The sequence below is a fragment of the Cygnus atratus genome, chromosome 12 (assembly GCF_013377495.2).
Source record: "Cygnus atratus isolate AKBS03 ecotype Queensland, Australia chromosome 12, CAtr_DNAZoo_HiC_assembly, whole genome shotgun sequence".
NCBI classification, from domain to species: Eukaryota; Metazoa; Chordata; class Aves; order Anseriformes; family Anatidae; genus Cygnus; species Cygnus atratus.
Genome location: NC_066373.1, coordinates 17,750,745 through 17,894,923, shown reverse-complemented (window position 1 = coordinate 17,894,923; position 144,179 = coordinate 17,750,745). Strand labels below are relative to the sequence as shown.

Below are 144,179 nucleotides of genomic sequence, written 5' to 3'. Positions count from 1 at the left end.
TGCCCAGTCCATCCAGACTTGGTAGCTTGAATCCATGCTAAAATACCAGGCATGCTTCAGTGACTATAGGCACCATTTCCTGCTCTGATGCCTGCCTTTTACTTTTTTTTTTTTTATATATTTTACGATCAAACAAAGCTTATGATCTTAGAACTGATTTACTACTGTTGTGTAACCTGCACAGACCTTAATTTTTCCTGTCCCTCCCCAAAGTACAGACTTTTGGCTGAGACAGACTATTAACATGGGCATAAGGTTTACAGTATGAACTGGGGGTGGGCTAAGCCCTGAAAGTGCATTTTTGCCAACTTTGTGGCCATATGCTATAACAGAATATACGAAGGGTAAGGGCGGCAAAACTATTGGGTGGGGTTTTTGGGGTGTGGGATAGAATTCTTTAGGGTGGGAGCTGTTGAGTTTAAGACTCAACAGGGCTAGGCAAGAGCCCAACTTGCTGTCTGCAAAATGTTTGTTCCCCGTCCTTACAAGAGCGAGTTGGGAGGGGAGCTAGCTGCCTCCACACATCTCACAGCTGTGTTTGGAACCAGACTGCACTGCAAATTTTGAATGCTTCTTGCTTTAGTTCTTGTATGGTCAATTACCAAGGGGAAGATACAAGTCAGAAGGACAGATGTAACAGTAATGACAACGAAATCAAGGGAGTCGTTATCTGGTCAGCTCTTCTTCAGACTGTAACTTCTCTGCCCAGAGAGTAGTTCTGAGGTTTCTAAACACATGGGCACAATTGCATCATGAGATAGGAACAGAATTATATTATTTGAAGCAGAGTAATATTTAAAAAATTTAATTCTAATTTATTTTTTTAACTAATTCATGCATCTGTTTGCTCTCCTGTCTAGTACCTCTGAAAATCCCCATGCTTGCACAGGGCCTATGAATACCCCTCACAGGCTAGCATCAATCCTTGCAAATACAAAAAAAGTTTAAAAGGTTTTTGCTACTTTCGTTCTCTGAATCTCTTGGAGTGAGTCTGTTTCATCTTCTGTAGCTTTCAGTTTGTGTGCTCTTTTGGCAGGAACTGTTGGCCTGATTCTGATCTTATTTGAAGTGTGTAAATCAGAATGAAGCCCTGTGCCTTTGAGTGAGATATGGGAGCAAACAGTCTAGCACGGTGTGTGACGTCTTGTACTGCTAAGAATTCCATTTGGATTTGCAGCAAAAGGGAATTCTTAACCAGGCTCAGTTTCCACAAAGGGCAGTTTGCTACTACAAAGGGAGTAAAACAAATAGAATGACTTCATATTGAAACAAAAGTGGAGTTAAGGATCACATTAGTGAGTTTTTAAGGTGTTTATTAGAAAGTCTATAAAAAGAGGAGAAAGCGAAAAAGAGGGTAGGAGTCAGTTCAGCACACAGGTATGAACAGTCAGTATTGACTCATTTTTCTGGAACATAGAAGAAAAAATTGCGAATTTGGTAAGACACATGATATTATGACTGAAATCTGATGTTTTTTCTTTCTCTGGCTATTATGACAGTGCTTCAACTCTCAGAAAGGGATGGAGGGATGGTGGCATTAGACAGAATGGCGAGCAGCCATGGTAGTTAAAGTCAGCATTAGTAAAAGCATAGTTTTAACAAATAGAGATTTCTATTTTAAGGTTCAGTGTTCTGGTCAGCAGTGATTTGGGCAGGAATATAGAAGAAAACATACAGCATTTTAAATTGACTAGTGGTAACACTGCAGTATTTAATTTTTAGTTTTAGACTGGCACAGCTATGTTTCTCTTGAAAACAGCTTTGCAATTTGCCTTTGATCTTTACAGTGGGAGTTGTCTTTTAGGGGGAAAAAAAAATATCTCTATTTCCAAACTTCTTTCTTTGTCTTTTTGCAGTCAATGCTCTTGTGCATGTATAGATTTACCAGTCAATCTATAATATATTATGAGAGCTAAATTGCTGTAAACCCTGGGTGACCTGGCCTGTTTTAGAATGTCTTCACATGGGAAATTACACCACTAAAAGTCTAGTGGAAACACTTCACTGGGATAGTTCTGATGGTAAATTTGATTATGCAGAGAAATTCTCAAAGGATGCTAACATTTTCTATCTCAATAGTTTCCCTGCACTGGGAAGTTTAAAAACATCTTCAAGATCTGTTGCCACTGCAGTCATATAAATCAGCTAGCAGAATAATGCATCTTAGTCTCACTCACTTCCATGACAGTATTTAAGTAATATTGCTAAAACTGGGAGACCTTGGTTTGTTTTACTTCAAGTCAGTGAAGCACTTTTTCATAATTTATAATTCAACTACAGCACTTATCATAATAGAATTTTGTGGAGACCAAAATAAATTCAAGAAAGTATTAAATCTGTGGCTGATTAAACACCACTGCTAGGTTGTAGACTCTAACTCAAGAAGTCCCTAAACATCCACATGTTGAAAGCAATGATGGTGGAGATAGATCAGTGCACGCCTTGTTCTTCCTAGTGCTTAGAAACTTGCGACTGAATCACCGGCTTGACAAAGGGTTGCAGATCCTACACTCTTAATCCTTACCAGGCTCTTTCCTGAGGTGCACTTTGAAAGGTTGAGAGGCAGTGGTCGTAGGGTGCACCAAGGGAAATTCCAAACAGATATAAGGGGGAAAAATTACAGTAAGGGTGGTTAATCACTGGAACGGGTTACCAGACATGCTGTGAAATGTCTGTCCTTGGAGATGTTCAAAACTTAACTGGACAAGGCCCACAGCAACCTGATCTGACTTTGAAGTTAGTCCTTCTTTGAGAAGGGGTTTGAACTAGATGACCTCCAGAGTCCCTCCCAACGTAGATTATTAAATAATTCTGTGATGATCAAAATGGAAGGAACTAAGTTCAAATCACTGCTATTGCAGGAAGTACCTCCCTTTCTGTCTCTTCAATCTCATTCACAAGTTTAAGAAATTTTATCTTCAAAATAGTTGTTAGGGCCAGGAAAAAAATAAAAAATAAAAAAATAGGGAGCTTTCTACTTTCAGTTTCCGTGCACTGTTAATTTCCTCTTCTGGTTTAGGTCTAGTCTTTTGTTATTGTTGTTCTAGTCTAGCAATTTAAATGGCAGTTACATCCTTGTGTTCATGTAGAACTAGGGACCAGATACTCTCAGTCTTGTGTTTCGATGTGCACAGCTGGGGATTCCCTGACTGAGGAGACCACTCTGTTCCCTCCAGTAACTCAAGAGTAATAACTGTTTATGACAGTGTGTCTACTGAGAGATTTCTAACTGAATGTGTTTGCCAAAATTAGACTTTAGTAAGCATACCAGGAAGACATTAGGACCTTTTCCTTTGTTTCCTTGCTCCATCTCTTCGTAATATTGAAATTAAATTCCTTTTCCTTTCATTAGGCCTTCTCTTTCCAGACTACCAAGATGAGGCTCCTGTCCTGCCTGTAAATCCCCTATCATGGCACTCATTCTTACCTCATTGGACAGCTGCTTGAACTCTGCTCTGCTTCAGTGATAGAAATGCCCTAAGCTAGTCAAGGTTCTGCAAGTGTAAACACAAAAACACATATTTTTCCATGGGGGAAAAAAAAAAAAGTCAAGAAAAGCGGAATGTGTTTTGTTCTTAGTCTTAAACCTGTATGGTGGTTTATACCAGTTAGATTGTTATACTAGTGTTGTGTATATTTCATGCACTTTCAGTATTTCCCCATATGTTTCAAAATTAATTTATGCTTATTAGTTTCCTAAATATTGTTCACCCCTCATATATTGTACTTAAAAAAAAAATCACTATTATTCCAGCATGTGCAGTGTAGGCATATTATATAGGTCTTCACTTGAAAGGAACATCTAATTTAAATACAATCTATATGTTAGAGGTATTTTTCTTTTACCTGGCTCACCACCTTATTGTAGTTCACAAACTATAGAAATTAATTTGTAGTATCATAAAGATTTTAGTTCATAAAGCTTTTATTTTGCAAGTTTGTAGATCTTGTAATCTGTGCTTCCTCAAGTCACAAGAACAATACTACCAGTGTTAGCTTTTTACATCTCTGATCCCCTTCTTGCTGATTTTCTTCCAGATGAACATTTGATCCTTTTTTTGTGGTCTCTCATTTCCCAAATGAAATGAAGTGACCCTATTAACTTCCACCCTCCTTGCAGCGCAGCCTTGACAGAACACCATGGCTGCTGCGTGCAGCACCTCTCTGCTACAGCAATTTGCCAAAACTTGAATTTGTTTCATAACCAAGTTTGGCTGCAAGAGAATACCCAATAGGGCTCCCCTGCAGGTATGGAGCCACAATTTTTGTTTTGATTTGTTGGGATTTTTGTTGTGTGTTTTGTTGTTGTTGTTGTTTGTTTTTTGTTTTTGTCAGTGTTCTACATATTTGGCTGTGTCAACTATGTTTGCTCTAGAGTAGGGAAAGAGAAGCTGGTCAGAAAATAACATGGAGTTGAGCAGTTGCTCAACTGCAGCTTGTATCATTCTTTAACTGGGTTATCAGTTCACATTCCGAGAGCTGAAACATTCATATTCTTGCATTAGAGGCACAAGAAGAGATTTTGATTTGAAGTGTATGTCCTCCATATCTAATAATTTTTGTAATATTCATCTTGAGGTTTCAAGAGGAAGGTTAAATTGTTGGCTTATTTTATAGGTGCTTTTATAATTGCTCTACTCACTCACCATGTGGTGGGCCTTTCTTGTATCACTGTAGTTCTGAGCTTGTCCCCAATCCAAAGCGTGGACTTTCACTGTTCTGATCTCATTGTCAGAGAGTACTGGAGGTTCTTCCTTTGCCTCTTTCATGTGTAAAACTAGAAAACCCGGAGTAGGTTGCCAGAGAAACTTGGGGACAACAGCATGAGCAAATACTGCTCTAAAAAATACCATCTTAAGGTTGTGTTCCCAGTGTTAAAGTTCATGTAAGTAGCTGTCAAGTGTATACAGAGCAGGAGATAAAGCTGCTTGTGTGCAGTGTAAAATAGCAGGGGAGCCTTTTGATTTGCTGAGCGGCTTTGTCTAGATCCGTAGCTGCTTATTTGCATGCTTAATATTATCTTTACAGTTCTAAGAACTGATAAGCTGTTCTGACCCTCAACAGGATCATCAGGTAGACTTTCTTAAGAGCTATTACACAGATTATTTTTTAATAGAAAATGCACTCATAATTCTGCATTAATATTGGAATTATTTTCATCATACAAACACCCTCCAAACTCAGAAAAGCCATCAGAGTGAACAGAGATATTTTCCTATTTTGTTAGTCTTTATATCATCACATATAATCTGCCAATGAGTGTATCTGGTCTGACCATCCTCTCAACACTAGTTATTATTCTCCCACAGTCACAGGCTGCCGCTGGCTGGGTACACTGAAGAATCAGTCATCTAGAGTTTTAATGTTTTGTGGATATCAAAGTTTTGCTGGATTGCTTTCAAGCTTGGTAAGTGTCCAGCAACGATAACTGGATGCTTTGTGGTTTTATGAAATCTTCTGTATGGTTAATACTTCAGTTAAGTGTGAATAATATATTTCCAAGTACGAATTTAGTAAGCTACTTGAGGAATCAAGCCACTTATAAATTACAGATCTAATTCTGGTCTGAGAAGTAACCACTATCTGATCACTAGCTAATATTTTCCATTTGTTATATGCAGTTCTGGTGAATACCTGGATTCTGACCAATGTTACTGCTGTGATGCTGCTCACTGTTTCATCTTATGCATGTTATACCTAATTGAATCCAGTATAATATTTTCACCCTAATGCACTTCAGGCTCTTAACTGGCTCAGGTAACATTAACAATCTTTTCCATATAACTTTGGCACTTGTATAGACCTTCTTCCTGAATAAGATAGTAACAGAGTCAATTGAGATTATCTCATAGCACAGTTCTTCAATGCAGGCAACTGTTCCTTACCATTTAGCTCCATAACTGGCTTGCCTTTTCTCTCCATCATGCTCTGTGGCACGATGAGATCCTGCTCCATGTTTTACTATCTGAAACTGTTTGGAATAATATCTGGGCTTTGTTGGGACTCACAGATGTTACTGCAGTTGAGGAATATAGTAAATGTAGGTAGGACAAGATATCATCATGGCAGGATGATGAATTTTGTATGGAGCTGTGCTAAAAGGGCGTGTTAGGCCCCAGTTATGCATAGCATGTTTTTGTTTGTTTTTCCTGTGGTGAAAACAAGGCAGAATCAGAACTCTGTAAAACACTGCTGTCATTTCATATGGCTAAGACGTGGGAAAGCTTTGAAAATGAGAAGGGAATGAGGGTGACTTGACTGGAAGCAGATACTGGGAGGAGTTAGCCCATGGGTCCCTTGATAAAGGGTCAAATTTGTAGCATTCTATGATTTTTTTTTTTTTTGAGGTCAGGGCTGTGCGAATGCGTGTGTTAAAGACAGAAAAGTGTTAAGTGTCCTAGGAGGTGTCCTAGAAGTGTTTGTTCAGGATCTGGGACTAGCAAATCAGGGCACTTCCACTCCACTTTCTTTTGGAAGTTGGAAATTCTGAAATGAAATCTGGTTTTCCCTCTCCTTTGTGAAAGGAGACTGTAACTTATTTTTGCTGCAGGTCTATCTTCATTTAGCGATCACGTTATAGTATGAGCAAACATCTTCAGAAGAGATTCCAGCTTTAATGCCTGGTTTTTGCCTTTAGATATATCTGTACCATTTGAAAGGTATGGAAACTTTTGCTAATGTGAATCTTTTTCACAGTACTTTTTCTGGCTCATTTTTCTTGGTATTTCATAGGAATTTACACTGTCCTTAACTGTCATAGCAATATACACTTCTCACGCTTAAGTTTATATTGTGAACTTCCTACTGAGCAACTTTTCATCTAGTCGTATTCCCTAGTTTCAAAGGTACAACTACATAATTTAAAAATGCTAAATAGGGATCTGACTTTGACTCGAGCTTTTTCAAGAATTCTTAGAACAATAGTAAAAGCACTTTCTACGAGACCGTTTAGGATACTCTGGACTCAATATAAAATCATCATCTAGTAAAACTCTCATAAAAGTCAAACTGTGGCACATTACCATATTCTTATAGCATATACAGATAATCTATGCAGACTTTAGATGTACGGTATATATGATATATATATGTTGAGTACATTCATGTGTCAAATTTCAGATATTGATTCTTATTCTCCTCTTTTTTTAAATGTTTTTGTTCTTTTCCCCATTTTTAGTTTTTCATCTTTGGGGATGTGCTCTGCGTGTTAGTTTCTATTTCTGTGGTTGTTTATTTATTCATTTATTTTTATTTTTTTCTTCCCTAATCTTTGGTTTTATTTCTTCATAGACTCTGGTCTTTCTGTGGTTTAACCTCTTTCAGTGAGAGAGTTACTGAAATGAGTGCAGCCCTAGTATAGTCAGGAATGCTCCCTCTGAAAGAATTATGATTATTATTTTCTTTGTGACATGTACAAACAGAGTAAAAATCATTTCAGTAGTATATATTCTGCTTTTATTCACCATAGAGTTTTGTCTTCAGATTTTTATGGTAGCTTGAGGTGTCATGTTAGCCTTTTTCATAGGGTCAACCCTATGTAGACTGGAATTGTCTCCTATTCTTTTGTAATATTGTGCATAGTGCCTTCTGCAAACTTTTATTGCATTTTGAGTAGTCTTCATAGGAATTTTCACTTTTGTCCTGTCACAGCATGTTCTGATAAAATTGTGATAAATGTAGCATTCATTGTCTCATTTTCTTTCCACAACTGATAATCTGGTTTGGTTCCACTTTGCATTTTGGCAAATTCTCATCACTTTCTCCAAGTTTAAATCAGGACCTCCTAAGAGTCTTTTCCTCAGTTTTATGGTCATACCTTCAACAAAATCTGGTCTCAAATTGAGGATTCTGAACACGTACCAAAATAACATACATAGTTATGACATTTCACATTACTGGAATAAAGTTTTCAAATTGTACTTTAATTCCTCAGACAAGACATTCTCTTTGTCAAAAGTTTTTGGGGTTTTGTTTGTTTGTATGTTTGTTTTTTCCTTGTCAAGACTGTAATATTCTTGTATTTCTTTAGATTGCTTTGGCAATTGGTTTATTCACATGACCTTACACTATTAATTCTAGTACCTCTGACCAGTAATACTCAGAAAAATACAAGGAAAATACCTTTTTTTTTTTTTTTTTTTTTTTTTTTTTTTCCCCTTTGTGGTATCATTCACCTTCATTATGAAGCAAAATTCTTACTTAACTGAAGAGGTTCGTCTCTAACATACCTGTGCAATTCAGGCTGCTTTGGGATTTGTTGTTGCACTCTTTTTTACCTCATTCTACCTGTATTTTCAATATTGTGAAATATTCATTGTTGGTCATTTAGAAGAGTCTTTAGTAATGTACCATGTAAACTAATATGCAAAGTAGATGTTTGTCACATTTCCAACTTCAGCTGACCCTAACAGTGACAGCTTTAACCAGAATGTTCCAGTCTCTTAAAAGGTCCAGTAGTAACCAGTAATAATATAGTTCCATATCCTGCACCTTATTTCCTTTTGAAATACCAGGATTTCCTTGTGTGGTGGAAAAAGCATTAAACATAATTATCTGAAGATGAACTGCATATTGGAGTGGAGTGCTTCATTTCCGAGACACTTTACTGTGGCATATTATTTGGATGTGACATTGCCTCTTAGGTTTGAGCACTCCATAGGCTGTTCTTGAAAGAACAAATCCAAGGAATGAATTAGGAACATTTGCAGTTGCACAAATTCTGGGTGTCCCCATGGTTTTCGATGAGCCAGTTCTTTCATGTATATTTACCCTAAATATTAGCAGGAGTTAACAGATGCACAAGGAGCCATCTGTTTTTGTCTTATGGAGTTTTGTTTGGATGACTTAACCTGAGAATTGTTTTGGCTGGGATAGCATTTGCTGTTAATTTCTCAACCTAGTGATAATGGACAAAGCATTATTGCCATCCTTATATGTAAGCCAGCTTGTGTTTTAAATCTATAATGCTATGGCAGCAACGCATGGTTTGTCCAGATCAAAAATTTGCTCTCATGAAAATACAAATAGAAATGCCCCAATGATCTAAAATCCATCACCAGCAGGTACAGGAATACAGAATGTGAACATTGACTCTAGGTAAGCACCACTCTTAATTCTATTGCCTGCTTGCCCTCCGTCACTGGGCTCTGCTCTCGATCTGTAGAAACTTTGAACATGGGTAGGCTGGAAAAGGAGCTGTGTGTGCGTGTGTGTGCATTTGTATGTATATTTGTATAGAAGGGATGGATGAACGCTAAAATTGCCAAATCACAATTTGCTGGCCACTGAAAGGATATCTCTTTCTCATCCAACCTATGATGACATTTTCTGGTAAACTCACAAATTAAGCCTCCTATAGCTGTCAAAGTTCTGTGTATCTATGATTACCTGAAGACTTGACCCGTTCTTTTAGGGCTGATTTTTTTATGCAACCAGGTTTAACGACCTCATTGAATGTTTTCACAGTTCCCATTTACCTTTTTTTCTACTGACTGAATTGATTGATTTTGCTAATTGCACAAAAATATCTCAAACGCCTCAGAACTTCCTCTTTCCCAAAATACAGATCAGGTTCTGAGCTGCGCTGCCTCAGCTCTCAGCAATCAGCTGGCATCACTTTCAGCTCCAATTGCCTTCCTGTTTGGTGGGCTGCTGAAAGGGAAGGGGAAACATTCAAGTTCTGTGGCCAAATCCACAGCCTTTTGGAATGACTTTTGCTTCTTTTTTCCCCCTGATCTTGATCTGCAAGTCCAGATGCATCTGAGTGTGTATAAACTGGTTCATTGCCTGTTTATCCTGGAAGACCTTATAAGAATTTGAATATGCCAAAAATACAAGTTTCCTCAAGTCCTTTGCCAGTTCAAGTGAGGTCTCTTCCTTCCCTCCTGACTCCTACCTCTCAGCTGTGCTGTGGCTAGCTATGCCCTGTGCTGGCTGGTTCAAGCATATCGAGGGCAGGTCCTGAATCAGAATGATTCAGGTTTTGGAGGAGAAAAAAAAATTGCAACATCGTTGGTGCTAGATCAGACTAGCTGACTTCTAAAAAAACTCCTGCCCTTTCTGACCATCGTCTGAGCCATTCTTTTGAGTTTGACGTTGAGCTGAACAACTGCCAGAGCTTGCACTTCAGTTTAGCAGGAATAGCAACTTGAAATTTCTGTGCTTATACTTCAGATCTCATTGCTAACACCACTAATCCCTTTTTGACCTAAGGGGCTCGCCAATTTTAGCTTGTTTCTGTTGGGAGGAGAACTTGACTATGGACTGAAGTATTTCTCTGGGACAAGTCTGTTTAGTTACAAAGAATACGCACAGGGGCCTGTTTGCCTGAGCACAGCTGGGATTAACAACAGGACTGAGATCCAGGCCCTCTTCCAGCCAGCCCTCCACTCTAAAACTCTTACTCTTAACTCTTCTCAGATCATGTCACAAACACCTCTCTGTTCACTTTGGGCTTCTTTTTACTGCCTTCAGTTGTTCTTTAACTGCTTCTTTCACATACTCAAAGATGTAATGCTAAAATTCAATGTAAAAACCTGTCATTGCGTTTCTTTAATTAACCCCAGTTCAATTTCTGCCTGCAAGGATCAGCCCATTCCCAACTTTTTCCAGGTCTTTTTTTGCTTTCAGCTGTCACTAAATGAGAGGAAAACTAATGGAAATTTGCTCACATTCAGTAAAATGATTTTTTTTTTGGTACCAAGCAGAGTGTTTTGAAGCACGAATTCTCCACTGACGTTCACTAGAGCAAACAGCTAATGAAGGGAGTCACATTTTTCAGGATATATCCTGAATGTTGGCATGTGTCTGCAGAAACTTACCCATGTAGGAATTAACTGGGATTTTGGTCTTATTGTGATGAACGTTATGGGTGACTTTATAGAGGTAGAAATAGAATGAATGCGTCGCTTTAGTTCATCTGCCCAAAAAAGGACTTATCTCTGAAATGCACAGCTACGAAATGGAGTTGGAGTGGCTTATTCTTGACTGCATCTTCCTTGGATGTCTTTTAGTGTTTAGGGAAGAAGGGAGAAGAGGATGTTCTTAACAGAAGATTTTGCGTCAAAGATTATGTCCTGCTTTTTTTCATCAGCTGAATTGCGAGTACAAAGTGAGGGTGGGCATTTTATTTTCAGCTGTAGTGTGTATTCTTTAAAAAAGAAAGGAGAAGAAAGTCCTGTGATTGTTCAGCCTACAAAGTCTGATCATCCCTAGCAAAATTACAGGCTAATCAAGGTGCTCTGTCTGTCTTTAATAATCTGTCAGAAGTAGCAGCATCAACAACACATTGTAGTATATTTTAACAGGTTAGGCTGGGAAGGAAAGAATCTGTAGAGATACAATCAGGAAAGTTTCTGTACCACAATAAAACTGATCTTTTAGGGGTTATGATTCCATTTCATTTGACTTCTCAATGAATAGTGCTTGCCTCTCCCTCAGTGTAGGGCACTTGATTTTTTCTGTGGTCTAGAGCTGGGGCTGGTAACTGGCAGGTAACATCCTTGTGATTGACCAAGCATAGACTATCCAATATTAAGTTTTTATTTCAGCAATTGTAACTTGGTCCATTATAAATGTCCCTAACAGGATGTTGTATCAAAGATTATGTACTTATTTACAAACTGATAAGGATGCTAGAGCCCTATTCACTGCAGTTTGGAAGTGTTGAGGCACTTAGAATTAATTAATTTTGGAAAAAAAATAGAATGTGTTTAGTGAGAAAAAGAGACAATTAAGGGCTTAATTGGAGAGACAACTGGGAAATATATTTTGGTTCCTCAAATAAAATCAGTGGAAACTGGAAGGAGAAAGAATTCTCAGACAAAATTCCATCTTTTCCAGTTTTATGCAGACATTATTTTCTAGGTTATTAACTTTTTGTATTGTAAACAGAAAATGTCCATAGTAAAGTTTGAGATTTTTTGCTCCCCAAAAGAGGAAATTTGCACTAAAAAAGGTTGAATAACAAATTTCAGCCAGTCTCATTTAGTATTTTACATATATACCCCTGAACTAGGGTGGTCGTATGTTCAGAATACATGACACTTCTGATGCAATCCGAGAGTTTTCAAGGATGCTAAATTACTCACTAAAATATATATGTATATATATTTGTATTTGTTGTTTTTGTACATGTGTTTTTGTATATATATATATATATTGTTTATATATATATATTCTTTTTGTTCCCAGGTATTTTTTTGCTACTGAAAAATCAAACTGACAAGCAGCACACACATTACTTGGGAAGGAGGGAATCATTCAAGCAGTTTAGGATTTGCAGCATGTTTGCCTGACATACCAAAGAGGTGCTATCTCTGAAGTGTTGTGAGTGAAGGAACAATTTTGATGGTGCCTGTGATTATTTATTTTTCCCCCAAACTCTTAGTACCATTTGTCATTCTGCACTACTTCCCCTGGGCTCTTTACTCTGGGCAAATGTAAAGCCAGTTCTATTTTGGAGAGCAGTATGCTTCTTGCAATCATTTTGTACTAAAAAATGTGTCACACTGATTGATTGATGCCTTTATTTAAAATTAAAATCTGCGGGGCACCTACCAAAAACTTGGTCTGTTGTCCAGTAAGACCAGGACCCAGAACTTTAACCAAATGCTGCTTTGGAAGGACTTTGAATTAGAACATTCCAAATCATACTGGGGCTCATTGTTTTCCACCTTGTCAGTAAAGTGATCTGAATCTACATGGGTAAATACAAAACCACAAGGCAAATATGTTCAAGAACACAATCCTGTCATCTAGAATTTGTGTGACATCCAGACATCAGAGGTACCTGTCCCCCCTGCTCCTCCTGAGAGACAATTCCGACTTTATCACTATTTCAGACCTTTGTGAAAACAACCATAAATACATGCATTTGGGTGACGATCATAAATATGTGAAATGGATTGCATACTTTGAAGTCTGTAGAGTTCAGTCCCTGTGCAAAAAAAAAAAAAAAAAAAAAAAAAAAAAGTAACACATAAAGAGTTTATAGAAATGTAGGAGGAAGGGAAGGAATTTGTGCTAAAAGAGAAATCCCCAACTCCGTAAATGTCTGACCGTCTAAAACTAGGGGAATCACTGTAAGTGCTTCATACTCCCTAACACGTCCATTCTCATGTTAGATGAACTCTGTAGCCCTTTGTACCCATTGTGGCAAATTGCCAGAAAAAAGGCGTACTTTAGCTGCTCCTCATTAAGAAAAACATCTGAGGAAAATTTCTGAGAACTAGACTTTCGGCTGTATTTCTTCTCCATTTTCATGTTCTTAAAAAGGAATTTTTATTGCCACCAAAGAATCTTCAGCACAAATATCTGCAGGCTTGAAAGTGAGAATGTAAACCACTGTTTACCAATAATTTGTAAAGTTTTGTGTGAATTTTAGAGCACGTTTTATGTATAAAGATTTTGCACATCTGCCAGCAGAATAAGGGCTCGTGTCTAAACTGCCAACAGCAATAGACTGCGCATGTATCAGGAAGGGTTTGTCAACTGCTCCCTTCTTTTAATTTGCACGGTTAGTGCTGTGAGGTTTATGCAAGGCAGCTCTCAGGGGAGGGGACTGAAAGTTCTTTGAAGTCCTTTGTGGTGGCTGTCTAATCTGGAGAAGAGGATTACTTTCTTTCTGCCAGAAGCACATGACAGTTTGGTAATTAATGAGCATCATAAAGTTCTCTTTTTGTATTAGATACCCATTAGTGAACCTGGGATGGTTGTCATTTTGGACAAAACCATGCATATCCTCATTTTATCCCAACTTCAAAGGGGATCTCCTACTGTCTGATGCTGAATGCTCTAATTGTGTTTGCGTTCGGTGGAGTTGGTGCAGAATGCATCTGAAACAAGTCTTGGCATAAACTGTAGGTCCTGTGATTGGACACACAGCCTGAGCCTTCCCAGAGCTAACAGCTTAAATGAGTGGTGGGTTTCTCTATTATTTTAAACATACTGCTCTCTTCCTCTCCTGTCTGTCTGTTTATGCTATTTGTTTTCCTTTGAGAATACAAGAATTAACATACTTTCCACATCCATATCGTGTTGAAAAAAGGAAAGCACTGTGTTGGGCTATTTCCCTTTCCCCTTTTGATATAGTATTACAAAAAGTCTTTCTTTGGGATTTAAGAGCATTTCAGGTATTAAAGCTCTCTTGGGTTGTCTTTTTCACATTATTCTGAAAGTACAGAATGGTTTCCTGCTCTTTATATTTGGCTCCTTTATACTGAAACAGTTTAAAAGTCCCAGTCTGTGGACTTTTTCTTTTTGAGAAAATGTCACCCTTTCTTCCAAAGGGTCCAGTTTCTGAATGCAGTGTAGTTTCTTCAACGGCATTTAATCTCCTTTAGAAATAAGAAGAATGGCTAAGCAGCCCATATTATATATTCTGAATTTAAGATTTTTTTTGAAAGTCAGATGCTCATCCTAGACTTGAAATCTATGCTGAATACAGGGAAAGAACTCAAGGATATGCAGGCTCCTTTTCTCTAAGTGAGGTTGGACCAGAAAGCTCCACTGTAATGAAATGTGATGGCTTCAGAGGGACTGTACAGTTTTAAAGCCAAAGGAGGAATAGACATACTTAAGATTCCTTTTGTTTTGTTTTCTCTTGTATTTTATATTTTTATAGGATTATGTCTATTATTTATAGTATCGGATTGGGACAGAATTCTTGTTTGAGATTAGTCTGGATGATGTACATTGTGACTGTTAACTCAGTATTAACAAACAAAGTATTATTGACTTTTGCATCTCATGTGGGGAAGAAGTCCTGGTATTCTAACAAAGTAACTGTAAACATCTTTAGTATAAAAATACATAAAACAAAGCCAACTGTTTTAGCTAGCCAAAATGTATAGCATAATCAGAGGCACACTGGAGTATTTAACAACATGGAAAGGAAACTGGCAAAAATAAGATGCTCTTTCTTTATACTAAAACTGGAATAGAGAGACTGAAATACTTCTAAAATCCTCATTTCCTCACTGAAATCACCGGGAAGGTGAACTTAATGAGGTAAATAAAGAGACAGATGAATCAGAATTGGAAAGTATTTATTTTTCAGATGATATCTTAAACCTTTAAAATGTGATAAAATAATTGATATAATATTTGTTATATCTAGGGCCTGGATTTTCAATCATGATTTTCTGAGTCATTTTTGCCCTTAGGAGATGAAAGGGATGAGTAATGTCATTGAAGACACAAAACCCACTTGTAAATATAATCCCTGTATTCTCTCATGTTTCAAATTGGAGCTGGTCAGAAAATTTATGGTGGAACAGCTTGCCAAAATGGCAATCCCTATAAATGTTTTGCTTTTGAAAATTTTCTATCTATTAAAAATATTGGAGCAGGATATTTGAGTAGACTTGAAACAGAACTTCTTTGTATTTTTGGAATGGAACATTTTGACATTATGAAGTTGTTTTTTTTATCCCTTTATTTAAGAATTAAGAAGATAAGCTGTGCTTTGTGATAGAAAAAGCCTAACAGTCATAATGATCAGCTTCAATTCAAAAACAGCATTGAAAAAATATGAAAATTTCAAGGTTTTTTTATCTTTCAGAATAATTTAAAATATTTGTGGAATTTCCTACAAAGCAGAAAATTTATTTTCTGTATAGCTCTGATCCCCAACTATAAGCTTAACAAAGCTTGGACCACCATAGTAGTTTTAAGCTCTTATACCTACTTGAAATATTTACTTGAAATGAAAGCTGAGGATCCTACCTGGATCGTTTTTATTGCTAAATGAAGGCTAGGATGGCTGTGATATTTTGTGGTCCTTGCAAATCAGTCTTTCCTGCCAGATTGTACAGAAAAGACCCTTCCACATTCTCCTGAGACCAGTGAGAAAGTCTGAAGCAATGAAGACTTACCCTCAGTTTAGGGGGATCAGGTTAGGCAACATTTAAAAAAACTGGATGTACACAAGTCCATGGGAGCCGATGGGATGCACTCACAGGAGAGCTGGCTGATGGCACTGCAAGGCCACTCTCAATTATGTTTGAAACATCATCGCTACTGGGGGAGGTTCCTGAGAACTGGAACAAAGCAAACATCACCTCTCTCTCTAAGGAAGGCAGAAAGGAGGATCTGAGAAATTACAGCCAGTCAGCTACACCTTGGTAACAAGGAGGGCGATAAGGCAAATAATCCTGGAAAACATTTCTGAACATACTAGGGACAGAAGGCGATTGGGAGTAGTCAGCGTTGATTTCTGAGGGGGGAAGTCATCCCTGACCAACAGGGTAGTCTTCTACAGTGACAGGTAGATGCTGCAGGGGATATTGTTTGTCTTGCCTTTAGTAAGACTTTTGACACTGTGTGACATAACATCCTCACTGACAAACTGACCGAGTACAGGCTAGATGAGAGGACTGAGAACTGGTGGAACTGCTGGGCTCAAAGTGTTGTGAACAACAGCATGAAGTCCCGCTGGAGGCCAGTCCCCGTGGTGAGCCCTAGAGACCAATACAGGAGCCAAACACTGTTTAACATCTTCATTAAGGAGAATGATGATCCTGTGTTATCTTTTAGGTGGTTAATCCTGTTTGACCTTGGGTTTAAAAACAAAATATTTGAACTCCGTATCAATTTGCTAGGGTGCCAAAATTTTGGGTGTACTTTGCAACTGTCTAAAAGATAATCTCTAAATAATAAGAAAGTTTATAGTGAAGAGAATATATAACTTATAAACAAAAAATTCATTATCTATCTCATTGGTTTGTGCTACAGAAAAGAATTTGTGCAGGACCATTGGGTATTCAACAGTAATTCAACAGTGAGGAACAGCTGAAGCACATTCTTTTTCTACAGAGATTTATGCTTATTTGTAACATATTAAGTCCAGTTTCATTAATGACTTCCCACTCTCAGTAGGAAATGCTCAAAACATATGAGGAAACCATCTTATGAAACAAGGTTTTCTTTTAATAATTTGGATTTTATTGTACAGTTGCTAAAGAGAGCAAATTGTACCTCATGGGGGTCTCTTCAAATCAGTATGGAGTCCCAGACCAGTTCAGTGGCTTCGCTGAACTTGATGCAGGAATTTTCTTCTCCACTATGGTGACTATATGAATTGAGCTTCTTTAATTGGTCTCAAGCTCTAAAGGTCCACTTTATTTGTTTTGGTAGCTGGTTTAAGAATGGCTATACAGGATACTGGTCTCTAGCAGAGACCAAAAGCAGATGCCTGGGAAAGAATATAAGAACAGGGTTAACATATTGTGATACTTCCAATCAATCATCTCAGTCTCTAACAAATAGTTATTCAGGGAATTCTTGAGTTTGAGATGGCTTCTATGCATTTAGAAACTGTCAGTGAATTTCTCTTACATCAGTTTGCCCAATCTTTCCTGAAGCCTATGTAAACTATGGTGTTCCCATGTTTAGTTGCTTAGGAATATCAGAGGAATAGAGGTAACGTAGCTCTTCTTTCTTGTATTTTGTCAGCTGGACATTGATGGGAATGGTTGACCTAGTCACTGGATGGTGCATAAGAGGACTGCCTAAAGCAATATTAGACCCTAAGATCAGAGCAGTTAGAAAAGCTTTTATTGATATAGTGTTTTTTTATGCTTTTAAATTTTCCATGGTGACATTGTTGCTCCTTGGAGAAACAGAAAATACACATTAAAATGTTCAACAGCCACAAGTGCACACATAAGAGTTGGCTTAACACATACGTAACTTAAACATTGACTGGCTTCTGTGTGATGACAAAGCTCTGATCTCTCAGGCTTATGCTCACTTTGTTCAGCTTAGTAGCAGTTTGTTCCCTTCGATCTCCTAGATATTTTGCAAAGCATAGCATGCAGGAGTATTATTTTGGGGTTAAAAATAAATAAATAAATAAAATAAAATCTCTCCCCTCAAGATCAGAAAGGATAGGAGCCTTAAGTCTTGCACCACATACAGGGAGTGGAACTTATCCAGCTTTGTCTGCCTGTAACATCTTTATTTCATCTAGTCACCCATTCTCCCTTAATAGTTGAGGAAGGGGAATAGCCATTTCATCCAACCTATTTTAAATGTCTATATTAAGATGAGACAAATCATGTCCTAATAGGTACTTTTAGAAAATGATTCATCTCAACTTAATATAGAGGTATGAAATAGGTCACATGAACCATGTATTTCTCTCCATTGACTGTAGAGGGAGATGAATTCTACCTAGCTTGTTTTCCTACCTAGGAATTTAGACTTTTTTGAATCTAAATTTGGTTGCATAAATAGGAGCCTGGGCTATTATTACGTGAAGGCAGTATTAACCTCACTGATACAGCCCATAGTCCTATAAATGCCTCAAAACACTGGAGGAGTCCCATAGGGAAAGATTCCCTCAAAACATCGCAAGAAGCTCCCACAAACCCAGGCAGCAAGCAAAGCTGTGAAGGTGTGCAGGGTGTGTGGTTAACGTGCCAGAGGTCTTTCCCCTACCTGACCTTCTGCTGACAGAACAGACACAGTGAAAGCCTGCTACGATGCATCCTGCCCTTGCAGGTTGCTGGCAGAAAGGCTGCTTTGTTTAGACGTGGTCTGGCACTAGTTCAAAACCACCATGGCAAAATTACTGAATGTCAGGAGAAGAAGTGGGGGCTTGTTAGTTTGATGCAAATCCCGGAATTCCTGTAGCTTCTGTCATGTATTTCATAATACACAATGCAAAAGGACACAGAGTGTGGAGTAGAGCAGCAAAGTGGATCTCCATAGGTTATCTTCACTTCATTCAAACCAGTGTGGCCTATCTGAATGCAATGATTATGTCATTAACACCATAAGAAAGTGTTGCAGAGGTACAGTGAAGAGGCCAAGTATACCCCACACCGATTAGATCAATGTGCAGTGTTTCTTGATAGATGCAAGGCCTTGCAGCACTGGCAGCTAGTGGTAAACAAAAAAATCAGAGAAATAAAAATCAAATGTTCAAAGGCCTCACTTGGTCATCTCCTATCTATCCATCTGTCAGGACTTCAGAAGTTTCCTTTTAGGACTGAAGTTTTTTCTTTTAAGTTCATTTAAGATAGTGTCTTATCTGTATGAGCCTGTCTTACCATTCCATTTTCTGTTAGAAAAGACTAAGTGAATTTTGAAAACAAAAATTGGTTTACACAGAAGAGTCTAGAGAACAGACTTCTCTCTACTGCATGCCTCCACCTCTGCAGGTCCACGTCTGACATGAGACCACCGCTGAGTCAACAGCTGTGGTTGCTGCACCAATGCTGAGCACTGGGCCCAGACCCTGCTTTCTGTGTCCCTTGTACAAAGTTGCAGAGAACCTGTAGTTGATAATTAATCTCTTCTGTTTCCATCATGTACAATTCACCACCCAGAATGTCCAAAAGCTACAGACAGCTAGAGTCTACTCTGCCTTGGGCAAAGCAGGAGCTCACATACCCAGCTGGAGAACGGCTGCTGTCCTCACCTCCACTGGGCACTGGGGCTTGCTGCCTCGCAAGATTTGCAACAACACCGTTCCTTCATGTAAACAGAGTATCAGCATGGAAAATCACTAGTAACCAAGGATTCAATGTATAAGCAACTTTAAAATAGACCTGAAGGTTTATTTTGTTATATTTTAGTGTTCAGAGGGAGTGTTCTTTCATATTTTAGAGTGACAAAATACTTGCAAGTTACTGTTACCAGATTTGTATGGTGATGTGGAGGCCCAGGCATATTTTTCAGAGTAAATTCTTCTTCCCCACTATAATAAGGCTATGAGTGAGTTTGCCAAAACACTTTGGAGTTGTTATAATTCACACAGAGCTTAAAAGACAGTTTTACTAACATTTTTCTCCTTTTCAGATTTTTATTACTCTTAATACTTATTACACTGGTCTATTTATAAACATAGCACCAATCCTACTTAATATAGCAACAGAACTTGAACAAACTTTATGCTTACTTAAAAAAACAAGCAAAACTATCACAGAAGTGGTGTGCTGAACCAATACACATTAAACCTAAACATTTCATGTTTCATGAAAGAGTTTTCCAAAGGCTATCATGTTGAAAATCAGGCCTGGGTGTCTGTCAAAACCTGTAGTTATAAATCTGCTGGTTCCAGACATGGAACCTAAATATAATGTATAGGTGCAGATCTTGATTCTTACATTGTCTTTCCAAAGTTCACAGCTATGTCCACGTGTGACAGTATAAGGAAGCGTATAGGACTTTACCAGGCCATGGCTGTAAATAACATGACTCTGATCAAGCAACTCTTTCTCTTTCCTCCAGTCCTCTGTCACTGTAGCTTTCGGTTCAGTTCCTCAGAAGTGACTATACACAAGCAGTGTCCTCTGTCTGTGTGTAAGGTCTGACTGGCCCTATTTTGTTCTTGTGCCAGTTATTTTTCCAGACCCCTTTCTTGGAAAAGCAGCAGCAAGTTACAAGATGAAAACATGAAAGCAAAAATCCAGCTTCTTGTAGTTTAAAAAATACCCAAGAACACTCAGCAAGCAGCAGTGGAGCGGAGGAGCTCAGCTGGCTTGTCTGACAGTAGCCATTTACTCTAATGTAAGACATATTTCTTTTGTCCATGGGCAGAGTATCCTCCAGAATGGAGATGGAAAGTAATAGGGAATTGTATGATTTAATGGTGACCTTCCGTGCCATGCTTTGAACAGATCTATGTTGTCTGTGTTGTCAGCTGTCAGGAGTGGGGTTCTCTTCAGTCATCAAAGCATTTAGCAGAGTTTACAGTCTGCTGTTTACATTACTGGCCAGTACTTTACTCTCCTGAATGCAGTTTAACTATTCTGCCACCCTGTGATGAGTATTCTTTTCATTTGGCGGCAGCAGCAGTCCTCACGAGAAAAGCCTTGGAACATTGTTTTTGGACACAAACATACACAAGTTATTAGAACACAAGATCAAAGGAGGTGTCCCACTGTCTTCCTTTCAATGCTCCCATTGTGTTTGTATGCTGAAGCCTGCTAGAGAGTTAGAACCAGAGAAGGGGGAGGAGGGGGGAAACCTTTGTACAAAGGTACTTGTCACTGAGAGAAGCCCATAAAAGATGATGTGAGAAAAGACACCAGGTGGACTATAAACCACCGTTATTGTTAAGAAATGCAAATAAAAATCCTCTCCTATATTAAAACTTTCTCACTTGTCATTTCTTAGATGCTAAAGGAAAGGTTCTGATTATTGGAGTCATGGCACTACTTTTTACTTTGTTTCTTTTCTTTTTATGTGCAGCACACTGTACATGATGTCAGTTAAAGTTATTTTTCCACTTTCTCTGCATATTGTTATAGTTGTTAGCAAATTTCATTTCAGCAAAAATATCCACTGGAAAAATCCCTCAGAAAAATCACACTTTAAAATAGCTCAAGGATTGCCTTTTTTTTTTTTTTTTTTTTTTTTTTTTTTAAGGACACCCACAGGGTTTCAGATTTTGTACATAAACTGCAAGTCCATTTTATTTGGGAAGGAACTGTGTTTTCCTTGGGGAAACTTGACAGAAAAATTCCTGATAATTCCATACAATCTTTGAATTTTTTTCTGGTGACTCTGCAGTCAAATTCCAGGCAAAAGGAGTTTCTAGATCCAACACCCACTAAAATCCACTGAAAGAGCTTCCAAATTGTTGGGAAAGCCTCAGTCCAGCTTCATCAACATTAGAAAGAGACCTGATAACAAAAGAGCCTCACTTCTGTTCAGATCTCATCCATTTTTGTTTGTTTGTTTGTTTTTCCATCTTCCATTTTTCAGATGAGGTAAAGTCTGGATTATTGAATTAGCTGTGCAATGTCTTTTGAGAGAAGAGTTGCAGGTCGAAGCAGGTGGTCATTAACAGCAACAGGGCATTTCTAGCAGAAAGATCTTCCAGCTCCATCAGCACTCAGCAGCTGATGTGGTCTTTCAGAGTAATAGAGAGCGAGAAGAAAGATGGACATGGCATGAGCCTATATCCCAGTGTCATGTTGGATTCTTCCATTCGAAGATTCAGTTCCATGACTACAATGCAAGGAAGTTATGGTATCTGAAAGGAGTATCTTCATGGAGGTGGTACAAAGGACATCTAGCTGTCTCCTGGTTGTTGTGGGAAGCACCTCATCAGCTGAATCAGCACTTGGCACCCTGACCCATTCCTTATACCCAACAGCTCTCACTAACTGGTGGGTTTTCTCAGCTTTGAAGAGAAGTGAAATTAAAAAAAAAAAAAAAAAAGTTGATGATGGAAACTATATACACTGGAGTACAGAGACATAGTGTTTTAACAGTTGGAGACTATGAAGTTTGCCAGGGATTTCTCCATCCCATCATCACAGGCTCTCAGAAGAAGCATAGAGACAATCTTGAAGAAAGCCTGGAAAATTTCTCGTGGTACAATGAGGAGCATGTGCAATGATATCTGGCACTCTTACACACAATCCCTCCCTCCTTGGCAGGTGATGTAGTGAATGTGCTCATTTGTGATAGACATCTTTCTGCTGCATAGACACTGTTTGAACTTGCTGATCAGTCTTCCTCCCTAGGGTCAGGGCAGTTGCTGACATCCTGAAAAAAAAAAAAAAAAGAGAGAGAGAGAAAGAAAACCTGTGAAGCGAGTAGGTTTGGAGTTGAAAGGATGCCACAGTGTAGACTCATGCCAAAGCTTTGAGGCAATAAGCCAAGGCTGCAAAGTTGCTAAAGCTAGTAGGTGCTGACATGCCAGATTCCAAAAAAGCCTTAGGCAAAAGTGCTGAAAAAACTGCCAAGACCATAGGTACCAAAGACAAGGACCCCAGATCTGAAACTGTCTTCTGACAGGCCTCCCATTTGTGTCTTGGGAATGAGCAAACAAAGCACTCATATGGTCACCAAAACAAAACGTAGATGTTATGAAAAAGATCGGTTGTATCTGCAAGTCCAGGATTGTGACCATAAGTGCATCAGCAGGTTAGTAAGTGAAGCAATTATTAAAGAGGTATCATTGCTGTGAGCAGTTCTTTGTTGATGAAATAAAAAGGGAATTAATTGGAAAGTGGTTGAAATGGAGGTTGAGTGTGGTTTGTGCCTCTCTTTGTTATTTTGAGAGCAACAGGGATCAAAATTCTGTATCAGCTGGATCCCCCAAATCTTCCAAACTTAGTTATATTTCATATTGCTGCAGACAATGGCACTGAAAGCACCAACAACATCTTTAGAAGCAAAATTTATATATGTTTCCTTTCACAACTAAGCAACCTTTTCTTAAAACATTTCTGCAAGATATAAACATAGATGAGTTAATGAAGAGGAGGAGCAGCACCATTTGAACATTATTGCCTCTGTGGGTAAAATTTTTTGGAGAATTACATACCTTTTTTCCACTTTAAAAAGCACAGTTCAACCCTTACTTCTACTGGATGTCATGACCTGCATGCCACTTCTAGGTGGAAGAGAACAGCACGCACCTCAGACCTGGGGAGGCTTCAGATGGATGGGAACATGGCCAGAGAGGGGAAGAAATGGAAGGAGACAAATGAAGAACTGGAAAGCACTATCCCAACTACTTACCCCATTACTCAGGCAAAGCAGTGTGGTTCTATCATCTGCCATGGGTATTTGCCCTCCTCCCTCTGCTCCTCCTTGTCAGAAGCAGCACGGTGGTGGAGGGGTGCATCACTGCCCTCCCACCCCAGGCACCACACAGAGCCTCACTTGAGGCTGTTGGTGTGAGAGTCCTGTGTGATCTCTGACTGAATTTACCAGTCTAAGGCCAGGTACATGGTTAGTGCATAGTGTAGTATTTCTACCCTAACCTCTGAACAGCTCTTGTTAGGACGCTTGCTTTCATGTAGCCTTATACCATGTTTAGTTGTCTTTAGGTGCATGTTCAATCTGAACCTTTTCAATGCTGGCTTACTTTAATTACCATACATTAGGTCACTGTTTATTTTTGCCCTCTGTTCTGTAGCTAATACACAAATATAGAATCCAACTAGACATGTGTGGTTTTGTCTGATATCACCATGTAGATGAGTACTCTAGATGAGTCCCCATTCTTTGTTGGGACATCAAAGCAAACTTTGGTGGTACAGAGAGCTCCTCTTAATCTAACAAATGATAAAACTCTTGCTATTGCAAGTATTGTCATTAATTTCACTACACCCTTGATATTGAAAAGTAATTCCCAGAGTGCTCTTATTCACTTGTTTCTTGGTAAGATACATTAGTTTCCTATCATCAACTAGATTGTATTATAACAAGGTTCAAAAAGGTTTTCCATCCTCTGAAAAAGTAGAGCATAGTCAGCACTAATGAAAGGGCAATGAATAATACTCTACATCATGGCTTTCAAACTTTAAAAATTCCACTGGGGTCACTGGGTTGAATTAGAGACCCTTTAGTCATCAGTACAGTTTTATGAATGGTGTACTTTACTCTGATATTTTACTAGACGTCACTACTTAACACACTTCTGGCTCCATGGAAGGAAAAACAAAAGGCTTTGTGTGCCTCGAAGTCCCTGTAGTTTTGAGGATCATTATAATTCTACTGAGCCAAATCCTGAGGTCTCTTTTTAGTTGTTATACCATGCTAACGCCTCCTGAAATCAACTGGCATTTGTCTGAGCAAAAACATGCTTAGAATCTCAAGATTTGGCCCTTCAAGTGTACCTGAAACTTTCCTATGGGGAGGAAAACTAGCCGCAGTTGTGATTTCTACTCAGTCTAATGTCTTTGTCTGTGTTACGCCTGTGCCCAAGCACTGGCACACTGGATGCCTGGACTGCTACCGAAATTTGGGATTTTTGGGTTGGATTTGCTCTCCCTTGAAAAGCTCGTTTTTTCAGGATACATTATTGGTTGTAATTGAAAAGGGCTTGCTTTAAGCTCTAACAAATGTTGCATATATGAAAGCAAGATGGCACAATAGTGACTGTGTAATAAATGCAAGTCCCTTAGTCTCCACGATGGTGACACAAGTGGACCTCTGTGCTCCTTTGTGAAAGCGACGGCTTCTTCCCCCAGTTGCTGGTTCAGACCTGAACTCGTGACATTTCTAAGGCCAACTTGCATTTCCAACAGCTGGGTGATGGGGGCACCATTTCACAAAAGACGTTAATAAATCCTTACTGTTTGGGGGGCACTTCCATAAAGGTGTCCTCTGTTTCTTGTAAACACTGAAGATAAATGATATTGCAAATAAAACATTTGCTGATGAAGTTAAAAAAGGGTATTTAAAACTCTAGGCTGAGGGTATAACAGTTCAAAAATGGATATTACAACTTCAAATGTCTTTTAATAGCCATCAGAGAGTTTTTACAAGTTTTCATAGTCTAGGTGAGGCTTATGCCGCAAGGAGTCTGCTTCATCTAAATCTCTTTCCCTCTTTCTCCTCCCCAAAATCTTCAAAGGAACAAATATGTCACTTTAAATACACAACATAAAAAAATGGGCCAAATAAATTATTAAAATACATAAAAAAGAAAGAGATTAAAAAAGATGCATGTTATTAGCTATTTGACAAGCAATTGATGCTGTTGCAATGGCTGCATTTCACAACACAAGTGTTTTCTTTGCTAGACAGATAAATAGTTGAAATAATGTGAGAAATGACTTTGCAGTCATCCAAAGAACAATTTGGCATTGAATGGTTCATTTAATGGCTTTCCACTGGCTGCGCTGTGCAGTCATTTCATACCAGACCTTCACCACATCCATGTGCTTTGGAATTTCTTCTAAAAATGTGCTCCAAGCCTGACCCTCCTCTCCCTGTCCCAATTCCCTGCAGAAGTGTTACTACATATGCTTTGAATCTTTATTTTAGATGAGCTCCCAAGTCTAACTCCTTCTTCCCTGTGCTTGAAACGTATGGATTTGAAAGCACAGATGTAGCCTTGAAGTTTTTGGACCAGGCCCATCTGGGTCAATCCCTACGCAGTTGGACTAGTAGTTTCTTGAGTAGAATTCTCAGAAGCCTGCATTTTTTTCTCCTTCTGAATCTACTACACACTCTCCTTGTTCCCTTTTATCTCTCCTAGTTCAACTACAAGGATCTCAAGAGAGATGTGATTTTCATAAAGAGAAAAATAATGACCAGCCAGAGGAAGGAAACAAATTTTTAATGACTGTGAGAATTCTCTTTATAAAACAGCGAGTTTCCTTTTAGTTTATTCTATATGTAAGAAATATATCATTCATAAACTGGAGCAGAAGGGGAGACTCTTTTTAAGTCTCATTTACTTGACTGAAAAAAAAAGAAAACCTGGTCTTTGTCCTCGTACTGCAAACATTTTGAACCACTGAGAAGGGGTTCCAGATCGGCCCCTAAAACCTGTGTTTTGGCATTATCGGTGAATGGGTAGGATCCCTTCCGCGACCAAAGACGCCGGTGGAAGGCAGCACGCAGGACCAAGTCAGTAGAAGCCCCGTTCCTGCAAACTCGCTGGCTTTCTTCGGAACCGAGATGTTGCTAAGCAGGGTCGCGAAGGCTTCGGGGGCGCACCCGAGCACGGGGGGTGCCGGCCGGCGGCCCGAGCCCTTCGCACCCCGGGGTCCCGGAGCCGGGGCGCTGCGCGGGGCTGCGCGGGGAGCGGAGCGCCCCGTGCCTGGCTGCAAGTGAAACGCGCCCCGGCTGCTGCTGCTCCTTTTTTTTTTTCCTTTCTTTATTTCCTTTCCTTTTTTTTTTTTTTTTTTTTTTTTTTTGGAGCCTCCAAAAGGCTCTCTCTCCCCTTTCATGTGCCGCCGCGGCCCAATGGGAAGGCGGAGGCTGCCTGCAAGTGGTCTAATCTCAATGAGGTGTCAATCATGTTCCCCGGTGGGTGAAGTAAGGTCTTTTGTAACCGCCTCTGTCTTTGGGAAAGAGAGGAGAGAGGAGGAAGAGCGGAGCGGAGAGGGGACGCCGGACCGGGCTGCAGGAGGGGAGCTGAAATTCGCTCTTGCTTTAGCAGGGAGAAGTGGAGCGCATGGATTTTTAAGCACGCTGGGATTTTATACATCTACAAAAATAACAACAACAACAGAACCTGACCCTACTGAAAGCAGTCAAATGAATCGTAATTGCAGATCAATGCAGAGAAATGGGGAAACTTCACTCGAAACATGGTTAGTTCCTTTCACTTGCTACTTCCTCAGCCCTTTCCCCTTATTCGGATTTTACTTGTGTGTCGTTGCTGTGATTTTATACTGGTATCTAACGATCTTCCTTTATTATTTTCCCCACACACTTTCCTCTGGATCTGCCTAGCTGCCGTTTGTAAACCCAGAGAAAGTCCGGAAGGTAGGGATGGCTCCTTCCAGCCTGTAACTTTGAACGCCTTTGAATCCCCCGGGTCGAGCGGCTGCCCCCGGCCCCCTGCCCTCGCCCCTCAACTTTTCCCCGCTCCGGTCCCGCTCCGGTCCCCGCTGGCCGCGGGGCTGGCCGGGGGCCGGGCGGGCTGTGCGGGCGGCTCAGCGGCGGCATTGTCTCCTCTTTTCTAGGTGATAGTTTTGCGGTGAACGCCTCTCTGGCTCGCAAAGGGCTGGAGGACTGGATGGTGAAGCAGAAATACTCCGGGGGCAGCGGCAGCAGCAGCGGAGGCAGCAGCTCGGGACTCCAAGGCTGCCAGCACCGGACTGTTTGCAGGCTCTCCAGCGGCAGGGTATGTCAGCTCCCTAGCTGCGCCCCCTCCTTTCTTCTTTCTGAAACAGGGGAAACCAAAAGCTCTTTCTCCATCCCTCTCTCCCTCCCTCCCCAGGGCCGGTTGTGCAAAGGAAGGGTTTTCTTTGCCCTAATGCTGCTCCAAGGGGCTGCCCGTGGGTGGTATCCATCTGTCCTTTCGTGAAGTTGGGAGCTGCAGAGCAAACTTGATGCTGGTACAAAAGCCGGCGGAGTAAAGGAGGACCTGTCCTCTAGTGTCTGAGCAGCACGATTAGAACAAAACCTTTCGCAAACAGGAACGAACGAAGAACTGCTGGAAAGAGCCCAGCACCCTGTCAGTGTGCGCAGGCTTGTGAACCCTGATTGGTGCACAAGTTTGGCTCTGGCATTTTGGCAGAGGAATTCAGGAAAAGAGAAGTCCCCGAAGAGCATGTTGTTATTTATTTGCTCTTTGCTGTTAATGTGGGGCTGACTTTCTCCATAAGAGTTACCGCACATGTCACTTGTTCTGGCTGTTACCACACACTGATCATTTTCCACCCTTTCTCTTTCCTCCACTTCTCCCATGTAAAGCTGGGCTGGAAGAAATGTTTAAGCTGAGCTATTGTTGTTTTTCTTTTAAAAGTTGTGTGTTTCAGCAAAATGGCATGGTGAGAGATAAACAAAGGCGGTTGTTCTCAGATATGTTTATCAAAGCGTTTTAGGGTATGATCCAGAGCTTATTGATGTTTACTGAAAGACTCCCCTTTACTTTCATGAGCTTTCATCATCAAGCACTGAAAGCTGCATCAGTGGAAAAGTAACCTGAGAGATGGGGAGATTGGAATCTGTGCTTCTCATCAAGGAACGTGTCTATGAGAGCACAAGCAGAGCAGGTGCATGAAACCTCCACCAGGTTCTTCGCTTTGTTAGCCACCAGCTTTATTGTCAGAAGCCTGGATTCCTTGCCTCTCAGGAAAAAGGAAAAATTAACTTGCAAGGTGGAGAAGAGATGAGACATACTTCATTTTAGGTGGGGTCTTGAATTGCATGGAAGATGTGTAGAATGGAAAAAGCTGATGGCGACTCTTTAGGTTCCATGAGTACTCTATGTAGAGGAGGTTAAATTATTTGTGAGTAACTGAAAATAAGGTGAAGGGGCTAGGATATTGACATAAGTGTTGGTAAATGATGAGCATAATCACTTCGCTACATGTTTACTGTACACGTATCTTTGGTTTTAGTGATATTATTGTATTTTACTTGGAGACAATGTGTCAAAGGACAGATGTTCACATTAATAATGGTATCTGTATGTGTATGGTACAGATGCAAAGAGTAAAAATGTGCTTTTAATTAGCTTTCATTATATCCATTTTTGTAAGTTAAGCTTTTCAGATGCATGTTCTACTGTTTGTGCATATATTTTCTAGGAAAGAAAGTTCAACTCACCAAATTAAATGTAGGTTTAAAATACAAGAATTAAAGGTCAAAATCACTGACTTCAGCTTTATGAGATTTACAAAACAAACAGAACTGTTATCAAGAATACTTTGCTATTCACAAAACTTCAGTTCCACGAGGTCTGCTCAGCTGGAACGTAGAAAAGAGTATTTCTCACCTTAATCAAGGTGTGCTCATGATAGGTCAGCAATTAGCAAGCCACTAACTAAAAATTAACTGATGCTTTTTACTACATTTTAAACATACTTGAACCTATTTACAGTTTTATAAGTTCTGTTCCCATAAGGATTTTTACTGTCATCCTGATAGAGCTGTTTCACAAGGTTTGAAAATATGGGCAATTTATTTCTTAATATATTTGGTTGCATCTGCACACATACATGGCCTGCTAATTGATTTAGTTGAATTGTCATCCTATCACAGGCACGCTATGACAGCTACATTAAAGTTCCTTTAAAATAAGAACTTTTGGTAATATGGAAGGATGCATTTCTAATCCTACATTGGAAACAGATGTGCCATATGTACAGTTTTTGACAAGGATTATGGAGTCACAACTATTGACTCCATAAATGAGACTACACAACTGTTTCTCTTCTAAGATCTCTTTGATCTCTTATATAATTATACCAAGGTTCAAAGTGGATTGTATCCTAACCTCTTGGTTCTTCATTCACCTCAAGATGTAGAAAGGCTAGTCTCTTCTCTTAATGGTCAATGACGTGGGATTGTGTGGGACAGTTGTGTGTTCCCCCAGTAACCAACCAATGGCTCTTCTTACTGCTTCAAAACTCTTCTTAAAATGTTCAGTTATCTTACAGGGCATTGTGAAATGGTACAGTTCTATTGTCACAATTGGAAAACTTGGGTTCTCATAATTTTTTTTCCGAAATAGGTCTTAATTGTTCCTTTTGTGATTCACAGCAGAAAGAATTAAATCAGACATTGATGAAAATATTTGCATCCAGAGAAACATCAAGTTTAAACAAACAAACAAAAAACTAGAAATATTTTTCCTCTTAATTCTTAACCAGACTTCTGTTGATGGTGCTTTCACCAGTATGTTTCACTTATTTGGTGAAATTCGGTGTGATGTCAAAGTACTTTTGATGGGAGAAGAAAACAGTTGCTTTAGTTGTCTGAAACTTAGAGGATTTTGATCGTTTGGATTGGAAGTTGAATGTGATAGTGAAATTTGACATATGTTGCTCTGAATAAGCTAAAAATTCTGCGTAGGTTGGAGTTGAAAGGCTGTTTCTCTCAAGAAGAGAGACACTGAATTGTTTTGCTTAAATTAGTTATCCAGGGGAGATGACACTGGAGTACGGGACATTAATGTAGCCTTTTACAAGAGGATTAAAGATAAACGTAGGAAAGCAGTAAAATTTAATTTGTGTTCCTTTCTAGACTGACTAAATTTACATAGATGACTCCCATTAACAGCTGTGGAGGGCAAGTCTCTCTTGTCAGGTCAGTCAAGGAGCGTGTGACACTAGCAGGGTTCCATCATACAGCACCCATATTATCTTCTTGAACTGAAGTGTTGAGATTTTTTGGTTGAAGCAAACTTTTCTCAGCTAATGCATTTTCCCCCATCCCAATTAACTGAGAGAAAACAGATTAGTATCTAGCTATTGCTAAATGCATCAGTCATCTGAGGAGGATCTTGTGGTAGTAAATCATTGGGTGAAGGCATCAAGCAAGGGAAGGGGAGTGTTTTTGAAATACGTACTTCTGGTGTGTAAACAGCTTTCTGTTCTGGGCTCAGAGCTCGTGATCTCATTAAACCATTGCCACCCGCCCAGCAGGGGCAGCTCTGCTCTAAATGTTTTAATTACTGAGGAGGCTGAGGGCTGGGCCGCACCCTTCCCCTTCTCCATCATGTAGAATTAAAGAAAAAAGGAATTCTGTTGCATCTATGAAAAGTATGAGGTCCAGAGTCATATTCTATTTTCAAAGCGAATTGAAACCACTGGGGTTGTAAATCTGTTAGAGCAAGTGAATACACTTCTTTTGCTGCTTATAAATGAGTTAACTTGTACCCTGAGAATAGGAGAGGTTTCCTGACACTGTGGATTATTCTGTATAGTTCTGAAGCTGAAATTTATTCAGCATGTTTACTTTTGGAAACCGTTTCTAGAGATCAACATTGTTTGCAAATATACATGTATTTATTTATTTAACTGAGAAGTAGTTCTGTGCTAAAGGGGGAATATTAAATATGACATCGCTTAGTTCAATTTACTCTTATCTTCAAAAACATAAGAAATTTTGCTAGTTTCTTGGTTGTGCGTCTCATTGAGATCAGTGTTTGGGACTGGAAAAAATCTAATTTTTAATTAAATTTCAAACCAGCTGATATTGAGCCAAGCTGGAAGTAATCATTTAGGGTAAGATAGGAAAGCCTTTAGTTTACAGCTTCAACTGGAAGGGCTAGTGCTAGTGATCCTCATGTTCTAACCTAATTGATATTAGAGTTGAGTATCTGGTCTGGGATTAATACAGTAGGATATGCTGAGGCACATTGCTGCTTCTGACGTGGGGTTTGTTCTCCATTTGTTCTGCGCCTGTAACTGCCAGTGACATTAATGGGCATTCCTTGCATGGTTGAGAGGGGACTACACCAGTGTCAACTTCACCGCTCCTCCTGCATGGTCTTTCATGAATTAAAAAAAAAAAAAAAAAAAGCCCTTCCCAATTCCCCACTGCTAAATAGCATGTGTCTGTGTATGTAAAAATACATAGCCTTATGAGAGACACAGCTGGATAGGGTATTCATCCAAAGTGAAAATAATAAAGAGACTTCTTTAGTGGCCTGTGTATGTGATGCCTTAAAGGCTATTGAAGTGGAAGATTTAATTGTAGCACTACTTCGGGGTCATTTCATGGGTAGAATGACATTTGAAGGACTCTCTTCTTGCTGACAGAGTAACAAGATCAATTAAAAATTTTCTTGGGTGCTATCTTGTGTGACGGCTTGAAGTAGTCTTTTAAACTGAATTGCTTTAAAGTACATTAATGTTAGTATTATAGGGATAACTATTTGTGTTGACTTGGAGGACTGAAAGAAACAAAAGACTCGGCAGTGTTGTGTATTCATGTGACTGAAAAAATATTTTGATATATAAAATATTATGTGTATGGTGTTTAAAATAAAATTGCCAAACTTGATGTTGGAAGAGAGAAAGGAAAAATCTTATTTTGTGTTGAAATTTGGTGCCAACAAAACCAGATAATTTAAGTAGTAGTGCACATAGTCTATCTTGACAGCTTTGGTTTGGGAAAATTATAATATGAATATTAACAATCAAAGAGTCTCTGAACGTATTAGTGCCATGGTGATGAGATGAGTGAATTGGCCAATACTGTAGCAGAAAGCTGGATTCCAAGGGAATTATCCTTGAATGATACCAGTTGGTGCAATTAAAAGCCACAATTCAGTTGCCATATGGAAAGTGTTAGACATCCTTACATGGTTTCAAAGCTATGTGCCAGAGGTTAAATTGACATATGAAGAAAAGCATAAATTAAATATTTTGTGTTATGAAATTAAAAGTTGACTTTGCTTGAGCCATATGGAGGAGGTGGATGGAAGGCAGTCTGTATTTCATCAGGGCTTGCTTTATAGGTATTTCACATTTAACGTGGCACACTTTTAATTTAGGATGTTGATTGGAAAGCTGAATGGCCCATGAAGTTTCTGCAAATAGTCTCATTAAAACAACTTTTTTGATCTCTAACAACTCTTTCTCTCACCCTCTCTAAAATGGTGTTACGTAGATTGGTGCTTGCAAGAAGGAAGCTTATTCTGCCTAATAGCTGGGTGAAGTCCTCATTTAAGTGATAAGAGAAAGCTATGTCTCTTGGGCTACTGAAAGTCCCTCCTGGCTTAGCAAAACCTTAAATCTTTTGGATGAGAAGGCCTTGGTTACGGAGTACGTTTTCTTCTGTAAATTAGGATGAAAAGAAAAATATAACATACCGTTGTTAAAATGACTTAAATGTAAGTAATTTAGTCCAGACTTTACACTAAAACTTTGCTTATAACAAGAATGGGAAATTTGTAGCACGATTGTTGACACATGGGAATGTTCTTTATAGCAGCATTCATTAACAGAAGGTTTTTCTGTCGGTTTTGTGAGATCTGTAATAAGACCCAGGAGGAGCTCAGTAAGTGGATATTTGTAGGCACCCTTCAGAAGGAGATCTTAGTTGACTTTTATGGTTTCTTTTGAATTTGGTTAGGAACAGAGGAAAGAGATGTCTCTTGAGTGTTGAAACTTTGTGAGAGTTAGTTTTTTTTTCTGAAGTTGGGGATATAATTGTTTGGTGGTGATATTTAAATCAAAATGGAATATTGCTTCCCCTGATGCAGATGCTGGCCTTTATAGAAATCCTTGTGGACGGATTTTGCCTGATGAATGTCAGCATCAAAACAAGGTTCAAGAGTAAATGGTAGATGTCGACATGTACAAAATACTTGGAGTATTTCTTGGTAACTGAACCCCTCTTCTAGTTTGTTAAAAATACTAGTTACTTCGAGTAGTCAGACAGGAGTTTTCAGACTGTGATATCTATAAATATCTCTTATGGAAAATGAGGTATAGTTTTAGTTCAAAAAAATTAATGTGAAGAAATGGTCAAATAGACTTTCCCTGTGAATTTATTCAGTCATATCTGCCAACGTTGGCAGCAAAACTAAGCTTGTATTTACTCCTGCAGAGTAAGTACAGCTATGGGAGATTGAGTTGGACTGTATTCCATTCAAGAATTATTAACTAAGTTCCAAATGCAAAATCTTCATTGTGTCTGATTTCTGAGCCAGGAAAGCATGTTTGTATTGGAATATCTCATGACATTTGTCTTGCAGTGGTGGAATGCCAGTGGTGTTAACTGTGGTGAAAGGGCTGTGCTGGCATGGACACTTCTACTACTGCGCAACTTAAGAGAGAGGGGAAATGACTTGTGTAGATTCAACTCTAGCTGTCTTGGTCTCTCTGCAAGGCATATGGCCATACGATGTGTTTGCTGTTTGTAAACTTCTTGTTTTATTTTTATCACAGCTATATGGCATATACTTTGTCCCATAATTCGCAGAATAGAAATTATATTTCTGAATGTGTGAGATCCTTTTTCACGTTCCTTCCTGTGTGATCCTTCACGCAGTCCTGTATAGTTAGCATCTTGCAAGTAGACCGTCATGTAACCACAAGTCCACTGATTAATAAGGACAGGCCCATTGGCTTTTAATAGTATTTCACATTCAGATAGGCCTATATCTGCAGCTAAGTGTCTAGCCCTGATACCCACATGTGTGCTTCTTACGTGACCTGATGTGTCTGTCATATGTGAGAAATAACTGTTTTAGTCATATAGAATCTAATTGTTTGGGGAAGGGAATGATGCAGTGTCGTCTTGGGAGGTCCTGTGACAGCTGTGAAGTTGAGTACCACTGATCTTGTTCATGTGGTGTGGCCTATTGTGTATCATAGGGCAATAAATGATTCTATTGTTTTAGGCTATTAAATCCTTTCGCTCCTCTGAAGACCATACTGTGGCTAGGGGAGACCGAAATGCTATCTGTGCCCAAGAGCTCCCCAGTGCTCAGGAAGAGGCTAGTAGAAATGCACCTAAAAGATCCTACCAGACCAGCCACTGGGCAGGGATAAGGGAACACCTCCTCTTCCCTGATTCAGACGAAGGTCCCTTCCAAATGAACATGTAAAAAGAGTTGCTTCTTAGATTAATCTGAAGCTCCTGATTAATAAAACATCTTAATTAAGACTTATCAGGCAAGTAGCTTTTCCGCTTTTTCTCAGAGCTCTGATAGTTTGATATTCATTGACATCTCCTCTCAGTCTGAAAATTCAGTGGAACTCTGAAACTCATCTATTTGATAGCGAAAGGATGTCCTGCTAATTCCTTCAAAAGTGCCATCTACCAGTCTCATTTTTGTTTGTAATGGAATTTGGATTTAATGTAGGCTCAGTGTCACTGGTCCTTTATCATTTCCAGTGAGAATCCCCTGAGAATGTGAGAACCTCCCTTAAAATGTGGGAGGAGTTCAGTTATGTTTAAAGAAAAATTTGTAGTAGGAAGATCTAAATGTGCACAGATTTTTTTTCAGCCGTGTATCCATGGGCCTCAGACTAACAAAATCCAGTGATGTATGTAACTTCAGCTCAGAGCTGGATTGGCATGTGGTCAGAACAGTCTGTGCACTGTCCATCCAAAGAAATACTTTGTGTTTTGTGATTAGGGTGGAATTTAATGCATTTGGGGGCATTACTGTGGTAGCTTTAAAGGGATTAAGCATATTGAGGTTCCTATTAAAGTATAACATTGTGATTCAAGATCTGTGAAAGAAAATCATGCATGGGTGTTTGATCTTGGGGTGCAGCCACACATGCTGTGAGGCATAAAATAAGGGGATAGACTCAGTAGGGAAGTGACAGAACAAAGTACTGTCTTGCAGGAGAAATGGGATTTGGGAGCAGCCTCGAATCTTTTGATCCATACTCTGTTGCAAATGATGAGTGGTACAGAGGTGATAGATTTGTCTTGGGGGAGGAAGGAGAATGGTGGGTAGTGTGTCACATTGCCCTCGGAGACAGTTTTCTGTCTGATTCCCCAAAGATCTTATAGCGATAGGACAACAGGAAGCAGCTTAGCCCTTATCTTAAAAATCTTTTATAATTCCAGAAAGGTTAGTTTCAAGAGAGGTTAAAGAAAAAAAAAAAAGGGTAGTAGCTGTAAAGCTAAGTCATATGTATTAAGTGGATATACAGAACAAATGCCTGTTTCGGGGAGCAGGAATTTTCTCTGAGCATAGAGTGCCCCAGCCTTGAGCTTGCAGAATAACAAGCAGTCTCTGTATTGCATAAGATGCTGTGGTTAAGCCTGTATCAGTGTTTCAGTAATAAACCACTCTCTTTTTGAAACAATAAATAATAATTTTGCTTGTGAACTTTCCAAGTCTGTCTCTGTTCACATAGCGTACGTGTGTATAAACTACAGACACTCATTCCCCTATAAAGAGAGAACATCATAGTCTAGCAAACAGAATATCTGTCATTCCAGCTGAGCAAGGTCTAAGGCAATAACCCAAAATATCCTGGAAGAAATTCTAAAAAGCATTGAAGAAATCAATCGTCTGATCCTAGAGGAAGGTCTTTGATGTAATCCTGGTAAGTTTATACTGGGAGCCTGCCTATTTCTTTATGGTCAGCCCTAGACTTTCTATATGAAAAGTGGATCAAATAATTTTATATGCTTCTGCTTTAAAGAAAGATGGTTGATAGTTTTCTAAAGCATACACACTGTTTAAATGTAGATAGTGGCTTTTAGCCGAAGCCCAGGTGGGGAGGAAAGGCTTTTCAAAACGAGTACTTACAGAAAAAATAAATAATACTTCGATATTTTCCCATGGAAAAACTGTGCCTCATTTATCCATCCTGAATATTTAATTTTATTTTGAGGATAAACTTCACAGGTTATCTCAGTTAAAGCAATTTTTATTTAGGCAAAGCTTATGTGCGAGGTCTTGTTCCTGATGTGGATACATATGTAAAAGGAGTTTTTCAGAATACCATAAATAAATTACTTTTAAAGGTATATTTTTAACTAACTCATTGCAGTTGGGTAACCCTGTTTAGATCATCTTGAAAACTTCTGCAATATTTCTTTCGGCACTTACAGCAGGGCCTTCATATCAAAATGTAATAGAGAGGAAATTTCTTATTGCTTTCAGTGGTTTTATATTGTGTTCTTTGCCAAATCAATGGAAGAGCAGGGAAGGTTCAAGTGGTGCGACTGATAATGTCTTTCAGTAGAAGCTACGTTGCTAGTGGAATGGCAGTGTGTTTTCCCCTGCAGATGCAATTTAGCCGGTCATTTTATGATAGGTTCGCAAGTGGTTTTCACAATTGTATTGCTACTTAAATTCTTATTTGTAATTAGCAATGTAATTTTGCAGATAAGTTTAGAAAGCATGTTATGAGAAAAGCAGTGCTGTGCAAATAGCCTAATACCCATTAAAATAGTACATTTTTATTGTATGAAGGCATTCTTTATCTAATTAGGTTGGCTTGTTACAGTATTGCACCACAGTTTCATTCTTTCTTTTTTTTTTAAATCGGAGGCTGTTTTTAACAATTTGTGACTGGTAGGAAGCACATTAATTCAGGACTAATGTATAGCAATGAGAGCTATCATACAGGGCTTTTCTTTGAAAGACAGTTGTTCTTGGATTAAAGCATGGTGACATGTAACAAGAGGGGAAGTGTGCAAAAAAACCCCACTACGGTATTTGGGAAGGAAATACTGTACTCATTTATACTACATAGATTTCAGCTTGGTAATTGGTCTTAATGTGGCACTCTTTTCCAGATGTGCTGCTTTAACTGGTTGTTGTTGGTTGGGTGGTTGTTGTTTTTTTGATGTAATTAGAAGAAAAAAAAAAAGCAATGAAATTGATGTTTTTTGAGAACTGCGTGAGGAAAGTCAAAAGTAAGGCAAGCTGAAGTTGTTCTGTGTCCTTGAACGTCTGCAGGAGGGGAGGACTAGAGGGACTAATCCAGGAGAGACTGGACAGTGCTGTTTAAAGGCAAAACATACCTCTGCTAAAACAACTTCTCCTTAATCTGTGGCCACCTCTGATTTTTCTCGTTCTGGAAAAACTGGAATTGAAGGCCTTCAGTGAGAAGCCCCATAGATTTGCCAATAAATCGATAACAGACAACAGGTAATGTCTTGTGGAAGTAACAAAAAGACTGAGGTATTAGCCCTGCTGAGTAATCTGCCTGTCCTCATGTGTGTTTCAGATGGCAATGCCAACCATCCTGGTCAGCAAGAAAAGAAATAAAATAAACACACAAAAGAGGAGAATTGTAGCACCACTGGGGAAAAACAGGACAGCTCATCGTTAGACAAGAAAAATGCGAGTGTTGTGCATCTAGAGGTATGTTTCAAGTTAGGAAAAGTCCTGCCCTGCTGTATGGTCAGAGCCTCTCCTAATACCAGCAGGAGCCATATCCAAAGACAGGGTGAGGTTTCCTCCTTCCATGCTCCAAACAGACATGTGATTTGGTCCTTTTGGTCCTTCAAAATGTGCAGTTATCGTGTACCGGCTTCAATATCAAGTGGTGTCAGGAATGGTACAGAAGCCCTTTTGTGAGAGGCCGGCTGGTCTGAGAGACGGGCTGGGCCTAGGATGCGGCCTTATGGTGCTTTGGCACCACTTGCTGAGGCCAGTGGGCTGACAGCACTGGGTGGAGGGAAGTGACTCCACTGAAAAAGCTGTCTGCCGATGTTTAGTCCCATCCCCCTGTAAATGAGGGGGAAATAAAGTGTGTGTTACCAGGATTATCCACCAGCAGCCAAGAACCTTTCTTCTCACAACAACTGTGGTGTGTTCTGTGCCATACCCCAGTGTGCGCTGAGCTGTCATGTAGGTTTGCACGGCATGGGTTTAGAGCGTCCTTTCTTGTGGGGTGATGCCTTCTTTCTCTACTAGTGCCTCTTTATCCACATAAAGTACTGTTTCTTTCTCCCATTGACCAGGTTCTGTTTACAGAGGGGTCACACAAAATTCACATGTCTTTAGGAACCACCTGGCAGCGAGTCTGACAGCGGGTGAAATGGTACAGGTTTCGCCACGCAGCCATTTGGCTGTGTGCAATTGACAGGACTGATTTTTGGAGCAAGTGATCTTTGTGGAATATAAAGGGTTACGTTGTTGAAGTTACACAGGCGCCAATCCACTGGCACACCACAGGTGATCTCAGAGCGAATGTTGTTTAAAGCGCCTGTCCCACGGTTTCACAAACGTGCTCTGACCAGAGGATGTTTTTCTAACTTCAAAGGGCTTCTCAGGCTGGCTCAGTGCCTCACAGGCTGAGTCCACAATTCCTCTCTGCTCGTGATGTGTTCTAACCATGTGTGATTTTTTTGGTATGTGATGTTTTCTTAAAGCGGCATTGACCTGTGTTCAAATGAAACTTGCTCTTAAGTTTGTAAACACAAACTTGTTGTGGGCAATTTTCATCTTAACCTTTTTTTTTTTGTGTTTTTTAAAGAACAAGAATAGACATCAAAAGGGGAGTAATTTATAGGAAAAGAAAAAGCAAGAAATAAACTTGCAGCAGTCTTTTGAGTTGCACCATCCAGAGGCTTTTCTCTGAAGATCATGTTGTGGGCCATTTGCTGGCTGTAAGGAGAAGTGCTTGTTTCCACCTTGGCAGCATCAGTGCTGGAGTAGGGTACGTGCTCTGAAATGTGCCTCTGAAGAAGGGGCATGCAAATGGGGGGAAAGCAAGGCATAATGGAGTAAAAGGTGGAAAGTACCAGCGACCTCTTACATGTGTGTTTTTTTTAGCAATGTTATATTAAAATAAATGTTTAGGAATGTGTCTATGCTTCTAAATATTAAAGGTTTCTTTTTCTTCTATGGTACTTTGTAGATGGTTTACAAGGGGATTATTTTCAGATTGATGTAAAAATATGCTTTTTTAATGTTGAGAAGTAGAAGTGACTGAGTTTTTACTGGCCAAATTATTTTACTATTGAAGTCCATTAACCCTGAGAGCAGGATTAGGCTCCAAAATATTTCCTGAGGTGCATTGTGTTGTGTTAGTTATGGCTGTGAAGTTCTCATGTTCCACTAAGATCCATTGATGGACATCTTTTTTTCAACGTTTTTGCATTCATTAAGGCAAGAAAAGTGGGGTAGTTGGAGGTTTTGAAGTCACCAATTTTTAGTTTACTACTATTACCACTGTGAATGTCTGTGAGTTTAAAAAACAAGCAAAAAAAATTAAAATACCTTACAGGTAAGACCATGACAATTCCTGCATGCTGAGTGATAGAAAAGGATCATCTGCCATGGGAATAAAACCTCATACTGTGAGTGGCATTCTGTGAGCAATATATCTCAGCTGTGCAATGAAGTTTCCTCCTGAGTAATGGTACCACAACCTAGCACTTAATAATTAATCCAGACTTCAGATGCAGCTTGATCCCAAAGTTGTCATCTAGACAAGGTTCTGGAGAAGTCAGTGATCTCTAGGACCTAAAACTACAACCTGTGCTGCCCTACCAATCCATGGCTATCAACAGGAACCATCCCACCACATTTATTTTGGCTAGTTTTAAAGCAGGTGGCCAAGATGAATTCCTAGTTTCAGAGTCACAGCTGCTGCTTTGAAATTGTGTAAGAAGGGCTTTGGTTTCTTAACACAAAATAACTGAGCTGCTGTTTGGTATTAGAGCATCATTATTCTGGGAAATGCACTCTTCATTTTAAAAATATCTTCTGCATGGAAGTTGAAGGTTTATACCTCATGATTGTAAGTGTGAAGAGCTGAAAAGGTTCCTTGTTTGACTGATGATTGTAAATATTTAATAGTTTCTCAGTGATTTGAGTCAATGGAATCTGATGGTAGTATTAAAAATTAATAGCAATATTAGAAACAGAGTTAATACAAGAATGTCTTGTTGGTATTAAATCATTTCTGGGGGGATTTTTTGGGGTAACTGACTTCAGATTTTTTCCCTTTTAAGTGGTTTTCTTTGTGGCAGTCAGCCTAAAAATATTGTCTTTATCATTAAATCAATTAAAATGACCAAATGGACTTTATGCAATCGCGCTAATAATACTGCGATTAACTAGAAGGAAATGTTCCATTACAAATCCCTATTTCCTGTCCTTATAAAATTTCATTTTAAAGTGAGCTTTCTTGGGTGACTTTTTCAGTAGCATCAGCAACATTGTCAGCAGAATAGTGAATTCTTGTTGCTGGAAGTATAAAGAGAATTCATGAAGGAGTTTGTGTTAAGCATAGTTTTCTTTTCTTTTTTTTTCCCCTTCTTTTAAAAAAAGGATTTTAATCACTGGGTTTTTTCTTCTTTTGTATTCCCTGCCACCTTATGATATTATAATGTTTTTATCTACTTTCAAAATTCCACAGATATATATTTATAAAAACTATATGTCATGTAAGCCTTTTTCTAGTGTAAGAGAAAATACATTTTATGCAAGGCACACAGCATGGGGTTTTCTGGGCCTTCAATCTCACATGATCCTGTGTCACAATAAATATAACAAACAGGAATGAGCAAAGAGCAATCCTCTTGGGCTAGGTGAAAATATGCTCTTAAAAAAGACAAGGGAGGGTTGGGTAGAGGAGATGTAAGACCTGTGTACCTGAACAAAGCAAGCAGGCAGAGAATGGAACATTTCTTCAGCTTTTGTATGCAGGCTTGTTAAAGGACACAAAGGGGAAAATTAGGGTTCATTTGGTAACGGGATGTGGTCAAACAAATGAATCTAGAATTCATGTGCAGAAGATGTAACAGAATCTTTGACCTACTTAAGGGGAAGGGGTGAGAATGGGTATAGAGGGGTATCTGGGAATTTCTAACTGAAAAGGCCCTTAATCCTTTTTGCTTCCATCATAAACTATTAAAATACTATTTGTTTGTATTTTTCTCTTGTGATAATAATTACTAGCAGGTCCCTTGTCCATTAGAGGCTACATGTTCTACTACAGCATTTCTTAGATTTATCCATTAACAAGTGGTGTTGGCCCATATTGTGTATATATAAGTACATATGGCAGAAATATCCCTACCAAGTTGAAGTTTTCAGCAGTCCAGACACAAGCTTACCATGCAGTCCTTGTTTCTCTGATAACAGGGTGTGCTTTTGTTAACTGGGCTGATGAGTGTAGCCACTTGGGTCTCTTACTTGGTGGTTGGGATTTTAATGGATAGAATGTTGGTCCTGTTGTGTTTAAAGAGATAGGATAACAGGGTAAGTACAGCTTTCTTAAGCACTCTGAATCACAAAGTAGGTAGGCTTTGAAGTCATCTGAGATTAGAAGACTGGTCTGTGGGCCTGGATGTGAAGCTGGGAGGTGTTTGTGATGTGGGTGGTCAGAGATGGATAACCATTGCTGTGGTGCTACCTGGTGTCTCAAGTTCTGAATTATGGCTTTAGAAGGGGATACAGGAGCTGTGTATTTCCGTCTAGACCCTAACATTAGCTGTATATCCTTTCCCAAATCACTCAGATGTAAATCTTCTCAGAGATACAAGATAGTTAAGCACGTACTACTCATTTAGTCATTTGTCGTCTTTGAAACTACCTGTTCTAGCCCCTTTCTCCCACCTCCCCACCAGGGCATTTGGGGTAGGTTTTATCCTTTTACCTAACTAGTTTGTTGAGATAGACAAAAAACCATTTCAAGCTCATGAAGAGCTTCAATGCCAACTGTAATTGATCTTTTATGCTGTTCATTGCTATGCTGTTGTGAATAAGCCAGGTATTTGCTGCATACTCTCCTGAGCAAAGTGCTCTTTGTATTTAAAAAAAAAAATATATATTAAATTTTCCTTTGGAGTCTATACAATTCCTCATTGTTGGGGGGGCACGCAATTTTTCTTTTGTTCTACGGTAATTTCCCTGACCTTATTTTGGCAAGTGGCCTTTCTGAATTGTCCAACTCTCAACAGAACCCAGTGGCCCAAGATATCTAATTTTAAAAAGGCTGAATTAACCAAAGCAGTTTTAAAATATGGAGGAAAAAGATGGCTGTCTTCTCACTCATGTGAGTGAGGGTTTGGATAGTGTTAGAAGGTGGCGGAAGGGATGTGCCTTTAATGTATGAGCTGAATCTCCACTGCTTGTGGAGGCCCCCTGTCCAAGGACATGTGCATTCAAGAGGTGATGGCTGTAGACTATCTGCTTATTGCTGCACCCCACTTTTAGTAACGCATATAGATTCTGTGCAAGATCAGTTGGAATGTAGGGATAGAGCATATGGCTAGCATGTGTATAAACTGTAACAGGTAAATAATATAGAAAGCAATACTTTTACTAATGTTACTAGATGAAACGGACTACATAGACATAACTGAAGGGAGAAGGAAAACGCACGTTAAAGATTTGACTGAAGGTCAGCTCAGATTGATCTTCAGTCCAGCTAGACTTGAGGCTTTGCAGGGAGATGAGTTTTTCTTCTCTTGGTGTTCACTTGAATAATGAAATTACCCTCTCTTGAAAATTATTCTTCGGAACAGCAGAGTTTGTACATGAGTGAAATGCATGTCAAAATGTTTACAATGAACTGAAGTGGAGTGGTGAGTCAAAGCAGTAGCCTTTTGTTTGCACTGGCTTTGTAATGGAGAGCCTTATAATGAGGGTGAGCTATGCCTCCGATTCTGCTGGGCCTTTGTACTGTTTGGAGCGCAAAGTGGAGCAGGTTTACAGGTTAATTAACACCTCTTCCCTCCTCCTTGTGGTGCTGGCAGTGATGTATCACCCACCGTTATGTTTGGAAACAGTGGCCGGTGGCTTGTGCTGAATACTGCCAAGCCTTTTAGTTGCTGCCACTGAAGTATCTGCTGAGAATGCCATTTGCTCTCGTAGACAACGGAGCACACGAGATGTAGGGTGTTGGTGTCCCGTTGGCAGTGAGCACACCCCGCAGCCAGCTGTTGGCAACCAGGCACATCCATGCCAGCAGCTCCCCCTCCTTATCAACATGAAGAAAATCCAGATGAATTCTGCCCATCTAAAGGGGACTTAATGGCATCTTAGAACCCATTATTTTCTATCTAATGATGACTTTTCTGAACACTGAATTGTAAGATTTTTCTTAATCTAGTGGTTCTGTGGTTTGGAGAGTTTGGCCAATCTGGCTGGAGTCATTGTATGTTAGTTTGTGTATTAGATTTGAGCATTTGCTTTTTTCCCCATCCCTCTGAAATCTTAGAGTTCTTTGCCACCTATTGCTGACAGATCACACTATCACAGCAGTTGCCCTGTGTCTCTCTTTCCCTCCCAGTTCCTCAGGTCTCAACGCTGTATGTGTTAGAGACCTCTTCTAAGTTATTGCCATTGCCTTAGCTTGATTTAAATACTATGTTGTTCAGAAACTAAACCCTTAGAGGAGAAACAAAGCCACATGCTGGTCTGACTAGCAGGGTGCACATTTGGGACGTTGCTGGGACATCAGTAATCCTTTTGCCATCTTGCACTGGCTAGTACACCACACCACAGCATTGGAGGCAAGTGTGCAGCATGCATACTGCCCAAACGTGCCATACCTGTTGTATGCCTTGATAACAAAAAATTTGCATAGCATTTTTTTTTGGGGGGTGGGGGGGGCTTAGGAAATTTCTCCTCAGATCTCCTACTTCCTTACTTGCCTATTTGTGATTAGAGATCCAGTGGAGCGTGGCCCAGCTCCTTATGAAGGAGCAGAACCGTTTTAAGGAGAGGACAGTACAGCAACAGTACTTGTTGCCTTCCTTGCAGCGGCAGGGAAATTGAAGGGAGCTGTGATTCCGTGAATCAGAGTCATCTTACAGGCAGCTCTGGGGCAGTGCAGCTCTCAGCTGCTGCCTCACTTGCAGTGGAGAGTGGGGTCATAATACAGTGCAATAAGCCCAAGCAGAAAAGCAGTAAATTCATCCTCAGGAGCTGCTTTATGTTGTCTAGAAATGGAGAATTCCCCTGTAAGGAGAATGTACTGCTTTATATCCAACTTCCCCATTCCAATGCTTCAGCAGCATATTTATCTTCAGCAGTTTCATGCTGTGAATAGAGGAAGGCCAAGAAACATGGATAAAGGACTTCCTTTACAGCCGATGATACGTGCAGTATGGTATCCCATAAAGTTAACAGGGATTAAGGTGAATGACCATCTGAGCAAAGGAGGCATCTCACCAGGAAATATGTCTGTTTCTGTGTAACAACTAAAGCAATACTATCTACAGACTTTGAATCAAAGGCTTGTGCAGCTAAACAAAGCTAATACCAAAAGATGTACTATTAAACTCATTTCCTGTGCATGGAGCAAATATTGTAGGAGTTTTGAAATGCATTTTCTAGCCATTGTTAAGAGAAGAGTAGGGGTGTGAGCTATAAAATTCTGATCTAGATTCAGACTTTCGCCATATTTGTGGTTTTGTTTTGAGTCTGTCTCTAGTTAGCAGGGATATAAATGTTAAAATTCACCCATGTGGCTTTAGAGCTGTGCTGTGTTCATAATAAGTCTTGCTTTTTCAATGCATCTTTATTTTAGAAAATATTTCTTTCTACTGGGGTCAGATCCTTTCTTTTACTGGACAAACCAGGAATACCCTGGCAGAGAAGGATAGCGTAACTAGCCTAGTACAGCTGCAAATGTCAAGTGCTAATTGTTTATGAAAAATAATATTTGTCATAAATTATCTCAAAGTGAAAATGCAAAACATTATGCTCTTAACAGGGAAGAAAGGAAGTAAATGTCCCATCATGTTCTCTTCTTAGGGAAGCGTTTATTTGTTAGCTGATGCTTCAGCTTCAATTGCTTGTTACATTCATTGCTTGTGCAATTAAAGTTAATTGATGGGAAAAGGTTTAAGCAGTGAATAGCCTTGGTTTTAGGAAGCTGAACTTTCTCACCTAAAGATGAACACTAAGAATTAAGTGTTGGACTGAGCTGAAGTTGTTTGTTTGTTTTTACTTTGAGCCTAAATGCAGTTGGAAGAAAATGCAGTTGGAAGAACAACTGTCATTTTGGGTAAGAGCTATCTGTTCAGCTAGGTCTGACTGGGCAGTATGTGGGAGGTTAGTGCTCTAAATCTGAATTCTTGTCTCAAGACATAGAATCATAGAATATCCCGAGTTGGAAGGGACCCATAAGGATCATCAAGTCCAACTCCCGGCACCACACAGGTCCACCCAAAAGTTTAGACCATGTGACTAAGTGCACAGTCCAATCTCTTCTTAAATTCAGACAGGCTTGGTGCAGTGACTACTTCACTGGGGAGCCTGTTCCAGTGTGCAACCACCCTCTCGGTGAAGAACCTCTTCCTGATGTCCAGCATAAACTTCCCCTGCCTCAGCTTGACACCATTCCCGCGGGTCCTGTCACTGGTGATAATGGAGAATAGGTCCTCTGCCCCTCCACTCCCCCACGCGAGGAAGTTGTAGACTGTGATGAGGTCCCCCCTCAGCCTCCTCTTCTCCAGGCTGAACAGGCCAAGTGACCTCAGCCGCTCCTCATATGTCTTCCCCTCTAGGCCCCTCACCATCTTCGTCGCCCTCCTCTGGACACTCTCCAACAGTTTAATGTCCTTCTTGTACTGTGGTGCCCAGAACTGCACACAGTACTCGAGGTGAGGCCGCACCAGCGCAGAGTAGAGTGGGGCAATCACTTCCCTCGACCGACTAGCAATGCCGTGCTTGATGAATCCCAGGATACGGTTGGCCCTCCTGGCTGCCAGGGCACGCTGCTGGCTCATATTCAACTTGCTGTCAACCACAACCCCCAGATCCCTCTCTGCGGGGTTGCTCTCCAGCGTCTTGTTGCCCAGTCTGTACGTATAGCCAGGGTTGCCCTGTCCCAGGTGCAGGACCCAGCGCTTGCTTTTGTTAAACTTCATGTGGTTGGTGATCGCCCAGCTCTCCAATCTGTCCAGACATGATAACTTATGAATGGCAGTGAGAAATAATTGCCCAAATGTGAACAGAACAAGTAAGCTAGGCAGTGAACAGGCTTTCTCCTGGGCTGTGACCGTTTGTGTCTGCAGCCTGGTGTGTAGCACTTAATGTACGTGCGGACTGGCTTCACTCTGAGCAAAGGCTGATAATGTGAACGAACGTGTGTGATGGGCCCGAGATGATGGCGAGCAAGCCCATCAGACTCTGCATGGTGTCTGTTTTCAGAAGGGATTTTAGTTCTGACTTGTTTAGAGTTAGGCTCTGGCAGTCATAATTGTGTGGCAAAGAATATACCGAAATGGGTGTACAGGCATGCTCACATGCTTGGCACTTTGTCATAAATTTAATCTATTTACATATTTCCGGTACCACTGTACAAACAAACCAGTGGGCAGAGTCCTGAAACCATTTTCTCAGGCAAAGTTCCAGTTGATACAAAAGAGGTCAGAATTTAAAATAATCGCTTATTTAGAAGAATTTGAATGTGACCTTTAGAGAAACACTCTTTCCTTTTGTTGACTTTCTGAACCACTTGTTAGGGCATTATTGAAAAATCGGTAGGAAATTTCAATAAGTTCAAGTTATGACCCCAGCTGAATTGTCACTTGCTGCTCCTTTTGCAGCATTGCAGGGGAAATCACTTCTCCAGAAACTTGTAGAAAGCTACAGTATTGTTCATCTTCCCTGTTTCTCATTCCTTGTTGACTTTGCAAGTGTTCCTTTGTTAGACCTGTTAAATCTGTGGGTAAAACTGTGTGTGGTGAACGTGTGTGTTTCAGCTCAATGCTGAGGTCAAACCAAGTGCGGTAATGTTTTGCATGAACATAGAGATCTCATCATACAAGCAGTATGTAATGTATGGTTCTCTGCCACCAGAATATTATTTTGTTCCCGGAGAAAGATATCGAAAAAATACTGGGCAAACTTGACAAAATTGATTGAGGAGCAAAGGACAATTGTATTAAGAAGGCTGAAAGAGCAAATTATTTCCTTCTTGTGTACATATAGAAAATGAAAAGAAGAGCTCTTGTTATAGAATCAAAGACTGAAAGTGCTTTTATTTATCAGCAGTTCGTACTTACTGACACCAGCATATATTGTGATGCAGAGTGTTTGTGCAGCAGCTATTCTGGAATACCCATTCCAGTCTGTTTCCATATGTAAGCATGCCAGCAGATAGTAATGAAGCAATGATCAAATGTAGTCTATATCATTTGAGGCTTTAAAAATGTTATTTGGAGTAAAGGAGTAGGATTAGAAATAGCAACAGGAAGAACATGATAAATAAAAAAAGCTTGGATGTAAAGACATGGCAATAAAGGCCTGTTTGAGCATGGAATAGTTCTTCTTGGAAATTGGTACAGATTTCATTTTCTCTAAGAATTGTCAAAACTGCACCATTTATATGTAACTTCTCAAGTATGTGATAGAAAAGGGTCTTCAGGATTGTGTCCATTGAACTGTCATTCTTCTAATGAAAACAGAATAGTCAAGTGCATCTAGATCAGCAAAAATAAGATTTGAGATTTTTTTCTCCCCTTTAGCGAACATCTTGTATGTGATACCAGTCAACATAGAAGTGCTGTTACTTTAAGCATGGCTTTGGCAGATTATGCTGACAGCAGTAACTCGGAGCTCTGCCCTTTATAAAGATTAATGATCCTTGAAATAATAAACATATTGGAAATGCCAAGCCTAGAAGTAATTTTCAATTCATAAATAGAATTGTTTGTGTAACAGCAGACATTTTCCCCCACTATTTCCTATAACAGAGCAGAAATAAAATACCAGAGCAGAGGTGCTATTGGAGAGAAAAGATCACTTCATGAGGAATATATGTGTTGGGAAGGGCAGGAAGAGGGTGATGACAAGACATTTTGCAATATCACATTTGGTTATGGCTTATAGGGGGTGTTGCAAAGAGCTTGTAGCTGTTAACACATCTGAGCATTGTTGACTTTTATTCTGGTTACCATCATTCAGTAGGCAGAAAAATGTTCAGCAGACACAGGGGCCAGAAGCTAGTCTTTTGAGGGTGGGCATTGTTTTTGGGCAGAACCAATAACTTATTTTTAAATTTACAGTATAGGCCTAGCAGTAAATTAATCATGACATTAAGAGGGAATGTATGTATAGACATTACTTCAGAGTTGTCATAAATTCTGCGCTTGCCATATTTTAATTTCCAAGACTTTTGAATCTCAGACAAGGTGCTATAGATGTAGTTATTAAACTCTGCAGCAATATTTTTATTGGGTAGGACGTTGCTTGATGATGTAGCTGTGAAAGCCAAATTCAGAGACTAGCAAAAGGTTCTTTATCCACGCGTTTAGGAGGAAAAATATTATTTTGTAACACTCACTTGTTACTGAAATATTTGTTTTAAATTTACCTCCTCTTTCCTGAATGAATGAATGTACATATACCCACATATATATGCATGTGTATATGTATATACAGACAAAAATAAATGAGAATGAGATACATAGGCTTACTAGTTTGTTAAACTATCTGACAGCTTTCTTGTAGTATATTGCTGACCTCCATAGGACTGCTTGTACAAGGGAAAGAGGAATTGCAGCCTCTCTCAAAAGAGAGTTGTGACAACATAAGGTCTGTCATTGGGGCATCGATAACATGCAGGTGGAAACACCACTTGGGGAATAGTGGAGTCTGATTCTCACTCCTGTGGCTCAGCAGACATGTTTTTGTAGAGCGACCTGAGGACATCCTGCCCTTTCTCAGCTTTGAGTACTTTTGAGAAAAGACACTGGATAAGATATACACAAAACCCTCTTCACAAGTTTGCATAGCGTACTTCTTTCAGTGCATAAATTAACTCAGCCTAGTCTTAGCCTTTAATCTCACATAAATTAGATTAAATATTGCTGAAAAAAGTGTCTGGTTCCCTGCTTTTCTAAGATGTTTCCTTTATATGCACTAGAAGGGGAAACCATGTGCTGTACCAAAATGTGTTGCTAATTATTTGGTTTCTCTTGGGGACTGTTTTATTTGGGTGGGGGCTGCCTTTCCCTTTAAACGTATAGAACAGTCAGATGTCAGAACCTTAAAATAGGTTGTCTGCGCTGAGGGTGTGGGAATATCAGGCAAAACATGTAATGGCAAAGTGCTGGCAGAGTTAAAAACCCACCTTGACCCCCCTCATCTGGGTAGCAAATCTGTGCCTGCTGAGAGTGGATATGGCTGAGCATCAAGTACCTTGAAGGCTGGTATAGGAGTTTGGTTACAGATCTTGGGTAGGTGTTTTCTGGGTAAGCGAAGGCTGTGACCACATCAACAAGCGGCTGCTCCATGGAGTACTGTATGCATTCCCTTATACCCCGTGGTAAATTCAAGGTAATGCGAAACAGCTTATGCCTTTATTTACCCCAAGGGAGTGTTGACATGAGCTGTTACCATGGAATGCCTGCCAGGTAGCCATACTCTCAGATCTTGTAATGCTTAGAAACTAGCCCAAAGCACTTTGCTCGGGTTCATCCAGTAAAATTTCCTAGCTCTTAGTTGTTTGCTATATAAGCCATGATAGCAGAGCTATATCGGGTGGCAGAGTCTTACAGTTCCTTGCTTATAGCTTGGAACAAAGTCTGAGTTTTGTATCAAGTTTAATTTGATGTAATAATAACTTATATAGTGTAAACATGCCAGATCTATATTCCATTGCTGGAATTAATCAGGAAAAAGTCATGTATGTAGAATTCTGCTCTTCATCTTTATTTTAAAAACACACACTAATTCCTGGTTTGTGTTTAATAGCACTGGTAAGTGAAGTTCTTCATCACAGAACAGGTGCAAGGCACCATCCTGCCCTGCCAGCATGCCTCGGTCATGGCTTGCAGAGCCAGAGCTTGGCCTGTCTGATGAAACTGCCAGCTGTGTTGCAGACACCTACTTAACAGAAACTGGAAGTGAAATCACTATTTCATTTAACATTGGCCACCTATTGGATAATAACTTTCAGTCACTGTAAGACTGGGCTGGATTTGAAACAGCAGTCCGTTGCATTGAAAGGCTCTGTTTCCCTCTCTGATCTGCTGAGCCAGCTGGTTCTCCAGAAGCATTTGGAAAAATGTGAGTGGAGGGTCAGAACATGAAATTTCCCTGTCTTTTTAAACGTGTTTGTCTGTGTCTCATTCTCACATGCACCGTTTAAGCCAAGACATTTCGGTCCTCAGTTCTTTGATGCCATTTGGCTTCAATTTCCATGTGAAATGCTTGGAAACTAGAGATGACTCAGAAGGAGTTGAAACCCTTGTCCTGCAAGACTCTTTGTGAAGCAGGCAAACGATTTCCTTTGTATGAAGCAAGTGCATGCTCTGAGCCCCTGATCCGGCTTGGTTCCTCTCCCCTCTCTCGACACACAAGGCTCAGGAGGTTTCTGCCAAGAGTTGTACTTGCACTTAAGGTGCATGTCCCTGAATTGTCCCTGATAAGAAGTAGCCATTATTGAAGTCTTGTGGCTTTGACTGTGAAGGCTTTCAAGTTGTTTTGTTTTTTGTTTTTTTTTTGTGTGAAGACTGCTGATCCATTTATAGTTGTTGTTATATAAAAATGCGAGTCAGGGTTTATCTTTTCCTTTTAGATGTATGGCACTAGCTATGGAATTGCTTCCAAGTTTACAAAAAGAGTCTGTGGTTTAGACCTCTCTGATAAACATTTTTTTGTTGCTGTTGCAAAGTTGGATCAGACTTTTGTTGTCATAATGGTTGGTGCACTTGGCAGCTTGCATTTTAAATAATTAGGAGATAAAATTGGACTGTGTTTGAAATTCAGTATGTCTGGTATTTTCTTGCTTTACTTGGTTATGTTTTTAATCCCCCTTTTAACTTTGAAGACTAATGTAAGACAGTTAAGAAGTGAGGGCTGGTAAATTTTTTTTGTCATTTTTGAAACCTAGATCCAAGCCAGCTTCTCTTCAATATTTCCGCCTCATCCTCCCAGGATGCTTAGAGATAGATCAATGTCTTTATCAAAAGAAGTACGCTTTTTGTGATGGTAACACTGTAACATTAAATATTCATTCTAATCTGCAGTTGAGACAATTATATTGTTCCCGATAAATTTTACTTTGGATTATGAAGTTTTAAAAACATGCCACTTCTTAAATTTCGGTCTACTATAGCCAGTAAGGGAGTTTACGGCTCTGACGCATCAGAATTGAGATAGTTTTGCAACACTTGAGGAAAATCTTCAGTACTCTTCACATGGAGCAAAGTGATCAACTTAGAGGCAGGCATTGGTGGGTGTTTTTTCTTTTTTACTTTTTGCTGAACACAATGCTATAGGTATGGTGGGAGATTAAGTGCAGCAAAACAACAGGCTAAACTGAGAAACATTCATCCCATTTAAGGAACCTTTGCTGTGTGAAATGTATATGTTAAAAATATTATTTTTTGAATTCAGTTACACTGAGGAAAAGTTCCTGATACATGGTATTGTTCTGCACCTATTGAGAGCAATTGGTTCCAGTCCTGGCCTAGAAGTGGATGAATTATAACAACAGAAGTAATTTCTGTATTATTAGAATCAAATTCTGAAAAAAAAAAAAGTGAACTGGTCTTGTTAACTGTAATTTGGCAATATACTCTGAATTCACAGAATGGAAGCATGGAAACACACAACCTTGCCCTCACGTGAGCCGAGTTTGTTCAGAGGATAAATTAACTACTCCATTTGCTTTCTTTTGAAGGCTCTACATTCACTTTATTATCATTACAGTTGATTCTACATAGAGGCTGGGCTTCCAAGTTTTTTCCTCTGGGCAGCTTGTGGTGGGAGACCAAGATGCACAGGCAACTGGTAAGGCAGATTTGTTCTGCTGGTGGCCCTAGTTAATGTGGGGGGAAGTAACTGGGAGTGTTGTGAGCCAACAGTTAGGACTCTTGCCCAAATACGAATAAGAAAAACATACACTAACTGATCTTCTCAGAGCAAGTGTGCTCCCTCTTTTAGAAAAACTAGAGACTGTGGGAATTCATTGAGCTATGCACACACACACATAATTTTCAACTGTGAAAATAGAAGTTTAAATAAAACACTGAAATTTGAATGGTAAAAGTATATACACAAAATTCCACAAGCTGTTTCCTTGTGGAATGTGACTTAAGGGGTGGAACACCCAAGTTTTAAACTTCCTCCCTTCAGAATTTATGGAAGCCTCAAACTTTTTTTTTAATGTCAGGACCTGTTTCAGTATTTAACTTTAAAACAACAAAAAAAAAAACAAAACACCACACATATATAACCCCTGTACTTCTCACAACTTGATTTAATGCAGCTTCCATGTGTCTTGAATACAATGGTAACTTCTGAAACCAATATTTCTTTAGAGAGCAGTTAAGTTGTTTCTTCGTGACACCAGTAAGTAGTTTTCTTGCCAAGAAGTATATTGTAAGATTTATTGGACTCTCCATTGCCCTCCCCCAAGTAACCCAGATTTTAGCTTCAAGTAAAGCAAACATGTTCAAAAAGTACTCTTTAACTTTAGGCTAGGCGGATACAAAATAACATCCTCCAGGGGTACACTACAACTAAAAGATTCACAAGCCCTCCAGGGGGTTTAACTTTTTAAGTAGGCATTTCACAAGTATTTGTTGCATAAACCACTATATGCTCCAGGCTGGGGTTCTTGGAGATTTTTTTTTATATAAGACATGCAGCAGTAAATGTATTTTTGTGGAAAATAATCTTGTCCTTGCTTAGACATGATGTTCTGTGCTTTAGAACATGTATTTTCTTGGTTTAATATTAACTGTCAATTTTCTTGGACTGTCATTTTAGCCTGTTTGGTACCTTGGGGTGCTACTGCATGGAAATGGAGATCATACACTCCAATTATCTTTGTCCACTCATGTTTCTAAATGGAGTACTTGTGATATACTGCAACTCCATCGCTGGCATTTGGAAAAACAGGTTTTGGAGACTGCAAAAGCAATGACAGCCATTTATATGTTGTTCTTACATAATTAAATAGACCAGATAGGCACAAAGGCCCTAGAAAACAGCACATCAGAAAGAGGATCTAGGTAACCTTTCAGATTTAGGAGACCTGGCCTGATTTTCTAGGTCTTCAGGAGACTACCTTGTAAGCTTGGATGAATTTTGTTTCCGTATTTTGTGTGTTCATCTTTCCCACAGAAGACAATTATCTTTTTTGTTTTTCCTTTTGCCTGTTTCTTTTAATTTTTAACTCCTGGGGCAGAGTCCCTGTATTCCAGTGTGCAGACTGTTGTCTCTAGTTTCACTGGGACCTCAAAGTGCTACTGAAATGCAAATGATAAATGAGAACGAGACGTGGAAAACAAGGAACATAAGTCAGAAAAGGGTCCTTTTAAGACTGTAACAGGAAGCAATACAAGAAGTTTAATCCAACTGTAAGCCTTCCAGAAGTGACTGATGAGCTGTAATTCAAAGAGATTTTGGAAGAGAAACCCTTGAGTATTACGGGCTACCAAGCGACAAGAAAACGCAGGAAAAGAGTCTTGATTGTCTTTTTAGACGACTTGTTAGTTGAGATGTTGCATTTAAATAAGAAAGATAATCAGTTCTAAATAGAAGGAGTAATAGAAAGTCTTACAAGTGCGGGAAATGATAGAACAAAACAGTGATATTTAAATAATCAGACAGGAAGGGTACAGATAAAATACTGAAAGCTTCAGAAAAACGGGAAGGGAATGTAAATCCCAGCAAATTCTTTCTTTCCAGGTCTGAATCCCTTGCATAAAAAAGAAAGTTCTGATACCTGTAAGAATGTTGTCTTAAAAAAAGAGCTGAAGCCAAAATACTGCCTGCATTAGAGCAGAGAGGCATGTAGTAGCAAGGACTTTCTGTTCAACAGATGAACAGTTACTGGTGGACAGTATCTGTGGACACAGAATGACTATGATGCCTAAAATAAGGAGAACTGCTAGACCTTGCTAAAGTGAAATAGTATTTATCTTCCTACTTTAGTGTTGGAAAGGCTCTTGGTAATATGAGATCTAGAAGGGGCCACTCCCTGTGTCTTCATTTCCCAGAAGAGACTAGTTCTGCCTGTTTTGTGTTTTTTCTTTTTTTTTTTTTTTTTCAGAAATGTCCTTATCTCCAACAGGAGCTCATCAAGCAAGACAACTATAAGATTGTTTCTACCAATCCCGGTTTCAGAACTGTAATTCAGGAGCAAGCCTTGCTTTAAAGCCCTAATTTGAAGGAGAAAAGATGAAGCTCTGCCTGCATTACAGTGTAAATAATTCTGCCCTGACTACATGAAGTTTAGCTGTGTATTGTTCTGACTGCCAAAGGATTCTGCTTACTCTTTCTCTCATGAGAGAGCAGACTTGCTCAATTATTGATTCATTCCACACACTGCATGCTTTGTAAATCATATTTTGCGTAAAAGCATGTGGTGTTAGGCTGGTGCAATCAAGGAGGCATCACTAGTTAATCTAGCTGGCATGGTAATCTGCTGGATTTGTGCACATCACAAATATGATTGGCGTAGTGCCTGGAGAAGTATGAAATTGTTCCTGGTGTGGACATGTTCTTGTGGGAGAAGAAAGAGGTGGCAGACAGTGGTTATCATTAATTAGAAAGTGGATTGATTCCTTAAGCAGAAACATACTACTTGCAGTAAATCTTTATTTTTTTTAAAACCCCAGCTTCTGTATTCAATTTTACCTCTCCTGTACTGGAAGAGTTAATTATGTTAAAAGGCTTATACTCAAGTTATTTATCTTCAATGATTTTTCTCTGTAACTTCTGAAAATGTTTTGATGTCTATCACAGATCCTCTTTGAGGTTGGAGTGTTCTGACTCTGTCACTTCCATTTGCATTCTTGCGTTCGGACCTGACAAATTGTACCCGTTTGTGCTGTGGTTACAGCTGATGCTGATTTTCTATTTTATGGGCAAAATACAGCCCTTGGATGCATATGTGCAGTTCCCATTGATTTCAATCATCTGTCTATTTTATTTATAGTCTTTCTTCCTGATGCTCATCATTTCAGCATAACAGGATTGCCCAAACAATGCTCTCTTCTAATCTCCTGTGGCCTAAATAAACTGAAAATGAGCCAAATTCTTTTCATGTTTACACCAACACAGCACCTGTCTTTGGCAGTGAATGTGTGAAAGTTAGATACTTGTTTCAGTATGCCTGAAGTTTTTGTGTCTCATCCCTGTTCATGCAACTTGTTCAACTTGTACAAAGTCTAACTACATTAATGGAAAAGCAAATCTGATTCTTCAGGAGCAGTGCTGTTAGTCACATAATCTGCAGGAGTGAGATAGCTGACAGTAATAACCATATTGTTTCAACTCCTTCTCACTAAAAATTACTAAAGTGAAATGTAAATTATGTAAATATAATTGCTAGAGGGGCTTTGAGGGCACTGTTGTTACATGGCAGTTCATTCATCTTTCATCTGGGACAGAAAGATGTACTTGAATTTGAGAGGCAATGTTACTCTGTAATTCAAGCTGCCATGCTTCACAGGATGATGTGCAGTATAGCCAACTTCTACTCAACTATCACAAATACAGTTTTTTTGGCGGGTTTTGCAAGCTCTTCAAATGCATGTGGAGGTGCAAGAGGAAGGAGTGACTTGCTTCTGGGAGGGGTATGGGAGAGCCAGGCCAACCCTACAGATGCCTGCAACCTCCTGGTCACAGTGGGAGGTCCGCACAGTAAGGCGCTCAGCTAGAAGCAGCCGTGCTTTCACTGTTTGTAATGTGCTATTCACCATCCTGGTTTAGTATTGCAGTTTTGTAATTTCCCTTGGCAGCTTTACAGTGATTGAGAATAAGTGGGAATGGAATCAGGGAGGAGAGGGAAGTGAATTGCCCATCTAACTTTTCAGTGCAGTTGAAAGTGATTGGAGTGAACCTCTCCGTAGCAGCAAGCCCATCCACAGGGACTTGATACTAATGTTTGCAGTGTCTCTAGACACTGATAAATATGTCTTTTACCCAAGGATTACCATTTCAGCTGGGATCCCTATTAATTGATAGGTACTTGGTAGCTTTTTAATGAGACAAGTTGTAATTTCTGTTCCGGTTTCTGCAAGAAAGTGGACTGGCATCTTTTGCACCATGTCTGTGGCTTTCTACCTGTTCTGAGTTGTTTAGAATTTTTTTTCTGCTTTGAGTTAAAATCAGATATAGTGAATTGAAGGCTCTGACATGCAGGCACAGACCCTCCAGAAGCAGTTCATAAAGCCCCAGCAGGCTGCAGACCACAGCTAGGACCCAACAGGATCGTCAGGGCAGTTTCCAGAGATCCCCTCCACTATCCAGGGTGGCTGCAGTGAGAGCTCACACACAGAATACTGGAATCAACACTATGGCAGTGAGATTTGTTGTTATTATATTATTCAGGTAGAGGAGGCGATCAAGAGGATTCAGAAACTGCCCCATAAACCTTCACATTTCCTACTTCTTTTTTAAAGAGTAGCATTCCAGTGAATTCTCAAGATTTCACAGTATCTAATTTTTAAAGCATTTTTGGAGTAAGATCTTGCTTTTATGACAACTGCTGTTTGCTCTTCAATCACTGCGCTTGCTCTGGACTGACACTAACCATGATGTAAGTGCATGAAATAGTTCCTGAGGTGTTAGAACAGCCCTCAGTAGGGAAATCCCTACTTGTTTAGATTCTCATTTCTAGTGTTTTAATGACCCTCTAATATTTCTTTAGTTTTTTTACTAGATGTTTATGAGAAATGAAATACACTAATAAATAAACTTTGCATTTAGCCTGGAGACTGTTGTTCATGACACAGTCTGCAGACCAACCAGTTCTACAGACGAGCTGGAGGTTCAGAGCACAAAAGCAGATTTTTCCATCTGTTTGAAATCCATTGGAAATGGAATATGGAAAGAAGAAAAAAACCTGTAAATACCTTTCTGGTAAACTTCTTTGTTCTGTTTTAGAAAATACTTCACATAAACCAAGCTAGGATCAATTTGTAGCCATAGGGGTGCTGGATGCTGCCCCAGCTTTGTCTGCTGATGGCTTATCAGCTCCTCTGTGACAGTGTCCCCTTGGCTGGGACCAGTCCTGCTACAGCATGGATGGAAAATCTGAACCAAGTTTAGATTGCATTCTCTCTTTTTTTTGGGCTAAAGCAGTTTTGGGAGGGAGCAGGGGTGATGAATCTCATGGGTTTTCTTTGATCTCTTCCTGCCTGTGTGATATGAAGCATTTCATTAGGACTGCAGAGCAGCAGTCAGTCCTATGGATGCAACTGAAACCCTTTTCTGTGTTGCAGATCCTGCTAGGCTCCTTTCTACACTTACTTACAGGAGAAAGGGGGAAGATTAGCCTCATTTTGCTGCCCACATATTACTTTGAACACGATGGATTGAAATCTGAATAGTGTGCTGTTGAATTCTTGCTGGTTGATTTCTGTGGAGAGCCTGCATGTCTCATTTTAATTTTTCTTCATTTTTGATATTTCTTTTCCCTCAATTCTTCCTTTTTTCAGTTATTTGAAATAGGGGATGTAACTTGAAACTGGAAGCAAAAAATTTGCTTTGAGAGATCAAGAGTCCTTTAAGCAGCTTACTGGATCAGCAGTCGCAAAGTTATCAGGAGGCTTGAACTCTTTCTATGGGTTTAACAGGAGCAGCACAGTGCTGGAGCAAACATCACAACTCTGCATCCTCAAGGGAAGACTTAGTGCTTTACACATACAAGCAGAACTAAATACTGTACTTTGATGTACTCTTTTTTTTTTTTTTTTTCCTTTATTGTTATTACTTTCAACCTGTTGGGAGTAAGTTTTTCTGCGCTCCTGGTTCAGATTTCCCTTGATGCTGTATGGATCTCATGTGCGCTATATAAGACTGGAAAGAAGGTCACTTCTTGATGGTGGTAGCTATCCTAACAGCTATAAGCTACGGATTTGTGTCAGTGTGAGTTTTATGCATTTCCACGTGTAAAACAGTGCTCTTAATGTCACAGGATTATTGCACTGTCTAATATTTGCAGTTTGGCTGGTACTCTTTACTGTGGTAGGTGGAAGCAGAAAGAACGCCCAGCAGCCGTATCGCAGGGGCTGGTGCTGTGCGTGGTGGGTTGCACTCAGTGCTCTCTGACCAGGTGCAGTACCAGGGCTCCGATTTTCAGCCTGCATGCAGGGGTCAGCTGCTACAGCACAATGTACTCTGCTGCTAGTCTGTGTGTTACCTGCGTGTGAGCAGGTAGGATACAGGAGACTTCATTCCTGCTAATGTTTGTGTTTAAAATTCTGGGTGCTAAGTTGCATGGCTTTCTTAAGGTAAGAGCACAGCGAAGACAGGGTGCTCAGGCTTTACCAGAGGGTTGACTATGGAAGGTCAGTGACAGTCAGGGGGTAACTATCTGTCTTGCCACGTGTTTAAAAATAAAAGCCTGGTATTTTTATCTAGGATGTCTCATGTGCTTTGGAAAAAATGAGGCAAAGGAGTGTAATGATCATCTGGGTTGTCCCCTGTGGTTACAAACAGCTATGCCATATAAGCATGTTTAAAAACTGACCAAGATCTGTTAAAATAAAACAACCCAGTAAATCTCCAGGTTTTCTGAGTACTTGTTTGTTTTGGGGGTCAAGGGGAAGAGGAGATCGTGCTCTTTTTCCTGTTGAAAAGGTGTTTCATAGCCTAACCTTTGATGGGTAAGAATCTATGTCTAATTTCATAGTAACTTATAAATATAGAAGCACACCTTTTTAGCAGTAAAAGCAAGGCTTTGGAGAAGGAAAACTAATGGCTAGTGCATGGAAGCATCAGATTTCAATCACTGAAGTGCCCTGGCTCTACGGGTCCAAATCCTGGCAGTGGCTGTGTTTGTTCCTCAAAGGCAGATAAATTAGGCACCATGGATTTCACTGTCATGGAAGGTTAACATTTCCTTTTGTGTTCTTTAAGACCATAGGACATACTCCGTATTTAATACAATTTGTCCCGATGTCCCTGATTTAAATTTATCTCTTCTCCGTTCCCCGATGTACGTACAATACCCTAAACTGGTTTCAATTCATGAAACACCGTGTTAGAAACCGACATGTTGAAAACTTCCCTGCTACCATGCTGGTATGCTGTGGGAATTCCAATACAAACCACACCTCTACAACAGCTGAAAGTACATGCATGTATGTGTGTGTTGAAATAACAAAAAGGTATTTTGAACTGTTCCCAGGGTTTGTTGGAAGGCAAAAATATCCTGTAAAAATCCATATGGAACATTCATGAGGTACTGCAGTAGCAGGAGTAGAGATTCATTTCCTGAAGTCCAGATTTAACTAAATATCCTGCTAAAACTAGTAATCATGCTGAAATACTAGCAGTAAAGAAAGTGGGGCAACACAAAGCTGATCTGGAATCCCACCGAGAATTTTACTTCCCACGCAATATGATTTGTCAAAATAGAAACACTGATAAAGTTTGATTTCAAAAACTGTCACATTTAACTTTTTTTTTTCCTGCTGTACTAAAGTTGCTGGAATATTTGTTTTTTACATTTTTGAAATGAATATTTCTCAGGTTTAAGCAACTTTTTGTTCAGGTATTTCATTTAAGCAAATAAGCAAGTAGAGGAGATTAAAATTGAAACAAATCTGTTTGCAAATAAACACAATAAATGTCTGGATATTTTGTTTGGCCCTGGAAGATGTTAAAAAAAAAAAAAAAAAACAAAACACTTGTGACTTAAAAAAAAAAATAAAGAAAACTTCCTTAAGACCTTTAGATATGTAAATTTTCTGATGTTTTGATAATTATTTCTTGTCCACCTCTCTGAGGCTTTTGGTTCACATTATTGTATGGAAGTCTGTGTTTAAAATCTACTTTGATCTTGCTTTATATATAGAAATATATGCTATGAACATTTTATAGTTTGTTACCCAAAATAATTGGGACTTGCCATAATTGTATATCCAACCACATTATAGTGAAATAAGGCTGAATTTCCCATATGTGGCACAAATGTTACCTCAGATCCGACAATTCACGTGACAGCTTCAAGAAGGTTTAGCTATACTTGGCTTTAAAGGGTGTCTTAGCTAATTAGTGTATTAGAGCTCATGGGCCACGGCTTGTGAGTTCAGAGCGTCTGCTAATTAAGTTTTGAACGTAATGTTAGTTAAACTATTAAAGCGTTCTCCCAGGGCTGTTCTCATTAAACAGAACTCCAGCTCTCCTGGATTTTCTTTGTTCAGAGCTCTCTTGCAAGTGCATGGAGGCACATCTGGTATTGGCTATGGCATCCACATGGGTCTAAAACTGCAGCAAAAGAAACAATGCAATGAAATTTATCAGGGAAAGCTGTGAGACCACAGCACAACATTTCCCTTGAGAAAACCATGAACCTTTTATATGATCTGGCGTAGTACTTAGTACAGAACTCTTAACCATCAAATTTAAGGGTATATGAAATCCCAAAGGATGGAAGTGGAAATATTTTTTTGTTTAGTGAAAGCTAGAGGACACCGAGAGAGTGATTTCATCTCCTCCTCCAGAATTCATTTAGGGACTGAGTGACATGTAGGTAGTTACTTCCACTGGATATAGGATCACATATGAACCACCTGTGACTTGGCTTACATTGAAACCTTGCAAACCTTTAACTGTTGTATTTCTGGTGCCATAATGTCATGTTGTTTACCAGCTTTGGGTTTTTAATTAAACTTTACAGGACTTTCGCCCATGGTATGGATTAGGCCCATTTTGTTACTACAGGAAAAATAATTGAACAAAATTTAGTTGTTTTCCTTCCTTGTGGTTGTGTAGCATATCTTATTCCTGATTCTTTTTTCACCCTAACTGCCTTTCACCAACCCTTTTTTCCCTCTCGCCTCATTTTTCCGTTGTGTTATCTTTTTGCTTATGGAGAGAGAAGCTGCTGGGGTGGCGGTGCAAAGTGTGCACTGCTGTGCCAGGACTGCAGCTGCCGGTCACTCCGTGGTGGGTCACCGCCTGGATGAGCTGGAGGCTGGCTACCAGCTGGGAAGTGGCAAGGGAAGCCAGGAATGCGTGTCTGGTTTGCCACACACGAACACTTCGCAGCAAACAGCACCCAGCACCTCTGCACGGAGATGCTGTCCTGTAGAGATGCTGACAGATCATTACCTTTCCTGGGTATAGCTTTACAATGGTGTTTAGCTGTATTTGTGTGTATGATGAAAGTGAGTTTTGCTTGAATGTTGAGTTTGGCTTGGAGTTCCTGGATTGGGCCAATCCAAAACTGCAAATGAACTTCAGAAAGTACTCCCTCAGCAAGCTGTAGCCACGGTCTTGGTTTATCCAAGCAGCAGGGACTTGCAGCACTCAGCTCTCAGAAAGACTTTCAGTCATGTTCAAGGGCAGTATTTGCTCATAGCCCTGCCTCCCAGACCTGTCCTCTTAACTTCTTATCCACATCAGGCACAGTCCTCCTGCTTCTTCCTGGAGTAACAACACAGTTGAGCACCAACAGCATTCCAGATTCCAGCTCTTTCTTAATGTTGTTTCTCTGGCAGCACTTGTCGAGACTGTGGCATGTTTTACTCAAATTCTGGTTTTCTTTTTACCAAGGAGAAACCACATCGTTCCCTCCTCTGGCTTGGCAAACTACTGCAGTGATTTAGCAGTCTGAGGCTCTGTGAGGCTCCTGTTGCTGCTCAAATTTTTAACCCTTTTCTGATGTGTAGGAGAAGAGTTGCTGCTTCTGAGACTGTAAGAAGGTAGCTTGACTCAAATGTGTTTTCCTGCCAGGCTGATGGGCTGATTTTTCATGATCTTTATTTCTTCTAAATTGACAGCACTGAAAAACAATTTTTGCAATTTTACCGTATATTAATTTTTCTTTTCACCCAAGTTAAGCATCAGAAAGAGGATAATTGTTTATTGGTTTAGTTTGTCCTGTAATAAGTCTCTTCTTTACTTATGTCTTTGCTATTAAATAGTTGTGGTTTTTTGTTTGTTTGTTTTTTTTGGAGGAGCAAGTTTTGACAACCAATTGAACTTTGTAAATATGAGACCAAACACAAGGACACTGCTGGTCCTTCTACAAAGGAGATCTTTGCATAGTGTATTAGTGTATTTATTGGATGTTGCCTTGGGATGAGACCATAGCACTTGGAAACATTGGAAACAATAAATCATTCAGTTCTATTTCCTGTCAAAAACTTTAGGATTGGTGGAAAAAGTGAATTCATCAGCAGATCTATATTTTTAATGTAAAATCTGGTTATTATATTCATAACTTCCTCCACTAATTGTTCCTAAGTAGCGTGATGTCCATGTTGAAGTAGAAGCTCAAATTAATTTGGTGGTGAGATTATTACAAATAATAATAATTGCATATAAATAATATTTGTCATGATTGCCTGAAACTGTTAGTGGTGTGGATAATTAGAATACTGTTTAGCAAAGAAAATATTCTTTGAATGTCTATAACTGTGGTCAGAATGAGGGAATGGCATACACTCATATGCCATCCTGACGTTTCTAAGGTAATCCATCCCTTTCCATGGAAAAAGTTTCAAGTAGAGCTGAACCTGTTTCCCCAGGTTTCCCATCCCTTCCCATCCTCTCCTTCCTTTCCCTCACTATGTTAAAACACAGTATATACAGTATGGCAGCAGGTCTCTGTATTGGCTCAGTTACTGTGAGACTGCTCATTACTGACTACGGTCAGTGCAGAGCTCTTTCTTACAACACGTTTATCTGCATGTCATTGAAAAATGTGCCACAAAATGAAAATACCTTGCTAAAGTTTAATTGGGAGCCTAGTATTAAGAAGAGAACTTCTCTCCTAAAGTCATGGGCTAATACTTAGTTTATCTGTGTAAGGTCTTTGAATTTGTATTTCCCTTTCCTCTCTCCCCTCATTTTTTCCAAGTCAGCCTCTCTGTGAAATTCCTTTTCTCCTTCCTCTTCCATGTCTGCTCTTTCCCCTCCATGTCCATCTATTTCCACATTTCTGCTCTCTGAGAAACAGCAGAATTTCTTGTGTCCTAGAGTGAAGTTTTACCAGGAGAGATCTCTGCTCCAGCACCACCACTGCTAGAGCTGAGTCTCCTTTCCTCTCTCTTCCTTGTTGGCATAAAATATCCAGTATAGAGATGTGGGGAAGAATAAATGTTTAACTTTTATTTGAATAATGCTAAAACTGTGTGGCATTATGCATGAGTGCATTCAAGAGGGATGACAAAGTAAATATACAGAACATTTTATCATACTCCTGTAAATGTATGCTGCTTAGGGTTGTTATTCAGGAGGTTGAATGGGGAGGGACTTTCACATTATTTGGGGTCTTCTGTTGAACCATTGTGTTTAGAGTCTGGACATTATTTCAATTTTTATAAACTTCCAAAGTACAACTGGTATTTTCAAAGTTTGCTTAGTTGTGTATTCAGCTGCATTTCTATGATCATAAATTTCTGTTGTCTCAGTCATAAAAGATACTCCCAAATCTCTCTCATATTCTATTCATTTTAGAAGTAGAGTCCCTTTTGTATATATCAGATTTATTTAATGAAATTAACCGTCCTCCTTACCAGAATGATTTTGATGATTTAATCCTTATGGAATTTGATAGGAAATGTAATCTTGTTCTTGTATGTAGCACTTAGTTATGATCTTCACAGCTGTGAACTAGGTTTCCCTTATGCCTGTCTTACTTCCCACGTCTCTGTTAATACGAATTTGGCCGAGTGTGGTTTATAGTTAGATTTCACGCTCATTACAGTGTGACATGAACTGATAGCCTGCTGAAACGGGCATTCAGAAGCTTAATAGAGGGGAAGGCTTGCTAGTGTGCTCAAAAAATAAACACTGCGAGGAAGTTTTTTCATTAGATGGGGCTGGGAACTGTAAACTCTGGGAATCTGAGAATTATCTCTGTACATATCTGAGTACTTAGAGCTAAACCAGGGAAGGTGTGAGATTTCAGCTTTAAGTCATACCTGTCAAGGGTTAATGGGAGTTGAAGCTGGGCTGCTTCCTTTTCAGGGTATCCTTTTACATACATGCTTTTAAAAACCTGCTAAACAAATACAATCCGGCCCTTGCTTAAAAACCCGTTCTCACTTTCCTAAGGTTTAACTAGGGTTGTCTGTCCAAATCTGCACACATACCATTTGATATCACATGGGAGAATCATAGCTACAAGTAGAAAAGGCCGTAGACTTATCCGACGCGTAATGTCTACCAGGAGTCCATATCCTACCTGACACCTGAGCTGAGGTCTCAGGATTATACCTACTTGGAACAGCTCCTTTGCAACTTCAGTTTTCCTTAAATTTGATATTTGTCTACAAATGTGCCCAACTTCTTATAAACATGTTAAAAAAAATCTTTGTGTTTTCCAGAATTTGCCTTTATCATATATATTGCTGTGCTTATTATTTTTTGGTAAGGACATCTGATTGCTTGCATGATTGGCACAATGAAAGCAAACATCGAACAAAAATACAGAAGAACTCACAAGCTGATAGATCAGTGAATTAAAAATGAATTAATATTTATTATTATTCTTTGTTTTTTAATGAATTTTCATTTAGGAAGATGTTTTAATGAATGGAGGCATAGATTTGTCTGTTACAGCCTTTTCCTATAACTAAATTTGCTGGAGGCAACTGTTCTCTTTAAATCAGATCCATGAAGAGTAAGTATCGTGAGTGTTGAGAAGAGCTGTTGGTCAGAAGAAATTGGCTTGTAGAACTAAGAGTTCTACAGGCTACCAGATGTGTGCGAGTTCACCCTAATTTTAAAGTTCTAGCTTTGACCATGTTTTCTGTGTGACAGTTATGAAAGACCATCCAAATCAGAGCGAAGGGTGTAATGTACAAATCACTCTTGGTTGGTTGTTTTTAGTTTCTATAGTTGGTGATGAATTAGGCTCTGAACTCTCTTATCGTACTGTATGTGCCAGAAAACATGTCGTGTCTGAGCGTGCATCTAGCCAAAGAAGGGAGAGAGTTGGTTTGCCTTTTTTGTTTTAATTAAATATTTTTCTTCCTAAATTATATAACAATTGTTGAGGCATCTTGCTAGTTCCAAAAAATTGCTCAATGTTTGTAAAATGCTGAGAGAGAATTTGATTCCAGCCTTTAATTGAACCACAGCAGATCTGCTAACTATACTCTGCTTTCCAGTGCGGTAATGTACCTTGAAGGTGAGGAGAGGAAACATTGTTTATATAGCTGACTTGACTGCTCTGAAATGAGGGTGACCAAAATGAGTTAAGGACTTGTACCTTAGGACTAGACCGTTAAACAAAGCTAAGCATACAGTGATATCACTAAGAGCTCTCTGGGAGGATTACACCTCTTTGGACAGGCTTCATGGGGATGATAAGTGTTTGTTTTGTTTTGTTTTTAAGCAAATAAACATTAAGCAATAATGAAAGTAATATTGTGATTGGTAAGCCTGCAAAATTACTGTTATGAGGTCAGGAATGAGCATAGGCGGGGAAAACAGCAGAGGACCAAAATCAAGGTACTAGAGGCATGAATATTTATAACAGTGAATAATAAAGACAAATCTGCTGCATGTGACGTAATGATTCCAGGATCATTTTCTGTATTAATGACTTGAGCTACCAAGAATTTTGTGAACTATGTTGATAAAGTTTCAAAAGCTCAGCGTGGTAAAGGTGGGGTCAAAACCTGCTGTGCCTACTCAGCTAAATTGCCATAGGTGTCTTTTTCTAAGGCTTCCAGCTTCTACAAATAGGAAGAACGTTACTAATTTAGTAATGTTTTTTGTCATTTACATAAAATGAGCATAGGCTTTTATACGTTATTCTGTGCATGTAAAGTCTGCATTTCATTGACAGTTATCCGTTGTCTTCCTGGTGCCCTCGCCACAGCTGCTGAGGCGCTGTGAGGCTTCTGTGCTCGTCAGGCCTTGAGCTCAGTTCACCTCAGCTAACTTTAGATGGCTACAAGGTAGATGTTGACATCTGACCTGGTCATGTAGGCTACCTTCATCACTGGAAAGAAACAGGAACTGAAGTGAGGTCACTTCTAGCGCCTGTGAGTGTTTCTGGTAAGCCATGTGGACAGGAATGACTGTTTTGCTACTTGTGTCACTGTGAGGCCTATCTCTGGGTGGTACCGTTATATATAGACTGGGGGTGAGAATTTCCTTATAGCATTGAGAACGTTGTTATTTTTGAATGTATAGCAGGGGGTAAGTAAGGTTGGATTAGCTGCTCAGTGTCTAGCTGCTTTGAAATTTTACAGTTAGTTGTGCTATTTTAACCAGAGGAGATCTATCAGGTTTCTGTGGACAGACTCATGTCCACTGAATGTGCTGGAAGTCACTGCTGTGTCCAGAACTGCCACCCTTTCAGGGAAAACAAGCAAAAACAGTCAGTGGCTGAGAAAGTAGAAACTTACTAGAAGAAACACTGAGGTAAAGATCTGAGAGGGAGTATGTATAAAAGAGGAGCAGATGACAGAAAAAGAAGGGAAAGCTGCTGACTCTCCTTTACTCATTGCTGCTTTAAGGACGGCCATTAAGCCGGAGAGCAAATTGGAATGTCAGCAGCAAGCATTAATCACACGTATCTGAAAAGGGGTAGATTTAGGAACCTTTGACTGTGGAGCTTGGCCTCCATTGCACTGTGTTAAGTGTGTGTGTTTAACGGAGAGTGTGTTTCTGTGTGCATGTGTCAGGGAGAGAGAAAACAGAGGCCCAGGGTCTTATCTTTGCAGAACCAGAATGTGACACCCACTATCAACAGTGGGTACATCTCCTTTACAGATGGAGGATTTCTGTCCATTGATCATCTTGTTCTGTATGGCTTCATTGTTTGCCTGTGTGTCACAGAACTGGGTAAGCATTCACAGCACTTCTCAGTGTTGTGCAGCGCTTGTGACTTAGCCCGTATCTCCTTATAGCTCTTTACATTGAACAGACTGAGAAAATCCTTGCTTCTTCCCCAGCAGCACAGGTCAAAGTAATGGCTCCATTATGTTAGTGGTAAGATGCTGCCAGTAGGAAGAAGTGGGTGGGGTGGGGAATTACATGAACAGCTTTAAACTACTATTTTTTTTTTTCCATAATGGCTCACAATATTGAGAGTCTTTTTTTCACAATATGTGTAAGTCACATAAGGAACAAATAATAACCCTGTCACTCAGCTTTGCAAGGTTTGTTGGCACATGACAACAAAGGAGATGAGTATAAGTAGTCCTGTGTCCTTTCATTGGGTCTTCTCAAGCTCTTCAATTTCCGTATGCCGTGCTTTATTGGTCTGGAAAATATCTTTAAAATTTTTACATTTTTACACAAACACCCAGTGCAGACCATACCATCCTATCACCTACCACCACTGCATCCTACCACAGCTAGTTGTCAAACTTATTTTACAAGTTCTGTTAATATCTGTAAAGCAGTTTGTACTTATTTTCAGTCATGTATTTCAATGTTTTCTTTATCTGCTCTGTGGCACGATATTTAGGGACATGATTTTGTATGCTGAATAACCTTTCTCTCATGAGTCAGCCATACCAGTGCTAGAGACTTTCTTGAACAAAAGATGGTGTCACCTCCTTGCAGGAAGGAAGAAGACTTGCCTGTATATTAGTGGCATAGATTGAAAAATAATAATAATAACAACAACAAAAAATCCCTCCTTGAATATTTGTGCTTGAAGGAGTAGGAGCTCCTATCAGTCAGATCTTGAGTTGCTTTATTGTAGCCTGGTCTTCCTCTTTGATGCCTTTTTTTTTTTTTTTCTTTAGAGACCTGTAGTTAATTATCTCACTTGATTAAAAGCAGAATGCCCAAACTCATGGGTCACCACACTTGGGAAGTTTAGATGTCCTGTTTAAAAATAGGCATCAGCACCTGATACGCCTTTTGAAGACAGCGGGAACCAGTCCTGCATGAGCTGGCTAAATATAGAGGCAGCCCCAGTGCTTGCCGGAGACAGAAATAAAGAGAAGAAATTCTATTTGGGCAGGTAGGGTGCCGCAGATCCGGAAGATCTCCCAGTTGTACTACATGGTGTCGTAGGTTTTTAGTAAGAGGAAAATTACTTTGATTTTTAGTTTTCAGTATAGTGGTATGGAGAAACTTGTTCTGTCAGATGTCAAAATGTGAACAAGAGGGAGGATTCTAAATGCCTTTTATTCAGTTGTTATTTGGGCAGAGCAGAGATACTTGAAAATTGCCTTTTTTTTTTTTTTTTTTTTTAACTTTGCAGCCACTTGCAGAGATCAGCCCTGCACATAGCCTTCACTCAGTGAAATAACAAGAAACTGAAGGGATTCTAATTGCACAGTGCACCTTAACTCCATGTTTCAGCTGGCCTTAATTTCAGTTTTATGTTTACTTACATTCCACATAGAAACAAGTTTTGGTCTTGTTTGTCCCTTCTAGCCAAATTACTGGCATCCACTAAAAGAGTGAATTATTTAACCTAAAGTTTAATTCTGCAGTTTTATTTCTTGTGTTCCTCAGTTTAGGCATATGTCTTAAGTCTGTAAGATTTGGCAGGCTGGAAGGTTTTGATATATGTTGACTTCTGTATATAAACACAAGCCACCAACTATACAAAAAAGGAGAAGCTAATCCCATGAAAAGGCTAAGATCTGAAATGAGAAATAGAAACACTGGGTAAGAGCGGAAAGGGGAGAACCTAGCCAAATTAAAGATACAAGAACAAATTACAAAGGCTGCAAACTAGCTTTTTGAGTGCTTTTACTCCACACAGTTATACTTACTGTGTAATCCATCCCCAAAAATAAAACCTGAAAGGTTTTCGTTGCATCAGATGAAAAGAAGCTTTCGTGGAAGGTGGGGTAGGGTTGTAGCATTTTGGAATTTTTGATCCATTTGTTTAATATAAGCCTGACTGAAAACTTAGCCTAACCTTCCATGTTTGAACAGAGTACTGCTGAATGTAAAGTCTTAAAAATCTGCTGTCTTAAAAACTGCCTTGGTCGGCAAGCAACACTGGAGCTTCTTGTTGCTGCCATGGTGCTTTTAAGTGTTAGAAGTGTGAACAGTAAGTATCCGGTACAGTCTGGAACAGCATCAAAAGGTCTTCTGCTTAAGAGAAATTTGGAAATCCTTCATATGTCACTAAAAGTGTAAAATAAATGCAATGTTGACCAGATTCTAACATACAATGCAATATAACACTGTCATACTTCACATTCATCTGAGATCAATCAAACACAGCAAAAAAGAGACAGAAGGCCCTGAAAAACTGCCAGAGACAGAGCACCCCTGGCAGTCTGGCACCTCTAGCAACTGAGAAAGAGACGGCTGGCTATTTACCATGGTATCTCTGTACAGTGGTGCTTTCATTGCCTAAAATTAATTTTCAGTTCATGCTTTTTCCAAAAATCATAGGCAGGAGCATGTCTGGAGTGACAGGGAGAGATGAATGGTTTGAAATGATCTGAAAAGGCTGGTGCTAGGGGAGGAGGGCATGGGGGATGGAGGCTGAAGATGGAGGTGCACCATGACCTGTAAAAGCAAAAAGAAGGCAGTGTAAAATCATGAAAGTGAGGCAAAACAGCAAGACGATTTGGGGAACAGGGCTGTTCCCCTCCACCCAGCACATTGTATGGCTGTTTCCTAAATAAGTTATCTAAAATACTTGTACGTGGTTTTGGACCAGCTCTGTAGTAGGTCTTCATTTAGTTTGCTAAGTGTATTATTCAACTATTATCAGTGGATTTTTGAATAATAGGATTGTGTGGTTTTCCCCTGTTAATCTTGGTGAAAAGAAACATTAGAAATATGTTGATATAGTGTCATTTGAGGCTATAATTACATCCAGTGTATAGTGAACTAGTGAACAGCATACAATTGTCATGTACTCCCTTTAAGGATAAAGAAGGTTCTTTGGGAAAGAGTTATCTCTGAAAAGGAACTTTTTAACCTTGATTGGTAGACTTAGCATTTGAAGTACTTGATATTTGTAAATTATTTCATCTCTCCTCCAAAAGTCTGATGCTTAGAAACACACCTTCTTACTGCTTGCAGATGTTCTGATCTGGGGACACTCTTCAGGTAATAATTTGGCCTCTTTGAACATATGAGTGGGTTGTGGTTTTTTTTTTTTCACAGACCAGTTGAAGCTGAAACAGATGCCTGACCAGGAGGGCATGCTGATGAACACCAGACTCTCTAAATACTAGCAAAGAGGGAAACACCAGTGGTGTGAAAGAGTGGGGAAAACGTGCTGAAAAACTTTGCGGTATCTGTATAGAGGGTCAAAATATACTGCAAATCACTCAAACACAGATCACACAAAGGTGGCGCTCCTCTCACTGAGCTGTCCTATATTTCCACATCTTCTAACAGATGTGTTATGCAGGCAGATTCAACCTCTCAGGTGAGGCTGAGAGCCAAAATTTCTTTGCTTTAAATTCTGAGCTCAGATTAATAAGTGTCAGTTTCTGACAAAAAGTGTTTACCAATGTCGCCTTCTCCCTCCATGCAGACATGTTGTTGTTGATCTGATGCCTCTCTACAGATTTAAAAATAAAATAGGAGATATGGAGTTAATATTGTTTTATCAGTGTTGTTGCTGAAGATGGGTGACTTCAGCAGTTGCCAGGAGAGGCTTAGGATCTGGATGAATACTGCAACAGAGTGGAGAGAGGCTGAAAGAAGTATTGTTTCCCTTGGGGACCCATCAAATAACTCACCCCTTCTTAAGAAGTAAAAAACTCCCCAGGCTCTGCAGCCATTCTCTATTTATTCCCTTAATATGGAAAAAGTAAAGAAGTTCTTCCCATAAACCTGTCTGCATTTAGTCAAAAAATAAATGTGTTTTAGTACTTGCTCTGCCCTGGATGTGGCTTGTTTCTAGAGAGCCTCATGTAGAGCTGCTCCGTCTGAGATAATCTGTTGCAGTTAGGCAGGGTGGTGCTGTGATTCCTGGGAGAATGCTTCCCGGCTGTGAAGACAAGGAGGCCTTTGCAGGACAGCCAGGAGTGTGGTCAGCGTTCACAGGCTCATCATCAAAGTGGTAGTGCAGTGCTTGGTATGAGAGAGCTCCAGCTCATCACCAGGGCATGCAGGCACGGCTGTGATGAGAATAGTTGTTACTGGCCTGTCACATTTCAAGAGTAAATAGACATGGAAGCTGAAATACCATATTAAGTGAAGTTTGAAATAGAGACAGCAAGGAAGAGCTGTTCAGCCAGTACTACACGGGGGAGCACATAAAGGCCATTGATCTCTTGGGCTTTCAGGGGGTCTGCCTTTGTGTGCCATGTTTGTATGGAAGTTAATAATCTCCATATAAAAATCTACTTGAATTTGAATCTTCTTGATCCTTTTATTAAATGTTACTGTCAGGATGCTTGAATAGAGGAAAATGCCCTTTCTTTTCAGAGCGCATGCCAGCGACATCTTGTTGGGTACTCAGCCTCCTTGTTTTTCCTTTGTAGTTACATCCTTTCCCCTTTTGTGAAAGAGGGTTTTATACATACGTATATCTATATCTATAAATCAGGCTGTGTATAGGCTGTGCTCCAGGGCAATTTCTAAATGTATCTTTCTCATGAGTTTGTGATACGGAATCTGTTAATTACTTTGTTTAACAGTTGTTTATTTCCTTGGAGCTTTCGCCATCTTTTCCTTGGGTCCCAAAGAAGGTGGATAGAAGCTTTTGGAAATTTGCAGCGTTTCCTTTGCTGACTGTGGAACAGATAGGTAAATCCTGATAGACCAAGACAAATTACATGCACTTGCCTGTCTGTGAGAGACAGTAATAAACTGGAAAAATACTTCTCTGCCAGCACCTTTCCCACATTGATTCATCTCGTTCCAGCAGCTTAATTATGGCCATTTGAATGTGCCATTGCAGATATTAATTCACTTTGACATATCCATTTTCCATACGCTTGGGAAATAAATCTCTTTCTACTGGTTCCCTACATTAAAACACAAAGCAAAATGTAGAAAACCAAAGGAACGTTATGTGATTGGTACCAGGACCAGTTGCTCTATTTGTTTGTAAGTTCTTGTTCTTTTTGAAATAAGCTTCAATGGCAGGAGGGGCCTTCAGATGATCTGGAGGGGATATAAAGAATTTGCTTTGTTTATACTGAGCAAAAATAATTGAGCTTTTCTGTTGCTGCCTGAAAGCCATGTCTCCTGTTTCTGGGACCTGTTTACTGTGTACTGTACAGAGCCTGCAGCCTTTCTGTGGCGGAGCGGGACTCCCCTAGCCTTTCTGCTGTTTCCTTTTTTATGGTTGGGCTTCTGAGCAGCACTGGTATGCCCCAAACACCTGCCAGATTTGCATATCATTCTTGCTTGGCTTGAGCATCCACCGCAAAGTTGGCACATGAACTGTGGAGAAGCAGGGCTAGTGTTTTGATTGTACGCCAGAGCCTGATACTGAAATAGGCAGTGGGAAGGAATCCAGTAATTGTTGGCCTCTGATCAATGAAAACTGTCGTTAGGCCAGTAAATCGTCGGTATGTGGGCTTAGTTCTATATATCATCTTTGGGCTGGTGTCACCCTGACTCCAGGACGAGAACATTATCAACATGTCATCGAGTCTGCCGGGGGCTTTTTATTACTTTTTCTCCCTTTGATTTATATCCATTCTCAAATTTCACACAGGTCAGTTTCGACAACACGCTGGAGGGACGTTGAGGGGATTGTTTCTTTGGTGCAGAGATAGATTTGAAAGCCCTGTCTAGCAGGGAGTCTTCCCTCTCCGTCTCCCAAAGCAGACCTTTCCATTATCTCCGCTTGCTGGGCTTGCAGTGAGACAACTCCTGATTAGCTTTGGCCTTGTCCACATACAGGAGTAGCACAACTTTAGTTTAAATAAATTGCTACTTTAATTTGAACCGAATGGTGAAGACTTCGTTGCGGGCATTAAGGATTCCTGTTTTGTTTGGCTTTAAGTGATTCTGAATTGATTAAACTACATAAAAACAAACCACACAAAAATAAATGTCTACACAGATTTTTGCACTCTAACTCAGGTTAAAACCAAGCTTCCAGTTTCAGTTCAGCAGAGCTTTGTTTTGCAGACAAGCCGATGCCACCCGTGGCACAGCAGGAGTAATGCCAGCACAGTCCCATTGAGCCAGTAGCAGATGTACCAGCTCTGGCAAAGCTCTCCACTGTTCCCACAGGGGCATTTAGGTCTGTTCTTGCTGTAAAAGCTGCAGCTTTCGTGGCTTTCCTCAAAGTTCTCTAAACAGGTAAAGGGATGGTCATTGCAGTTTGTGGATGCAGGATAACACAGCAGTAGCAGAATAATTATAACTGGGACAAAGACCTAACCCTGCTTTAAAGGAAACCACAAATATCTTCATAGTGTAAATTACTCGCCTTGTCTTTGACCTGGGGATGCATCTCGATGGTATTTCTTCAGAATCTTTTCCCTCTCTTCCTTACTATACTTCGTATTTTCAAGGCAAAGTAAGGTTATTTCTCAGCTACTGCTCCTGAAAATGAGCAGTGTTTAAAAGTATACAGTGTATGTAAATAAAGCCTATTGTAGCCAAAAGGTTCACATTCAATTCCTTTTGCATTCAAGTAATGTGATTAAAATCTGGAGAAGATCATAGCTGAAAAGAATTTGGCTAGAAAATACTGATGTTGCTTGTTGGATTACAAAAGGCAGCACGTTCAGAGTTGAGGCTGAGTGCACAAGTGGCTGTAGTGTACCAAGGGATTGTTGGCTGCTGCCTTCTACATACAGGCACAGCAAGTCCGGATATGGCTGAGAGTCCAGGCCCTGATTTTTCCCCACATTTACCTGAACTTGAAACGCTCTGTTTAAAATAACTCTGTGATTTCCTTCCTTATGTGTAGGATAGTTTTATTTAAAGGCAAAGTTAGATAAGAAGTTGCTGGTTAAGGTGAATGGCTAGCGTTTTACAGGCTGAGTGGCTTTTCTGGAGACTTTTTATTCCAACGTGTAAATCCTCATTAAGGGACACTGTTAAATCTGATCATGGCCCCATTTCAGCAAAGCACTTAGCATGTGCTGAAGCATGCGGGAAGTCAGTGAGATTACTTGGATGCTTAAAGTTAAGCAAATGCAGTACTGACTCGGGATGCGCGTGAGCACAAGATTAGTTGCTGCACAAGTATAGACCTTATTCCTCAAAGTTAAATATTTTGGATTCTTTTTTAATCTCTTAATGGGAAAGTGAGTAGGCTGCCTTGAAACGCCTTTCTTGCCAAATTTCATTTCTTAAATCAAAGCTCACAGTTGCGTTACATGACCACAAAAAAACACTAGAAATTAATAAACCTCTGGATTTGTTTACAGTTTTGTAAATTTAAAAACAGACAAACCAGTTTAAGATTTCTTTGTTCTTTTTTTTTTTTTTTGGCTTTTCTTTTTCTTTTAGTATTTACTGTCAGACTTGGGCCTTTGAACCTAGTTCTCTCCTTGTCTGCATTATGCTCGTCCCTGGCTCGAGGGCTTGTGACAGCTGCCTGTACCTAACAGCACAGCTAGCTGTGTTACCTCTGTGCACAAACCCTCTTCAAAGGAGCTACTGTTTTCTGTCGGTATGGTATGATACGTCCAGTGACGTACCTACCTGACCCGCTCTGTTATTAGAGGGTTTAATGCAGCCCTGATCACAGAGGGCTGCACAACTGCTTCTAAAGCCTCAGCGTGCTGGCTTGCTCTGGGGGTAATTAGGAAACTTGTGTTCTCTCCGCTTCCTGTCCTGCTTCGGTGAGAGGAGCGGAGTGCACACTGTAAGCAGAGTGCTAAGGCTCTATCTATGTGCAGGAGCATAACAAGAATAAATACAATGATAATACACTAGGAAAAAAAAAGAAAGAAAGAAAGAGCAGAGGTCTCTAAACAACCTTTTGTGTGTTATCTCCAGCAAGCTTAAAAGGGAATTCACAGCACGAATTTGTGTGTGTGTGTGATCATTGGCTTTGGCATGTAGGCTTTAAAGTCTGGTACAAATTGTATTTGTTAGTATTGCCTCTTGTCCTAAATTCTATCCAGAAAGTGAGATCTTGAAGCTAGGATAGTTTCCTGTTCCATTTATTTATTTATTTTAAAATCTTCTAAGTTCGTTACTCTTAAATGGAAAAGACACCAAAGCAGAACAGAAGGAACTCTGCCCATCAAAACAGGCCTATGAAAAGATTCCTAGCTAAAACAAACAGCTTTACTGGGCATATTTAAGATTCAGTCAGGATGCAGAGGAGTACCCAACCCATCACAAGCACAGCAGCCGCAAAATTTGTTTTGCAGGCATTGTGTGAGATTCACAAAAACAAGCTGTTAACAGCTGTTGCAATGGGTAAATATCAGGTGTGCATAGTTGTTTATTTGCCATAAAAGCTGAGAAAGTTGAAAAAATATCTGGAAATGCTACAGTGTGAGCAAATAAGAGACTACCTCATGGTCCAGTGCAAAATCCATGTACTGCAGGGCTACGTGCAGCACCTTGGTCTGTCCTAGGGCAGGGACTGCCAGGTTTTGAACTGCTGTGCTAAAACTATCACAGCCATTGCGTTTCATAATCTAAGCCAGGTTTCACCCAGGTTTCCTGAAGTCAAAAGCCTGTCACATAGTCACAGACACTCTCTCCTGCTAGGCTTCCCAGTGTTTGAGTCTACATTGTGCCCCTCCCGAGATGGGCCAGAAAGCTGCGTACAGCTCCCTTTGTGTGTTGCAGGCTCCTCTGCACCTTGTTCGCAGAGCTTAGAGTCTGCAGCAAGTGGCTTCTTGGGGACACCATCCTCCAGCTCAAGCTGCTGGAGCTTCTGCCTTGGCTCCGGAGACGCCAGAAGAACTATTCAAATGGGGTTTGCAGTCAAGGTTTGAGCATTATGCTTTCCCATAAACAAGGTGCAACTTCCAGGGCCTTTACTTCCATCAACGTATTTTCCTAGCCTACCTCTGTGTGCTCTCCCACTCCTCAGGTTTGTGCGTATTTTTTGTTGTTGTTGTTTTTAACATCTCTGTATGGATTATTGCCTTTGAGGTATGGCCTTAGGGGCAGTTACCCCTGTCTGTCTCATGTAACACCTCTAAGGGGGATGTCTGTACTATAGACACTGCTGTAAGAGCAGCTCATGAAGCAGCTTTGAAGATCACTTTACAGCATTCGCTCGGGTAGCAGACAGTGCACCTTGGTGGCGGGTGAGGTACTGGGATTAATCTACATCTTTTTGCAATGGTGTAGAGTTGTAGAAGGGCTTCAGTTATAGCCATCATCCACAAAGCTATGTTCTTTGTACCCAGTTTTCTTTTGAATTCTTGATTTATATTTTTTTATTTTTATCAAGGAAGTGATCTATCTCTATGTGTATGTTGGGTGTTGATACCTGACTTTGTCTTTACATGTGCATGATCTGAGGAAAGTTCATTTACATCTTAAAGCAAGTTTTCTCACTGGGGCAGCGTTCTTACTGTTTTCTGAAGTGTCAGCTAGCAACCTGGCTCATTTCTGTCAGGTAAGCAGCGGAATTTGCCCATAATTTCTCAGAAATCCCAGTCCCCATTGGGTATCCATCCCTGCATTGCACCCCATCCCATCATGCTCCCAGCAATTAATTCTTGCTTGGAGAAGGCTGCGGCTATTGGAGCCATGCTGTAAGAAAAATGCAGCGCTGCAAGGGCTGTGAGCAAAGGACTAAATCCTGCAGATGCATGTCTGCGTGTGCTCATTCAGATGAAGCAGCCTCTGCAACTCCAAACCAATGCGTGTCTTCAGGAGTTAGACCCAAGTCATTGAAATCCATGGCAATGGGCATGGCATTAGTCTTTTGGTCAGGTGTTAAATGTTTGCAGGATGTGGCCCTAAATAGATAAGGGGTAAAGACCCGTGGACACATTTTTTCTCTATACCCATCCCGCTTTCTTTCTTGATGTAGTTCTTGCTTCTTTGCCTTGTTTTTGTTTCAGACGACTCCATTCTTGCTGCATATTCAAGTACATACCTTAGCCTGTTTTTTATCATCGCTTTTAAATCTTGCCTGTATTACCATTCAGGTTTTTGTCCCACTTTGAAGTTTATTTTTAATGAGGTATAATTAACATTAGTATTAGTCAGATGCTGTATTTCATGTGTTGTTATTCAGTTACAGGTTCCTTGCCTCTTTTTTTTTTAATTGTTTTTAAGGATTCATTTTAAATGTTTGATCCTGCAAACTGTGGAATTTGCGCATTTAAGCACTCTTGTTGGTTCCAAAAGATCTGTTCGTTTGCGTCAGTTTTGGTGTATTTGCAAATGTTTCCATGGCTGAGTGCCTTTAATTTCTTCTGTGCCTGTTTTCCAGTCTTCTTGTATCACTAGGCCTTGTTTATAATTTCGCCCAAACTCAATGCATTTTTGTATTTATAACAAAACAAACAAACAAAACCAGCAAAAACTTTCCTGAGGTTTGTTGTCACCATGCTGGTTCTGTGTGAAACCACTTTGCTCCTTCAGATGGTTGGTAGCTTCCCACAAGAATGGTAAGGTAACTGTTAAAGCAAATAAGGCAGATTAGCAGCAGTTTGTTTGGGATGAAAGGCAGTTGCACTCTAAAATGAGACCTGCAAGGCATGACATGTGGTCTGGGATGTTAATCTGTAGATGGCTTATGCTATGCAATGGAAATAAGGATTCCTTCCATTAAAATCAATTGCAGCACTTCAGTTTATTTAAATGGGAGAAGTAGTAAATCCACAATGTGTATGTTTTATAATTATGCACATCAGAGTAGAGTGACTCAGACATTCAGACTTCTGGTTTGACTTTTGGAGGGAGGGAGGGAGGGAGGTATTTTGCACAGTAAAACGATTGAAATAGATAATGAGATAAGAAGTGTTTCAGGCAATCTAAGCTCCTTGAGTCCCTGTGGGGAAAATTGACCAGTCTCTGTTCTCCTTTTCCCATAAAACATTGAAGGTTGTGCATTTGCAGTATTGAATTTATATATATGCCCATCTAAATCAAATCTGCATTTAGCCGAAAATGGCAGTGTATCTTTAATTGGAGTGCAGTAACCTTTCAGTAACCCTTCTTGGGATTTATGAATGAATTTCTATCTTCAGGCAATACTTTATTTAGCTGTTGTACACGGTAACAGCCCTGGGCCGGGGCACTGCTAACACTAATGGCTGGGACAGCTGTAGTAAATCTTAATAGCATCAGTGGGAAAGATTGATCAAAGTTTCAGCTCATTTGCAGCCTTGAGCTTTCTTTTTGTGGACCAGGAATTTGTTACTCTCTGCCTTCTCTCTTTTTCATTTGCAATGTTTTTCTTTATGGTCAAAGAGGAACTGTAGCTTCCCAAGAGGTAAAGAAAAAAATGAGGAAACTTCAGTTTTTAGTCACTAGCTTGAGGAGATGACTGTTTGGGTAATGAGGTTCATTAAATATGGTGCAAATAGTGGTGTAAATGCCTTCATCAGTCAAGTGGCCCTTTTAGAAGACTTTGGAGCCAGGATATTTCCTTTCATCATCGGGGCTTTGCAGAGGTGCACTGTTGATTAAGAACACGAATGTCAGGCTGTCAGTGTGCTGAGTTGGGAAAGCGTGTCTGAACAGGCTCCCAGCAGGAACATCACTGAGCTACGCTTAACAGGTGAACTAAGGTGGGAACTGAGAGAAAACCACTGTGAATAGAAGGCAGCTGACTGGGGAAGAATAGAATAGTGGCAAAAATCCTCATTATTATTATTTGTTTCATGATGGATGTCATCTTTTCTCGCTGCACAGTAAGCCTCTTCTGAGGAAAGCACCCTGTAAACCCAAAGTTCACTTTTTACACCTTTTAGTGACTCTGCACTAATCACTCTTGCAGGCAGTGGGATCCACTATGAAAGCCTTTTTGCAGGGTGTTTTTCTCCATTTCACATTCAGCAGGTAGAATTAATGTCCTCACAGACAATTAGTGCAGCGGTTTTCCACTCTCACTATCTGGCTACTCACTAAACTTGCCCATAATGATAAGTCCTGAATAATACAAGGCAGTAGGACTTAAGAGTCTTTCAAGGTCAAGTCTGGTTATTTAAAAGCAAAATCTCTGTTGTGTGACATTTGTGCTCTGTGCTGTGTGTCAAAAAAAAATAATAAAAAAATCCACTAAGCTGTAATTACTTCTTAAAACAAGTGGCATGATTTTTCGTAACACAGGGTCATCAAAACGTAAACCTCAGCACTCAGTCAAAATGGGGTGCCTGTTGTCAGAGCAATTGTTCTTGGCTGCATGATGGTGTACTTAAAGACTGTAGGGCTTATCTACCCATGGCAGGCAGGGCAGAGACTCCCAATCTAATATTCACCTGTGCTGCCATGTTCACGGGTCACTATGTTATTTGGAGGTATTGGCTTAGTCCTAAAAGCATTTCTGTTCCGTGTAATGCAGTTAGAACCAAAATGTGTCCTTGCAATTGAGTTAGAAATATGAGCTATTCCAGACCAGACCACGGTCAAGTGTTGCTTACACTAAAATCCTTTTATGGTATCTTTAATACAGATGTCTTAATCTCTGCTTGCTTTCTTCTGATTTTTTTTTAGTTGCCTTGGCCCCTACATGCACTTCTGGTGTTATCATTTATTAGATTACTAAATAACAAAATCTCAAGTGCAGACAGCAACTTGAACCACTGGGTCATGTACACGGCAAGATAATGGCTGTGTCCCACGGCAAGTGGCAATGGCTCTGTAATCTTCTGTAAGAAACACCAAGAACGTAATGGCTGAAAAATCCTCATTAGATCACCCTCAGCCATCTGTGGGCAGCGAGGTGCTTTGCAGTAGCTTTCTGCACCTTCCCAGTGCATGTCCCTGGTGTCTAAGCAGGCAGAGGCACATTTAGGTGGTGTGGAAGGCCTGGCTGCTCCAGTGCTCGCCGTGGCAGGACATTGTGCTGCGACCACAGCCACAACGTGGCGACAGGGCCATGGCCCTAACAGTTGCAGCAGGACCGGTAAGGCGGGCTGCTCCCAGGGATGAAGGTTTGTGTGTCAGGTTGGTTTTGGAGCACCTCATGGTGTTGGCTTTGTGTGTGTTTAAATGGCACAGCTTCTTCAGATAGTTCCCAACCCTTGTTGTAGTGGCCTTTATTTAAAGGCTTTTCTGCATGTTGCATGTTACTGGTTCTTCTGAGTGCACTTATTTGTAGAAATGGTTTTCCTTCTCATCTGCTTCCCCCTGCCCTTTTTTGTTTGTTTGTTTCATTTGTGACTGAGACTTTTTTTTTCCTTCACAATTTGATTGATCCTTCTTCTTTCAATTCCGCATTGGCTGGCTGCATATGGAACCCCGCTTGGCTTTAGCTGAGACAAAATCGAGTGCACACAATTTCCCTCTGACAGCTTGTACAAGAGCAAACATTTCCGAAGAGCTGAAAGTCTAGAAATTCAATCAGCGGAAAACCTACTGTGTGGAACAGCTTTGCTAGTGCTACAGCTCCCTGCTGGGTAGAAAAGCAATCCAGTTACAATAAATCCTTAAGAGTGGAGTCATTTGGGTAAAAGGAAAAACAAAAGCTGGTTTATACAAACTGATTGAAGTCAGACGTTTTGACTTCCCATTGAAAAGGGAGTCAAGGCCCAGGCTTGCTTGGTAATTTAAAGGGGAGATTGGCTCCTTTCATCTTTCTCTAGGGCAGGGTTCTTAATATTTTGCTTGTGGAAGAAATGCAAAGGGTTTTCAACAAAAGTTAAAATATCTGCTTTGATATCGATATTGATGCTATAGCTATGAACTGACCTGATCGTGAATGCTCCGGAGAGAGGTGAAGGCACAATTCTGGTTCCAGCCACTCTGATTTTGTTCAACTGCAGTTACAGAAATGTGAAACTAGGGTAAAACTGGGATCAAAATCAAGGCTTACATCTCTTGCCAGGATGGCTTGGACAGCGGTGTTTGTACTGTGGTGCTGGTGTGTCCTGAGCTTGTGAACTTGTTGATGCAATCTGGGCTGCCCGACAGACTCTTCTGACTGAAGTTAAGAGTTGTGCCTAGCGAGGGAGATGATACCTGCTCTGTTTGTGTTAATTTGCTTTCATTCTTTAAACACAAGCAATTAAAAAATAGAGGCATTAGAGAACTTTGAGATTAAAATAACAATGGTAACTGAGATGCCAGTAATGACAGAGAATTCATATTTAAAAACCTAAATGAAGTAGCTTAGTGTAAGAAAGTCCCCTTGTCGTTTTCCTTTATTTTAATAATTATTTGCACCACTCCTCTTCGTGCACCTTTCATACTGGAGCACACTGAACGGACCAGCAGGCGTGAATGAGAAAATGAAGGAAACAATCTCCTATGAAGTCAAGTGAGCAAAGTAAACTGACTGGAAATGCTGGGGTCTTCTTTCTTCTTTAATGTCTTTCAGGTGTTTGTGGAAGAGTAGGTAAAACTTTTCCAAGCGAACGTGAATTTTAAGGTGCTGCTGTCCTTTTTCGTAGCTGCATGGGGCCACTCACTTCTGCTGCTCTGCATGTCATCTGCATTCAGCTGGCATCTGTCCTCCCCTCTCCCAAATGGGTCAGGTCCTCATGGAAAACATTAAAGATTATATATATATTGTAGAGGATTTCAGCTGGTCTTTCTATTTAAGTAAGATGTTATAAATGATAGCAAATGGGTACAAAACCTTGCCACAAAAATGGAGTTAAGTTAGCTTAAAAGAAGAGAGTTGGGCAGGATGGTAACCTGGTAAGGCTGTTAAAACTCCAGGCTGTGTCACTTGCTAGTTGCTTCCCAAACTGGAATATTTGGTGTGGTCCTTGATGATGCGACCTTGAGCTTCCCTTTCAGCTTTCTCGCAGTCTTTGTGGGAAGAGAAACGCAGCCGTTGATGCCAAGTGATGCCACTTTTGTTGAATCGGTTTGTGCTAGCTGTGAAGCTGTTTCTGTGCCACTGGCAGTGGTCTCTGCTAGGGTAGATTGCAGAAGAGTAATAGATAAGTCATGGTTGTTAATGGAAATAGTGGAATAAGGGAAAAAAAGAGTGAGGGAGAGAGAGTCCTTCAAGTATTAGCTCCTGTAGTGCTTCAGAAACCTGGGGTTGGCTTTGTCTCTGCAAGATGGTGTTTCAGGCTGAGGAACTGCCTCAGTACTCTCTGAGATTTGTGCATTTGTTTTTCCATCAGTGTGTCTTGAGAGGAAACTTCACTTTTAGTGACATCAATCTTTTTTTCTTTAAGATTCTGCTCTCCTTGTGATATAAAACCAAACACCTCCCCAAACTAGAAAACCTTGAACTAATGAAAAATAGATGTAAAAGCTCTTCTAAGGTCTTTGGATGTCTCTGGGCATCACTCTGCCCAGTTCAGGAGACAAAACATACCAATGGCCCAAGACGTAGAGTACTGCATGCCCAGAATGTGAGAGTCGCTTCAAAATGAGGACCTGCTGCATCATGGCAGACTGAAGTTGTTTTTTTCCCCTTCCTGTAGCACAGTTGCTGTGTGTCAGCAGAAGTCCTCTCTGAGGAGGAAACGCATCTGAAAGATTGCTGTCTAGACTTCTGGAGTTCACAGGGACACAGCTGAAAATGCATTGTTGGTATCTTTGACAGTTAAAAAGAAGAAAAAAGTTGGGTAAAAAGCTGAAGAATGTTAATTGTTTTTGAATTATCTGCTTAAGATTGTAAAGGAATTTTGAGTTTCAGAGAGCAGTTAGTACTGCTGGGCACCTACTGCTGAGATGCACTGGAAAGGTCTTGTGCTCTGGTTGTCTACAGCTGAGGTTTTTTCTTTGATGAATTCCAGAAAAAGGTGGCTTAGGCTGTTGAATGCTGATTTTCAGTATATATCAACAGCAAGGAGAGTCTAGTAATATTATGGAAAAGCTGGATGTGTCATGTTCTCTACAGTTAATGTTTGGGTATAGAAAGCAGAAGCATGGTGTAAAGAGTATTGTTAGGGTGCGGAATTCCAAGTTTTTATTCAAACACTTGGAAAAGACAAAGCATCCACCAGCTTTAGGAGGAGCCTCAGATTGTAGTCCTGTTATTTTTGAATGTAAAGCCTCAGCCGTGGTGCTGCTGCTGTTGTGCTTGGGGTCATGCTGGGGAAACTTCACCTCTTGCAGCCAGTAGCTGCCCTAAGTAAGAGTTAGCAAGTTTTTGCTGTGGTGGTTTTGTTTGTTTGTTTGTCTTTTAAATACCATTTGTTACTTTTTTCTTACTAAAGGACAAATGATTTTCCTGTGACAAAACAGTCAAAGTGGGGCCCAGCTGAAGCTAAAAAGAGGCCACAGGGATTATTCTACATAATGGCTTTTGCAATTCTTTTTTTTTTTTTTTTTCCCCACACTGTTCTGGTGTATGTGAGACAGAAGGAACGTGTAATTAACCCACATTGGACTACGGTATTTGAAAGTTGTAGGAAACATGGGCAAAACATGCAGTCTCCTCAGAAGGCTCTGGTTCAGCCCCGTGCTGCACCGCGGCAGCTCGCAGTCTGCAGCTGGTGAACAGTCCTCCTAATCCGAAAGCATTGGGGCATTTGGGGGAAACTTGGAACCCAGATCTCCTATCTGGGGAATTTATGGAATATTTGAGACTTCTGATTCCATGCTTTTAGTAGTGTTTTCTACTTTTGTGTTGTCCCGTCTCTTCTCCTGACGTTTCCCTCTGGCCCCACTCCAGCACTGTGGGGATCTCCAAGTTCGCAGAATAAATTGGAGTTACCTGAGCAGCTCTGCTGGAGCTTCCTGACAGCCCAAAATGCAGTGGATGAACTCAGGGTTATGATATTTTATTTGCAAAGCTACAAGGCTCGAGGACGCCTTCCTCGTTATTCTCTAGAGGAAATGAGCCATCCCCAAACAATGAGGCAGGAGATAATAAGGGGGCATTTTACCAAGAACCACGTTTATCCCAAACAAATCCGATACAAGATTTTGCTTCTGTTTTTCCTAAGCTGTTTACCAGTGCATTTTGGGGATAATTATTCTGGAGAGAACGTGTGCACTGGGATAGCAGCAGCTGAAGTGGGGAAGCTATTGAGCTGCTACCAGGAAACTTTTTGTGCAGCTGAAAGCAGATGCAAAGTGCGGTGCTTGGAAATGAGCAGCAGTGAAGAACCACTAACGCTGCACGTAGTGCTGTGGTGTTATGGTTCGTATTTGAACGGTTCAGAAGAGAGACCTTGCGTTGCTGCTGCTGCAGAAGTTGAGCTGACTGGCTCCGAGGCTTTCATATGTGGTTTCTCTCTGCCATCTAACCCTCTGAAAAATATAAGTAAACACACCTACTTGTCTAAAACCCTTTTCGTTTTGTTGATTAGATGAGAAATCCCCACTTTTGCAGCTGCCTTTCTTTCCCCTATAAAAATCCACTCCCATTGTTTCCTGTTTTGTGGGGAGCCTCCCATTCACTGGTAGGAACTTACACAGACTTTTGTACATATACTGCAGTGGCAGATTTTTAGGAGCTTGTGTATGAGGGGAAGGAGGAATGTAGCACTGCTGTTGTGTTTTCATTTGTTTTGATTTTACGTCCATCCCAACGGAGAGCAGAGCACCACTGAGAGGTGCTGCCAGGTGTGGCTTCCTACTGCTTTCTAATTCTGTGATCACAGAGCGCTCGATTCTGCAGTCCTTGCACAGACAAGTCTCCTACTGATTTCAATGGGGAATTTGCCTGCATCAGGGATAAAAGAGCGGGCCCCAAGTTGTGTGCAATGATGCAATCTGATCCTCCTGCTGTGGAAATTGATGTAATCGCATTCTCGCCCTGCCCCCTTTCGCAACCCTTCTCTCTACCAACCCTGGTGACTCCTGGGGGGCTTCTCACCAAACGGGAAGGATGCAGCTGTGTGCCGAAGCAGCAGGGGAGGGGAGGAGACTTGCTCAAGAAATTTATGAAGGGTTGCCTCTGAGATGCAACCCTAGAAAATGGCTAAGAGCATGGGCTTGCCCGTGCCAAAAAGTCCCATCACCTGCTTTTGCTAAATGAGCAAACGCTGCTTCTGTGCAGTTGTGACATACGTGACATGTCCTCGTGCGTGTTTTGTGAGGCTGAGCTCACAGTGCTGTGAATTGCATGATCTCATCGCTGCCTGTGCTCATTCAGTGCAGAGGGACAGGGTGAGCTTTTTTTAGGGCTCTCTGTATTGTTGCTGTTGACAGTCTGTTTTCAGCAGTGCCTTTGTGCCCTGGCACAGCACAGGTTGATTGGGAATACCGGACTCGAGAATGCTGCGCTTTGTTGCTGGGCGAACCAGGCGACCTCTCTGCTGCTTCCCTCTGCTTTGCCATTTATGTGGGCTTTGGTTGTAGTTTTTTTCCTTTGGGAATTCTAGGCTCAGCTGAATTTGTTCTGTGTTTTGCGGAAGAAAGAGCTTGTTAAAGAATTCCCTGATGACTTTGAAGTGAACTATTTATTTTCTCTCAAGGGTTATTCAGTGTAGCCATTTGCCCCCTCTTCTCTGTTTTTTCACCCCAGTGTTTCCTGAGCTACAAGCATTCTTGGAATATATTAGTTGTAATGAGTTATGTGGGCATCAAAAGTTTTCTTTGAAACTATATGGCATCAACATCTGTTAGCTCTTAGAGAACAGAGCCGCAGACAAAGGGGCTGGTGGGGGGAGGGAGGAAAAAGATATTAAATTCTGGAGTATGAAGTCTCCGTCTCAAAGACTCAGGGGGAGGGGAAAGGGAAATCTGCTAAACTCCGCAGCTTTGATGTGGTGCTCTGGCCATGGGATTCCTTTTAGGGGAATGTGCGTGGCAGCTGGTCCCGCACGGCCACCGGCCTGCCCAGGGCCCTGCCTGGCTGCCCCAGTGCTCCCAGCCTGCTGCGAAGCCCTCGGTGCTGCAGCACCATTTAACCAATGCAGCATGCTCAGTTTTCAGCTGTTGGGCTGGGGTGTCAAAATTCCTAAAAATAAAGGGAACTCGTAAGTTTAAAAGGAAAAAAAAAAGTTTAGAAGGGAACTTTTTATTTGCTTGTAATCCTCCTGACCCTGTGGGTCAACATGCAACTGTTCATCTAAATCAGGTTTTCAAATGGTGTGTGTCTGTGGTTTTTTATTGCCTGTAATTAAAAAGCACGTGTCTGTTTCTGTGCGCGCAGCATCAATCAGCATTCAGGCATGACCACTGATGCTGCACTGCTTACAGGAATGTGTGGGGATGGGTTCTGCTTTCTCTTTTATCTTTGTCTGCAGAGTCTCTCAGTTGTTTGTCCTATGTGCCAGGGAGTAGAGGAGAAGAGTAAAAGAAACTTCTGTGTCTGTCTTCTGCTCTTTTTGCTCTGTTTTTAGCCATAATGCTGGTGGCATTGTGCTACGCTGTGACTTCCTGGCCCATTAAAACCTTGACCTGTTATAAAATGATTAGTTGACATACCTGGGCTTTGGGGACAAAGAGGTGGTTTAAGAAGGAATGTGAACCATCTGTTTTGCCAGCACCTCCTGTTGACAGATTTATGGATCAACATTAGCATATGTGTCCAGGGTCACACACCTGTGCTTCCTAACAAGGTAATATTATTTAGCAGGGTATGTTTTCATCCTGAGGATTCGGAGCTCTCTGCAAAGGTGGGCATCAAGAATTCCATTTTACAGTTGAAAAATGAAGGCACAGAGAGATTTAAGTGACTTACCCTACACCACACAGTGAGTCTGTGGTGGAGCAGTTATTGAATCCAGGTTTCCTCCAGCTGCATAAATATACGTCATCCATTAGCAGGAAAGGACTTAAAGCCATAAACATAATAGAGGAGCATTGATTATCATTCTAGGGGAGCTTTAAGCCCTTGTGCTGTATGAAAACCTGTGCCATACAGGAAGATACAGGCTATCATCACCAGAAAGTTTCAAAATGCGGTATGTTAAATCTATAATGGTCACTGAAGTCAGTAGAAAGAGTCTCCTTGATTTCAGTGACCACATCTTAAATGAGCAAGTTATTTTGTAGTTGAGCTCTGTAGCCATGTTCTGCGTGCTTGTTTCTCCACATATGCCTGGGTAAAATCACCTCGGTGCACTTAAGTCTGTTTGTTAAAGAGTTTCTTGGTAACCAAATCTATCATGAAAGGGAATTGAACAGAAAATCAGATTTATTACATAGCTACGCCCATCTGTCTGCCGTGGTGAAGAAGCCCAAAATAAGCAATTTGGAGGAGTTACTGTGCTTCCCAGGCTGGAAGTTAGATGAAGATTTGTCTTTTCTCATTCACGTCCTTAGACTTGTTCATCAGTATAACCTATATTGAAGAAGAGATCCTGGGGGAAATGGGACAATTGATTTTGCAATCAGGAAATAGGTTAGAGGATAGCTAGAAGAACAAAGTAAAGTGGGTTCATTTTTCCTTCTGAAGTAGCTTCAATGTGAATTTAAATATTGCAGAAAGTAGTCATTTCTTGTTTCAGTCTCGTTCATCTCAAAGAAAAAGATTTTTTTTAGCTAGAGATGGTTGGACCCTTCATCTGGAAAGTAACTGCTGAATCCATAGGTCTATTCGTACAGTTGCTTTCAATTATACAACCTGTTATTTGACAGAAGTCCTTGAAAAACTGTCTCTTGCCCTAGCACCTTGAAAAGTAGCCATAATAGTTCTAGAATTCCTATAATCATGTTAATGGAAGAAGTCACTTTGCAACAGCTAGCAGGAGTCTCTAAAAAGCCATGAAATCCAAGGTTAAAACATCATAGGAACAGTAATCTTCTGTCCTGAAACTGGAATAACCTAAACCAAACTGCCCCCTCAGTGGATCTTCTTGCTAACTACAGGGTTTAATGCACACTGAATAATTTTATCTGTTGGCACTATTTTTTTGCCAGCTACAAGTAATATTAAATCCACATTATTTTAAGATGTTGTTGTTTTTTATTTCTCCTGTGGATTTTTTTTTCCATCTAGTATTCAGGATATATACTCACTAGCACGTCTTCGACAGAGCACAGGAATCTTACAATTCACGTTAAATGGGCTGGTTGGTAGCTTTTGTTGAATACACATCACAGTGGCTGGCCGCTAAAAGAGGATGCCCACTTGCCACTGTGGCAGAGACGAAAAAACTACCTGCAAAGAGCATGTTTCAGCATTGCTGCTATCTGATTTTCATAGGCTAGAAAGCAAATGTGTCAGAAGAATGAAGAAAGGGCATGTGTTTTGTCCTGATGGAAAGCTGGTCCAGGCATTGGATTGGGACAAAAGAGATTCCCCCTGCATGTTGCAAACAGCCTGGAGCAAAAAGCACCACGTTTATATTTACTTTCTTCATCAGGCATCCTTCATGAAGGCTCTTGCATAAGTGTCCTGCTGCTCCGTCCTTTCGCTTCCTCATCAGCCTCATATTCCTCCTACAGATGGGGTATCCTTAAAAGTGTATGGTAACTACTGCTCGTACCCATCTGAGGGTCTGTAACACGATATAAAGATATTGGAGATATTTTTTTGCCTCGTAAGTTTCTAATAGTCCATGTTCCTTTGTGACTGGAGATTAGAGGTTCTTTTGGTCATCCTGTTTTTATCTTCACAGTATTTTGCTAGTAACTGGAACTGCCCTACAGTCACCTTCTGTGAGGTGAGACTGGGGGGGCTCCAATTCTGGCAAATTGGTGGGTTTAGATGCTGTGATTTCAAACACTATTACTGTATTATTATGGTTGGGAGTTGCTGCTTTACTGCTGTAGTTTTTTGACTGGTGTCTTAGTGTGAGCTTTGTGCTAAGGTACCAAAAGGTGAATTTCAGTAGCTGATGTGCTGTACCCGTTGCATTCTGCCATCTCTGCTAGGAAGACAGTAACTTGAGACATAGAGGCCATATTGGCAGATAAGGCACTAAAATCCCAAACCACAGCAGCTTAACACGCTCAAGATCATCTATCAGAGATCTTAGAGGAGAAAACAGTTTTTCTAACAACTCTACCTGCTGTGATTGTATTATAAAGAAATTTTATCCGAGAGAAGTCTCAGTGCTTGGTGGAGGAAGAAAAATCCAGCTGTAATGGATCACAGAGCACCAGGTTCTTATTTCAGAGAAAGAAAGCGTTGCAAAAGTTGAGCTTGCTGCTTCTGCTTAAAAACCTGCATTATTGCAGTTGCTATGTGTATTTTAATGTTGGTCTAGGTTAAAGTCACCTTGACTCTCCAAGTGTGAGCTGCTTTACATTTTCTTTACAGGAATTTGAATCCTAGTGAATTGTCCTTACTATTAAATTGTCTGGGATGGCAAACAGGAAAAAAAAAAATAGGAAAGAAAGCAGTTCACAGTTGCAAAGGTAAAGCAAAGGTAAAATTGGTCTTAAGTGCAAAGGTAAAATATGTCTTAAGTTCAACATTGGACTTAAACCAAGGCATAAATGTGTATTGCTCTATTGTGTTTTCTATATGGTATGTGCTTTAATTCTTCATTGCATTTGCCTGGTTTTGATTTTCATTATAATGAGGCTTGGAATACGTGTTTTACCTGTGTAAGACCCTATGTATATAGGTTACTTTATGAACAGGGAAGGAATCTCTCGTCTTACACAGCTTCCAACTCTAATACAGAAGCATATGGTATATTTGAAAAGGCTTAAGAGGGGGATCTTTAAACATTTTTGGAAGAGGATGGTAATATGAAGGCTTCAAATGGAAAGAGAGCCAAATGCATACATAAAATGTATTCCTAAAACACTTTGTGTTTTGCCTGTGACTAGAGTTATTGCAGATGTTTATGTGTACAAACTTCCATTTTATGCATATTTGACTGCATGAGTTTCTGTGTGTGACAGCTGCTTACCTAGGGACATGTCATCTCCAAGTATGTCTGACTACAAGTGGTTTAAAATTTATTACTTTAGAATTTTAGAGTTTTAAGGCTAAGTATGAAACTATACTTGGAACAAATGATGTTCACCTTGGATATCCGAATATCTGGTTTTTACTGATATTACTCTAAACTATATATATATATATATATTTTATTATTTTTTTTTAAGGTGTGAATAGGTTTTTAGTAGTGAATACTAGGCTTGAGCTGACCATGGTTACATATGGTTATGTTTCTGGTCCATGGGAAATTTCACATACCCACAGGGGGGGAACTAGGTTCCTCCCATCCCTTGTTTTTCTAAAAATCTCTTACCTCTTTCTCTTCATCTGGAAAAGATGGAACAAACAAACACAAACCACAACACTTTTCTTGGGTTTGGGTGGGTTTCCCAAAGCGTCCTTGAGAGAGTGAGTTTTCCAAATACGCTAAGGATTTGCTATATGAGAATCAGACTTCATTTTGGAAACCTGTCATTTCCCAAAGGTGAGACCGAAGTGCTCAGAATTGCCACTTTACAGCTGACAGAGCCTTCAGTTGTTTGGGTGAAAGACCGAAGGGCATCCTCATTCTCTTGAACCTCTATTACTTGGGATTGTTTTTAGACTACATCAAGAATGGAAGTTCGTGTATAGGTTACATGGCATTCTCACTGGCAGCTGCTTTAAAACCACTGTCAAATCTACTCCCGCAAGAGTTACCACGTCTTATCCCTTGCAGTCCTGTTGTGAAACATGTTTCTTCAACTTTGCTCTCTCAAAAAGTACTGGAACTTTATTGCATCAATATCAGAATAAAGAGAGAACAAAATACGTTTCCTTCAGAATGGCAAAAGTTGAGAGGAAAGTTTTCTTGGTTGACAATTTATCATTTTACATGTGTTTTACTTGGGAAAAGTGGTGAATATGATACTTCGATAAGAATTTCACTAAAGCAGAAAATGTGTGTGTTCCTTGCCAAAAATGTTGAAAATTTAGTATCTTAGGGCTAAATCAAAGGATTTTAATGAGATGTTTGAAGAAGGAGAGGTAAAGTGACTTGTTTCTACTGGAGAAAAACACCTCCTTTTTGAAAAATGTTGATTAACACAGTATTGGCTGTGCTGTAATATAGGGAGTAGGGCTTCCAAATTTAAAAATGTGCTTGCTGTGATGATAACCTACCTAAATCAAAGGTTACCCTTAAATACATCTAATAAATCTATGGATGAAGCTGTCTCTACTTACAGTAAGAGCAAAACTGTGTTAAGCATCACATTAAACCAAATATGTCTGCTAAAACTCACGTTATTTTCACTCTGTGGCTTGGGCCTTTATGTGGTGGGTGTCGTGGAGAGTGGCATGAAAAGGCAGAGCCAGGATGGACAGAAATTGTCACGGTGGTGACAAAGAGTAAAGAAACCAGTGGGCGTGGGGGCTGGGAGATGTGAACACAAATACAACTGTGCAGAGCCTGGAAGGTGAAGACAAGGAGCTTGACCTCAATGTGGAAGCAGAAGGGCAGCAAGGCAGTGAAGGACTATAGTGAGTGATACCGGCACATCGCTGGAACGACGAGTGAGGGTTTGGGTGGCAGCCGTTTCAGACAGCTGCTGAAAAGCAAGTCAATAGCTGGAAGCCCCAGAGTGAGTCCTGGCCTCAAGTCCCAGAGACTTGTATCAATAAGAAAACTGCACAGGGCAGTCAGGGCTGAGGATTGGGGTTAAAAAAATAAAATTCCCGGTGAGTTAGAATTCATTGGAGTCTGATTGCACAGCAAAGGTGGGACGTGAGTGACAAGTGCCTGACTTTTAACCAGCTGAATAGAAGCCCTGGGGTGTGGGAGCTTTTCAACATTGTTTTTCTTCCTTGTGTACGTGTATGCTCAGCAGCATTTCTGAGGAAGTTGGGCTAATTAACTCTTCTCCCCACCCTCTATGGTCCGAGCCGCGTACAGCAGCACCTATCCGAATGGGGCATGTGGGACACCAGGTCAGCTCCACGCAGGCTGGGCAGCCAGCTGTTCATAGTTTTGAAGCAGATGTTTGAGCCTGAATTTTAGACGTTTGGCATGATTTGTGTTAGTGGCTAACACAGGCCAACTTATTTGTCTGGGAAACTCCTGGTGAGGTACAGACACCTACTCTCGATGGGTTCCAGTTTAGAAGCCTACAGAAGTGGCATGCTGGAATAATCCTTCTACATAAATGTTTCTTCTCTTTCTTCTTTCAAGTGCTTGCTGACCTCACTTATATAGTATTTCACAGGGTACATCTGGTTTTGGTTGTTTCATGACTCAGTGTTCCAGTTTGAAAATGCAGTGTTGTGATTTAAAACATCGTGTCAGGACAGTGATGTACAACTACCTATGACCTAAATGTTGTTGTTTTGCTCTCCCCGGCACCACTCCTGCCACGGGACAGGCTCCTGCAGCTGTGCAGCGTGCGGGGAGGCCCTTGCTGCGGAGCCACCACCAATGTTTTTGTCCCCTCGAGCCTGTGTTTCCTTTGTGCTCAGACATTTCTCCCTAGGGTCAGCTACTCCTACCTGGCTGTAGCCCTCTCTTCCCACTAGAATTTCTTGAGCTTCAGGTTATGCTTTATGGACTTGTCCTGTGCTCTTGCTCCACTCTGTTTTCTGAGTTGGACTAGCTGGGGGTAGGTGCGCTATTTTGTTCGCATTAAGGCAGTTTTTACAGGTGACTGGGAGAATACTCCTCCTGCAGTACCAGCTGCAATCAAAATTATTTTCTCTGATACTGGCTTAGCTTCTGTACTTTATTGTTGAGCATGAGCTTGCATAAAGTACCCTGAACCCTTTTCTCAAGGAGGTGCATTTTGGTAGTTATCCAGGTTGTGATGTGTCTTAGAAACTCTCTTGGGTTACTTCCCCTCCCCCCTCCCCCCCCCCCCCATAAAAGAAGAGTGATTGATAATATGATCAATGATACAGTTTCTCTCTCTTTTTTTTCCTTCCTGTAAAATCTTAAGTGTTGCTCACCCCTTTCTCAGATACACATCTGTCTCTCAAAGACAGCACGTCACAGTCTTACTCTCACTGAACACATTTGAATGGGAGCTGAGGAATTCTGCTTAAATATGTCACCAAAATGTTCAAATGATACCCTCATCAGTGTCAGGATGGGTTGTCAATTTGTGCCATTTAACAGTAATATTACGGTACAACATCATAAAAACACTTTCTAGAACGTGGTGATTTATAATAATATGGTTTAAGGGGAAAATACTTATTAGAAATTTCCTTGCATTAAGTTACTACTTCAACTTAAATAACTAGGAGCTAGAAAAGGAGTGAAACTAGACTAGAATATAAAATATATTTACTTAAAAACCATGTAATGATTAACAATGAGAAACTAAAGAAGCTGGTTTATAGAATATCAATGCTTTGCTCTGCTGGTCTATGTTTCTCTCCTTTCCATCGAGTTACATGATGGTGCATTTTACATCAAGAAATGTATGCTAAATTTTAAGTGACATCTTTTGAAAAATCATAAAAAATATAATGACTTGTGGTTTTGGAGAGGCCGAGATTAATGACTATTCCAAGGGGCAACATTTGCTACCTGGACACACTGCTTGCTTTCTTAAAATATTAAGAGATGAAGGCTACCAACTAGATAGTATTCTCCTCACAGGAACATCACAATTAAGCTCATACCTACTCATTGCATAGTCACTGGTCAGAAAATCAGAAATGCTTTTCCAAGAGGGCAGAAAGGGGAAGGAGCAAGAATTCTGATTTCAGTAAAAAGCAGCTATTAAATACTTGGCATTGTGGGACAGAGCTGAAGGGCTGTATATGCCAGGTAGTCACTTCTAGGTACCTCATTATCTGTGAGAGCAGCCAGGTGTGCTCTCAGCTTCCTGGAAAATGATGACATGGGGGAATTTTATCAAATGAAAGTATACCAACTTTTGCAAGGCCCTGGAAAGGCCATCTTCCTGCAGAAATATGATAAGTTACGCCAACAATTCATGGCTTCCTTTTGTTCACTATGTCCGTTTCTTCCGTATATTAAAGTCAGTGTTTGATATTAATCAGCACTTGTTCAAAAGGGGGCTTTTCTGCTGGAACAAGAACTCAAAGAAACAAAGTTTTTGTGATTTGTAAAGCTAAATCCAGACTGACAGCTTCTATAGCAGCATTGTGCTGTACAAAATCCCAGCATTTTGGATCAGGTTGACAGCATTTCTCAGTGCTTTTTGGCCCAAGAGTTCCAACTTTATATCAAGGTATCTGCTCATGAAGAGAACAATGTTCTCAGGGTCTCTGGGCTAGCTAACCAGTAGTATTTGTGGAATCTGATTTTTAAAATGCCGCTGCAGAAATTGATACTGAAGAATTCCTGAGATATGCTTTTGTGGCTTAGTTACTTTCTGATAACTAATCTCAAAGAATAACATTTAGGCATGTGGAAGTTAGAAAAGAACCTCTGTCAGCTTCTTCAGGAAAAAGAGATGAACTGTATTCATCATGATAAAACTGCTTAAAAATAAAGCAAATGAGTACAACCAGATATTCATTTTCACAGGTTTTTCTCTTATTTTTACCTCAAGCAAAAAGCTTCCTACTGTCTACTCGCAGCCCCAGGTTAATGCTGAGAATGCTGGCTTTGTATTCATGATATATTTTTGTAGGTGAAGTTAAAATGGCTATGAATGTAGCGCTTCAACTTCTTAGGACCATATCCTTTTTTATTACCATAAATATTTATCAGTGTCAGTGTGTGTCTGTGGAAATCTAAGGAGCGTGACTATAATGTAAGATCAGTGATGTTACGGTAATGCTTGGAGTGTTCGGAATTAATGGAAGAAGGCAAAATGCGAGGTTAGCTGTGATTGCTTATGGCTTAGCTGGGGCAGAGGAATGGAGCTGGAAAGATCTGTTGCTAATAGGAGACTGAAAATGCTCTTCAGGCTCTTTATAAGTGGGATTAGCTCCAAATCGTACTGATGCCCTTTATTACTACTTCAGCACCATTAGAGAACTTTTTTGGGGGGCTGAGATAAGATCATCTGCATATCTATGGCCTCTGCTTCTGTGTTGCTCCAGACATACTGGGGCTGACAAAATTTCATTAATTTCAGGACTGAAGGATCAGGCAGCTCTTCAGAGTCTGGTATCTGCTTTTCTTGGGTGACCTCTGGCATATGAAAGTTTTCTGTTTGTTGGTGGAACCAAGTGATAACATTCCTCTGTGGGTAGTGAAGGGCTTATTTCTCCTTTATCGTTTCCGTTCACAGTTTTTTTATCTAGCTTGATTGACAGAATGTTGAAATGCTAAATATTATAATCTATTTTGTAAAAAGGATTTGAATATGAACACTTTTTTCTATTGCCCAGTACAATCTGTTAATCTCCATTAAATTTTTGTTCTAAAGTATGTCCAGAGCATTCTAAAATAGCGTCAGATGCATTAACTACCACTAATAAAGTGATTAACTTCTTTCCTGGAAAACAGCTTTTGTGCTCCTGTTAATGTTTTTATTTAATCCTGATGATATATATATATATATATCTTCTTAACGTCTTAATACTTCGTATATAGTATATTTGTCATTAACTTTTATTCTCTCTCTTTCTAACAGGATTTATCTGGGGAAGGCTACAGAGACACTATTGGTGATGAGCACTTTCATCTAGAAGGTATTTAAGGAACAAAAATTCTTGGTTAATGTTAAGGGATATTGGAATAAGTCAGTGAGCAAATCAATGTAGGAATGTGTACATGACAGTGCAGCTCTTGATATACCGATGTATGCCTGGCAGAACTGATAAAATGGGATTAGGGTATTATTTCTGTATCTCCTATGACCGTGCTCCTAGAATCAAAAAGTCATCGCGTTGTATCACAGAACCCAAATATATTCATTAAGAGGCTCAAACCTTTTGTCCAGCTACTTCCATTGGCAGTGGAAGCAGTGGTAAATAGTGCTGTCTCCAGTAGAAGCAGTAAATATAATCACTGAAAATGTTAGCACTGGGTTTTGCACTATGTCACACACCCTTCTGTGATACACAAGCCAGACTTGGAAAGTCCTGCATTAATTTCTAAAAGATGGGAGACTTCTACACAATATCTTTCGCTTGAATATGAATGGAATCATCATTGCTTCATGTAATTTTTTCTTTCCAAGGTTCATCTAATCTCTTCCTCTGTGCTAAGGCCTCTCTTGCAATGGAGATGGGATCACTGTTGTGGGCAGGGCCTTCTGGGACCTTCAATAAGGACCCCATATTATGCGTGCCAGAAGACATAGCCAAGGCCCCTTGAGCTTCAGCTGCGCAAGTGGGGATTGATGAATGGATAAAACTAATTTGGGTACATTGTCGGTCATTCTTTTCAACAAATAAGGAAATGAGTCTTCAGAAACTCTTTGGGAAACTCTCTAGCATAACAAGTAGTTGTACAGGCTGCGTGCTAGATTTATGTTACAGGCTAGTGGAAACAATATGCTTAACTCATTTAGAGCAACAAACCATGTCAAGCGTTACTTGGAAAGTGCTGTCTTTTTTATAATCCAGTTGTTTGTTCCTGGTGGTAGAGCCTAAAAGATGACAAGGGTTGTAACAAAATTCACACCAACTTTATATTGGTTTTCTTTTTAAATTTTTTAGACCATAAATGCTTCAAGTAGAAGGGGACAGAGGTAGTGCTTGGAGAGGTCAGGAAGACTCTGTGTGCATATTTTTTAGCAGCAGCAGATTGTTCAGTGCTTGAGGGAAGAGTTTGCTGTACTGAGTATGCTTACAAAGTTTGAGTGTTGGGTAGGGTTCTCTCCTTTTGTGTATTGGCAAAATCCAATTGTGAATTTAAGTTCAAATCGTGGCAGTGATGTAGCTTTTTTCATTGATAACCTTGTACTCATTTGTTGCTTATATATGAGTGCATTGTGTCGGTGGGAACGTGGTTACCACAAATGCTTTTCTAATGCCTAAAAATGTGATGTCTGTAACTCTGACTTTATTTTTGTTATTTTACTGTTTTTCTTATATACTAACTAAGCTAATAACACCTTCTCCATCTTTACTTCTTTGAGAAGTCAGCCTGCGTCATTAGTTGCTTCTTGCTTTCTTCTAGTAACTGTAAATGGGTATTTCTTGGAACATCTTTATCCATAATATAATGGATTCTGCTATCAAATTCCATTCAAGGACTGCCAATTGATTTGTAGCACAGAAATCTCAAACAATTGTTCTACCACTGCTGAATCTGTTATCAGTGATCAAAAAAGGCTGCAGAATAGCAGCACTTTTGATGTAATAGTGGTGTAATCTCATTCTCTGGGACCTGCTGAGACTGAGCTGAAAAAGCCCAAAGAGCTGCTGGAAGAAAACTCATTTTAAGCATGAGCCATTGCAAAAATGACTTTTCACATTGAACAGAAAAATGGGTTTCAGTGAAGTGAGTGAATTGTGCCTGCATCACCTGCATTGCAGCCACAGTACTTAGCATCAGTAAGTGTTTGTATGCATGTGCTTAGAGTATGTTGTGCACACCAGATGAAACCCATATGTGACTTCAGAATGTGAATTTTGAGGTGCAGGCAGGATGCTGGAATAGACTGTGAAGGACTCTTCATGTTAAGAATGTCTCTCTTCCAATTCCTTACCTGTAAAGTATGTTAACAGACTATGTTTCTTGAAGCCTGTGTTTCTATCACATCTGCTTTACAAAGAAGGTTCCCCAGTATGTGCCAGTAATATAGTTCAATTTGAGCAGGTGCTTGTAGGCTAGTGTTAAAAACAACAACATGAAATAATTGCCACAGTGGAGTCAGTTTGTTATAAGTGTTTCAGTATTAACTTCACAGTTTTCCCCTCCCCTCATAATAGGGTATAACTGTAGTAAAGCGTGGTTTTAAATTTCCAATATTATACTTAGCACAGGATATTAAATGCCAGTATGGTAAATAATTTCATTTTTCTGTGTCTCGTTTCTTCCTTTCACTTGCCTCTAATTATTTCTTACTTTGTTGTGAAGAATTGTCTTGCATAGCACACAGAATCTACAATACCTAATATTTTCTAACTATTCAGCAGCTGTGTTGTTTTTATTAGACTTACTTTTAGGCTTTCCAGCTAAATGGCAAGGACAGTTTTACATTATTACTGCTGATCTGTCTTGTTTCTTATGAAGTAGCTGGGTAGTGAAGACGAGTTAGATATCAGCAGGTGGTCCTTTCTTTGCGTGCTGCCACTGGGGAAGAACTATTTTGTAGCATCTGCCCAGCTGGGAGGCAGGTAACTGTTCCCACCCTGCACTCAGGCAAACGCTGCTTGGTCCTCATCCCTGCTGCTGTCCTATCTCCAGGCTGCGCTTTCCATGCCAGGCAGCCATAGCCACTTCCCAGAATGACCTCTTGAATTGAAAAGATGCTTCTGATTAGCAGATGATACTGGAAGCTTGTGTTGAAGTAGGATGCTTTTGCCCTTTTTGTGTAACTTTGTACTTAGTACTGGTGTAATATTCTTGAATGATAGTGTTAGTATAAAATTGTGATATTGGCAAAAAGTTGCATCCTAGTGAATCTGCAACATGATCTGAGACTTTTGTTAGTGTACAGTTTTAATTCTGTGTGGCTAAAATGCAAGATGACCACTCTCATAACTCTTTTCTGGATAGAAATGCTTAGTGTGAAAATGCAATTAATATTCTAGAAAGGATATTAATCTTTCCATCTAAAATAACTTTCTGTCATTTTTTTTTACCTTGCAATCTTTACATAGGTATGGGTGTAACACATTTGTTTCATGTGTATACACTTATGTATCAGCCAGAAGCTTTGGTTACTGGTTTCAGAGACCAGGAGCTGTAACACACTGAGAAATGGTTAATTGGGCTGAGCTGACATAGGACACGAGTGACAGTAAAGACTTGAACACACCTCTACCGAGTACCAGGCAAGCATCTAATTACTAGCCTATGTTCTACCTTTATGAATACACAGTACGGATGGAAAAAAATAGGGGAAAAAAAATCTTGAATTAGAAGTATTATATATAGCATTAATTACTTGAAATGATTTAGGTCTTACCTTTCCTCAGAGCTGCCCATCTGTTTCCCAAGTACAAAATTGTTCTCCTCTTCTCTCGTGGTACTTTGACCTACAATGCTTAGTTTAATGTTTTGTTTTTGTGGGTTTTTTTCTTTTTTTTTTTTTTTAATCAGGAAAATGCTTGATGGAAAAAAAGAAACATTACTAAGATTTGGAAAAAAAAAGGAAAAGGAAAAGAAAAAAGCACAGCAGGTGTCACAGTTCTTTTGGGTTAGGGAAGAGTTATAGCCTTCACACTCAGAGACCTTATTGGAGAATAAATCTGAGCTCTTTAGAAGGCTCTCACTGAAAAGACAAAGTGGCAATAAGAGAAATAATTGAATTCCTTATTTTGTTTTACATAGCCAAGTTCATTACCTTTTTTTTTCTCTTTTTTTCATCTCTTAGCCGTCTGAGCAGTACAGATAAAAAGAACTCTCTTTGCTGGATTTAACTTCTGTGTTGTTATGTAAAGCTTGATCAAATCCTTTCGTTTTAACAGACTTAACTGGCCAACAGCAAAAGGCTCGGGATTCTGGGATTAAGATTGTATTTGGTAAGAGGACTGGTGCATTAGTGCATTCTTTTGAACTATAGAAAGAACAAAGTAAACATCAAAAGCATTAAGCCATGAGAGCGGATTGTTGACTCAATGTTGCTGCATGACAAGAGGTTAGAACTCAATAGTGGTGACTCTGTTTACTGAGTGGTGTGCAGAAAGAAACAGTTTGACCAGTATTGTCTATTATATTCAGCACCTGCCTTTGATTTTGCTGCTGGGCAAGTCACTGTAATTGGCAATTTTTAGATTTTTCTTACATGGCTGGTGATTCTCCTTGACAGAAAAGAAACCAATGGAAACCTTAGTCTCTTATTATTTTACAGTCTTTGTTGCCCTTCTTTCTCTATCACTAGTAATTCAAAACTAATTCAATCGGATAAAATTTTAATAGTGGATTCATTTGCAGCTTTTATTCCAAGTTCAGCAGTGCTTTCCCTCTTTGTTTCAGAGACTTCCACTTGCCAGACTTGGAGTACATGTGATGTGTAGTCTGCCGTGGCTGTGTACATACTTCTTATGCTCAAACATACAAATTTTCTTGTCCAGCAGTGTCTGCACAGGAAACATGAACTTCATCACTCTTCATATCTAGGATAAAAGAGTGTGAACTTTCCCTTCCTTGTAACTAGTTAGAATAGTAGTAGTTTGGCAGAACTGAATTGACTGGAGATGATTCTGGAAGTAGTCAAAAAACTAGCACAGACATTGGAAGATATTTTTCCATTTTATCTCAGCAGGGAAGCCAAAATGGCAGGCAGGAATTGAATGTGGCATCAAATAGCAAGTCGCTCTTCCGTCATGGAATTGCACAGGTGGCTCAGAAAGGTACCTGCTACTGGTGCGTTCAGCCATGCCATCCAAGTTGTCTCTCTTCTCTTCAAGGTACAAACAAGGTTTGTAATGAATCATTCAAGAGACCTGTTCTTGTGTTTTGTTTTTTTCTCTAGAATGATTTTCACCTGTTTTCCTCTTAATTTGGGGGAAATTTTTACAGCTAAACTGTGTAGACCAGGAGAGTTTTCTTATTTGACCATTCCATGTCTTTATGAAGTGAACTGGGATTTCCTCAGTCTTTTTACTTGAACATTTAGAAACTTTTCAAGGCAGACTGATTTTACCTGCCTGTGACATCTAAACCTGTAGCAGGAAAATCCTGCTCTGACACAGACTGGTTGCAGTAAAGAGGCAATTTCCTACTTCTGGCAATACAAGTTCTCTAGAGTCCAATGGGAGATAACTATCAGTCCACGTCAGCTGCCTTTTGGAGTTGAAGGTAAAGTCCTTAAGCTCACGAGACACCTAACTCATCACCCCAATTAGTTATGTGATAATATGATTTCTCATGTCACTGTTCTGAAAAGGATGACTTAAGTGTTTCTCCTAACTAGAAATCTTGCACCTCTGTGAGATCAGTCTAGTCCTTTACCTGTCAGACAAGCTGCCTCTTCTGCTGATAGCAATCTGTGCCCTGTTTCATTTGTCAGTCTAGCGTGTGATGTCTTGATTGTTATTCTCTTGACAGAAGACTGGAGATGATCCAAGCCTTCCTGGTGCCTTATGTGAACATGATATCCAAGGGTCCTGCTGAAAGCAGTGGCAGAACTTGACTTGAATCAATAAACCCATTTTTTGATATTTTTCCTAAAACAGACATCCAAACTGCTGTCAGCCTTCCATGCCGTAGATAAAAAACATTCCCCCTTCTGGTACCAGAAAGGACAAAATTATTCAGGTCATCTTTTTGCCCATAAATATTAGAGAGCCCTCCAGCAGAGTTCAAAGTACATGTTGTTGCTGAAAAAAATCTCTCTTTGATATCTGTAAAAGAGATACTTGGAGCACTTTTCACACATTTACAAGACATTACAGAATTTCTAAACCCTCAAGTGAGGCATACTGTATTTAGCAAAGCAGAATAATAATTAATTATATTCTTAGTATTACTAAGTGTTTCTCAAAATGTGTTACTAGTATGTCCAGTCAGTCTTTCATCTGTCTCTTCTCCCTCTGACCGGCACCCGGGGAATCTGTGGCCAAGCAGATATAACTGACTGTTTCTAAAACTGGTAATTGGAAGACTGCCTGTTGGGTTATCAACTCAAAGGAAGGGTGGCAAGGTATGGTACTTGGGCCCAAATTGTTTATAAGTTCATCAGCAAAGGAAAACTTAAACAATTTAACTAGTCTTAGCTAACTTTCTGAAATGTGTATCATGAAAATGCTATGTGCGTGCAAGACACTTTTTACCGCACTTTGTTAGTCTGTTGTTAGTAATATCTTCATATTGCTAACTATTGAAATAGTCTTTGTTAGCAACACCTTCATGTGGTCTGCTAGGCTGGGGTCTGAATGTGTAACAAAAAGCAGTTTCGTCAAACTTCACGTACCTTTCTAGTTAATGTCTTCAGTTATAATGGTTATTTATGCTTTGGAAAATAAACGAAATAATTTCCGATATATTATTTGCATGAAACATCAGCATATTTATAGAAAACACATAGATCGCATCTTGCAAACAGGCAAAGTTGCTTTCTCTGAGCACTGTTGTTATTACTCACCTAGTACTATTGATATAGGCTTTCCCTTTTCTGTCGTTTCTTAAACCAAACACCTATTCATCACTGATACTGCAAACAGGGCAAATAATTCTACCTGAAAAGCGCTTTTGTGGTCAGCCTGTGGTGGCTCTATGTGAATTCTGCATTTTAATGACTTGTTGCTAATCCTTTGCACTTACCATAGCTTTGCTGTACATGAGTATATGCTATGTGATCACCTCAGACTGGTGATCATCTGCTTGCTGGCTGTACTTTTTTCAGCTGCCAAGAGGTTTCTGCTGTACCCTTTCCTCAAAACAAAGTGAAACAACTCTAATCAATACCTTCAGCTTGAGGCTGCCCCACTGGCATCAGCCACCAGTGTCTGACACGCAGCTCGTCCCTGCCTAGGCTGGAAGCTGATAAGCTACTTACCGTGAGTTGGAAGGAGTACCAAGGAACATGGGGGGGTGGGGGGTGGGGGGCGGGAAGGAGCAGTGGAAAGTGCCAAAAGAAAACTGCTTAGTTTGGCAGTTAGAACAAAAGTCACCAAAGAACATGAGACTGGTAGGATTAGCAGAAGTTTTCCTGTGGTCATACACAGATCCAGGAAATTATAAAAGCAGGTAGGCTGTTTGCCATGAGTGGGAGGAAAATCTTATGGCATAAGGCACTTAATTTTTTATTTTTTTTTTAAATTGTGCAAGTGTTTCTTAACTTTAGCTGTTCCAGTTGAGGGGGGTTGGTATTTGGATCAGCAGCTTTTACTTCTAGAGCTGCCGTTTCAAGTGCAGCCAGGTCAGTAGTGATGAAAGACTGTTGCCATCCAATGGCTGTCTGTAGCCTGTGCACAATGAGTCAGTGGTCTCCAGGTGTTCCCAAATGGACCTTTACGGTGTGTCACAGCTCCCATCCATGCTGGCAAGCAGACCACAGATCGGCAGTGAAAGGTGGGCTGTTCTGCCACCTCGGAGGGCCAGCCTTCCCCCTTGCAGCCAGCTGCTGCCATGCGGAGGGGACGTGCTCTGCTGCCCGTGCTGGGCTTGTTCCCTGTGCATAGGGAATCGCTCTCTTTAGGTGGCAGCCCACCAGCTCCTACTGGTGCTGCCTAATAGCTTTTGGTAGATGGTGCACTTCGTCTACAGTCTGAGTATTTTGTTCTGGCTATTAATCCCCTGTGTTAGAGTGGGAAGATCCCACCTGCTCTAAGTAATAGTTACACATTGATCTCTATATTCAGATGATTCCCAAGTGCTGGAAAGTTGTTGTTCCTGAATGCATGCAAGTTCAAGGACACAATGGAAGAGCTGAGAACAGAGCCTGCATTTCCTGCATCTGTGCCTGTTCTTCTGTCCCTTACAACGTTATGGAGAGAGGGTTTCATAGTATAGTACATAACAAAACTCCTAGCTTACAAGTGGTCTCTGTTCTTTATGGTGGCTGAAGAAAGTCAAATGTTAATATTAATTTTGTGCAAAGTATAGAAAATATTTCAGTAGAAAACCAAGAAAATGAAAAGAGAAGTAAACGAGTACCTCAGAAGCAAAAAGTTGACATTTAGTGAACACCTTACACATGGAAAGCTTTTAGAATAATATTATATGCATGTTAGAGTTTTCCATAGTTTTTCCTTCTACCTAAGACTAGCATTTTTGTCTGCTTTCATAGAGAAGCTAATGCTGTTTTTGAGTTGTCATTAAAAAAAGGATCAATTAACAATAAGAGTATTCATTCCTTCTCAACTCCAGGGCAGTCATGAACTATTTTGCTAGGAGGCAAAATGTCTCCTGGGGGTGTAGCTGTTGAAAACCTAGGTCTAGATGTCTCTCAGGTTGCTTCTCTTCATGGTGCATGTAAGAAGCTGGAGAATCAAAGGGCAAAGGAAACAGCTTAGGAGATCTCATCAAAGGGAAGAGTACTCTTCATTTGCCTTCCACAGCCCAAAGGTGAGCACAGCATCCCTGTCGAGGCAGAGCTTTGGCAGCAGGCTGGTTGCTCGCACCAGTATGTGAAGCCTGAGGGAAGTTACCCTGTAGCAGGACTGAGGCAGGGGCAAGAGATGGGTGCCAGTGATGTAAGGCTTGTGCTCTTTGCATGAGACTTGAAAGTTCTGGGCCTGAGCAATCAGAACTTGCCAAATCTGTCTGGGCCATTGACGTTTCGCTCAGGCTGTCAGCCTCGTGATTCAGAGGAGGAGCACTGTGTAGGCATATCCAAGTGAACTGTTCATCTCATTCAGGTTGGGTAGTGATGGTCCTGAGCACATAGCAATGGGGGCTGGTACACAGCTTTGCGCTGGCTGCCCACTGCCTGGGTTGGTCTGGCAAACCCATCTTGCCACCCCGGGTGGGGGTTACAGCTAGCTGTGTCTCCGTGTCCTGCTCCCCTGCCTCTGCTGCAGTGACTTATCCAGGAGGCAGGGCTCAGGTGCCAAGGTTGCCATCAGATACACCTTGGCAATCCGATGGGCTCCGCAGCGACTGTGGAAGACAGCTGATCTAGTGTGCATGGGGCAGAGGTAACGCTACGATACTGTACGTGTGCAGCAGTACAAAAATGTTCTTGAACTTTGCCCCAGGACATCCACCACCAAGAACAAAGAATGAAATATGGGAACACGTCAGTTAGGAGTTCGAAAACAATCTCTCTGGAAACATGATGAATACCAGTGGTTTCATTTATTCTACTTGAAGAACAAAGGTCCTTTTTTACTTTTAATTTCCCAGCAATGATTATTACCAGTTATTTTTCTTGTAGCTTTGACCACAGTTTGTGGAGGTTTTATTAAACATGTTTTTGAAAAGTGAGTCAAAATGCCATTCTTCTCTGACTCTCTCGTGACTCTCTCTTTTTTTACCCATGTGAAACTAGAGCATATTTCTAGGCAAAGATATGGGGCCAGATAATACTCTCATGCTGGTGTTCATGGAATTATTCCAGTTTTTGCTGTTGTAATTGAAATACGTTTTGGCCTTTGCTATTTCAGAAGACAATATATTCGTTTCAAATCCATTGCCTTTACATAAAACATTAAATTCTTTCACAATACTGTATTCAGTAGGCATTAAGTCCTGCTTCAACTCCCAAATATTACTGAGGTTTCTCGTTCTCTTGTGTTTGCCTTGACCTTGACACAGCCAGGCAACCCAGTTTCAGAGTGCTCCGTTTGCTGGGGTTTTGGTGCCTTTCTGCAATTGGCTTTTGTTTGGTTCCCATGCGCATGCTCCTGTAAGGCCCTCCTAACTGGAGGGGCTTCATATCTCAGTGTGTCTCTGTGTCTCGTGTGAGCATACAGATTATGACAGGACTAAATAGTTCTTGCACTTCTGTCATGCATTCAGAAGCAGAAACCATCTAGCTGGCGTCAAATTCAGGAGCCGTCATTTTTTATAGCTGGCTATGTAGCTGCAAAGCTCGATAGCTGCCTGAACTTTCGGGCTGGGTAGTTGAGACACAACAACCTGTCATCCTGCCGAACCTTACAAACACACAAGTGTGTACATGCAGACGTATAGAGGCAATTTCAGTGAAAAGCATATTGCGTTTGCCAGTTGCTGTTCCAAATTCAAAGTGTTATCAGTCAGGGTGCTTTTGTGTGCTTCATACTCCACTTCTGCTGCAGTAGCTACAGAAACCCAAAGTTTTACCTCACCAGGCAGAACAAGTGCCCTTTGTTACCTAGACAGATTACAGCTTTTTCTAAAGTCTGCTCTTCATAAAAGCCCAGCTTGAACAGTGGAAATTCTGACTTGCCTCAGATACTGAGGAGACTTTTATAGTTTCAAGTAGCTCCAGGGTTATATTTTAAAAGTTGAATTTCATCACATGTTTCAAGTTTGGTGGAAAAAAAAAAAAAAGACATGATATTTTTAGCAGAAAAAAGTCCCCCCCACACCTTTTTTCTCAACAGATGTTTCATCTCAATCATACCCAAACCTCAAAGCACAAGTAGCAGTCAACCTTATTCTCCTGTGCAGAAAAAGATAAAATGTCATTTGTTTGGAAGAGTGTTTTTTTTTTTAACCACAACTAGTTTGTGAGTAAAAGCAAATAATAAGTGCAGCACTATGGGACTGTGGAAATGAACCTGAAGCAACATTTCTGCTCTTGAAAGAGCTCAGAGTCCTGCTGCTCTTGTTAGATGGAAAGTCCCAACCCCCCAGCCTACCAAGAAAATAAAAATACCAATAATCAGAATTTTCTTGCTTTAGAAATCTGATCCAGCCATCCCGGTCCTTTCACCAGTAAAACATGTCATATAAAGTGCTTGAGTTTGTACTGAAAGGGATTTAAAACTGTACGGGTAACAAAAAGAGAGAGAAAGAATAGAAGTTGTAAAAGAAAGTATCCAGAAGTAGAAGAGCTCCTAGCCGAGGAATTTTCATAGGGCTCTGGAGGAGCCGGGGAGCTTTGCTGTGCCTTGCAGCCAGGGCTGGGCATAGGGCTCAGCACCAAGGGGAGCCCAGGCAGCCCTGAGCTGTGTGTGCAAAAGATTTATTTAGGGGAAAGTTATAGTCCCTCCAAAGGATTTGTGTGTGTGAAACTGGAGTGTGGTACTGTGGGCCCTTTGGTCATTTCCATGAGCCTCTACAGAGGATGGGGCCATCCAAGTGCGGAATTTTATTTCTCTAGATGTTTTGCAGTATGTGATGTATCACCTCAGTACTATTCCTCACCCACATATGGATATGATATGATAAGTACAAGAGACCCGTGCTTGTGCATACATGTGTATTTGCTGGCCTGCTAGTCTCTATGTCACTTTCTAGTTGTACGATGTGTTGTGGATAAATCTTCATTTTCCCCCATCTCTCACAGTGAGATGTCGGTCTCTGCAGATGGGAACACTGAACCTGCTGTGAACATTAGCTATGAGAGAGTTGTCAGAGGTGCAACTGATTCAGCACAGCCAAAATGATATTGCAGTATAGGACTTCTTGCAGTATAGGACTATTTTTTGCTCCCAAAGCTACTTTTGTGAGGGTCAGAGTGGTGTTCTTCCTCACGGGAAGCTTTTCAGATGGAATGAATTTTACAGCTCAAATACCTTTATGGGCCCTGTTACATAGCAAGGTAGTGGAAACGAGATTTTCCCATTGAATATCTAAGTTAGATGGGAATGAGTTGATATCAAAGCCTACATTATTAATAGCATTACCTATTCTGTCTTCATCTGAATAAAAGGTCTCAGAGTGTTACTTTTTTCTTCTTTTTCTTCCCCCGTGAATCTCGGGGGAGAAAATCTGAGGAGACAAAAAAAAATTAGGACAGAACATCCTATGTGAACACACATATCTGCAGCTTACACTGAGAAGGGATTTTCAAAAGGAGAATTGTTACCAAAGTCAGTGTATAGCCATTTTTAGAGGGAAGAGGTCTGTCCTCCTTTGCTTTAAGTTAGAAATGGTCGCTTGGTGTCCATCTGTCACTGCTCTGCAACAGAATCCAGCGCTTTGCAGGCCCATTCAGAGCTCCAGGGACACACAACACCGTTAGAAAGGAGTAAGTGGTCCATATGACAGTGACAGTTCTCACTTAAGAAGCACTTACCCACATTAAATGACACAGATCGTTATAGCAGATTGTGTTATGTTAATGTGGCTTTTGATATGCCCAGCCATCAAACACAAGTCTTGCTGTTACAGGTATCATCCTGAACTGTTCTGACCAAAGCTTATGGCGATTTCCCCCCCCCAGCCTCCCCTTTTTTAAGTAGGGGAGGGGAGGGAGAAATGATCTTCTTTGATCTTCGATGAGGAAGGGAAGAAAGACTGTTCTGTTCGGGCTTTTGGCTAACACAACAAACAGTGTTTAAAATTTAACTTTGCTTAATTAATTAGTAATTCTGTTTAGTGTTGTCTGATCTTCATCCAAAAGGTATTTTGAAGCTTGAGAACTGAACATCAAAGTGTATTGGGTGAAGATGGTCAAGTAAGGCATTTAATCTGGCAGTTGTTGATGAAATACAGCCAGTTGGGGAACTAATTGGAAAAGGGAATCATAATCTGGCAAAATTCAGCAAACTCCCTCCCTTCAGCAAACTCACTCCAGAGAGAGTGCAAGAAATCTAGGTTTAGTGTTTAAGCATGTATGAGTTATACGCTAGTTAGCAGAGAGAGACTGTGTTGTCCTTTGTGCGTGCATCTGTAGTACACGTCCTTTAAAAAAAAAAAAAAAAATCCTGCAGCCTGACAACCAAAACAAGACACCAGACCTAACCAGAACCATGCTGTGATTCTACATCAGCATTTGGAAATACTTCCATTTATAAATATGAAATTATTGGGGTTGAGAATGAGAATTGACACTTTAGGGAGAGGTGGTAGCGCACAGACCTGTGAGTCTGAGTGTTATTTATTCAGGAGAGAAAATGCTGCATGATAACATCCAAGTGAACTTCAGTGTAGCAATTCCCAAAGGTCCTGGTGGTGTCTTGTCAGTTAGAATCATTATCTGATGCCTGAATGTTTGAAATATTTTGGGCTCTTTTTTTTTTATTATTATTTTTTAATTTTTTAAAGACATCACATGTTCTGAGTCACAACCCGTCTGTTCTATGCTTAACTATCCCCATGGTTGGGCACTGGCAGCAGGTCTTATGACACTTTTTTTTTTTTTTTTTCCCTCTCTGTGGTGTGTAATTGAACCCTTAATTTGTGCTGTGACCAGGAAACAGGGAAATAGAAGAAAATGACTTCTCTCCATATTTTCAGGTTAAAATATCTATCCCTCACTACTAGTATACAGCTTTTGCTAAATTGGTTTTGATTTGTCCCACTGGACGTAAAATGGACAATTAATTTCCCTACAGTAAGTTTCAGAGAAGGCAGCTTGATCTTTGTTGTTTTGAAGGGTGTGTCTAATTCATCAGCTTTAGCTTTCAGCCAGAGAAAGTTGAATACATGCTTTTGGCACTGACCCAGCACGAGTCTGTTTTTCTATGTGCTTGCTGTTCTGGTGGCTGTGGATCAGGAATGTTACTTGCTTCCTGGCCCTATTCTGCATGTGGGCATGAGCCACAGGAGAAGAGGATCTTCGCTCAAGCAAAGCTATCTCCATCAGGAATGTATTTCAGTCAACTCCTGTGGAATAAAACCAAAATGTGTGCTTAATGGGGGTGGTGTTTCTTAATTCATGGCCTCCAGGAGAACTTTAAAGTGAAATTTGAATGTGTATGTAATTGTTAATTACAGGACTTCTCAATAACTATCAGGCAGTTGTTATTGCTCGGGTGGTTGTGCAGTCAGCAAAGAATGTCAGTTATGTTTGTCAAACCTGATTTGCAATGAAAAAATTGTTGACAGAACCAGATAATTTAGACATTAGAGACTTCAGGAAAAACAACACAATTAATTCTTTTCTTGTCCCTTTGGTCCTCGTAGTATCTGACCTGAAGTTCTGCTGTGTCTGCTGGATCTGTAAATTGGAAGTGAGACCCTTGCCCTGTTGACGTCAATAGGAATTTTACTACTGAGTTCTCTCGGACCAGCTTTTTGACGTTCAATTCCACCAGTCAAATATTGCTACTGAAGTTCCATTTGAGCTCTTACAGAAGCGCTTATGACTTCATCTCCTTGTCTTGATATGTCTATTCACTTTTACTTTTTCCTTTTTACCCTACTCCCCCACAAGTCTCAGATTCTAGTGTGCAGTTTATTATTTTTCCCTGCGTACAGATAATTCTGTCCCTTTGTTTCTGGTAGTAGTTTTAAAGAATTGCTGGGAATCCAGTCTATCCGACTTGAGGGGAAGGCTAATAATATTTCACTTCAAAGGATTTTGTTTCATGTATGCCAGATGCTGACTTTCATAGATGGCATTTTTGTCAATTCTCCAATTTTTACCTTTGGCTCTGTTTCCTCGCAAAAATTACATAGTAATGACCCTGACGTTGAGATAATAGTCACTGGTAACATCCAGTCATAATTTGTCACTGTGGAGTTGCATAGCTTCTCCCATAGTTCTTCATTCTGAGTTAAGGCACTGTGATCTATCAAATACCTTTCTAAATGGCTGTCATCCCAAATAAGCTCTGAAGTAGTTCATCTTTAGCCTGAGTTCTCATAATTGCTGTGTAAATTCTGACTCGGTAGCTGTTAGCTTAGACGTGAGCGTTCGTCAGAGTTGCATCTTTTTTTTGCATCTGGCCGTGAGATCCTCTTAATCCTTTTGGCTAAAATGCTTGGTACAGTTGAAAAACAGTGAAGCTGTCCTTTGACAAAGAAGATAATTTGCTAAAAATCATAGTACTTTGCTTGAACAAGGGTTTGAGAAATCTGAAATGACAAGCCACCTGAGTGAGGGTGGAACTTTAAACAGTCACTTTTTGACCTGACTGCAGCTCTGTTTGGGCTTTCCATTTTTTTTTAATTCTTTATTCTCAGATGTAAGGTGCAGGTCAGTGAAGAATACTTTCACTGTCAGAAACCTATTGTTCTGTACTCACTCAGTATGCACAGCACAGCAATTAGTTTTACCTCATTTCTGGGATTTTTATTATTATTTTTATTAAATTTTTTTTTGAGATTCCTAAGGAACAGTTGGAATTATTACCCACTCCTTTTCAGAAGAATGAATCAACCTTTGAGGGAAAAATGTTGATTCTTCAGGGAGGAGCCTTAATATCTTTAAACTGGTGTTCATTCTGCCTTTCTCCCCCCTCCAATTATGAGCAATTGGGTGGTAGTAATTAACAATCTTAGAGAGAAACATCTGCTAGTACACTTAAGCCAGTCAGTTTGTTTTTCATGAAAGAATGGTATTTCACAATTTTTCCAAGTTAATATTTTCCCTTTATTGTCTTTCCAATTTCAAATATTGTCCAGACGCATTTTTATAGTGTCTTAAGGTTATAGAAGTGAATACAAGACCATTAATAATGAACAAGAAAAGAGAACATCATAAAGAAAACATATGCAGCATTTCAATTCATGAAAGATTCTGTTAGGGAACATTGTTTTTGAGAGCATATGGTTATTCCCAAGGGAAGCAATAAATATACATTTTTTTCTCCAGTTGTGGATTCCCACAACAACAGGGTAGGTTTTTCAGTGTATTAATCTATGTAGAGCCTTCTCTCTGTCAGGACTTATCTGAGTGAGGAGGTAAGTAAGTATTTTTGCACAGATGATATTTTGTACATGGACCTATTTTTGATGGCCTAGACTTTGGAAACACCAGTCTATTAATTCTCCACACTCCTTTGAGATAGCAATCTTGTCTGGTCTCGTTTAATATCATTGGCAGAGCTGAAAGGAAGTTCACATTGTGAATATAGCTGAACCTTGGCATGCAGCTCACTGGTGGATCTCTGTTTACAGGCTGCCAGTTTTAACTGTCCCAAGCAGACATTCTAATTTTATTTATAAGTAGGTTCAGCATGTGTTTGTATCCTTCATGAAATTGAGAGCATGTTAATAGTCAAAACTAAGTATAGAAACAAGACACCAAACACTTCTGCTTCTTGGACAAAACAGTTGTACTCCACTCTATATATATGCTCATTGGGTTTTGGATAAGGCACATAAGGATATATGCACAGACACATTATTTGATCACTCATAAATATTACTTTAATACCTCCATATTTGCCTTTAAACTTTCCTCATTTAGACTTCATTTTTCTTTGCTGAATGAAACTTGACATCAGGATGAGATCACCAGATTTCCCCATTTCATCTGAGCTCCAAAATGAATAACTGATTTCAAAGGATAATTCCCTGGAGCAGCGAGGCCAATGAGTTCTTCAGATCAAAGGTCAGCAAAGCTCAAAGAGGATAATTTCTGGCATACAGTACTTAAACTCTCTCAAGGAGTGTACTGCAAGATGTATCCCCTCCTTCCCCAATAGCTGAACTCTTGTTTTTTGAGAGGACTAATTTGTCAGAGCACATTTTTCCTCTGTTACATAAATTATACATTAAAGTGAAAGCTTCCTATCTGAACACACATACTGTACATCCAGAAAGGTTATTAAACATGCCAGTGGAAGGGCTGTTCCTGAAACCAGAAGGTAGGTCCGTGCTATTGGCATTGTTCTTCTCTGAAGCACCTCATGGCCTGGAGAGCTCTGGTGCTCCTTGCACACACCAGTAGCTTTCAGTGCAGTGCAAAAGCAAGTGGTGTATGTCCTGCAAAAGATGCTTCATTTTGACAGAGGAGGAAAAAAAAAAAAAGAAAAAAGAGAGAGCTTTGGTGCACGGAATAGTCACCTTGTGCAAGATCTCCTCCTCAGTGCCCTAAGACCAATGTTTGGGATGCTGTCCCTTAATGGATGAAAGACCACTGTAAAAGTCTTTTGAACATTATATACCTTTATACCTTTAAAAACATTTGTGATAAGGTAGGTGTATTTTTTTTTCAAATAGTTGTCTACTGTTCCAACAAAGCTAAGGGTCATACCAGCCCAACTTTCATTTATTTCACATTCACTGGAGCCAGACTATGAGGGATTGCAAAAGTCCCTCACACAAATATTTCTGTCAGCTTACTTAGATTTGTCAATGTGAGGAACTGGTCACTGGTACAAAGGAGCCACTCAAAATCTAGGGCATGTTTAATAGTTATGAAGAACCGCTGTTAATGTGACTAGTTGTCATGAAGGACTTTTCATTTCTTTTTGGTTTTGGAATGAAGCAACAGGGCTGACCTAAGGTGGATATCCAAATGTTGTCTTTTTTTGATTGTGTTATGGTGGGTTGTGGGTGTGTGTGGCCTTAGCTTTGAATTTCCAGAAATATGGAGTGGTATTTATGGTCAAAGTGAATATAAAACATATGGCCTTCTTCAGATACACTTCAGAGTTCTGTATTATAAGTAATATTTGTTATAATATGTGTCTTCATTATGGTAAGCACTGTACAAAACCAAACAATCTCTGCTCATCCAGTACTACTATACTAAATGGGCAAGAAAAGATACTGCCATGAAGTGAGCTTTCTTTTTCTTCAGCTGGCCTTCCTGCTTAGCTCAGGTTTGGTATAGGGAATTCTAACATAGCCTGGAGTAGAGATCAAAGTCTATTACTGTGTGAGTATGGGTATGATAGAGTCCATGTCTACTTGCATTTGTACAAGGCAAATTACATGTCCGTGTCTGGAAGCTGGCTTTAGTATAAACTCCACAGCTGCAGGTAAATATTGAAGTTAGGAAATTCCAAAGGTTCATGTTTCTACCTCATTCCCCCCTTTCCTTACTGGTTCTTTTATAGGATGCTACAGTTTTGAAGACCAAAACCAGTAATGCAATAGCATTAAATTTAAGCAAAGAAATGAGCCCAGAAAATGTGACACACTGCAATGTGGCAGTGTGACTGCTGTGGCAGAAACCTTAGCTTTTGGAATTTCTGAGAGTATAAAATTATGGGAAGGTGAAGAGTTTTTTGTTTCTTTGTTTGTTTGTAGCTAATTGTTCTATTTTTATCTGTGAAAAAATATTGAAAAATATCTAATGTAAATGTCTTAATTTTTAGCATGTTAGTGCTTTGCTTTCCTGGGAGGGTGCTTGGGAGGTACCTCAGTAGTGCCAAACACCAGCTGAACCACAGAGTAAACTGAGTTTGAAATGGCTTATTCTGACCTGGAGGGAATCATGTCTCTTTTTTTTTTTTTTAAGGAATTTCAGTTTACTGAACTGGCACTTACATGAGATCTTACTTACAAAGGCATCCCCAAGAAACATAGCATTAGAATAAAGCATTTGGGTAAATGCGGATGTTGCAGCACAAGAGGAAAATGCTGACTTTTAGGCCTAAATTCTTGTAATGCCTTTTATTTTGGGGGAAGAAGGCAGGATTACTGCTATGGCTAATGAAGTACGGGCATAGCATTGTTGGCTGAATCATACGGATGCAAAAAAAAAAACATATCTGAAAAGTCTGAGAGTAGGGTTAAAAATCTGTGTACATTTTCATACATCTGATGAAAATAATTCTATATTCATAGTTAGGATTTCATCAAATGTGGTACTGAGTGCCTCTGTCGGAGCCTAAGCTATTAAGTTCCTGGGCATTTTTCTGTTAATCTGCATAAGAAGTATATATATCTTTCTGATATGTTATTATATGATATGCTGTGATATATGTCTGATGTTAGTATTTTGATGTCCTTTATGAGTACTACTGAATTATGGAAGTGCAAATGTTTTAACTTGAAATTTAGGTGAGATACACTTTTTCATGCATATTAAAAAAAAAAAAAAGCAACACAGTTTTAATCATTTTGGCAGGTTAGTGTTACCTTTTAGGAAGGTCATAAGGTTTGTGTGTATTTGAAGAGGGTAGCTGGAACAGAATGGGGACTTCATTTCAGCTTCATTACTCTATTCACTGCTGGTGAATGCAATATGCTTTTGCAATATGTCACATACTTTCAATATTTTGCAAAATTATTCAACTTATTTACAGTAACAGTACTGCTGACTTATATTTTCGCAACAGTTTGTTTGAACCTCCTGTGACTCTAGTGATATTTGTAGAAGAGGCTGTGTACTAAAAGCTGTTGGTAGGTTGTCTGCTGAAATTATTCCAGATGTGAAGTGAACACAAAAGCAAATCAAGTATAATGATCCTCTCATACAAGTTTGCTGAAATCAGTTTCACCCTATCTATGAAGAGAAATTTGCAAATATAAGACTGCTTTGACGTTTCCTTATAAGTGCTTATTCTTAAATATATTTTTGCAGTGGCTTTGCCTCCAGAGAAGACAGATGGAGTTTGCAGTGGAGATGAAAAGAGAGCAGAAAAAGAAAATGACACACGCACAGGTTCCAAGAAGCAACTAAAATTTGAAGTAAGTCCTCTGTATTCTGAAGTTACACTGTATTAACATAATTAAGGTAGAAGAATAACTTGTGGATCAAATAGTGCCCTCTGATGCATGTTTATATCTTCTTCCAATTGTAACAGGTAAAGTATAAGTGGCACAAGTCAGTGTCTTACTGTTGGTGGTGTTGTTCCTTTAGACTAGTACGTTTATTTCCAGGTTTGGAGCAGATCAGATTATGATGACTCCTTGGTAGGCTCTGAAATGTATAGTAAGAAGAGGTGTTCATTGTAACCCTCTATCCTTTCAGAAATAATTTATTATGCTATCTGCTATGTTATCAAATCTTTAAATTGGCTTTTGTGGACTATTTCATATGGTTGCGTAGAAGATATTTGTGAAAGCTTCCTTAGCCATCAGATTTCTGTGCCTGGGCCTGCAAAGTGAAACATCCCTCATATACTGCAGTGGAAATCCATCAGATGGCAGGAGAAAAAGGATCCTGGGTGGTAATAAGTTGGATGGTCTTCCTTGCATACTTAAAAAAAAAAAATAATAATAATAATAGTCATAAAACTGCCAAACATTGTGCACAGTTGGCAAGTTTGTTTGTATAGAGAGTGATTTAATAAATACGAGTACTGAAACATGCTGTCATCCAGGTAGAGCGTTGTCTGTCTTGGTGAACAGAAAGATACTCTGGCACTGGCAAGAAACAGCACGAATTTTCATCTCTGCACTCCAGCAGATGTAGCAGGCTTCTACCTTTCAGCACTGTCAGCCTGTCACAGTAATGAGCTTTGCATTCCTCAATTGTTATTTAAAAGACCACGCAGCCACCTTGCAGCATGGCTTGTGTGTTCATTTCCTTCTCTAGAGCAGGCTTAGCAGTCTGGTGCAATTTATTTTTTACTGTTTTAAGGCTGATTAAAAGGAGGTACTGTTCCCATAGGCAGTTCAGGCGTCACTAGATGCTTCTGGAGGGAGGTGACTTTCCCTGCCTTTTTTTGCACAGCAGTAACTCTTTTTCTAGGCACATTTTATATTCTCCCTTGAATAGCAGAGATTTGCAGACAGGAAAGGCATGATAAATTGCAATTAACAGTGCCTTGATATTAGAATGTTGGAGGACACCTGTCAACATGTTTGGTGCCCAGTGTAGCTGGAACTGCACCGCAGTGGCAGAGTCTGTGTTTGTTCCCAAGTAGTTCTTGGCATGCCATAAAGGTTAGCACTTGGTACCAGGCTCTATGACTAATGCAGGGAAGATTGCCATGGCTCTTGACTAAGCAGAGCACATCCTCACATAAAGATGTTATGTTAGGCAGTGTGGGACAGGGAAGGATTAATGTGTGGCAAGGAACCAAGTATTGATATTTTTTCCCCTTGTTCTACAACTGAAGGTTTTCCAACTATGGCAGGTAGGGGCTAAGAGATCGGTAAATGTTTAAAAGGTATAAAAGAATCAGAAAGGCAAGTGTTGAGACAGGAGTCTAGTTGTGAGGTGAACGCCATCCGGCTTTTAAAGGTGCTGGGAATGTTTGTGTAATCCGAAGCGGTGTTTCCACAGCAGAGTGTGGGGCACTTGGCAGCTTTCTGCCGGGCTTGTTACAAGTGAGGGAAGACTGCCTTTGAACTCAGCAGGGGACATGGGGGACCGGGAACTGCTGTAGGGAATTGGTTTCAAGTCAGAAGATCAACCAGGTATTTTGAGCTCTGTCATGCTGAAGCTATTTGGAGCTGTTTATTTTACTTACATACAGTGGCTTTAATTTTAATTGCACTGTAACTTTTCTGTTTCGCCTTGTTGTGGCTCAGGATTATTCTGACTGCACATGTCTTGAGAAGAAGCAAACAATTTGCACCCAGGTGACTGGAGTCAGTCGAAGTGCATCCTTTGTTCTCGACTGAAGGCTCGGTTTTGGTTTGGGGATTTTTTCCTGTAACAAATTGCTTCTTCCAGGCTTTCCCCAGCTCACACTCCCCAGCAGAAAGACAGTTAGAATCAGGACAGGGCTCCGCTCCCAGGTCTCTGCTCCCTGCCAGCTCCGTGGTGTCAGGCCACACTAAGCAGCAACCTGTGGTGTGGGCAGCCAGCATCTGCAGCCAGGACGGGTCTCAAGGGGGGATTTGTGCCGTGTGCCCATTTCGTGTTCGTGACTACTCCTGGCGCTGTGGTCTGCTGCCTCACGCTATGAGCCTGTTTCTGTTGTCTTTCTCTTCCTGAGTTAAGCTGAGTTTTCTTTCTCTCTTTTTAAGGGAGAAATCTTATTATATTCCAACAGCTTCAGGGAGTAGTTTTCTTGTACCTTTTTGTGTTTTCTACAATGAAGTAGAAAACATCTCACAGATTCCCAGCAGCCTGGCCCAAAGGAGTTAGGATTATCATGTTATTGTGATGAGACATCTTCAGTGGGGTGGATGCCCCCCAGGACATATCCTGAAGCTTCCTCCCATGAGGGAGGGAGGGAGGAAGGAAGGAAGAAAGCAAGCAGCCTCCTTCTACAGAGTCTCCTCTGCAAACAGGCCTTTTGCTTTAGGTAATCAGCTGCTCTTTGCATGTTTCTTAGGAATTGCAATGTGATGTGTCTGTAGAGGAAGATAACAGGCAAGAATGGACCTTCACACTGTATGACTTTGATAACAACGGAAGAGTCACACGCGAGGTAAGCAAAGTGCAGCTGCCCCTTTGTGTGCAGCGTTTGCTAACAAGAGAAGTGTTTTATAACAGGAACTTTTTTTCTTCTATGAAACAGAGGTGTCCTGCCAACTTAAACAGCAGTTTCCATAGACCCTTCCCTCCTAGAAAAAATCCCACCGGTAGTTTACTGTTTTCAGATGAACTGTACCACTTTTAAGCTGGTTGTTGTTAATATCTGGGATTAGCCTTTTAAAAAATAGTACTGGCATTTGAGGGGGAAAATATCTGAAACAACTGAACAACTAAACACATTGTCAAAATAAACCCCTGCAAATGTATATTGTTCTGGCTTCTATCCTGCTTTTCAGAGTTAAGCTAACCAAATAGCAAAGTTGCTTTCTGAAATCCTTTCCATGTAGGACTAACTATACTGTTCTGTTGTTTTCATGAATATTAGGCTGATCTCTGCTTTCTTTAGTCTTTACTCTCTAAGTATAAATGGTTTTGATGATACTTGCTGCAGGACCACAGTGAATGCCTGTCAAAGCACACCTGTATGTATTTTTATTTTAATCGGGATGTCTTCAAGTTGTATTTGCTGCACAAATAAGAAGCCAAATAACAGGATGTATACATAAGTGTACAGTCCATTTTCAGAACTATTTCTATCTGGATAGAATGCAAGTTCTAGAAGAGTGTCTCTTATTGAGATTTACCACAGTGTGCTGTCATTGATTTTTGGTGAAGCATGTTTACTGGCTTCCATGCCTTCAGATAATCAGCTGAAGATTGACAGTTTCTGCCTCTGTGGGCTATTACACTCATATCTATGGAAATTACTAAGAACTGATGGGAAGGTATAGGGTACATACTGAAAGTGTAGTGACATTAGACCACTAAATGAGGGCAGACATTTCTCCTAGAAGACTGAAGCAAATATCTTTCAACATTTCTGAACAAATTGCCAAATGGTGGTTCAACGTTTTTAACATGTGTTTGAGCATCATTTCTAAGCATTTTTTTTTATTGTTTCTATTCTGATAGACTTTGAATAGTCAAATGAAATCTGTGCCCCTCATACAAGGCAATAGGCAGATGAAAAGTTACAGGCCAACCCCAGAGTTTCCAATGGGAACAGAAGCTGGAGAGAGAGGGCAAGGAGGAGGAGAAAAAAAGTCTGTTAACATAAGAGGAACTCACACCAGAAAAATTAAGTAACTTGCCTGAAGTCTCACAAGAACCCAGTGGGAGATTGAACCCAGATCTTTTGAGACCCAAGGCCAAGTCTTCGTTACAAGATTATGTTGACTTTCAAGAATGGGGGGAGGGAGAAATGGACAGACAACAAAAAACAACAGAACCCAAACCCACACACATGGGTGTCCTTTACATGCAGGCATGGAGTTCCCAATAATGTTAGTGGGAGTTCTGTGTGGTGAATGTAACAAGAATATGCTTTTAAGTGTGTATACAATAATTATTTGTGATTATGTGGTACACCAAAGGGCTTAATTTGACTGTACTTAGAAAACATGTTACAGCCAAATTCTACTTCTCCCTGGTACAAGAGCAGACTGCAGCTTAACTGAAACCAAATATGTGCGGGGATTGAAAATTATACTACCCTGAGGTCTGGAGGTTGCTATATTCAGGCTTGAACCTTTGCCAAAAAAAATTCTTTTAACCAAGAGACCAAATAGGTTGATAATTTTCAGCTCTTTACATGTGACCAAAGATAGTAATAATACCGTACACCATTGCAGAGTTTTCCAGTTGCGTTACTTCTTTTGCAAGCTGTTCCAATGTCATTTGTATAAAACATCTTGTTGGCTTTCCTTTGTTGAATCCAGATGCAATTTAAGAGTTGTTTGTGCAAGAATAATGAATGATAGCTCATAGATGATGTTGGCCACAAAAGAGGATTTTCTGTCTCTTCATATGATGTAGAATTTCTCATTCTGTTAGGCTCTGAGACACTGGCAGTCAACATAGTGGGCTTGGTCCTGTAGTCTGTTAAACAGTTCTGCTCCTGATCCAGCAAAGGGCTTAACAATGGCGGATGTTAAAAATGTGAATAGTTTCAATTAAAATGAATGGGACACATGCTTTGAGTTAAGTGTGAGGCACATTGCTGGATCAGCGACAGAACGGACAGTCTAAGGAAGAGGGCTGAATTGTACTAGTGCCATTTAGTAAACTGAAGTTTACTAAAAGCATTCAGCAAACTGAAATGCTTTCAGAACTGGTCAGCTTTTCTAAACAAAGGTCCAGTATTCTGTGCTTAGTGTGGACCTTTTCCTCCTCCTTTGAAAATTTCACTTGACTGTTGTGGATTTACAGCTGGATGAAATGAGTGAGATGAAATTTCTTAAGTCAGTTTTCTATCTGTAGATTTTGTAGTGCTTTAAAAAGAGAAGTCAGTGTTATCATCCTTGTTTTTCATGTTGGAAAAGTGAGACACTGGAAAAGGAAGTGACTTGTCCATCCACATCCATTTCATTTGATTCAAATTCATTGTTAGACTTCATGTTTAGAGAGTTTCTAAATGAATGCACAGTGTAAAATCAAGTTTGTAAGAGGCATGTAGGTGGGGTGCAATTTTGCAAGTGGACTAAGTGCTTTATTCATTAAAATGTTTAAAAATTGTAAATAAGATATGGATTTAGTTACTGGATAAAAATTCCCGTGGGTTTTACACAATGACAAATCACTGCAAGAGCTTTCAAATTCCATCTTGGTGAAATTTCTTCTGGATCTTAACAACATCTTCAGAACTTAATACTGCTTTGATTTTCTCCTAGAGTGTGTATGACTTATTCCCTAGTTCTTATAATTAGAAATTCAGATCTAGTCATGCTTCTTGAAGGGATACACCCATTATGAAAGCATAAGTATTGGGATAGCAAATTAGAAAATTAGCATTAGTGTCTTTTCTTAAAATACTGCTTTTTCTGTCATAGAAAATGACTGTTTTTCATTCCTTTTGGTGTAGTAGGCGATAACTTTTCCTGCTCTACTATGTATATTACAAAATTTGGCTAATAATGCTTCCCTTTGTTTCATAGTCCATAAGAGGACAATTCATTATGTACTGCAGGCCTTTTTAGAACTGACAGCTGCACTGTAATTATCTTCATACGGATATTTGTAATCAGACTTGAAACTTGGATAATTTAACTAATGTGTTTTGATCCATGAGGTTTTATATTGAGCTCTCTGAATGTAATTATACTTCATAAACACCAGCCATTTTTGTGCAATCAGTTCTTTCTTGGAAAATTTAGTTTCTTCGGTGAGTGGCTGAATAGAAATAAGCACACAAAAAGTTGTCAGGAGTATAAAAAAAATGGTGTGAGGGGATTTCTTCTCTTCTGGTTGTTGAATAGATAGCAAGTGAAGCTGCTTTCAGTTTCCAAATAAGAATGATTCAAAAATTTACATGATCAAACAAAGCTGATGTTGCAGTAGAAACATCCTGCTGTATGTAAAAATCAGACTACAAAGAAAGTACAGATAAGACATTTGTACTTTTCTTTTTCTGAGGGAAGGGTAATGAACTGATATTGCTGTTTCTCTTCATGCATTTTTAATGCTAAAAATGTTCTTTGTATCTTACATTAAATACCCATTTTTTTCTTTTGTTTCCTATCTTTTTTTTTTTTTTTTAGTTAGTTTTGCTTGTATCTTCTTATGAGTGAAAAGGCATGAGGTTATTTCTGCATTCAGAACTCAGCACCAAATCTTTGATTTGGAGAAGGATACTAACTTTTCTGGGGCTAGCATTTATCAGCCTGACCCTTGACTTGAAAGTTGCTGTTTTTCATTTGTCACTATTGCATTAATTCATGATAAAGAAGCACCAACAGAACCAACAGAGCCATGGCTATCTGTATTAGAGGGACTGTCATATAAACCGTTAGATGTGGTGGGTTTGCACAAGAAAGAAATATTAAGACATTACTTAATTTTTTGGTTTTTGAGTTGAGTCAAAGGCATCTTTCCCAGACATGTTATAAAGAAGCAAACTGATTTGTTCCTCTCAGTGTTTTTTTTTTTTCTTGTGCAAATATCCCATTCTGTTAAATTGCGCTGTAAATTCGGCTGTAAAAGCCTCTTAGTTTCCTCTCCAGAATCTCTAGTTTGCTAACTAGTTCTGTGATGATAAGCTACACTAACACTGGGGTAATATTCATTAGAAACAAAAAATTACTACCTGGAATAGGGACTATCTCAGCAACATGAGTTCTGTAAGGAATTATGAATACCTAAATGTAAGGAATGATACCTACTTAAATGTAACTTGCGTTTGTTCTTTTTTGTGGACCCGCTACTTTCTCTGAAGGTTCTAAATTCCTGCTGATCTCTCGAGATCTGTAAAGAATTCTGCAAAGAAACGCATGAGTGCAACATACACGTGTGGCCTATACTGTACGTTTTTTAATATTTCTAATGCAAGAATTTCTGGCAATCTGTTAAAGTTGCTCTTTGTAATATGCTTTTTTTGTATTGGCTGCTTGATAAAATAGGATGTGAAAAACATAAAGATTAACACTGTTAAATACTTCAGCCCTGGAAAAAAACAACTGTAGCATTCAATAAGCAAGACACAACTAAATCTGGCTATGGCATTTGCTGGCTGTTTGGATACTACAGAACAAAAGCCTTTGTTTTTCCCCTTGTGGAAAAATATCATAGTTTCAGTTTTCTTACTTGATTAAAATAGCTATCCCAGCAGAAATTGTGTGCACTAGAAACCTTTCAGAACTCATTTTGATTCATATAGCTGAATTCCTCACTAAATATAATCAACTTGCTATAACGGAGAGAAACCTTTATTTTCTTACTGCTTTTTCTCTTTACCCATTCAGAATAGAAGTTTAAAAATCCACAATGATTTTTAAGTAGAAATGTTTTAAAAGTTCTTTTAAGGGTAAAACTCATATATTTAGGAAAGTGGGAAGCAATAAGAAAAATCCCTTCTTTATTTTTCATCTAAAAAGGAGGGACATTTGAGAAGTGTGGGATGGAACTTTGTAGGGGAAGTGCTGAGCAGTCTTAAGCAAAGTCATTGCAGAATCACACGACTAGAAATACATTGTGTAGAAAAGTTGGATTCTTTCATAGGTGATCTCTGAGACGTGCTCGTTAGTGTACCACAGGAGAGAAAAATTGAACTGTTTTTTGTTCTTGATTCTTGACAACGAATTTCTTGAGGATGGTGAAATGCCCAAGCTGGTGGGTGCAAGGCAAAGCTCTGTCAGTGGATTCAAGCAGTTCTTTAAGGAATTTAAATACAGATAATGTTCAGTGGGACAGCTTTCAAGGGGAGCATAAATCACCCCAGTCTCCTGTCAGGCTACTGGAAGATGAAAATTCTTTGGGGGGTAAATATAGGCAGAGCTGTAAAATACAGTTTTTGTAACATATTGTAATAGTCTAGTGCTACTAATTTGGCCAGAAGCCATTCCCATTGTTACCTGCCAAAAAGGGCTGCGAGAAGATAGTTTTAGTCACAGTTTGAAACTCATTGGCAAAGACAGTTTCATTCCTACCGGATCAGTGGCTTAAGGAATTTGGATGTGAAGCAATAACTGGACAGCAACATGAGGTTCAAGCTGCCTTGTAGCCGGTGCCTACTCCACCAGGACTTTGATAGATGATAGAGAAGTGAATGGCCCAAGCAGACTTGTTTGACCAAATCAGAACCGTCAGTTCGCTAGGATTTCCAACCCCAAATTAGGACCACAAGTAAATGAATCCTATAATAACAATGTTATTGCTGGTATTTAAAAGATCAACATAAGCATTAAGTGGTTACTTAAGGATATCCCTAACCTCGATCTTGGTATATATCCAGTCTGACGACCACGGTTATTCAGTGCCAAAATGCAAAGCAGCTCAGATTGTCATGGAAGAAGCTGGGTATTAAACATGTAATGAAATGTAGAGGCAGCAGAGCGTAAGGACATAAGGTGTCTGAATACCTTTTGCAGCTCTGAAACTTCTTGGTGCCTGGACATAAATTTGGGTTAATTCAGGCCCATCTGGCTGAGAAGTGCAAGTTGTCCTGATGTGATGTGTGTGTACGCATATTTCTGACTTGCCAAGTATGTGTCACAAGTGCTGCTTCTGGCCTTCCCTGACAGCATTTGGGAGTACTTCTAAAATTGCTGAGTCAAGTGGCTTGAAAGACCCTCACAGAGCAAAAGGGACAAATTGTATGACAGTTAGCAAGTTAAACCTCATCACTAGAAAAACCTAACTTAAAAGGACAGTGGGATTTATGACTGCATGTCTTTGCCTACTGAAGTAAACAAATAAGTAGATGATCAGCTTGTGCAAACATCTGGCCTAGCTGAAAAAAGGGGAGGGGGAGAGGTTACTGTGAATGAAGGAGTTGATAATAACCTGTTGATAGTAGTCAGAAAGAAGAAAGATGCCCTGTTGGGTAACCAACAGTTGTTAAGGAATGTATGGGAAAGACTCCTTTCACTAAAGTGGTGAGTGTGTGAAGCCCTGTTAAGAATAAATGCGGTGCCTAAGTATTCTGCCAAAAGGGAAGGCTTGTTTTGTGGAGGTGTAGGATGATAGCACAAGGCTTCTAGAACATAATTTATGGAGGGTATATAAAACAACACGTGTTTGTTTGTCTATGTTCTTGCTTGGTTGTTTTTTTTTCTTACAGATGAAATAAAAATACAGCCCTTCAAGCTGACTGTCAGATATGGCTGTGTCTATTTAGAGGTCTGGCTAAGTTTCAAATTAGGGTGGAAGTGTGAAAAGTGAGATGTGTTAGAGCTGTGACGTGACTACCAGATTGTCACTGAGCAGTCTTTTCCTCATTCAGCCTTTAGACAGTGGTCCTTGTGAAGGGGATGGGAAGTGGCCATTGGTGTGGTAGTAACAGCCCATTTATAGAGACTCTTGTGGCAGTGGTAGAAAAAGTACTGCAGATTGTGCTTTTTATGAATGTTATCTTCATTTCACATATCTGGAGAAATTTCACTGAGTGCAGGGAAGTTAGAAAAGGGTACACGTTAAGACAAAGTCTGGACCCTCTAAGATTTAGTTATTCATTCTGCCTATTGACCTGGAAGATCATTTACTGTAAAATCATTTGTCCTGGCCATAACATCAGTATTTCCCTAAATTCTGTGTGAGCAGAAAGCTAGTTAGATAATGAGGAATGTGTGATATATTGGCTACTGAAGTGGTGTTTCTGCTGGGGCCCATTAGGGCAAACTGAACTTTGAACTGCCAATGTTCTGGGAATGATCCCTAGCAAAGGAAGATCATAGAGATTTTGTGTTTTTATAGACCTGACTCTTAATCCTCAGAACCTCATATTTAACAAAGGATGATTTAGATATTTCATCTGTGCTTTCAGACATCTGGAAAGTGCTTCACTACTAGGATAGATCAAGGAATAGGAAGACCAGCATTGAGAACTTCTTGGTTATACATTGAATGGGATCCTTATAGCCTTCAGTAACCAGAATGCCTTGTCCTTAAGCTGGTGCCCAGAATAAATTTAGGTGGAATTTGTTTGGGGGGGGGTACTGAGCTGAGAGATCTCCTGTTCATCAGGGCAATTTAAGGTAGTACCCTATTTGAGCCTGGCTGGAATAGATAAACATGAGAGACCTCTGAGCATCACCAGCTGCTAAACAGGGAGAGCTGCAGTGTTTCTTCTGTTTGAAACCATCAGCTTATAAAAACTGGCTAGTGTTCTTTCTGATACAGTTAGTTGTGTAAGCATTTGTTCATGCCCCATTGCCTTCAAAGACATGTGTGAAGAATGTTCTGAAATAGACCGAAATGAGTACCTTCTGCTGTTCAAAAATGTAAGTGTAGAATTGGTATGAATTTTGCGAAGTAAGCTAGACCAGGGTAAAGATTTGGTAGAGTGACATTTAGACTATTTCCAAACCTGAGGTTTACAGTTCTGTCACATCACTTACTGGTTTTCTTCTATTTAATCAACTAGTTAGTTATGCAAGGAAAAAAAAAAGTAGTAGTAAGGTTTACTGGAGATGTAAAGTCCAATATTTTCCTCACTTTCCATATTTGACTTGGCCAAGTGAATTGCAGTGTGAATAATTATCCCTGGGTTCATTTTCACATTATTGTATGTTTTTGTGTTTCAATCCAACTTTAGGATATTACCAGCTTGCTTCATACCATCTATGAGGTAGTTGATGCATCAGTAAACCATTCTCCTAGTTCCAGTAAAACCCTGCGAGTGAAACTTACTGTGGCACCAGATGGCAGCCAGAAGAAAAAAAGTATCTTGTTAAATCATACTGGTAAGGATGTGCACTCAACCGTTGGAAAAAAATATGAAAAATTTTCAGGGGCTCTTAAAAATCCATCTTTGTATTTTGTCAAAACAAATAAATACATACTTAAGGCAAATACTTTTGTGGGTATTGTAAACCTCATGAATCTGTTTTAAGATCTCAGGTGAAAAGCTACCTACCCTTTCTTCTATGTATGTTAAGCAAATTAGGGCTCCCTCACCTGATTGACTTTTTCCTCTTGGCAGCAGCAAGAACCCATGTGTTGTGCAATTGCATTTGCATACCGTGAGGCAGATTTAAGGCCTTTTCTATTTGTACTACTTTAACTTTGATATTACAATGCTCAGCTTGTGTCAAAACAGGTATAGCGGTAAAAAAAATGCTTCTTGCAAGTGCATAGCTATCACTATTGCAGATAAGAATAAACAATTAAGCATAACTGAACCATATGAGTCTGCGCATGAAAATTGAATATTTTTCTATACTGGAACAGTTTGCCATTATGAAGTGGCTTATACTGTGATGGCTTATTCACTTTATTTTCATGCTAATAATAGCTATATCAGCATAATTTTTTCAGTAGGTTAAGTAGTACTAAATTAAATATTTACAGTATTTAATGTAGTACTTCAATAGAAAATATGGGCACCTTATCCAGAAGGAGAGCCCTGGCATCTCATTTTTAATATATACATCCACTCAGTCAAGTGCAGACATAAGCAAATTTTCACTGCTGGAAAGCTATGTCATGCCTTAGTACCGCACTGAGCTCCACACTACCGAGCCCTCCTGAGGGATGACTATATCAGTGTGAATGTGGCTCCGTTTAACCCACCACATGGCTTTGAGCCCAACCCTGATTAATGTTCTACAGCCAAGGTTATGTCTGCCTAAAATCTGCCCTGTGGACAAAAGCACTTTTAAGAAGGTTACATGAAAGGATACATTACATCTTGATCTATGGACAAGAAAAAACGTATTTGCCATGTAGCACGTTAGTTATACTGATTGGCAAGGACAGTGATGTGAGAACATGTACTTCTTCTTGTTGGCAGATTTGCAGAGTGCCAGGCATAGAGCCGAAAGCAAAGCCAATGAAGAATTAAGAAGCTCTGAAAAGAAGCAGCGGGCTTCTCTCAGGTAAGGTAAAAGAGCCCTGTCTCCTGAGAATCACAGTGTAGCTTTGAGGAATCCTCAACTATTGATTAATTTTTATTTATTTAAAATTATGTTAAAAATGCGGACATTAAAAGATTTTTCTCCATGGAACAGGCAGCAGATTCCATAGTTGGATACTTCATATAAAAAAAGCAGCAAAAACCTTTTAATTGCATTTTAGGATTATTTATTTATTTATTTATTTATTTTTAAGAAAACTGTGGTCCATGTTACGTTTTCTTCTGTTGGCTCTTCGGGGTACAGCATCTGTTTAGATGCAGTCTGCAAATACAATATTTATTAATGGCGTTTAAGCAATATAGCATAGCCTTTTGGCTAAAAGCGCCCTAAAATCCTTTCATCTTCATAGGTGCCATCCCCTGTCTGTCTCTGTGCTCTTTCCAACCCATCTTTTTCATGGGTCAACTCAGTTAGCTTCAACCTTTATTAACTCAGTGCTGTTCACCAGGCCATAACTGCTTCTCCTACTACCTTTCCTCCTAAAGGAAGCACCTTTGAGCTGGCACTGGGTACAGTACTGAGCAGAAGAAGGGAGAAAGGGGTCTTGTAGTGAGGGGCAGACAAAATCAGCTTTGCAGAAAACAGTCTTCGGAGGGCACGTCCTGCAGAGGAAGCAGCAGCAAGAACTTCCAGTACACTGCTGGCTACATGTTCCTTTCTGCTGAGGTGGTTCTGGTTACAGCAGCTGTAGGGTGGCTCAATCCCACTTACAGAATGTGTTTGTGCAGTTGGTGGAAGTAAATTCACATGCTATCTCACAGTGACTTAGCAGTGTGGCTGACTCTGCTGACTCCCATCTGCCATAAACCCTGCTTCCCCACTTCCACATCAGCTGTAGGACAGCTTCTCCCTGACAGTATTAGGTATTAAGTAGCACCTATGTAGGAATTAGCCTGCTTGCTTAGAAACAGTGCATTTATTGCAATCCTGAAGGAAAATTAGGATCTTTTATTTTTTTCATAAGATTCAATATACATTTTACCACTTGAAAAAATACGTCTGTTGTCTTTCAATGGAATCCAGCCCGCATAACTCAGAATGCACTTATTTCCAGTGAAGCACAAGCACAGTAGTTTCTTTTCAGCTGCAGGTACACTTGAAGCCACCTAGAGATTAAATAAAAAAGGGTTTTTAGTTCTTCCCTAACAGAATATACAATATTATTTTGGATGCCAGTCCTGAACAGGCCTTTTTCCTCTGAAAATGTATAATCGTGCCTTTTGCAAGGCTAGCAACAGTACATATTTACCCTGTTATCATGACTTCTTTCTAGCTGATAGTTATTACCTGAACTGAACTTCAGAGTATGTGATAGTTATTTGCAATGTATTTTTCAAGTATTAAAATTTGTTACAGCTAAGAAAAATGTTCCTCTCTTAGTTAAGTGTAGGTGTGTTATTCCTTTTCCGAATTTGGTATTTTAATGGATAGAAAAACAAGACAAAACCAGGTAATTTTGATACATTAAAATGTATCAATATTTTAATGTAGATCTGTTGCTCCAAACAGGTCATATCAGTGTATAGGTTCCATTTGTTTTAGGATTTTCTATTTCATGCTAAGGCAGAGGGAAATGTTTACTGCAATGCTATAGTAAAGATATTGAATTATTAATTGCATTTGTTTATTCAGCTGCAAATTAAAAAAATAATAATCCAGTTTTGGCTTTCCATGGATTTAGGTATATTTGTCCAAAATAAGAGTATTGAGTTTAATAAATTTATCAGGAGGAGAAGCGTTCAGTTTTATTAGAAATTACAACAAAAATATGCCTCCCTTTTCTGGACAGAGTAAAAATATTAGTAAGTTATCCCATTGAGTGAATGCCAGTAAGATCAAATTTCAGATTAGAAAATGATTTATAATCTGTTAGCAACTCTGTACAAAATCTCTTTCAAAGTAAAGAGTGTTCAATGTAAACTAAAGAATACTCCACGTTTTTGCCTGCTGGCCTAGATGTGGTGCTCAGATTTCCTTTCCCAAAAGCAAGGGCATGCCCTGTGTGAATTCAATGGACTGTTTCTGTTTGATAACCTATTGCAAAAATCATCTCTTGGATTGAAGTCCCTCGCTCATCCACCTTAAAATCCTGTTTTTGCAAATGTAGTGGTTTTAGGGATGGCAGCCATTTCCATTTATATCCGCAGGCACAAAGGCATCAAATATTGGGGTAGAATCTTGACTCTGCTGCATTTGTCCTTCTCATCATTTTTTGCAGAGGCTTCCTAGACAGGACATAACTGTATCTTTTGCTGAGCAGATCAGCATCAACACCTGACAGTTTTTGTTGCATCTCATTAAATGTGGACAGGACAAACAATTGAGCCACTGTCTATGTTGCAGAGATGTTCATGCACTCTGGCCAAATTGCTAACCAACAGGAAAGGTCCCTGAACTGCATCACTGTCTCATGATACTAGCAGAGAAACTTACCCTGGAGAGCAGCAATGAGAACTTCTGAGAAGTGCACACATTTCACAAATTTAGTCACTTAGGAATTCTACCCAAGATGTGATTAATATTCAAGATAATATGGATAGGAATGTTTTTATCCCAAAGGTGGGAGATAAATGGGTTAGATTTTTCATGTGCTGGAAGCTACAGGCAGGAGTTTTCACCTGTAGGGCTAATACAAGTATCAAGATCAAGCAACTAGATTCATAGCTAGCTTGCCTGACATGAGTGGTAGAAAATGGTGGTGTAAGAGGACTGGCAGGCAACTTTGTGGATTAGATATCCTACTGCAATTCTAGTTTGCTCAGTTTAGTGCAACAGGGAAAATATGATGCACACCAGACTCCACAACATCTTCATTTTACCACCGATGCACATTCTGTCTCACTTTCTTTCCTACTTCAGTGAGTTCTCCCTGGCCGCCTTAAGCTCTAGGTTATCTGTGAGTGTAGCTTTCAGGAAATGTCCTTGCATTTTTCTGCTCAGCACTCTGCCATTGCTCTATTCCCTTTACCCACTGTCTTGCTGCGTGCTTGCCATCAGAATGACACTCCAGCATAGGAATTTTAGAAAGGGCTTTCATACACTCCACAAGCACTTAAGCAGATGCCTTTCATATTTAAAAATAAAACTAAAACTAAACAAAACAAAAACCAGTAACAACTATGTGTATTCTTATACCCTGCGCGTGATGCATACTTGATGCGTGCCTGGGTATTCATATATATGTGCAGAAGAGCATTGTAGGGTTGGATGCCAGATGCCTCCATTCTCAGCAGTACTTTAAGTTCTCTGACAGTGGAGCACATCGCTCATCAGTGTATAATTGCTTTGCCATGTATATTTGCATTGCTGAACATCATCTTGCGTGTAAGAAAGCTATTAGAATGCAGGGCTGTGGCAGTACTGGCATAGCTTCTCTTCAGTGTCTTGATGAGAGATGGAATTTATTACAAAAAAGAAAAAGGTTCCCTCTTAACTTTGTTTTCGACAGAGAGTGCAGTATACAGTGTTTTTTAATTGTGGTGGATCAAACCCAATAATATTTTTTCTGGGTTAACTACACTGTCTTTAGCATATATGTGCAAGTCCTGATGGTTTCTGTAGGCAACTTATGCCTGGCAACATCAGTTAGCTAGGTTCTAGCCCTAGAGATCTTTAAGTTTACTTTCTAAAGTGGAACAATCTATAAAGGTGTATCTGAGCAGGTAAGGTACCAAGTTGACTGTGTATCCAAAAAAAAATAAAGAAATCTGGACATTCCCTCTTTTTTGACATTACTGTATGTCACTTCCAGAATTCAAAGCTGACTCAGTCTTTAAAGCTTAGCTGCTTTCCTTCAGACTCTCCTTCATTCAGGAGGCTCGACCTCTATCAAAGTAGAGTAAAAATGATCTTCCAGGTAGGCCAAGTCTTATGACATCTATCAAAGAAACTGTAGACCTATATCTTACAGAGACACTGGAAACTCAGTTCTGTAATGTCCTGAACAGTCTGAACCTAGACCTGGAAAGCAGTTTGCACTTAGCAGTTTGGTCTTAGAGGCTGAAGTATCTGGTGGTTCTTATCCTGTTTGTTATATTGAAGATATATTACTCATATCTGCAGAGATTCATTTAAATTGCTGAATTGTTGGGCATTATAAGTTACAATACTGTAAACCTCTAGCTGATTTTTTTCTGCCTCATAAATGAATGGTATTTCAGATATTCATTCACAGGAAATAGTTCTGCTATAAATAAAATTGCAAAGCTGAGCAGGAAAAGGAGTTGAGATTCTGAAGCCAGCAGCTGATTTGACTTTATTAATTGTATTTCAGAAAGCAGCAGTTACCTCCAGGTATCCTACCAACACCTTCTCTTCTCAGCTTCTCTCTAGTTAATACACCTGTGCTGTTGTCTGTCTTTCTGAAGCAGATACACATGAATGTTTATCTGACACAAGGCTCACCCCAGCACTTCCCGACAGCGGTGGGAACAGTCGTGATTCAAACAGCAGGTTTTCTTTGGCATATCCAGATTAAGGAATCAGTAGAATGATTTGGCCCTAAGACAGGCTATAATAAACCCTTGTAGCATTTTTATTTGTTTTTGCTTGTGTGATGCAATTTGAAAGCCTCCTTTGCTTTGCAACATCGGGGTCAATTTATAGGAGGGGAAAGAACAGTCAGTTCAGGCCTATCGACTTAGCAAATCCGGTCATCCAGAATTTCAAGCATTTGTTGTTTCTTTGTGAGCAACTCCTGTCACTTCAAAGGGCCCATTAGTTGTTGGTTTGCAGATGGTGATAACAACTTTAAAGAAGTTCTGCTGAATTGTAATTTTGCTTCCTGCTGACAGATATCACCAGAGTGAGAACAATCCAGAGCAAAGTGGGTGCTATCGTCATTGTGTTGATGAGAACATTGAAAGGAGAAACCACTATTTGGATCTTGCAGGAATAGAAAACTACACATCAAAGTTTGGGCCAGGTAATTTGGTAATTTATGTTGCAAGCTTTTGGTCTTTTCTTTCTTCAGTTGAATGTTCCATGAATTTTGAAACTGTGTGATTTGTTTGTAGTAACTTACTGAAAGAAATAGGATTGTGTGTATGCTGCAAGGTAATTACTGGTGATGGTGGAATCACAATGGAGTGGCTAATGTACTGCAAGCGTGCTTTGAAGTACTTGTTTGTGTAGCTAAACTTGGAGGAGAGCCTAGGAGAAGAACAATCTTTACATCTGAATTAGTAAGTTTAGTCTATGGGTGAGGTGAGGACTGAATTTTGGATAGCGGAGGTCATTCCCGAGATGATACCAGCATCTATTGTCACACGTTTTTTGTACTCATTACAGACCAAAAAATCAGAGAATGTGGGTTTATACCTGGAATTTTGCCTTCTGTCCCCCAAATTAAGGGGATTTGGATTTTCCTCCCTTTCTCTGTCCTCTGCCAACTTCTTACTATTCCACTCACAGTTATTTTGTTGAAATTCAAATAGATGGTAAGAGAACGAAATGTAAAGACTTTTAAAGATATATACTTAAATATATTTTTATATTTGTAGGTGTGTGTGTATTATTTACTAATCAGAATGATTAAATGTAATTAAACTAGACAGCTATAATTGCATTCACTTCCTTAGGAAAAATTCACTCTGCTGATAATGCTATCCCTGCCAACTGCATGCTACTAATTAAAACTTTGAAATACTAGATGACTAACTCAGCTTGTTATTTTCTAGGATCTCCTCCAGCAGCTCAAAAACATGACCCACCAAGCAGAGTTGTGAGTCAGACTAGATCCCGTTCTCATGAACCTGAAACCTTCCATGCTCACCATAGGAAATCTCAAGTGGTGGATCCGAGCCACATCAATCTAGCTGAGAGTTCATATGCCAAGATTGCAGAAATTCAACAGAGGCTCCGGAACCAGGAATCAAACAAGCACTTTGTGAGGTCTCCCAAGGCCCAGGGCAAAAATGTTGCTCCTGTGCATCCTGGAAGGGCAGTAAGAAACAAACCTTTTCAAGGGGGGCCCATGCCAATGGCTTCCCCAAGTGCACGGGTGGGACAGAATCTTCCTTACCTCCCCTTGCAGTCTCAACAGGTTCACAAGAAGCATAAGCAGAGGGCAAAGGAGAATCACCAGATGTGCAAAACCTTCCAGTCTCCAGGGACAGTTGTGGAAAAGGAACATGTGAGAGACCTGCCCACAGTCATTTTGTATGAAGGCCAAGTCGGACAAATGATACAGAGGCATGAACACCACCACCACCATGAGCATCACCACCACTACCATCATTTCTACCAGACATAAAACAGATCCCACCAACATCCTCCGGGAATCATCCCATATGAAGGAAGCACATTCTTGTGACACCAGAACTAAGGCATTACTATGATTAATATTATTGTTACTCCATTAATATTCAGCTAGCATTTCTTTTAGAGGTTATACGGAACTCTTGAAACTTACCCTATTTATATGTTGTGGAACTGCATAGCTTACTTAAAACAACTTGTGGATTTTTTTTTTTAAGTGGCTTGTAAAACAGCAAACAGCCATAGATTTTGAGCTGTGATTTAATGCAGGTCGTCAACGCACTTCTTTACAAGTACTACTTCCATTGTAGAAGGAAAGATACTTCAAACACTATTGCAGACATCTAGCTTACCAGTCTGCTGTATGCCGGCTGATCGCACACAAGCCTTTTATCAGGGGAGCAATGTTCGAAGGTTTGGACTCCAGAGATGCTCAGAATAACAGAAAATACAAACAGCTGCTACCTCTAGTATTATTCAGATTTTATTTTCTTTTTATTGATTGTAATGTGCTACAGGGGAAAATTTAATATACTGCATTCATGTAGCCTGTTTGTGTTCACATCCTTTCAAATTATCTTAATTGCAAAGAAACATTAGCTATACTTGTCAACAGAGCTACATTTGTATGACTTACACTTTATTTTCTTTGAGACTCTTCACTGACACAAGTACAGCTTGTTATATACTAGGTTATATTTAAATACACTTCCTTTATTTTAGTGGTTTCTTTTTTCTTTTTTTTTTTTTTTTCTCTTGTTTACTCTCCATTCTGTTTGGGGTAACTATTTGAAAAGAGGAGGATGTGAAATGGTGTTTTCAAAACCATCAGTAGACTTAGTGCTTGGGCCATAAGTATAATTCATGGGGGGTTGGGAAGGAGAGGGGTTGTTTGGGGGGTTTGTTTTGTTTAAATCCACAGTTCTTTTTTTTGAGAAAGAATTGAGGAAAATATACTTTCTCACTTTAAATGTTGGCAAATATATATAAAATATAAATATAAATATATATATATAAATATGCACACTCTCAGGTACATTTTGTTGTGTTTTAGAAATCTGTGGTTTGAATATTAACATAATTTTTTTTCCCATAATAGTGACATTTTGAAACACATGCCATGGCATTTTCTTAGTTGCCTCTGATTTAAATTTCCCCAGCGCCTACCAGTTTGTGCTTCTGCCATTTCAGAGAAAATTCAGCATGTGAAAAAATAACGTTCACAGTCATTCTGGCCTCTTCTACTTTTTTCGTATCAAAGGGCTTCCATTCCATGAAGGAGATTGAGACCATACTTACAAGACCTTACTGGCTGCTGAGAAATTTGAAGGTCAAAAGCAAATTGGAAAAGTGAAAAAAGGGTCAGTACATTCAAGTTTTACTTTCTATGGGGCCCAGATCTATAATCCATTCAGTTGGGTTTTGTACAGATCACTACTTTGCAGGTAGAAAGTGACTGAAAAATGCCTACGTTGCTTTTGGAACTTTGAAGTAGAGAACTCATCATAAAAATATAACTGTTCTATCAAACATATTTGCGTTTCGTTCTAATTATTTTAAATGTTGTGGTATTTTGCCTATAGTATATATTGTAAAATGTAACTATCCCACATTGTTTTAAGACCTTTATAATTATTATTTTTTCTGACTAGAGTTTTCATCAGTCTAAAATGGAGTATTACCTTACTGCTGACCAATTATGAAGGGATGTTGCCCTTTCTAAGAACATGGAGACATCAACTTTTAAAGAAAAAGTTGAAAGCCTTGCTTTCTTGTGAAATTGGAATAGAATCACTGCTTCTTGGTAATTAGGTCCATCTTTTGTCTCTCTGAATCAGCAGTTGTTTAGGCTTATTGTCCTCTTTAAAAAATCTGGTTTATTTTATTTTTTTTTAAGCTGTCAACAGTGTGTTCTGTTAAATCTAACAAAATGTTTTTAAAATGTGTTTGATCTGCGTGACAACTATACTGTTCTGTTTATTTTTTAAATTCCTAAAGTCCAAAAATATTTATATGCAGAACTCTCTGTATTGAAAATATGAAAAGGCCACAAATTTGGTTAGTTACCACTGAGTTGTTCTAGTCTAAGCCTTTTTTGCTGCTTGTGTATCATTCTTTTTCAATGTATATATAATTATGGACTGCAAAAAAAAAAAGGCATTTATATGTCTAGTAGAAGGAATAAGCTTATTTATATTATAGTGTTAACGAAGTCTGATGTATTCAAGTGACTTACGTTATACCGCATGCAAACACACAAGTGTACATTCCATCTAAGAAGGGATGCCATGCTATTTGTTTTGAAAACATAATTAAAGCTGTTCTCTTTTCAGTAGAGCATATGCCAGAAAGACTGGGAGGTGGGAATTGTTTCCTAGTCCATTTTTCTAATGCAGAACACTGCTGAAAACAAGAAAATGTTCTGGAAAACTAGAGTGCTTTCAGAGCTGTGGTGTTTTCTACAAAATGGCTGCAAAGGGGCATAAATGCTCTCTCACCCAAAGATATTTTTGCTAGAAAAGATGACAGCACTAATAACAAAATCCCATCTGATTGAAAAGTGTGCAGTACTAGCCGTGCAAGTGAGCTTTGAAATGCAACACAACTGACCATTGGATATAACCTTAAGTTGATTTGTTTGGTCTTATTATATTTGGAGATTCAAAAGGCAAATTCAAACTTGTTTAGATCCTGTGAAATACAAACAAATTTTAATAACGTGGCATCCCTGTACTAAAACTTTACACCAGCCGTGTATGAACATACAGTATCTAAATACTGTGTTGCAGTTGTGTTATGTGCATTAAGTGTGAATAACATATAGCACAGTTTCTTTTCACAGAACCCTAAGTTTCCGTATCTTTTAAAAATGTTTGCTTTTCAGTATTTTGTATAGTAAATATAGATGGTTTTGACTAAATGCTTTATTTATTTAACAGCAAAAACTGTGCCAAGAGAACCCCCTGTTAATTAAAGTTTTACTAGTTCAGAAAGTATATTTCCTTCTTCTTCTTGTGGATTTCAGGGGCTTATTGCAATTGCTGTCAGTGCTTGTAGATCTCACTGATGAAAGAACTTGTATTAACGTTTTTGGGAATAGGATCAGGCCATAAGTTATGGACTGGGTATGCTTTGGCTTTGTAATTAAACTGTCAAGTTTAAAAGTTAAATTTCTTGTCCCTTATTATTAGAGCTGCATTGAGTAACTGATTTTTTCAGCTTATTAATTCTGAAAACCTTAAAAAAATATAATTTATTTTGGGTTACTCAAAATTGTGGCCAAATCTAAATTTAAAATAAATTAGTTTCTGGTCAAACAAAACATTTCATTTCCAAGGGGAAAAAATATATAAATATTGTCACTATTTAAAAATAAAATGGAATGGCACAAAGTCATTTCAAATAAAAACTCCAGCCTTTTCACCTACTTTTTCTGTTTTTACACAAAACAATTCAACAAAATGAAGCCAATCCCAAAATTTGCACTATTTGCTGAAGAAAATTTCAACTGAAAAATTTTGCTCAGCTCTACCAGCTACAATTTTGGGAAAGCCGGGTTTTTGAAAATACAGATTGCTAAGCTCTTCTCACAGCTTCATGTCCACCTAATACCAAGTTAACAAAGCTAAGGATAGCAAAGTAAAATCTCTATCCCAGTGAAATCTGTAGCAAGACTTCCAGATTATCACTGGCTTCTGGGTGCCTATAGTTTCATTCCAGGAGAATGGGTTTGAAGTCTATGTAATGTGCAGGCAGTGATTTCAGTGTTTATTTTAATGCATCTTACTGGTGATAGTTCTGTAGTAGCTGATAGTAAATGAAAGTTTGTAAGAGATCAAGCTGGTGAATTAATTAATACTCATGTCATTGGAGGATCTGAAGGCACTTCCACATGTTTTTCAAACATCCACACATCATTTAGACACCACTAGGGATTAAGACCCAGTTCTGCCCATGGATGGTGAAGTACAGCCTCTCCTGGCATATTGGCAGACCAGCCCCTTAAGGCAAAACCAACTTTAAAAGCCACATTATCTTTGACCTCTAGAGCTGCCTTCCTACCCTAGTCATCATGAGCACAGAACAGCTGGAGTATACTGTATAGCAGGAGAAATAACTTAATGGAAAATTTATATATATATATGTGTGTGTGTGTGTGTGTTTATACTAAAATGTGTCCTCTGCTGGCAGTTAGTGACTGCCACAAGATGGATTCTGACAGAGGTGATCTCTTATTAGTGGGTAACTACTGTGTATGCTCAACAGTCGACAGGTTGCCACACAAATGTATAGGTATGATGAATGCTTACTGTTCTCCACATGTCATTGTGTACCTCAATTATTGAGTGACAAATTTCATTTATATTCCAATTAACAGGAAAGTTAGGCCCCTTGGGGCGTAGGTTACACTTGAGAAAATTCATCATGCTAGAAAATTTGCAAAAACATTCAACATAATTTTCGCCTGGAGTGTAGGCAAGAATGTTCATGTTTGGAAATGTGTCAGCTAATCAAGTCTCACCTTTAACTACCTTGATGCAATTCATCAAAATCTGAAAATACTTTTTCAAACATGACTTATTCATGCTTTCAGTGGGAACCAAGTCATATTCAGCATCATGTTGTCGGACTTTTTTTTTTTTTTTTAATATACCAAGCAGAAACATGTTAGAAAATCTATGAAATAAAAATGGAACTTAATATGTTTTCTACGCAGCTTCTGGAAGATTTCTTCTCTAATGTACTTAGCAGCAAAACCAGCCTCAATTTATCACATAATGACTTATTTTCTTCAATATTTGACAGCTGTTCACTTGATTTGACTTGGAAGGGGGGTGTTTTGGGTATTTTTTTTTGCTTGTACACATTTGAAATGTGCTAAAAATGGGCTAAAAGGAACAGATGTAGAAAAGCAAATAACTTTATATACAAATTATTCAGTAGGCATTGAACTGCATCTTATTTGCAGTTTGGATCACAGTTATTAAATAGTGATGTTTTCAATGATGCTTTAATTTACTTTTGTATTTCTATATAATTCTAGATAATTCAATCCTACTGAGCTAAAATGATAGAAATTCTGTGGATGGTATCTTCTAATTTGTTTCTTTTAAAATATCAGGATTTAAGAACTATACAGATGGATTACTGTGAGGTTTAGAGCTGTGAAAAAAGACTGGCAAGAGAAAGATGGAAAGATTTGGGAAGTGTGGGGATAGTGAAGAACCGTCTACCAGTAGGGGGAAAAACAGCAAAGAGGTAGGAAGATGTTATATGGAGAAGAAACTATGTTCATACTACTTTTTTTTGAATCTCTTATGGTACATTTATCACTCACAAAACAGCAACAATAGTTCATAGAACATTTTTCATGGGGAAAGCTTGAAAGACTGTCTAGAAGAGGTCTATCTCCAGCGTGCAGCAAGAAGCACCAGGAAGGGAAGTTGCGGATAATCACCACCGGGGCTGTGGCAGAATAAGAAACAATGTCCTGCGTTCCTGAGTCTCTGCCCAAGCTGAGGGAATTTTTTTCAGAAGCTGGGGTGTTTCTACAGATGTTTTCAATATTATTCAGAATATGCTTTGAATAATAGCATCAGTTCCTTTTCTTTTTGATTACAAACACACATAAGTTGGAAGCTTTGTGCAACACTTGACCAAGTGTATCCTGTTTTCTAAATGCTAACTATACCTTGGAAATCTACTGACACAAAGTATAATTCTGATATCACGTGAAATGGCAGATTGGACCATACTGATTGTCTCGTTAGCTTGGTATTTCAGGGTCTGAGAGTAGGAAGTTCTAGAAGTTTCATATGAATGTTGAAGACAATGTTAAGGGGCTTTATAAAATTGGCAATGGGCAAACATTAACCTAACAATATCAGGCATACTGATAATTATGTGCACTGTGCTTTCTGTTATTTTTGTTTGTTTGGTTGGTTTTGTTCTGTTGTTGTTGTTTATTTGTTTGTTTTTTCCAACACACAAAATGGGGTTTGTGTCTTGCTTTGAGTGCCTAGTCCATGATGAGCCTGTACTTTGTGGATGAAGATGAGGGGTTCAGATCCTTCTGGTGCTGAGTGCTTATTCTTGCACTTAATCGTTCCCATTCTGTTCTGCTCATGAAGTGCAGCACATTGAGGCTTTGTGAATTTTCTAAGAACACACCTCATCAACTGGGCCAAATTTGTCTCTAGATTCACAAATGGAAGCCAGGAGAACCCCATGCCTGTCTTTGAATTTGGACCTTCAAATGCAGTTTGCTATATGAGTCGTCATCTTTTCTTGTACTAATTTCAGATATTTGATAAGCTCTTTTTATGGTTTACAAGTTTAAAAAGACAAATAAAACTTTGTAGATTAAAATGTTGTTTTGGAGCTTGCGTTTTGTCTGTTCTCACTGGAGTTCTATGAAAGGCCTTTTTCTGTGGGCTTTAGCTTAAACCTGCAAAGTGACTTTGGAGTGGGTGTTTATAGTTCTTCGCTTGCTTGTTCACAGGATAAGACTGTTGATAGATGAATAAAGTGCCACTTGAGGTTGTTAACAACCAGGACTGGTAATGCTAGTTCAGCTAAGATAAACAGTGAAATGCCATGGCAATTAGCATTAAGGTCTCACTTGGCCAGTGCTGATTTTTAAAGCCGCAGATACGGTGCTTTATGGATACCCGTGGCCATGGGGGCTGGAGCTATTTATTCCATCCTTACTCTGAGTGCTGTATGGACTCCTGTGCAGTGCATGCCCAGGGCATTCCAGCGCACTCAGTGTGCCAGTAGGGAGCAGGAGTACGAAAACTGTAATGTTTCAGTCTGCAGCAATTAACCCCCTCACCCTGCAAGGAGTGGAGGGGAGGAAAAGCTCAATTAAAGAGACTCGGAGTTTCCAGTAAGTGCAAAAGTACGAAGGGAAGCAAAAGGCAGCACTGTGGGCCTCACATTCCTCCTGTCTCTTTACAGCCTTCTCGGGGAATATTTTTTACTTTTCATGTCTTTAATCACAACTTCTTGCTGTTTGGCTATGCCATCTGTTAAGGCCATATCCCTCAATGGCTCTGCACATGTGACTTCTATGAGTTTCAATGGAAACTTTGTGCAGCTTAACTGGATCAGCAGATGTAAACAGAGGTACTTCAATTTACACTTTCTTGGAATCAGGGCCCTGGGGCACTCACAGCTTGCACTGATCAGGGACAGGTTTTTATAAGAATTTTCCTGGTCCAATAAATGGATGCTAAAACCAATTAATTTAAAGATCACAAACTTCACAGCTTAGAAGTCTGAAGCATGGAGTCATCTTAGCTAGAGACGTTGAATTAAAGGAGTAAATCATGGTGTTTCCAGGAGCGTGGCAAGGCTTTCGTTCCTTGTCCTGCCAAAAACATTATCCCTGCAACCTGTTTCTTTATAACTGAATCATAAATTAGGTAGTATTCACAGGATACTACCTATGTGGCTAATGCTATCTAATGACGTTTATTTTACTTAGAGCCTTTTCTCACATAGATGCTGATTTTAATGCCCACAAACAGAGGAAATCCTCTACACAGCAGAATTCACTTTGAGCTAAGCCTGCATTCTGCTTTTACTGTTATCCGGGATGGAGTTACTTCAAAGAAATGGTCAGAAATTTCTGCTTCCAGGCACACAAGAGGTACACTCACTATGCCTGTAACCAGAGCAGAGAAAAGTGAAGACCCAATGTGATTCTGAGGCACGTAATCGTTCCTTTACCTCAAAAGAGACAGCAATGTCTCGTTATTGCCTAACCACTCCCCGAAATGCCATTATGCTGGGTTTCTACAGATGCTCTGGGACATGAGATCAGTGAATGCTCATGTGCAGTAAGGCCTCAGATTCCAAAATGCTCTTCCATACATTTAGTTAGTAATAAGAAATGTTTGGAAAGATGTCCCTGTGAAAAGAACTTGAATATGACAATTTCTTTTTTGCTGTTGACTCTCTGCTGTGCCCTTTCATGGGTTTAAAATCCACTTATCTGAAAGTGTGCAGTTACATTTTGTCCTTTTTCATCATTTAAATGCATCTTCTTGATCTGGAGAAATAAAAGCAATTAAAAAAAATTAGAGATTTTGTTTTCATATGTGCTGCCAAGTCTGATGCTGCAAACTAACTGCTGAATTGGCACAAGCAGTTTGAGAGAGCCAGCAGATTTAGGAAGGGAGAAGATAAACCTTATTATGTTTCTTGCCAAAGGAGAAAAGAAACGATATTGACTTAAATGTGGGAAATTTAAAAGGGGCCATATGTTCTCACTTTGTGCTTTGTTTCTAATAGATAGACAGAAATCTTTGAAGTGTGGATTGGCACAGTAGGGTGCATGCTTCTGTAGAGAAAAGATGCTAAATGGGGAGGATGTGAGGGGGCACATGAAACTCTATTAGCCATGCAACAGCAAAGAGAGAAAGGCAAATCCAATGATAATGTACATCTGTTTCAGGGAATTTATAAGCTTTGAACATTTTTTATGTGCAGATAAGTGGATCCTTTTCTTACCATAACTTAGAACTTCAAAGCAGATTGTGTGGATAATGCAAATTGCTGAAATATGAGATTTTCCTACAAAGAGGTTTCCAAAACAGAAAAAAAAAAGAATTAAGGCTAATTGATGCCACAGTCTTTTATGTGCAGTGTAAAAACTCTACAAAAATTGATTTTTATGAACTAAGAAATTGATGAAAAATATTGAAGTCTGCTGTTTGCATTCAGGGACTGCAATTTGAAACCGAGGTTCTGTGAATTAAACATTTGTCTCCGATATCACTACAGCAATATTGTAACATAAATTAAGATATGTAGCTGAGCTGTAATTGTATCAAAGTCTGCCATGTCATAGGAATGTAAGACTCATGAGTGTGGCTTGATATGCAGCACCTGACGTTACCATCACTGTCAAGGTAGTAAAGCAGGAGTTTCTAGGATATGAAAAAAATTATTACAAGAGACAGAAATGTGGGGGGAGGGGGGCAGGGGTTGGAGGCTATTTATGTGGTAAATTTTGGGAGTAGGGTGTAGATAAACGTGTAACTTAGCTGCTGAGAAAAATTAGTTGCTCTCTGAACTGGGGGGTTAATGCTGGACCTGGGGATGCTGGCTGCACTCCAGTTGGGAGATTTGCATGTCCCACTTGAAAGTGCAAGGCTAAGAAACGACACAAGCAAAGCGATTTTGAAGAATTTCATTTATTGCATATACTTCAGAGGTGCATTCCCTTCCTCTCTTGTCAATGTCAGCCCATAAAGCCAGCTTTGTGTTTCTGAGTTGTAACCACAGTAGATCTGGGTATATAGGGTGCCAACGCTCACCTTGATGCTGAACACCTAGACAACCAGAAGGGGCAGCTCTCGTGTCCTGTTGCTGAGACTTTGCTTAAGTATGGCTTCAACTGGCAGCTGGACAGGGTTGTGCTTTCCTGCACTTCAGTCTGAGCAAGCCATGGACCCCTCATGATCTCAGTCCTAGATTTTTTCTCCCATGTTCCAAATCCTTGCACAATCTTGGTCACTGGCTCCTACAGACACTCAGTAATAAATCATGGCAAGAGATTTTCTGGGGAAAGTGCCAGGCCTTGATACCTTGAAATAAGGTCTAGCATTGCTGCTCCAGATGAATGCCATGGATGCCTTTCAGGGGGAATGAATTTAAACAAAAGCAAAGATAATCTTTGCAGAACAAATATTTAAGATGAGTCTTAAATCTACTACTGCTTGTTTTCCTTTCATACCTTCACAATGTGTTTCATATCCAGGCCTCACTCCTCCTCATTTAGATGCATCTTATTTTCATTTCCAGACCAGCAGCAGAACATTTTTCTTGCTCCACACGTCTCACAGGGTAGCACACAACATGACCCCAGGAGTCTGTTAAGTGCATCAGCTTTTATACCCCACACTAAGTGGAAATCCTCAGTGCACTGATAATTCAGGCGGATTTTCCTCACTCTGGAAGGGCCTGAGTGCCTTTCCAGAGGGAGGACATTCCAGAGGCATGCGGTCAGCCACTGTGCTGGCAGCAGGGATATCGGGAAGGCTTTTGATCCTTGCTCCAAATTGTGCTGACCTAAACCCACCCCAAGCTGAGGCACCACCGTGGAACCTTCCCGAAGGCTCTATGGGGGCAGACCTAGCGGGTTCCAGAAGGTTCCGTGTGGCCCTCAGGGCCCATTTCAGTGCAAATAAAAGTAATGGCTGCTGCCATCACAGCCTCTGGAATCATCCAGGGGAGCACCACCTCTGGCTCATCACCACCATCACTGATGAGATGATAGCTGAGGAGAAACTATCATGGTTTGATGCCTCCCTCACCGTGACAAGTACGGTTGCTGTCAGAATGATGATTTTTTGGCATTTTGGCCGAGTTTTGCTGTAGGGAAGACCTGGTGACAGGATGAGGAGCGCCATGTGGCTCTGGGGTTTGGCTCTGTGCAGTGGTGTTTTCCTGATGGGGATGAGGACACACTGAGCCTCCTTTCCATAATTAAAAGAACCAAAAAACAAAAAACTCCTGTGAGGTGATAGAACAATTTGCCTCATCACTTTAAAACCATGTTTTACCCCTTTAAAACCACCTGGGCTGAAACTGACTATTTTAGGCAACCACCAAGGGCCCTGCCTTTAGTCACCTTTACTAGACGCAGCTTAGGTTAATTAATCAGGTAATTATGAGGCCTGACTCCAACAGCAACAGCCAGAGAGGCACCCTCCCACCAGCAGCCTAGAACAGCCCCAAGCCTG

At 39.8% G+C, this 144,179-nt stretch overlaps 1 protein-coding gene across 2 annotated transcripts; it reads left to right on the top strand.

Annotated features, from left to right (window-relative positions):
- Positions 1–26,760: 26,760 nt before the first annotated feature.
- On the top strand, positions 26,761–136,595 carry NKD1 (NKD inhibitor of WNT signaling pathway 1). 2 transcript variants are annotated; one of them, XM_035543203.2, is made up of 10 exons: positions 26,761–27,020; positions 27,163–27,195; positions 27,396–27,556; positions 95,738–95,795; positions 114,968–115,074; positions 117,618–117,713; positions 125,847–125,994; positions 127,044–127,128; positions 131,961–132,091; positions 132,846–136,595. In XM_035543203.2, the coding sequence occupies exons 1-10, from the start codon at positions 26,996–26,998 to the stop codon at positions 133,418–133,420; spliced, it is 1,419 nt and encodes a 472-aa protein (XP_035399096.1). In that variant the 5' UTR covers positions 26,761–26,995; the 3' UTR covers positions 133,421–136,595. The 2 variants fall into 2 exon arrangements, with proteins under 2 accessions (XP_035399096.1, XP_035399097.1); XM_035543204.2 differs by lacking the exon at positions 117,618–117,713.
- The last annotated feature ends 7,584 nt before the right edge of the window (positions 136,596–144,179 follow it).

Excerpts from the sequence above, each read along its gene's own strand:
- NKD1 (XM_035543203.2), top strand. The coding sequence starts at position 26,996 with ATGGGGAAACTTCACTCGAAACATG. Across the intron at positions 27,196-27,395 it reads ACCCAGAGAAAGTCCGGAAG|GTGATAGTTTTGCGGTGAAC; the intron begins GTAGGGATGGCT and ends CCTCTTTTCTAG. Across the intron at positions 27,557-95,737 it reads GCAGGCTCTCCAGCGGCAGG|GATTTATCTGGGGAAGGCTA; the intron begins GTATGTCAGCTC and ends TCTTTCTAACAG.